Source organism: Ciconia boyciana, chromosome 30, assembly GCF_034638445.1.
Source record: "Ciconia boyciana chromosome 30, ASM3463844v1, whole genome shotgun sequence".
Taxonomy (NCBI): domain Eukaryota; kingdom Metazoa; phylum Chordata; class Aves; order Ciconiiformes; family Ciconiidae; genus Ciconia; species Ciconia boyciana.
Window position 1 is genome coordinate 1,294,858 of NC_132963.1, and position 137,165 is coordinate 1,432,022.

Consider the following 137,165-nt stretch of genomic DNA (forward strand, 5'->3'; position numbering starts at 1 on the left):
CCTGGGGGTGGGGAGGGGGTCCTCAGACACCTGGGGGTGGGGGAGGGGGTCCCCGGCCATTTGGGTCCCTTGGGGGTGGGGGAGGGGGTTCCCAGACATCTGAAGGTGGGGGAGGGGGTGCCCGGACATCTGGGGGTGGGGGAGGGGATACCCAGATATCTGCGTCCCTTGGGGGTGGGGGAGGGGGTCCCCAGGCATCTGGCGGTGGGGGTGGGGGTCCCCGGGCACCTGGGTGCCCCCCCTTAGGGTGGGGCTGGGCCCCTCCTTTCCCCCATCACCTGCCAGGAAACCTCCGAAAAGCCCCAAACTTGGCTTTTTTCCACCCAAATCAGGGTCACGTCCCGGAAAGGTCCCTGGGGGAGGGGGAGGGGCGGCCCCTTCGGGGAAGGGGGAGGGGGGCTGGGGGGATAAATGGGGCTGGAGGGTGCGGGTCCCCCCTTCAGCGTCAGGATGAAGGCGAGCGGCGTCATCGCCTACGTCATCGGCCTCATCCTCCTCTTCCTCCTGCTGGCGGGGAGAGGGAACACGGTGAGGGGCGGGGGGACGAGTTTTGGGGGACCCAGAAGTTTTGGGGGGTGTTAGGGTATTTGGGGTACCGGTATCACCTTCCCCCCTTCCCCTCCCCCAGGCTCTGCCCCCCGAGGCATCGCTGGACCCGCAGCCCCCAGCCCGGATGGGGGATGGGCAGGTGAGAGCCACCCCTCCCCCACCCTCAGGGGCCCCAAATGTTTGGGGACCCCCCAATAGAGGGGACCCAGGAGTTTGGGGGGTCCCAGGCATCTGGGGGGGGGGGGAGGGGGTGGCTCACCCCTTCTTCCTCCCCCCCCCACCCCCAGGCTTCGCTCGAGTCGCTGCTGAAGGCGGCACCCCAAAACTGGGGGGATGGGCAGGTGAGTGGGGGGGACCCCGTTATCTGGGGGACCCCGTTATCTGGGATTCGGGGGGCCAGGAGGTTGGGGGGCCCAGGAGGTTGGGGGGAGGAATTTGGGGGACCCAGGAGTTGGGGGGGACCCAGGAATTTGGGGGACCCAGGACTTTGGGGGGGGACACCCAGGATTTTGGGGGGACACCTAGAAGTTGGGGGGACCCAGGATTTGGGGGACCCAGGAGGTTGGGGGGACGTAGAAGTTTGGGGGGGACCCAGGACTTTTTGGGGGACCAAGGATTTGGGGGGGACTCTGGGATTTGGGGGGGGACCCAGGAGTTTGAGGGGGACCCAGGAGGTTGGGGGTGGGGACCCAGCACTTGGGGGGAGGGACCCAGGAGTTTGGGGGGACCCAGGGGTTGGGGGGACCCAGGAATTTGGGGGGGGGGACCAAGGAGTTTGGGGGGACCCAGGAGTTTGAGGGGGCGGGGGGACCCAGGACTTTTGGGGGGACCCAGGAGTTTGGGGGACCCAGAAGGTTTGGGGACCCAGGGGATTGGGGGGGCAGGAGTTTGTGGGGACCCAGGAGTTTGGGGGACCCCCAGGCATCCAGGACACCCCCATAGAGAGAACCCAGGCATCCGGGGTGGGGACCCCAACATCCAAGTATTGGGGGACCCCAACACCAGGGCCCCCCAGCATCTGGGATTTTGGGGGGGGACACGGACCCAGGGATTTGGGGGGGGACCCCAGGGTTTTGGGGGAGGAACCCAGGGATTTGGGGGTCCCAGGGATTTGGGGAGGAACCCAGGGATTTGGGGGGGGTCTCAGGGTTTTGGGGGGGCCCCAGGTTTTGGGGGTCCCAGGTTTTGGGGTAACCCCCTCCTCTCCCCACAGCCCCCCGCAGCCGCCGCCGCCGCCACGGCTCCCACTTTCCCCTCTGCTCCTACTGCTGCAACTGCTGCCGCAACCGGGGCTGCGGCCTCTGCTGCCGCACCTGACCCCCCAAATCTTGGGGACCCCCCCGAGACCCTCGGGGACCCCCAGACCCCCCAACCCCCAGGACCCCCCTATTTATTACTCTTTGCTCTTCTAGGCTGATTTAATGGTAATAAAATGGTGTTTTTAGAGGAGTGTGAGATTTTGGGGGGGGGGGACCCGGCGGGGGGGGACACACGGACCCCAACCCTCCATAGGGGGGACCCAGGCATTCGCGGGGGGCGGGGGGGGGGGCACACACCCAGGAGTTTGGGGGAGCACCAAGACACCCCCATAGTGGAGCCAGGTGCCTGGGGTGGGGGGACCTGAGGGTTCGGGAGACCACGGGGGTTCGGGGGGCCCCAATATCCCCCCGGGGACCCCAGGGTTCAGGGACCCCCTCCCGCTGCCTCAGGTGAGCCAGGCCGGCGGGCGCTCTGGCCCCGCCTCCTCGGGCGGGGCTTGTGGGGAGAGGGGGCGTGGTTTGGGGAGAGGGGCGTGGTTTGGGGAGAGGGAAGCGTGGTTTGGAGGGGGCGTGGTTTGGAGAGAGGGGGCGTGGTTTGGGGAGAGGGGGCGTGTTTTGGGGGCTTGTGGAGAAGAGGGGCGTGGGTTGCGAGGAGGAGGGGCGTGGCCTGCGGAGAGGAGGGGCGTGGTTTGTAGGGGGAGAGGCGTGGCTTGCGGAGAGGAGGGGCTTACGGAGAGGCGGGGCGTGGGTTGCGAGGAGGAGGGGCGTGGTTCGCGGGGAGGGCGGGGCGGGGCCGGGCGTGGCGGGGGCGTGGCGGGGGGCGTGGCGGGGGCGTGGCCAAGGGCACAGCCATGGCGGCGCTGCGGGTGCTGGTGGGGGTGAAGCGGGTCATCGACTACGCCGTCAAGGTGCGCCCGGACGCCGGGGTCCCCCCCAAATCCTGGGTGCCCCCCAACTTCCCGGGTGCCCCCCCCAACCTCCTGGGACCCCTGCAACCTCCTGGGTGCCCCCCCCCAAATCCTGGGTGCCCCCCTCGAACTCCTGTGGGGCCCGAATCCTGGGTGTCCCGTCCCCCCCCCCACTCCTGGGTTCCCCCAACTCCTGGGTCCCCCGAAATTCCTGGGGTCCCCCCAACTCCTGCGTGCCCTCCCCCAACGTGGGTGCTTCCCCCACACCTGGGTGCCCCCCACACCTGGGTGCCCTCCCCAACTCCTGGCTGCCCCCCAATCCTGGGTGCCCCCCCCAATCCTGGCTGCCCTCCCCCACACCTGGGTGCCCCCCCCCCAATCCTGGCTGTCCCCCCAATCCTGGGTGCCCTCCCCCACCTGGGTGCCCCCCCCAATCCTGGGTGCCCCCCACACACACCTGGGTGTCCTCCCCAATCCTGGGTGCCCTCCCCCCACCTGGGTGCCCTCCCCCCCACCCGGGTGCCCCCCCAATCCTGGGTGCCCCCCACACCTGCCTGCCCTCCCCCTACCTGGGTGCCCCCCACACCTGGCTGCCCTCCCCCACTCCTGCCTGCCCTCCCCCACTCCTGCCTGCCCCCCCCCAATCCTGGGTGCCCCCCCCAGGTGCCCCCCGGGTGCCCCCCCAACCTGCGGGGTGCCCCCAGGTGCGGGTGGCGGCGGGCGGCGGGGGGGTGCAGACGCAGGGGGTGAAGCACTCGCTGAACCCCTTCTGCGAGATCGCGCTGGAGGAGGCGGTGAGGCTGCGGGAGCGGGGGGCGGCCGCCGAGGTCATCGCCGCCAGCGTGGGCACGCGCGCCTGCCAGGTCAGCGGGGCCCCCCCAACCCTGGGGGGCCCCCCGAAACCCTGGGGGGACCCCCAAAATCCTGGGGGCCCCCCCAAACCCTGGGGGGACTCCCAAAACCCTGGGGGCCACCCAAAGTCCTGGGTGTTCTCCCTGATTTCATTCCCGGATGCCTGGGTGCACTATTTGGGGTCCCCCCCAAATTTGGGTGCCCCCCCCCAAACCCCTGGGGGGACCCCAAAACCCTGGGGGCCCCCCCGAAACCCTGGGTGCCCCCCCAAAATCCTGGGGGACCCCACAAACCCTGGGGGGACCCCCAAAACCCTGGGGGCCACCCAAACCCCTGGGTGCTCTCCCTGATTTCATTCCTGGATGCCTGGGTGCACTATTTGGGGTCCCCCCAAATTTGGGTGCCCCCCCCCAAACCCCTGGGGGCCCCCCCAAAACCCTGGGGGCCCCCCCAAACCCTGGGGGGACCCCCAAAACCCTGGGGACCACCCAAAGTCCTGGGTGCCCCCTCAACCCCTGGGTGCTCTCCCTGATTTCATTCCCGGATGCCTGGGTGCACTATTTGGGGTCCCCCCAAATTTGGGTGCCCCCCCAAACCCCTGGGGGCCCCCCCAAAATCCTGGGTGCCCCCCAAAATCCTGGGTGCCCCCCCAAAACCCTGGGGGCCACCCAAAACCCTGGGTGCCCCCCAAACCCCTAGGTGCTCTCCCTGATTTCATTCCCAGACGCCTGGGTGCACTATTTGGGGTCCCCCCCAAATTTGGGTGCCCCCCCCCAAACCCCTGGGTGCCCCCCCAAACCCTGGGGGCCCCCCCGAAACTCTGGGTGCCCCCCAAAACCCTGGGGCCACCCAAACCCCTGGGGGCCACCCAAAGTCCTGGGTGCCCCCCCAACCCCTGGGTGCTCTCCCTGATTTCATTCCCAGATGCCTGGGTGCACTATGTGGGGTCCCCCAAATTTGGGTGCCCCCCAAACCCCTGGGTGCCCCCCCAAACCCTGGGGGCCCCCCCGAAACTCTGGGTGCCCCCCCAAAATCCTGGGGGGACCCCCAAACCCCTGGGGGCCACCCAAAACCCTGGGGGCCCCCCCAACCCCTGGGTGCTCTCCCTGATTTCATTCCTGGATGCCTGGGTGCACTATTTGGAGTCCCCCCCAAAACTCTTGGGTGCCCCCCCAAACCCCTGGGGGCCCCCCAAATCCTGGGGGACCCCAAACCCCTGGGTGCCCCCCAAACCCCTAGGTGCTCTCCCTGATTTCATTCCCAGACGCCTGGGTGCACTATTTGGGGTCCCCCCAAATTTGGGTGCCCCCCAAACCCCTGGGGGACCCCAAAACCCTGGGGGCCCCCGAAACCCTGGGTGCCCCCAAAATCCTGGGGACCCCCCAAAACCCTGGGGGCCACCCAAAGTCCTGGGTGCCCCCCAACCCCTGGGTGCTCTCCCTGATTTCATTGCCAGATGCCTGGGTGCACTATGTGGGGTCCCCCCCAAATTTGGGTGCCCCCCCAAACCCTTGGGTGCCCCCCCAAACCCCTGGGTGCCCCCCCAAAATCCTTGGGGGCCCCCCCAAACCCTGGGGGGACCCCCAAAACCCTGGGGGCCACCCAAAGTCCTGGGTGCCCCCCCCACCCCCGGGTGCTCTCCCTGATTTCATTCCTGGATGCCTGGGTGCACTATTTGGGTGCCCCCCCCAAATTTGGGTGCCCCCCCAAAACCCTGGAGGGCCCCTCCAAGCCCTGGGGCCCCCCCAAAATCCTGGGGGGACCCCCAAACCCCTGGGGGCCCCCCAAAAACCCCTGGGTGCTCTCCCTGATTTCATTCCTGGATGCCTGGGTGCACTATTTGGGGTCCCCCCCAAATTTGGGTGCCCCCCAAACCCCTGGGTGCCCCCAAACCCTGGGGGCCCCCGAAACTCTGGGTGCCCCCAAAATCCTGGGGGACCCCCAAACCCTGGGGGCCACCCAAAACCCTGGGTGCCCCCAACCCCTGGGTGCTCTCCCTGATTTCATTCCTGGATGCCTGGGTGCACTATTTGGGGTCCCCCCCAAATTTGGGTGCCCCAAACCCCTGGGGGACCCCAAACCCTGGGGGCCCCCAAAACCCTGGGGGCCCCCAAAATCCTGGGGACCCCCAACCCCTGGGTGCTCTCCTGATTTCATTCCTGGATGCCTGGGTGCACTATTTGGGGTCCCCCCAAATTTGGGTGCCCCCCAAACCCCTGGGGGCCCCCAAAACCCTGGGGGCCCCCAAACCCTGGGGGGACCCCCAAAACCCTGGGGACCACCCAAAGTCCTGGGTGCCCCCTCAACCCCTGGGTGCTCTCCCTGATTTCATTCCCGGATGCCTGGGTGCACTATTTGGGGTCCCCCAAATTTGGGTGCCCCCCAAACCCTGGGGCCCCCCAAAACCCTGGGTGCCCCCAAAATCCTGGGTGCCCCCCAAACCCCTGGGTGCCCCCAAAGCCCTGGGTGCCCCCCAACCCCTGGGTGCTCTCCCTGATTTCATTCCCGGACGCCTGGGTGCACTATGTGGGTGCCCCCCAAATTTGGGTGCCCCCAAAACCCTGGGTGCCCCCCAAACCCTGGGCCCCCCCGAAACTCTGGGTGCCCCCCCAAAATCCTGGGGGGACCCCCAAAACCCTGGGTGCCCCCCCAACCCCTGGGTGCTCTCCCTGATTTCATTCCCGGATGCCTGGGTGCACTATTTGGGGGCCCCCCCCAAATTTGGGTGCCCCCCCCCAAACCCCTGGGGTCCCAAAACCCTGGGTGCCCCCAAAATCCTGGGGGACTTCCCAAACCCCTGGGTGCCCCCCAACCCCTGGGTGCTCGCCCTGATTTCATTCCCGGACGCCTGGGTGCACTATGTGGGTGCCCCCCCCCAATTTGGGTGCCCCCAAAACTCTTGGGTGCCCCCAGATGCCTGGGTCCCCTATAGGGTGGGGGTTGGGGTGTTCCCTATATTGGGGGTGGGGGTCCCCTGTGGGGTGGGGGTCCCCTATGGGGGGCTGGGGGTCTCCTGTGGGGTTGGGGTCCCCTATGGGGAGGGTCCCCTATGGGGGTGGGGGTCCCGTATGGGTTGGGGGTCCCCTCTGGGGTGGGGGGCCCCTGTGGGGGTTTGGGGTCCCCTATGGGGGCTGGGGTTCTCCTGTGGGGTTGGGGTCCCCTATGGGGGGTTTCCTATAGGGGTGTGGGGGTCCCCTCTGGGGGGTGGGGTCCTCTATGGTGGGGGGTCCCCTATGGGGGTGGGATCCCCTCTGGGGGGGGTCCCCTCTGGGGTGTCTCCTATAGGGGGTGGGGTCCCCTATGGGGGGTGTCTCCTATATGGGGTGGGTCCCCCGGGTGGAGGTCCCCTATGGGGGTGGGGGTTCCCCTATGGGGGGTGTCTCCTATAGGGGTGTGGGGTCCCCTCTGGGGTGGGGTCCCCTATGGGGTGGGGTTCCCCTATGGGGGTGTCTCCTATAGGGGTGTGGGGGTCCCCTATGGGGGTTGGGGTCCCCTCTGGGGTTGGGGTCCCCTATGGGGGTGGGGTCCCCTATGGGGGTGTCTCCTATAGGGGGAGGGGTCCCCTCTGGGGTGGGGTTCCCCTCTGGGGGGTTGGGGTCCCCTCTGAGGTGGAGGGGCCCCTATGGGGGGTTTGGGGGGCCCCTATGGGGTGGGGGTCCCCTATGGGGGGGTGGGGTCCCCTCTGGGGTGGGGGTCCCCTCTGGGGGTGTCCCCTATAGGGGGTGGGGTCCCCTCTGGGGTGGGGTCCCCTATGGGGGTGTCCCCTATAGGGGGTGGGGTCCCCTATGGGGAGGTGGGGTCCCCTCTGGGGTGGGGGTCCTCTCTGGGGGTGTCCTCTATAGGGGGTGGGGTCTCCTATAGGGGGTGGGGTCCCCTCTGGGGTGGGGGTCCCCTCTGGGGGGTGTCCCCTATAGGGGGTGGGGTCCCCTCTGGGGTGGGGGTCCCCTCTGGGGGTGTCCCCTATAGGGGGTGGGGTCCCCTCTGGGGGTGTCCCCTATAGGGGGTGGGGTCCCCACCGGCCGCTGTCCCCCGCAGGAGACGCTGCGCACGGCGCTGGCGGTGGGGGCCGACCGGGGGGTGCTGCTGGAGGTGGGGGAGGGGCCGGCCCCGGGGCCGCGGGAGGCGGCGGCGGCGCTGGCCGGGCTGGTGGGGCGGCTGCGCCCCGACCTGGTGCTGCTGGGCAAGCAGGTGAGCCCCTATAGCGCCCTATAGCGCCCTAGAGCGCCCCTAGAGCGCCCCCAGGGAGCCCCTATAGGGCCTCTAGGGAGCCCCATAGATTCCCCTAGGGAGCCCCTATGCAGCCCCTAGAGCGCCCCCAGGGAGCCCCTATAGGGCCTCTAGGGAGCCCCATAGATTCCCCTAGGGAGCCCCTATGCAGCCCCTATAGCGCCCCTAGGGAGCCCCATAGATTCCCCTAGGGAGCCCCTATGCAGCCCCTATAGCGCCCCTAGGGAGCCCCATAGATTCCCCTAGGGAGCCCCTATGCAGCCCCTATAGCGCCCCTAGGGAGCCCCATAGATTCCCCTAGGGGGCCCCTATGCAGCCCCTATCAGGCCCCTAGGGAGCCCCATAGATTCCCCTAGGGAGCCCCTATGCAGCCCCTATAGCGCCCTATAGTGCCCCCAGGGAGCCCCTAGAGCGCCCCTAGGGAGCCCCATAGATTCCCCCAGGGAGCCCCTATGCAGCCCCTATAGCGCCCCTAGGGAGCCCCATAGATTCCCTAGGGAGCCCCTATGCAGCCCCTATTGCGCCCCTAGGGAGCCCCATAGATTCCCCCAGGGAGCCCCTATTCAGCCTCTATAGCACCCTATAGCGCGCCCAGGGAGCCCCTATAGGGCCTCTAGGGAGCCCCATAGATTCCCCTAGGGAGCCCCTATGCAGCCCCTATAGCGCCCCTAGGGAGCCCCATAGATTGCCCTAGGGAGCGCCTATGCAGCCCCTATAGCGCCCTATAGCGCCCCCAGGGAGCCCCTATAGCGCCCCTAGGGAGCCCCATAGATTCCCCTAGGGAGCCCCTATGCAGCCCCTATAGCGCCCCCAGGGAGCTCCTATGCAGCCCCTATAGTGCCCTATAGCGCCCCTAGGGAGCCCCTAGAGCACCCTATAGCGCGCCCAGGGAGCCCCTATAGGGCCTCTAGGGAGCCCCATAGATTCCCCTAGGGAGCCCCTATGCAGCCCCTATAGTGCCCTATAGCGCCCCTAGGGAGCCCCTAGAGCACCCTATAGCGCGCCCAGGGAGCCCCTATAGGGCCTCTAGGGAGCCCCTATGCAGCCCCTATAGCGCCCCTAGGGAGCCCCTGTAGTGCCCTCATGGAGCCCCTATAGGGCCCCTAGGGAGCCCCATAGATTCCCCTAGGGAGCCCCTATGCAGCCCCTAGAGCGCCCCCAGGGAGCCCCTATAGGGCCTCTAGGGAGCCCCATAGATTCCCCTAGGCAGCCCCTATAGCGCCCCTAGGGAGCCCCATAGATTCCCCTAGGGACCCCCTATGCAGCCCCTATAGTGCCCCTAGGGAGCCCCTTATAGTGCCCCCATAGGTGCCCCTATAGAGCCCCCCTAGATGCCTTTTAACTACCCCATAGTGCTCCTGCAGGTCCCCTATAGATCCCCCTATAGAGCCCCATAAGTCTCCCGTAGCCCTTGGTCCCCTATAGCCCCCATAGGGCCCGGGGGGGGGGGGGGGGGTGGGTGCGTGTGTGTCTTGGGTCCCCTATAGATCCTGGGGGGAAGGGAGTCGGGTCCCCTATAGCCCCCATAGGGCCGCGGGGGGGTCCCGGGGCCCCCATACGCCCCTAGAGGGTCCCTGTGGGTCCCGGGTCCCCTATAGGGTGCTGGGGGTGCCCTATAGGGTCCCCTATAGCCCCTATGGGTGTCGTTCCCCCCCCCCCCCCAGGCCATCGACGATGACTGCAACCAGACGGGGCAGCTCTTGGCCGCCATGTTGGACTGGCCCCAGGTAAGCCCCGCCCCCTGCCTCGCCCCGGGGGATGATGGGATATACCCACCCCTGCCCCGGGGGGTGATGGGATATACCCACCCCCCCCCGACCCGGGGGATGATGGGATAGATCCACCCCGACCCGGGGGATGATGGGATAGATCCACCCCGACCCGGGGGATGATGGGATATACCCACCCCTGCCCCGGGGGATGATGGGATATATCCACCCCCCCCGACCCGGGGGATGATGGGATAGATCCACCCCGACCCGGGGGATGATGGGATATATCCCCGCCTCTGCCGCAGGGGATTATGGGATGGTGGGGGTGCGGAGCGGCTGGGGGGGGGGGGTAGTTCATACTGGGAGGGCCCCAGTGCTTACTGGGAGGGCTCCTTTCATACTGGGAAGGCCTCAGTGCTTACTGGGAGGGCTCCTTTCATACTGGGAGGGCTCCTTTCATACTGGGAGGGCTCCTTTCATACTGGGAAGACCTCAGTGCTTACTGGGAAGGCCACAGTTCATACTGGGAGGGCTCGTTTCATACTGGGAAGGCCCCAGTGCTTACTGGGAGGGCTCCTTTCATACTGGGAAGGCCTCAGTTCATACTGGGAGGGCTCCTTTCATACTGGGAAGGCCACAGTTCATACTGGGAGGGCTCGTTTCATACTGGGAAGGCCCCAGTTCATACTGGGAGGACCCCTTTCATACTGGGAAGACCCCAGTTCATACTGGGAGGGCCCTAGTTCATACTGGGAAGGCCCCAGTCCGTACTGGGAGGGCCCCAGTCCATACTGGGAGGGCTCCTTTCATACTGGGAGGGCCCCAGTCCGTACTGGGAGGGCTCCTTTCATACTGGGAGGGCCCCAGTCCGTACTGGGAGGGCTCCTTTCATACTGGGAGGGCCCCAGTCCGTACTGGGAAGGCCTCAGTGCTTACTGGGAGGGCCCCAGTCCGTACTGGGAGGGCTCCTTTCATACTGGGAGGGCTCCTTTCATACTGGGAAGGCCTCAGTGCTTACTGGGAGGGCCCCAATGCTTACTGGGAGGGCCCCAGTCCGTACTGGGAGGGCTCCTTTCATACTGGGAGGGCCCCAGTCCGTACTGGGAGGGCTCCTTTCATACTGGGAGGGCCCCAGTCCGTACTGGGAGGGCCGCCAGCGCCTCGCGCTCCGCAGGGGACCTTCGCCTCGCGGGTGGAGCTGGAGGCGGGGGCGGCGCGGGTGCAGCGGGAGGTGGACGGGGGCCTGGAGACGCTGCGCCTGCGCCTGCCGGCCGTGCTGACCGCCGACCTGCGCCTCAACGAGCCGCGCTACGCCACCCTGCCCAACATCATGGTACGGCCCGCGCCCCCCCGCGACGCCCCAACATCCCCCCCCGCCGAATGCGTGGGGCGACCCAAAATCCCCCCCTCAAATGCGTGGGGTGACCCAAAATCCCCCCCGAATGCGTGGCGTGACCCAAAATCCCCCCACTGAATGTGTGGAGCGACCCAAAATCCCCCCCCCCACCCTGAATGCGTGGGGTGACCCAAAATCCCCCCCCGAATGCGTGGGGTGACCCAAAATCCCCCCCTGAAATGCGTGGCGTGACCCAAAATCCCCCCCACTGAATGCGTGGAGTGACCCAAAATCCCCCCGAATGCGTGGAGTGACCCAAAATCCCCCCCCGCCCCGAATGCATGGGGTGACCCAAAATCCCCTCAAATGCGTGGGGTGACCCAAAATCCCCCACTGAATGCGTGGAGTGACCCAAAATCCCCCCAAGTGCGTGGGGTGACCCAAAATCCCCCCGCCCTGAATGCATGGGGTGACCCAAAATCCCCCTGAATGCGTGGGGCAACCCAAAATCCCCTCTCAAATGCATGGGGTGACCCAAAATCCCCCACACTGATTGCGTGGAGTGACCCAAAATTCCCCCCCAAGTGCGTGGGGTGACCCAAAATCCCCCTCAAATGCGTGGGGCGACCCAACATCCCCCCGCCGAATGCGTGGGGCGACCCAAAATCCCCCTCAAATGCGTGGGGTGACCCAAAATCCCCCCCCGAATGCGTGGGGTGACCCAAAATCCCCCACTGAATGTGTGGAGCGACCCAAAATCCCCCACCCTGAATGCGTGGGGTGACCCAAAATCCCCCCCGAATGCGTGGGGTGACCCAAAATCCCCCCTGAAATGCGTGGCGTGACCCAAAATCCCCCCCACTGAATGCGTGGGGTGACCCAAAATCCCCCCGAATGCGTGGAGTGACCCAAAATCCCCCCCCCGCCCCGAATGCATGGGGTGACCCAAAATCCCCCCTCAAATGCGTGGGGTGACCCAAAATCCCCCCACTGAATGCGTGGAGTGACCCAAAATCCCCCCAAGTGCGTGGGGTGACCCAAAATCCCCCGCCCCTGAATGCATGGGGTGACCCAAAATCCCCCTGAATGCGTGGGGCAACCCAAAATCCCCTCTCAAATGCATGGGGTGACCCAAAATCCCCCACACTGATTGCGTGGAGTGACCCAAAATTCCCCCCCCCCAAGTGCGTGGGGTGACCCAAAATCCCCCTCAAATGCGTGGGGCGACCCAAAATCCCCCCCGAATGCGTGGGCGACCCAAAATCCCCCCAATACGTAGGGTGACCCAAAATCCCCGAATGCATGGAGGACCCAAAATCCCCCCAAGTGTGTGGAGTGACCCAAAATCCCCCCGCCCTGAATGCATGGGGTGACCCAAAATCCCCCGGAATGCATGGGGTGACCCAAAATCCCCCCCGAATGTGTGGGGCGACCCAAAATACCCCCCAAGTGCGTGGGGTGACCCAAAATCCCCCGAATGCGTGGGGTGACCCAAAATCCCCCCCACTGAATGCGTGGAGCGACCCAAAATCCCCCCCCCGAATGCATGGGGTGACTCAAAATCCCCCCGCCCTGAATGCATGGAGCGACCCAAAATCCCCCCCAAGTGCGTGGAGTGACCCAAAATCCCCCCCCCGCCCTGAATGCATGGGGTGCCCCAAAATCCCCCCCGAATGCGTGGAGCGACCCAAAATCCCCCCTCAAATGCATGGGGCGCCCCAAAATGCCCCCCAATACGTGGAGTGGCCCAAAATCCCCCCGAATGCATGGGGTGACCCAAAATCCCCCCACCCCTGAATGTGTGGAGTGACCCAAAATCCCCCCCAAGTGCGTGGAGTGACCCAAAATCCCCCCCCGCCCTGAATGCATGGGGTGACCCAAAATCCCCCCGCCCCTGAATGTGTGGAGTGACCCAAAATCCCCCCAAATGCATGGAGCGACCCAAAATCCCCCCCCGAATGTGTGGAGCGACCCAAAATCCCCCCCCCCCAATTCTTGGGTCCCCCTCTCAAACCCCTGCGTGTCCCCCCAGACACCTGCGCCCCAAATCCCCCCAGACACCTGGGCCCCCTCAAACCCCCAAATCCCCCCCGAATTCCTGGGCCCCCCAAAATCCCCCCCCAATTCCTCCGTCCTGTCTGGGGGGGATAAAGGGGTTCCCCCCCAAAGGGGTGCCGGGGGTTGGGGGGTCACCCCAAAAGCCTGGCTCCTCTTTTATGCCCCCCCCCAGAAAGCCAAGAAGAAGCCCCTGGAAGTGATGTCAGCGTCGGAATTGGGGGTCCCCCCCTCCCCCCCCCGGTTACGGGTGTTGAAATTGGAGGAACCTCCGGGCCGCCAGGGGGGGCAGCGGGTGGAGAACGTGGCCGCTTTGCTAGAGCGGCTGCGGAACAGCGGCTGCATCTAAGTGATGCGGGGGTGTGGGGGGGGTGTGGGGGGGGGGACACCCCCCCAAAATCCGTGGGGGACCCCAACATCTACGGGGGGGACCCCGACATCAAGGGATCCCCCCCCGCCCCCCTAAGTTGCCTTTCAGCCTGGCCCAGTGCACCCAGGTGTCCCAGTGCCTTCCTCTCCCCCCCCCCCCCTTTGTGAGTGGACTCTTCCTCCTCCCCGCCATATTAAAGTGTGGCTGCGCGGTGATGTCATTGGCTGATTTATGGGGGTGGGGCTTAGGGGGGGTGGGGTCAGCGGCAGGGGGTGGGGCTTGGTGGGGCCCCGCCCACTTGGCGCGTTGTTTCTCGTGGGTTTTAATGGAGGGGACGCACACACACACCCCAGTATAAACCAGTTTGGCACCAGTAAGGGCCCAGTTTGGATCTGGGGGGGGCCCAGTATGACCCAGTAGGGCCCAGTTTGGCCCTGGGGGTTCCCAGTATGACCCAGTAGGGCCCAGTTTGGCCCCAGGGGGATCCCAGTATGACCCAGTTTGGTCCTGGGGGGTCCCAGTATGACCCAGCAGGACCCAGTTTGACCCCGGGGGTGTTCCAATGGGTCCCAGTTTGGCCCTGGGGGTTCCCAGTATGACCCAGTAGGGCCCAGTTTGGCCTGGGTGGGGTCCCAGTATGACCCAGTTTGGCCCTGGGGGTTCCCAGTATGACCCAGCAGGACCCAGTTTGACCCCGGGGGTGTTCCAGTGGGTCCCAGTTTGGCCCTAGGAGGCTCCCAGTATGACCCAGTAGGGCCCAGTTTGGCCCCAGGGGGATCCCAGTATGACCCAGTTTGGCCCTGGGGGTTCCCAGTATGACCCAGTAGGGCCCAGTTTGGCCCCAGGGGGATCCCAGTATGACCCAGTTTGGCCCTGGGGGTTCCCAGTATGACCCAGTCGGTCCCAGTTTGGCCCCGGTGGGGTCCCAGTATGGCCCAGTCGGTCCCAGTTTGGCCCCGGTGGGGTCCCAGTGTGTCCCAGTATAATCCAGTGGGCCCCAGTTTGGCCCCAAGGAGGTCCCAGTATGACCCAGCGGGTCCCAGTTTGTCCCAGTGGGTCCCAGTATGACCCAGCAGGACCCAGTTTGGCCCTGGGGAGGGGGTTCCAGTATGTCCCAGTTTGTCCCAGTATGGCCCAGCGGGTCCCAGTTCGGCCCCAGTATAAGGACGGCGGCGCCGCGTTGCCGAGCAACGTCTCGCCCCGCCCCTCCCCGCCCCGTCACTCAACCGCGCCGCCCAATCAGGCGGCGAGGAGGGGGCGCGGCCGAGTTGGCCGCAAGGGGGCGGGGCTGGCGGGGAGAGGCGGGGGTCCCCGAGCGTCTGGGCCAATGGGAAGAGCGGGAGGGCGGGCGTTGGGGTGGCGCCGGCCAATGAGCGTTCGGGAGACCCTGCAAGAGCGGGGCGGGCGGCCCCGTGCGGCCCCTCAGAGCCGGGGCGGCGGCGGCGGCGGACAAGATGGCGGCGGCGGACGGCGACGATTCGCTCTACCCTATCGCCGTCCTCATCGACGAGCTCCGCAACGAGGACGTGCAGGTACCGCTTACCGGCTCCGGCTCCGCTCCCTGGACCCGGCCTCGGCCTCCGGGCCCGGTCGCCATCGCCCGCCGTGGCCCCGGTCCTACCGCTAATGGCGGCCGCCGCGGCGCCGCCATGAAACAGCCGTTCTGATTGGCTGAGGGCGCCTTCCCCCCCCCCCCCCTCTCAGGCACGGGCTAATGGGGAGCGGCGTTACATGGTGGGGGGCTCCTCATCCCCCTCCCTCTCTCACACCGGTGTTTGGGATGAAAGACGCGCTCTGATTGGTTGGCAGCCCCCATTCATTCTGTGAGGAGGCGTCTGATTGGTCCGGGAGGGGTTAAGGGAAATCGCTCCCCCCGCTCCGCGGCGCCCCCTATCGGCGGGGCAGCGCGGCGCTCCCGGATTGCACCCCCCCCCCGTCTCGCGTCGACCAATAGGAGCAGGAGGGCGGGTCGTCGTCGGCCGCTATTGGCTGTCGCCCGGCGTGGGCGGAACACCTTAGCAGGTGGGGGGGGGGGGGGGAGGGTGTGCGCGGAACCAATGGGGTAGCTTCTCTCTGCCGCGGCGGCGCTGCGGATCTATGAGACGAGGCTCCTGATAGGTTGAATCGCTGGGGGGGGATTTCTCCAGGAAGGGGCTTTATTTGCCCCTGGGGGGGAGGAGGGTGTTTGCCCCCAGGGCCGCCATTTTGTCCCCAGAGGGGTGGGTTCCCCCCAGGAGGGGCTTTATTTGCCCCTGGGGGGGGTATTTGCCCCCAGGGGGGTGAGATTCCCACCCAGGAGGGGCTTTGTTTGCCCTCAGGGCGGCCATTTTGTCCCCAGGGGGGTGGGCTCCCCCCCAGGAAGGGCTTTATTTGCCCCTGGGGGGTATTTGCCCCCAGGGCCGCCATTTTGTCCCTGGGGGGGGGGGGGTGTGAGATTCCCCCCCAGGAGAGACTTTCCTTACCCCAGGGGGGGGTATTTACCCATGGGGTTGGTTATTTGCCCCAAGGGGGGGTGATTTTCCCCCATTTTGCCTGCGGGGGGGGGCAATTCCTTACCCTTTTGCCCCCTCCCCTTGTTTTTTCTCCAGCTACGCCTCAACAGCATCAAGAAGCTGTCGACCATCGCCCTGGCGCTGGGCGTGGAGCGCACCCGCAGCGAGCTCCTGCCCTTCCTCACCGGTAAGGGGGGGCCCAGGGGTTTCCCCAGATTTTTCGGGGGGTTGCAAGGCCAAGGGGGGGTCTCCCAAATCCCCCCTCCCCCCCCCGTCCCCCCCCCATCTCCTTACACCTTCTCCCTTTGCTTGCACAGGGCGGGGGGGAGATGGGTGGTGGTGGGTGGGGTTTGGGGGTGATGGGTGGGGCTTGGGGCAGTGATTGACAGCCCGGGAGGTGACAGACGCGTCCCCTTTTTTGTCACAGACACCATCTACGATGAGGACGAGGTGCTGCTGGCGTTGGCGGAGCAGCTCGGCACCTTCACCGCCCTGGTTGGGGGACCAGAGTTTGTTCACTGCCTCCTGGTACGGGACCCCCACCCTCCCCTGGCCGCGTGGGTGCCCTCCCCCGACGCGTGGGTGCCCCCCGACCCCCTCCTGGACACCTGGGTCCCACCCCAGGGGCACCTGGGGCTCCGTGGTGGGACGTTGGGTGGGCATTGGGTTCTTTCTGAGGGGACTTTGGGGACCTGAAGGGTCTTGGGGGGTGTCAGGATCTGGGGTGATCCCTGGAGACCCCACCACCCCTTGGGGGACGTTGGGGTCCTCAGGGGGCACTTTGGGGTCCTCAAGGGGACATCGAGATGACCTGGGGGATGTTGGGCTCCGTGGTGGGACGTTGGGTTGGTTGGGTGGACATTGGGGACCTGAGGGACCTTGGGGGGTGTCAGGATGTGGGGTGACCCTCTGGAGACCCCACCACCACCTGGGGGACATTGGGGTCCTCAAGGGGACATCGAGATGACCTGGGGCGATGTTGGGCTCCGTGGTGGGACGTTGGGTTGGTTGGGTGGACGTTGGGGACCTGAGGGACCTTGCAGGGGGGCATAAGGATTTGGGGTGACCCCTGGAGACCCCACCACCACCTGGGGGGACGTTGGGGTCCTCAGGGGGGCACTTTGGGGTCCTCAAGGGGACATCGAGATGATCTGGGGGGATGTTGGGTTCTTGAGGAGGACGTTGAGTTGGTTGGGTGGACGTTGGGTTGCTTGGGTGAAGGTCAGGTTTCTCATAGGGTGACGTTGGGGACCTGAAGGACCGTGGGGGGGTGTTAGGATTTGGGGGTCACCCCCTGGACCCCCCCAAGTCCTTGAGGGGATGTTGGGGTCCTCCATGGTGACCTTGAGATGATGTGAGGGGACCTTGGGGTCTTCAGGCGAACGCTGGGCTCCACGGTGGGATGTCGGGTGGACGCTGGGTTCTTTCTGAGGGGACTTTGGGGACCTGAGGGACCTTGGGGGGGTGTCAGGATGTGGGGATGACCCTCTGGAGACCCCACCACCACCTGGGGGACATTGGGGTCCTCAAGGGGACATCGAGATGACCTGGGGGGATGTTGGGCTCCGTGGTGGGACGTTGGGTTGGTTGGGTGGACGTTGGGGACCTGAGGGACCTTGCAGGGGGGCATAAGGATTTGGGGGTGACCCCCTGGAGACCCCACCACCACCTGGGGGACGTTGGGGTCCTCAGGGGGGCACTTTGGGGTCCTCAAGGGGACATCGAGATGATCTGGGGGGATGTTGGGTTCTTGAGGAGGACGTTGAGTTGGTTGGGTGGACGTTGGGTTGGTTGGGTGAACGTGGGGTTCCTCATAGGGTGACACTGGGGACCTGAGTGATCTTGGGGGGGTGCTAGGGTTGGGGGTCACCCCCTGGACCCCCCCAAGTCCCTGAGGGGATATTGGGGTTCTCCATGGTGACTTTGAGATGATGTGAGGGGACCTTGGGCTCTTCAGGAGAACGCTGGGCTCCACGGTGGGACGTTGGGTTGGTTGGGTGGACGTTGGGGACCTGAGGGACCTTGCGGGGGAGCATCAGGATTTGGGGGTGACCCTCTGGAGACCCCACCACCACCTGGGGGGACATTGGGGTCCTCAAGAGGACATTGAGATGACCTGGGGAGCATTGGGCTCTTGAGGAGGACGTTGAGCTGGTTGGGTGGACGTTGGGTGAAGGTGGCGGTGAACGTCCTTGTAGGGTGACATCGGGGACCTGAGAGACCTTAAGGGGGGTGGCCGGGATTTGGGGTGACCCCTTATCTCCCCCTCCCAGAGACCCCCATGGTGACCTCAGGAGGACATTGGGTTCTCCAAGAGAACATTGGGCTGCCTGGGGTGACGTTGGGCTCCTCGCGGTGGGATCTCGGGGACACGAGTGACCTCGGGGAGAGGGTGGGGGTGTGTCACAGTTTTGGGGTGACCCCGAGTCTCCCCCCCCCTACAGCCCCCCCTGGAGAGCTTGGCCACCGTAGAGGAGACGGTGGTGCGGGACAAGGCGGTGGAGTCTCTACGGGCGGTGTCCCACGAACACGCCCCACCTGACCTAGAAGGTCACTTTGTCCCCTTGGTGAAGCGCCTGGCGGGGGGCGACTGGTTCACCTCCCGCACCTCCGCTTGCGGCCTCTTCAGCGTCTGCTACCCCCGCGTCTCCAGCCCCGTCAAGGCTGAGCTGCGACAGTGAGTGACCTCCGCGGTGGCCCTGAGGTGGCCCTCGTTGTCCCCAAGCCACCCTTGGTGGCCCTACAGGAACTCTGGTGGCACTCGGGCTGGTTTGGGTTGGCCTTGGGGTCTTCACGTTGGGTCCTTGGGTTGTTATTTGGCTCATGGCGTGGTTGTGGTGACACCGTGGTGCGTTCCCAAGATGACTTTATTGTCCCCAAGCCGTCCTTGGTGGCCCCAAGCCGGTCCTGTTGTCCCCAAGCCACCCTTGGTGGTCCTACGTCAGCTTTGGTGGCACTTGGGCTGGTTTGGGTTGGCCTTGGGGTCTTCACGTTGGGTCCTTGGGCTGTTATTTGGCTCATGGTGTGGTTGTGGTGACACCGTGGTGCGTTCCCAAGATGACTTTATTGTCCCCAAGCCGTCCTTGGTGGCCCCAAGCTGGTTGTGTTGTCCCCAAGCCACCCTTGGTGGCCCCACAGGAACTCTGGTGGCACTCGGGCTGGTTTGGGTTGGCCTTGGTGTCTTCACGTTGGTTCCTTGGGCTGTTATTTGGCTCATGGCGTGGTTGTGGTGGCCCCGTGGTGTGTTCCCAAGGTGTCACTATTGTCCCCGAGCTGTCCTTGATGTCCCCAAGCCAGTCCTGTTGTCCCCAAGCCACCCTTGGTGGCCCCACAGGAACTTTGGTGGTACTTGGGCTGGTTTGGGCTGGTCCCAGGGTCTTCACGTTGGTTCTTCAACGTGTTCCTGGGGTCGTGGCGACTTCGTGGCATGTCCCCAAGATGCCCATGTTGTCCCCACGTGAACCTTGGTGTCCCCAAGCCATCTTTGGGTGGTCCCAAGCCATCCTTGGTATCCCTCAACCCACTCTATGTCACTTGTGGGTCTCCGTGTTGGCCCCGTGGCCCATTTTTGGCCTCATGGCCTGGTCCAGCAGATCCCGTAGCACATCCCCGAGGTGTCACCGGTGTCCTCAAGCCAACCTTGGTGTCCCCAAGCTGTTCCTGGTGTCCCCAACTCGTCTTTGGTGTCCCTCAACCCACTCCAGGTCAGCCTGGGGTCTTCATGTTGGCCCCATGGCCCATTTTTTGGTTCATGGTCTGGTCAAGGAGATCCAGTGGTGCATCCCAAACGTGTCACCCGTGTCCCCAAGCCATCCTTGGTGTCCCCAGCCCATCTTTGGGTGGCTCAAAGCCACCCTTGATGTCCCTCAACCAGCTCTAGGTCAGCTTAGGGTCTTTGTGTTGACCCCATGGCCTGTTACGGGGCTCGTGGCCTGGTCAGAGTAACTCTGTGGCACGTCCTCAAGCTGTCACCAGTGTCCCCAACCCATCCCTGGTGTCCCCAAGCCAACCTTGGTGGCCCCAACCCATCTTAGGTGTCCCTCAAGCTGCCCTAGGTCAACCCAGGGTGCCCACCTTGCCCCCCGTGACCCATTTTGGGGTTCATGGCCTGGCCCAGCACCCCCCATAGCACATACCTGAGGTGTCACCAGTGTCCCCAACCCATCTGCGGGTGTCCCCAAGCCAACCTTGGTGGCCCCAACCCATCTTAGGTGTCCCTCAAGCTGCTCTAGGTCAACCCAGGGTGCCCACCTTGCCCCCCGTGACCCATTTTGGGGTTCACGGCCTGGTCCAGCAGCCCCCATGGCACATCCCCGAGGTGTCACCAGTGTCCCCAAGCCAGCCTTGGTGGCCCCAACCCATCCTTCGTGTCCCTCAAGCTGCTCTAGGTCAACCCAGGGTGCCCACCTTGCCCCCCGTGACCCATTTTGGGGTTCATGGCCTGGCCCAGCATCCCCCATAGCACATACCTGAGGTGTCACCAGTGTCCCCAACCCATCTGCGGGTGTCCCCAAGCCAACCTTGGTGGCCCCAGCCCATCCTTCGTGTCCCTCAAGCTGCCCTAGGTCAACCCAGGGTGCCCACCTTGCCCCCCACGACCCATTTTGGGGTTCATGGCCTGGTCCAGCAGCCCCCATGGCACACCCCCGAGGTGTCACCAGTGTCCCCAACCCATCTGTGGTGTCTCCAAGTCAACCTTGGTGGCCCCAACCCATCCTTTGTGTCCCTCAAACTGCTCTAGGTCAACTCAGGGTGCCCACCTTGGCCCCCATGACCCATTTTGGGGTTCACGGCCTGGCCCAGCACCCCCCATAGCACATACCTGAGGTGTCACCAGTGTCCCCAACCCATCTGTGGTGTCTCCAAGCCAACCTTGGTGGCCCCAACCCATCCTTCGTGTCCCTCAAGCTGCCCTAGGTCAACCCAGGGTGCCCACCTTGCCCCCCACAACCCATTTTGGGGTTCATGGCCTGGTCCTGCATCCCCCATGGCACATCCCCGAGGTGTCACCAGTGTCCCCAAGCCAACCTTGGTGGCCCCAACCCATCCTTCGTGTCCCTCAAGCTGCTCTAGGTCAGCCCTGGGTGCCCACGTTGGCTCCCGTGACCCATTTTGGGGTTCACGGCCTGGTCCAGCAGCCCCCATGGCACATCCCCGAGGTGTCACCAGTGTCCCCAACCCATCCCTGGTGTCCCCAAGCCAACCTTGGTGGCCCCAACCCATCTTAGGTGTCCCTCAAGCTGCCCTAGGTCAACCCAGGGTGCCCACCTTGCCCCCCGTGACCCATTTTGGGGTTCATGGCCTGGTCCAGCAGCCCCCATAGCACACCCCCGAGGTGTCACCAGTGTCCCCAACCCATCTGTGGTGTCTCCAAGCCAGCCTTGGTGGCCCCAACCCATCTTACGTGTCCCTCAAGCTGCCCTAGGTCAACCCAGGGTGCCCACCTTGCCCCCCACGACCCATTTTGGGGTTCACGGCCTGGCCCAGCACCCCCCATAGCACATCCCCAGCTCTCCTGGGCCATCCCCAAGGATCTCCTGACGTCCCCAAGGATTGTCCTCGCGTCCCCAGATACTTCCGCAACCTCTGCTCGGACGACACCCCCATGGTCCGTCGCGCCGCCGCTTCCAAGCTGGGCGAATTCGCTAAAGTCTTAGAGTTGGAGCACGTCAAGAGCGAGATCATCCCCATGTTCTCCAACCTCGCCTCCGACGAGCAGGTAAAGGTCATCCCCGGACGTCTGGGTCCCCTGAGGGGGGTGACAAAGGGGTTGTCCCCAAATACCCGACGTCCCCTACACCGCGTGGTTGGGTGTTGTCCCCCCAAGGACTCGGTGCGGCTGTTGGCGGTGGAGGCCTGCGTGAGCATCGCCCAGTTGCTGCCGCAGGAGGAACTGGAGGGACTGGTGATGCCCACCCTGCGGCAGGCGGCCGAGGACAAGTCGTGGCGCGTCCGTTACATGGTGGCCGACAAGTTCACCGAGGTGAGGGGACGATCTCGGGGACGTTGGGTTATGGGGACGGTGGGGAAGAACGTGGGGACGAGCCTTGGGGACGTTTGGGGACGCCCTTGGGGGACACGTGGGGATGTTTGGGGGGGGTTGTGGGGACACGTGGGGATGTTTGGGGACAGCCCAGACACGTGGGGACACCCTTGGGGGACATTTGGGGACGTTTGGGGACATTTTAGGACCCCTGTGGGGACACATGGGGACATTTTGGAGGGATATTTTGATGGTGACAACGTGGGTCGCCCCTGGGGACATTTGGGGACACCCTGGGGGGCATTTGGGGACGTTTGGGGACATTTTAGGACCCCTGTGGGGACACATGGGGACGTTTGGGGACATTTTGGAGGGATATTTTGATGGTGACAACGTGGGTCGCCCCTGGGGACATTTGGGGACACCCTGGGGACATTTGGGGACATCCCTGGGGACATTTGGGGACTTTGGGGGGGGTTGTGGGGACACACGGGGACACCCCAGACATGTGGGGACACCCTTGGGGAGCATTTGGGGACGTTTGGGGACATTTTAGGACCCCTGTGGGGACACATGGGGACATTTTGGAGGGATATTTTGATGGTGACACGCTGGGGGGCATTTGGGGACTTTGGGGGGGGTTGTGGGGACACACGGGGACACCCCAGACACGTGGGGACACCCTTGGGGAGCATTTGGGGACGTTTGGGGACATTTTAGGACCCCTGTGGGGACACATGGGGACATTTTGGAGGGATATTTTGATGGTGACACCCTGGGGGGCATTTGGGGACTTTGGGGCGGGTTGTGGGGACACACAGGGACACCCCAGACACGTGGGGACACCCTTGGGGGACATTGGGGAACATTTTAGGCCCCCTGTGGGGCCACATGGGGACATTTTGGAGGGATATTTTAATGGTGACAACGTGGGTTGCCCCTGGGGACATTTGGGGACACCCTGGCGACATTTGGGGACTTTGGGGGGGGTTGTGGGGACACACGGGGACACCCCAGACACATGGGGACACCCTTGGGGGACATTTGGGGACATTTTAGGGTCCCTTAGGGGACACATGGGCACATTTTGGAGGGATATTTTGATGGTGACAACGTGGGTTGCTCCTGGGGACATTTGGGGACACCCTGGGGGGCATTTGGGGACTTTGGGGCGGGTTGTGGGGACACACGGGGACACCCCAGACACGTGGGGACACCCTTGGGGGACATTTGGGGACATTTTAGGACCCCTGTGGGGACACATGGGGACATTTTGGAGGGATATTTTGATGGTGACAACGTGGGTTGCCCCAGGGGACACATGGAGACATCCCTGGGGACATTTGGGGACACCCTGGGGGGCACTTGGGGACTTTGGGGGGGGTTGTGGGGACACAAAGGGACACCCCAGACACGTGGGGCCACCCTTGGGGGACATTTGGGGACGTTTGGGGACATTTTAGGACCCCTGTGGGGACACATGGGGACATTTTGGAGGGATATTTTGATGGTGACAACGTGGGTCGCCCCTGGGGACACATGGAGACATCCCTGGGGACATTTGGGGACACCCTGGGGGGCATTTGGGGACTTTGGGGGGGTTGTGGGGACACACGGGGACACCCCAGACACGTGGGGACACCCTTGGGGGACATTTGGGGACGTTTGGGGACATTTTAGGACCCCTGTGGGGACACATGGGGACATTTTGGAGGGATATTTTGATGGTGACAACGTGGGTCGCCCCTGGGGACATTTGGGGACACCCTGGGGGCATTTGGGGACTTTGGGGGGTTGTGGGGACACATGGGGACATTTGGGGACATTGTGGGAGCCCTGTGGGGTATTTGGGGAGCGTTTGGGGACATTTTGGGGTGACAACTTGGGTTGCTTTTGGGGACACGTGGGGACACCCTTGGGGACATTTGGGGACACCCTTGGGGACATTAGGGAGGAATATTTTTAGGGGGACATTTGGGGAGCCTTGCGGGGACGGTTGGGGACACTTTGGGGACAGTTGGGGACACTTTGGGACACCCCCTCCCCCCGGGGATGACAGAGGAGATGTGGGGACATGTGGGGACCCCCTTGGGGACATCTGGGGACATTTTGGAGGGCTCCTTTTGGGGGGAGATTTTGAGGACATTTGGGGGACACATGGGGACATTTTGGGGACACGTGGGGATATTTGGGGACAGGTGGGGACAACCTTGGGGACATTATGGAGAGATCCTTGAGGGGAAGGACATTTGGGGACACTCGTGGGGACATCTGGGGACACGTGGGGACGCCCTGGGGACATACGGGGATGTTTGAGACAATATGGAGGGAATTTTGGGGACATTTGTGTGTGTGTGTGGGGGGAATGACGATGACAGTTGGGGATGCTCTTGGGGACATTTGGGGACGCTCTTGGGGACAGTTGGGGACACCTGGGGACCCCCTGGGGACGTTCGGGGACGTTTGAGATGATTTGGGGGGAAGTTTGGGGACACGTGGGGACATTTTGGAGGGATGTTGGGGGAACAATTTGGGGACACCATTGGGGACATTTGGGGACACCATTGGGGACATTTGGGGACACTCTTGGGGACATCTGGGGACACCATTGGGGACAGTTGGGGACATTTGGGGACACGTGGGGACCCCCTGGGGACGTTCGGGGACGTTTGAGATGATTTGGGGGGAAGTTTGGGGACACGTGGGGACATTTTGGAGGGATATTGGGGGGACATTTGGGGACACCCCTGGGGACACCATTGGGGACAGTTGGGGACACTCTTGGGGACATCTGGGGACACGTGGGGACGCCCTGGGGACATACGGGGATGTTTGAGACAATTTGGAGGGAATTTTGGGGACATTTGGTGGGGGGAGGGGGAATGACGATGACAGTTGGGGACGCTCTTGGGGACAGTTGGGGACACCTGGGGACCCCCTGGGGACGTTCGGGGACGTTTGAGATGATTTGGGGGAAGTTTGGGGACACGCCGGGGACATTTTGGAGGGATGTTGGGGGGAACAATTTGGGGACACCCCTGGGGACATCTGGGGACACCATTGGGGACAGTTGGGGACACCCCTGGGGACATCTGGGGACACGTGGGGACGCCCCTGGGGCCATACTGGGACGTTTGAGAGGATTTGGGGCGATGTGTGGGGACACGTGGGGACATTTTGGAGGGATGTTGGGGGGACATTTGGGGACACCCCTGGGGACATTTGGGGACACCATTGGGGACAGTTGGGGACACCCCTGGGGACATCTGGGGACACGTGGGGACGCCCCTGGGGACATACGGGGATGTTTGAGACAATTTGGAGGGAATTTTGGGGACATTTGGGGGGGGAGGGGGAATGACGATGACAGTTGGGGACGCTCTTGGGGACATTTGGGGACGCTCTTGGGGACAGTTGGGGACACCTGGGGACCCCCTGGGGACGTTTGGGGATGTTTGAGATGATTTGGGGAAGTTTGGGGACACGTGGGGACATTTTGGAGGGATGTTGGGGGGACATTTGGGGACACTCTTGGGGACATTTGGGGACACCTGCGGACCCCCCTGGGGACATTTGGGGACATTTGAGATGATCGGGGGGGAAGTTTGGGGACACGCGGGGACATTTTGGAGGGACGTTGGGGACGACGACGTTCGGGGACACCCTTGGGGACACTTGGGGACACCCCTGGGGACATTTGCGGACCCCCCCGGCGACACTTGGGGAGACGTTTTGGGGACGTTTCATGGCGATTTGGGGCCGTTTTGGAGGGATAGCGGGGGCGGGGGGGGGGGGGGTGCGGACGCCCTTGGGGACGATTGGGGACGTCGTCGGGGAGCCGTTTGACCTTTAACCTTTGACCCCGCCAGCTCCAAAGAGCCGTAGGTCCCGAGATCACCAAGACCGACCTGGTCGGGGCCTTCCAGAGCCTGATGAAGGACTGCGAGGCCGAGGTGCGGGCGGCCGCCTCCCACAAGGTCAAAGGTCAGCTGGGGGTCACCTCCCTCCCCCACCCCCCCACCCCCCGGATGCTTGGGGACCCCCTCGGTCGGTCCCCCTGTCCCCAAGGAGGGTCCTGGTGTCCCTAGAGATGGGTCCTGGGTCCCCGTGGCCTCGGGGATGGGCTCCAAGGAGGGTTCTTAGAGAGCTTTGTGGCCATGGAGGTGGTCACCGTGTCCCCAAGGGTCGTCACTGGTGTCCCGGTGTCCCCAGAGACCGTCCCCAGGTCCCCGTGTCCCCAAGGAAGGTCCCCAGGTCCTGGTGTCCCCAAGGATGGTCTCCAGGTCCCCATGTCCCCAAGGAAGGTCCCCATGTCCCTAAGGATGGTCCTCAGGTCCCCAAGAGCCATCCCCAGGTCCTGGTGTCCCCAAGGATGGTCCCCGGAGTCTCTTGCGTCCCTAGAGATGGTCCCCATGTCCCCAGGGATGGTCCCGGGAGTCCCCGGTGTCCCCAGGGTCGGTCCCCGTGTCCCCAAGGAGGGTCCTGGTGTCCCTAGAGATGGGTCCTGGGTCACCGTGGCCTCGGGGATGGGCTCCAAGGAGGGTTCTTGGAGAGCTTTGTGGCCATGGAGGTGGTCACCGTGTCCCCAAGGGTCGTCACTGGTGTCCCGGTGTCCCCAGAGACCGTCCCCAGGTGCCCGTGTCCCCAAGGAAGGTCCCCATGTCCCCAAGAGCCATCCCCAGGTCCTGGTGTCCCCAAGGATGGTCCTGGTGTCCCCAAGGATGGTCTCCAGGTCCCCATGTCCCCAGGGGTGGTCACTGGTGTCCCTTGTGTCCCCAGAGACCGTCCCCAGGTCCCCGTGTCCCCAAGGAAGGTCCCCAGGTCCCCAAGGAAGGTCTTCAGGTCCCCAGGTCCTGGTGTCCCCAAGGATGGTCCTGGTGTCCCCAAGGATGGTCTCCAGGTCCTCATGTCCCCAGGAGTGGTCACTGGTGTCCCTTGTGTCCCCAGAGACTGTCCCCATGTCCTGGTGTCCCCAAGGATGGTCTCCAGGTCCCAATGTCCCCAAGGAAGGTCCCCATGTCCTCAAGGATTGGTCCTCAGGTCCCCAGGAACCATCCCCAGGTCCCGGTGTCCCCAAGGATGGTCCTGGTGTCCCCAAGGATGGTCTCCAGGTCTTCATGTCCCCGGGGTGGTCACTGGTGTCCCTTGTGTCCCCAGAGACTGTCCCCATGTCCCCATGTCCCCAAGGAAGGTCCCCATGTCCCTAAGGATGGTCCTCAGGTCCCCAAGAGCCATCCCCAGGTCCTGGTGTCCCCAAGGATGGTCCTGGTGTCCCCAAGGATGGTCTCCAGGTCCTCATGTGCCCAGGGGTGGTCACTGGTGTCCCTTGTGTCCCCAGAGACCGTCCCCAGGTCCCCGTGTCCCCAAGGAAGGTCCCCAGGTCCCCAAGGAAGGTCTTCAGGTCCCCAGGTCCTGGTGTCCCCAAGGATGGTCCTGGTGTCCCCAAGGATGGTCTCCAGGTCCTCATGTCCCCAGGAGTGGTCACTGGTGTCCCTTGTGTCCCCAGAGACTGTCCCCATGTCCTGGTGTCCCCAAGGATGGTCTCCAGGTCCCCATGTCCCTAAGGATGGTCCTCAGGTCCCCAAGAACCATCCCCAGGTCCCGGTGTCCCCAAGGATGGTCTCCAGGTCCCCATGTCCCCAAAGAAGGTCCCCATGTCCTCAAGGATTGGTCCTCAGGTCCCCAGGAACCATCCCCAGGTCCCGGTGTCCCCAAGGATGGTCCTCAGGTCCCCAAGGATGGTCCTGGTGTCCCCAAGGATGGTCTCCAGGTCCTCATGTCCCCAGGGGTGGTCACTGGTGTCCCTTGTGTCCCCAGAGACCGTCCCCAGGTCCCCGTGTCCCCAAGGAAGGTCCCCATGTCCTCAAGGAAGGTCTTCAGGTCCCCAGGTCCTGGTGTCCCCAAGGATGGTCCTGGTGTCCCCAAGGATGGTCTCCAGGTCCCCTGTCCCCAAGGAAGGTCCCCTGTCCCCAAGGAAGGTCCCCTGTCCCCAAGGAAGGTCCCCATGTCCCCAAGGATGGTCCTCAGGTCCCCAAGAGCCATCCCCAGGTCCTGGTGTCCCCAAGGATGGTCCCCGGAGTCTCTTGCGTCCCTAGAGATGGTCCCCATGTCCCCAGGGATGGTCCCGGGAGTCCCCGGTGTCCCCAGGGTCGGTCCCCGTGTCCCCAAGGAGGGTCCTGGTGTCCCTAGAGATGGGTCCTGGGTCACCGTGGCCTCGGGGATGGGCTCCAAGGAGGGTTCTTGGAGAGCTTTGTGGCCATGGAGGTGGTCACCGTGTCCCCAAGGGTCGTCACTGGTGTCCCGGTGTCCCCAGAGACCGTCCCCAGGTGCCCGTGTCCCCAAGGAAGGTCCCCATGTCCCCAAGAGCCATCCCCAGGTCCTGGTGTCCCCAAGGATGGTCCTGGTGTCCCCAAGGATGGTCTCCAGGTCCCCATGTCCCCAGGGGTGGTCACTGGTGTCCCTTGTGTCCCCAGAGACCGTCCCCAGGTCCCCGTGTCCCCAAGGAAGGTCCCCAGGTCCCCAAGGAAGGTCTTCAGGTCCCCAGGTCCTGGTGTCCCCAAGGATGGTCCTGGTGTCCCCAAGGATGGTCTCCAGGTCCTCATGTCCCCAGGAGTGGTCACTGGTGTCCCTTGTGTCCCCAGAGACTGTCCCCATGTCCTGGTGTCCCCAAGGATGGTCTCCAGGTCCCAATGTCCCCAAGGAAGGTCCCCATGTCCTCAAGGATTGGTCCTCAGGTCCCCAGGAACCATCCCCAGGTCCCGGTGTCCCCAAGGATGGTCCTGGTGTCCCCAAGGATGGTCTCCAGGTCTTCATGTCCCCGGGGTGGTCACTGGTGTCCCTTGTGTCCCCAGAGACTGTCCCCATGTCCCCATGTCCCCAAGGAAGGTCCCCATGTCCCTAAGGATGGTCCTCAGGTCCCCAAGAGCCATCCCCAGGTCCTGGTGTCCCCAAGGATGGTCCTGGTGTCCCCAAGGATGGTCTCCAGGTCCTCATGTGCCCAGGGGTGGTCACTGGTGTCCCTTGTGTCCCCAGAGACCGTCCCCAGGTCCCCGTGTCCCCAAGGAAGGTCCCCAGGTCCCCAAGGAAGGTCTTCAGGTCCCCAGGTCCTGGTGTCCCCAAGGATGGTCCTGGTGTCCCCAAGGATGGTCTCCAGGTCCTCATGTCCCCAGGAGTGGTCACTGGTGTCCCTTGTGTCCCCAGAGACTGTCCCCATGTCCTGGTGTCCCCAAGGATGGTCTCCAGGTCCCCATGTCCCTAAGGATGGTCCTCAGGTCCCCAAGAACCATCCCCAGGTCCCGGTGTCCCCAAGGATGGTCTCCAGGTCCCCATGTCCCCAAAGAAGGTCCCCATGTCCTCAAGGATTGGTCCTCAGGTCCCCAGGAACCATCCCCAGGTCCCGGTGTCCCCAAGGATGGTCCTCAGGTCCCCAAGGATGGTCCTGGTGTCCCCAAGGATGGTCTCCAGGTCCTCATGTCCCCAGGGGTGGTCACTGGTGTCCCTTGTGTCCCCAGAGACCGTCCCCAGGTCCCCGTGTCCCCAAGGAAGGTCCCCATGTCCTCAAGGAAGGTCTTCAGGTCCCCAGGTCCTGGTGTCCCCAAGGATGGTCCTGGTGTCCCCAAGGATGGTCTCCAGGTCCCCCTGTCCCCAAGGAAGGTCCCCCTGTCCCCAAGGAAGGTCCCCATGTCCCCAAGGATGGTCCTCAGGTCCCCAAGAGCCATCCCCAGGTCCTGGTGTCCCCAAGGATGGTCCCCGGAGTCTCTTGCGTCCCTAGAGATGGTCCCCATGTCCCCAGGGATGGTCCCGGGAGTCCCCGGTGTCCCCAGGGTCGGTCCCCCTGTCCCCAAGGAGGGTCCTGGTGTCCCTAGAGATGGGTCCTGGGTCCCCGTGGCCTCGGGGATGGGCTCCAAGGAGGGTTCTTGGAGAGCTTTGTGGCCATGGAGGTGGTCACCGTGTCCCCAAGGGTCGTCACTGGTGTCCCGGTGTCCCCAGAGACCGTCCCCAGGTCCCCGTGTCCCCAAGGAAGGTCCCCAGGTCCTGGTGTCCCCAAGGATGGTCTCCAGGTCCCCATGTCCCCAAGGAAGGTCCCCATGTCCCTAAGGATGGTCCTCAGGTCCCCAAGAGCCATCCCCAGGTCCTGGTGTCCCCAAGGATGGTCCTGGTGTCCCCAAGGATGGTCTCCAGGTCCCCATGTCCCCAAGGAAGGTCCCCATGTCCCTAAGGATGGTCCTCAGGTCCCCAAGAGCCATCCCCAGGTCCTGGTGTCCCCAAGGATGGTCCTGGTGTCCCCAAGGATGGTCTCCAGGTCCCCATGTCCCCAGGGGTGGTCACTGGTGTCCCGGTGTCCCCAGAGACCGTCCCCAAGGAAGGTCCCCGTGTCCCCAAGGAAGGTCCCCAGGTCCCCAAGGAAGGTCTTCAGGTCCCCAGGTCCTGGTGTCCCCAAGGATGGTCCTGGTGTCCCCAAGGATGGTCTCCAGGTCCTCATGTCCCCAGGAGTGGTCACTGGTGTCCCTTGTGTCCCCAGAGACTGTCCCCATGTCCTGGTGTCCCCAAGGATGGTCTCCAGGTCCCCATGTCCCTAAGGATGGTCCTCAGGTCCCCAAGAACCATCCCCAGGTCCCGGTGTCCCCAAGGATGGTCTCCAGGTCCCCATGTCCTCAAAGAAGGTCCCCATGTCCTCAAGGATTGGTCCTCAGGTCCCCAGGAACCATCCCCAGGTCCCGGTGTCCCCAAGGATGGTCCTCAGGTCCCCAAGGATGGTCCTGGTGTCCCCAAGGATGGTCTCCAGGTCCTCATGTCCCCAGGGGTGGTCACTGGTGTCCCTTGTGTCCCCAGAGACCGTCCCCAGGTCCCCGTGTCCCCAAGGAAGGTCCCCATGTCCTCAAGGAAGGTCTTCAGGTCCCCAGGTCCTGGTGTCCCCAAGGATGGTCCTGGTGTCCCCAAGGATGGTCTCCAGGTCCCCCTGTCCCCAAGGAAGGTCCCCCTGTCCCCAAGGAAGGTCCCCCTGTCCCCAAGGATGGTCCTCAGGTCCCCAAGAGCCATCCCCAGGTCCTGGTGTCCCCAAGGATGGTCCCCGGAGTCTCTTGCGTCCCTAGAGATGGTCCCCATGTCCCCAGGGATGGTCCCGGAGTCCCCGGTGTCCCCAGGGTCGGTCCCCCTGTCCCCAAGGAGGGTCCTGGTGTCCCTAGAGATGGGTCCTGGGTCCCCGTGGCCTCGGGGATGGGCTCCAAGGAGGGTTCTTGGAGAGCTTTGTGGCCATGGAGGTGGTCACCGTGTCCCCAAGGGTCGTCACTGGTGTCCCGGTGTCCCCAGAGACCGTCCCCAGGTCCCCGTGTCCCCAAGGAAGGTCCCCAGGTCCTGGTGTCCCCAAGGATGGTCTCCAGGTCCCCATGTCCCCAAGGAAGGTCCCCATGTCCCTAAGGATGGTCCTCAGGTCCCCAAGAGCCATCCCCAGGTCCTGGTGTCCCCAAGGATGGTCCTGGTGTCCCCAAGGATGGTCTCCAGGTCCCCATGTCCCCAAGGAAGGTCCCCATGTCCCTAAGGATGGTCCTCAGGTCCCCAAGAGCCATCCCCAGGTCCTGGTGTCCCCAAGGATGGTCCTGGTGTCCCCAAGGATGGTCTCCAGGTCCCCATGTCCCCAGGGGTGGTCACTGGTGTCCCGGTGTCCCCAGAGACCGTCCCCAAGGAAGGTCCCCGTGTCCCCAAGGAAGGTCCCCAGGTCCCCAAGGAAGGTCTTCAGGTCCCCAGGTCCTGGTGTCCCCAAGGATGGTCCTGGTGTCCCCAAGGATGGTCTCCAGGTCCTCATGTCCCCAGGAGTGGTCACTGGTGTCCCTTGTGTCCCCAGAGACTGTCCCCATGTCCTGGTGTCCCCAAGGATGGTCTCCAGGTCCCCATGTCCCTAAGGATGGTCCTCAGGTCCCCAAGAACCATCCCCAGGTCCCGGTGTCCCCAAGGATGGTCTCCAGGTCCCCATGTCCTCAAAGAAGGTCCCCATGTCCTCAAGGATTGGTCCTCAGGTCCCCAGGAACCATCCCCAGGTCCCGGTGTCCCCAAGGAAGGTCCCCATGTCCCTAAGGATGGTCCTCAGGTCCCCAGGTCCTGGTGTCCCCAAGGATGGTCCCCAAGGAAGGTCCCCATGTCCCTAAGGATGGTCCCCAGGTCTCCATGTCCCCAAGGAAGGTCCCCATGTCCCTAAGGATGGTCCTCAGGTCCCCAGGTCCTGGTGTCCCCAAGGATGGTCCTGGTGTCCCCAAGGATGGTCTCCAGGTCCCCATGTCCCCAGGGGTGGTCACTGGTGTCCCTTGTGTCCCCAGAGACCGTCCCCAGGTGCCCATGTCCCCAAGGAAGGTCTCCATGTCCTCAAGGAAGGTCTTCAGGTCCCCAGGTCCTGGTGTCCCCAAGGATGGTCCTGGTGTCCCCAAGGATGGTCTCCAGATCCCCCTGTCCCCAAGGAAGGTCCCCATGTCCCCAAGGATGGTCTCCAGGTCCCCATGTCCCCAAGGAAGGTCCCCATGTCCCTAAGGATGGTCCTCAGGTCCCCAAGAGCCATCCCCAGGTCCTGGTGTCCCCAAGGATGGTCCCCGGAGTCTCTTGCGTCCCTAGAGATGGTCCCCATGTCCCCAGGGATGGTCCCTGGAGTCCCCGGTGTCCCCAGGGTCGGTCCCCGTGTCCCCAAGGAGGGTCCTGGTGTCCCTAGAGATGGGTCCTGGGTCCCCGTGGCCTCGGGGATGGGCTCCAAGGAGGGTTCTTGGAGAGCTTTGTGGCCATGGAGGCGGTCACTGTGTCCCCAAGGGTCGTCACTGGTGTCCCGGTGTCCCCAGAGACCGTCCCCAGGTCCCCGTGTCCCCAAGGAAGGTCCCCAGGTCCCCAAGGAAGGTCTTCTGGTCCCCAAGAACCATCCCCAGGTCCTGGTGTCCCCAAGGATGGTCCTGGTGTCCCCAAGGATGATCTCCAGGTCCTCATGTCCCCAGGGGTGGTCACTAGAGTCCCTTGTGTCCCCAGAGACTGTCCCCATGTCCTGGTGTCCCCAAGGATGGTCTCCAGGTCCCCATGTCCCCAAGGAAGGTCCCCATGTCCCTAAGGATGGTCCTCAGGTCCCCAAGAGCCATCCCCAGGTCCTGGTGTCCCCAAGGATGGTCCTGGTGTCCCCAGGGATGGTCCCCGGAGTCTCTTGCGTCCCTAGAGATGGTCCCCATGTCCCCAGGGATGGTCCCGGGAGTCCCCCACGTCCCCAAGGCCATTCCCGTTGTCCCCACGTCCCCAGCTGATGTCACTTTGTCCCCGTCTCCAGAGTTCTGCGAGAACCTGTCCCCAGACTGCCGGGAGGCCGTCATCATGGGCCAGATCCTGCCCTGCATCAAGGTAAGGGACACTTGGGGACACCACGGGGTGGGGGGACATCATGGGGACACCACGGGGTGGGGGGACATCATGGGGACACCCTGGCGTTGGGGGGGGTACATCGTGGGGACACGGTGGTGACGGCATCATGGGCTAGGTTTTGTTTTGCGTCACCTTGGGGTGGTGGGACGTCATGGGGACATCCTGGGGCCACCTCTTGAGACCTTCTGGGGTGGTGGGACATCATGGGGACACTCTGGGAACACCCCTAGGGACCTCCTGAGGTGGTGGGACATCATGGGGACACCCTAGGGCCACCCCTAGGGCCAGTCTAGAGTGGAGGAGCATCACGGGGACACCCCAGGGGACATCTGAGGGTGGTGAGATGTCATGGGGACACCCCTGGGGACCTCCTGGGGTGGTGGGACATCATGGGGACACCCTAGGGACACCCCTAGGGCCAGTCTAGGGTGGAAAAAGATCGTGGGGACACCCCAGGGGACATCTGAGGGTGGTGAGATGTCACGGGGACACCCTGGGGCCACCTCTTGAGACCTTCTGGGGTGGTGGGACATCATGGGGACGCTCTGGGAACACCCCTAGGGACCTCCTGAGGTGGTGGGACATCATGGGGACACCCCTGGGGACCTCCTGGCGTGGTGGGACATCATGGGGACACCCTAGGGACACCCCTAGGGCCAGTCTAGGGTGGAGGAACATCATGGGGACACCCCAGGGGACATCTGAGGGTGGTGAGATGTCATGGGGACACCCCTGGGGACCTCCTGGAGTGGTGGGACATCATGGGAACACCCTAGGGACACCCCTAGGGCCAGTCTAGGGTGGAGGAGCATCACGGGGACACCCCAGGGGACACCTTGGGGTGGTGGGACATCATGGGGACACCCTGGGGCCACCTCTTGAGATCTTCTGGGGTGGTGGGACATCATGGAGACACTCTGGGAACACCCCTAGGGACCTCCTGAGGTGGTGGGACATCGTGGGGACACGCCTGGGGACCTCCTGGCGTGGTGCAACCCCATGGGGACACCCCAGGGACCCCATGGGGACACCCTGGGGACCTCCTGAGGTGGTGGGACATCATGGGGACACCCCTGGGGACCTCCTGGTGTGGTGCAACCCCATGGGGACACCCCTGGGGACCTCCTGAGGTGGTGGGACATCATGGGGACACCCCTGGGGACCTCCTGAGGTGGTGGGACCCCATGGGGACACCCTGGGGCCACCTCTTGAGACCTTCTGGGGTGGTGGGACATCATGGGGACACCCCTGGGGACCTCCTGGGATGGTGGGACCCCATGGGGACACCCCAGGGACCCCATGGGGACAGCCCTGGGGACCTCCTGAGGTGGTAGGACATCACGGGGACATCTCAGGGCCACCTCTGAGCCACCCCACAGCGCAAACCCCTACCCCGGGGGACCCATATGGATGTCCCCACCCCATACGGATGTCCCCACCCCATACGGATGTCCCCACCCCATACGGATGTCCCCACCCCACGGTGTCCCCATGGTGTCCCCAGGAGCTGGTGTCGGACGCCAACCAACACGTGAAGTCGGCGCTGGCCTCTGTCATCATGGGGTTGTCCCCCATCTTGGGGAAGGACAACACGGTGGAGCATCTCCTGCCCCTCTTCCTCGCGCAGCTCAAGGACGAGGTGGGGACATTTTGGGGACACTTTGGGGACATCTGGGATGGTCGGGGATGGCTGGGGACACTTGGGGACCCTCAGGGCCGCGGGGATGCCGACGGACTGGGGACATCATGGAGATCCCGGTGGCGCAACCAACCTGGTTGGGGGGTTGAGGGTGGTGTCACCGTCGTTGGGGACACTCTGGAGACAGTGCCACCATGGTGGGGGGACATCTGGGGATAGTTGGGGACATCTGGGGACGCGCGGGGACTCTCGGGGATATGAGGTTGTTGGTGGGTTGGGGACATCATGGCGGGGAGCGTGGTGGCACGGCCAACCCGGTTGAGGGCTTGGGGATGGCGTCACCATCATGGGGACATCTGGGGACACTTGGGGAGCCACCACCTCAGTGCCACCTCCCCCAGGTGTCCCCCTCCCAGTGCCACCCCATAAATGCCACCACCTCAAGTGCTACCTCCCGGTGCCACCACCCCAGGTGCCACCACCCCAGTGTCCCCACCTCAGCTGTCCCCCTCCCAGTAACCTGTCCTGGTGCCACCACCCCAGATGCCACCACCCCCTCCCCGTATCCCAATGCCACGCCACAGGTGTCACCCATAGATGCCACCCCTAGTGTCACCACCCCATAGATGCCACCAGTCCAGGTGCCAGTGTCCCCTCCCAGTATCCCTGTGTCACCCATAGGTGCCACCACCCCATAGGTGCCACCACCCTGTCCTGTCCCCTCCCAGTGTCCCCTCCCATAGGTGCCACCATGTCCCCTCCCAGTGTCCCCTCCCAGTATCCCCGTGTCACCCATAGGTGCCACCCCAGTGTCATCTCTGTAGGTGCCACCACCCTGTCCCCTCCCCTCCCAGTGTCCCCTCCCAGTACCCCCGTGTCACCCATAGGTGCCACCACCCCATAGGTGCCACCACCCTGTCCCGTCCCCTCCCAGTGTCCCCTCCCAGTGTCCCCTCCCAGTGTCCCCGTGTCACCCAGAGGTGCCACCACCCCACAGGTGCCACCACCCTGTCCCGTCCCCTCCCAGTGTCCCCTCCCAGTACCCCTGTGTCACCCATAGATGCCACCACCCCATAGGTGCCACCACTCTGTCCCGTCCCCTCCCAGTGTCCCCTCCCAGTGTCCCTGTGTCACCCAGAGGTGCCACCACCCCAGTGTCCCCTCCCAGTGTCCCCTCCCAGTACCCCCGTGTCACCCATAGGTGCCACCACCCCAGGTGTCCCCTCCCAGTGTCCCCTCCCAGTATCCCTGTGTCACCCATAGGTGCCACCATCCCATAGGTGCCACCACCCTGTCCCTCCTCCCAGTGTCCCTCCCAGTGTCCCCTCCCAGTGCCCTGTGTCACCCATAGGTGCCACCATCCCATAGGTGCCACCACCCTGTCCCCTCCCCTCCCAGTGTCCCCTCCCAGTGTCCCGTGTCACCCAGAGGTGCCACCACCCAGGTGTCCCCTCCCAGTATCCGCTGTCACCCCACAGATGCCACCCCAGTGTCATCTCTGTAGGTGCCACCACCCCATAGATGCCACCACCCCAGGTGCCACCACCCTGTCCCCTCCCCTCCCAGTGTCCCCTCCCAGTATCCCTGTGTCACCCATAGATGCCACCACCGCATAGGTGCCACCACCCTGTCCCCTCCCCTCCCAGTGTCCCCTCCCAGTACCCCCGTGTCACCCATAGGTGTCCCCTCCCAGTGTCCCCTCCCAGTACCCCGTGTCACCCATAGGTGCCACCACCCCAGGTGTCCCCTCCCAGTGTCCCCTCCCAGTACCCCCGTGTCACCCCACGTGCCGCCCCCCCGCCCCCGGTGCCACCGCAGGTGCCACCGCGCCGTCCCCTGTCCCCGCAGTGCCCCGAGGTTCGCCTCAACATCATCTCCAACCTGGACTGCGTCAACGAGGTCATCGGCATCCGCCAGCTCTCCCAGTCCCTGCTGCCCGCCATCGTCGAGCTGGCCGAGGACGCCAAGTGGCGCGTCCGCCTGGCCATCATCGAGTACATGCCCCTGCTGGCCGGCCAGCTGGTGGGCACTGGGAGGGACTGGGAGGCACTGGGAGAGCAGTGGGGGCTTCTGTGGGGGGACTGGGAGGGACTGGGAGGGACTGGGAGAGCAGTGGGGGCTTCTGTGGGGGCACTGGGAGGGACTGGGAGGGACTGGGAGAGCAGTGGGGGCTTCTGTGGGGGGACTGGGGGGGCACTGGGAGGGACTGGGAGAGCACTGGGAGGGACGGGGAGAGCACTGGGGGCTTCTGTGGAGGCACTGGGAGGGACTGGGAGAGCACTGGGAGGGACTGGGAGAGCAGTGGGGGCTTCTGTGGGGGCACTGGGAGGGACTGGGAGAGCACTGGGAGAGACTAGGAGAGCAGTGGGGGCACTGGGAGGGACTGGGAGAGCACTGGGAGGGACTGGGAGAGCAGTGGGGGCTTCTGTGGAGGCACTGGGAGGGACTGGGAGAGCACTGGGGGCACTGGGAGGGACTGGGAGAGCAGTGGGGGCTTCTGTGGGGGACTGGGAGGGACTGGGAGAGCACTGGGAGGGACTGGGAGAGCAGTGGGGGCTTCTGTGGGGGGACTGGGAGGGACTGGGAGAGCAGTGGGGGCTTCTGTGGGGGCACTGGGAGGGACTGGGAGAGCAGTGGGGGCTTCTGTGGGGGCACTGGGAGGGACTGGGAGACCAGTGGGGGCTTCTGTGGGGGACTGGGAGAGCACTGGGAGGGACTGGGAGAGCACTGGGGGCTTCTGTGGAGGCACTGGGAGGGACTGGGAGAGCAGTGGGGGCACTGGGAGGGACTGGGAGAGCAGTGGGGGCTTCTGTGGGGGACTGGGAGGGACTGGGAGAGCACTGGGAGGGACTGGGAGAGCAGTGGGGGCTTCTGTGGGGGGACTGGGAGGGACTGGGAGAGCAGTGGGGGCTTCTGTGGGGGCACTGGGAGGGACTGGGAGACCAGTGGGGGCTTCTGTGGGGGACTGGGAGAACAGTGGGGGCTTCTGTGGGGGCACTGGGAGGGACTGGGAGAGCAGTGGGGGCTTCTGTGGGGGGACTGGGAGAGCACTGGGAGGGACTGGGAGAGCACTGGGGGCTTCTGTGGTGGCACTGGGAGGGACTGGGAGAGCAGTGGGGGCACTGGGAGGGACTGGGAGAGCACTGGGAGGCACTGGCAGAGCACTGGGGGCACTGGGAGGGACTGGGAGAGCAGTGGGGGCTTCTGTGGGGGGACTGGGAGAGCACTGGGAGGGACTGGGAGAGCGCTGGGGGCTTCTGTGGGGGCACTGGGAGGGACTGGGATGCACTGGGAGGGACTGGGAAAGCAGTGTAGGGTGTTCCGTAGGGTACTGGGAGGAACTGGGGGGAAACTGGGAGGGACTGGGAGAGCAGTATAGCCTTCTACGGGGGGACTGGGAGGGCAGTGGTCCATACTGGGAGGGTCCTGGTTCACACTGGTGAGACAGCGATTCACATGGGGAAGGTACTGGGTTTTATTGGTTCATACTGGTTTATACTGGTCTTTCTCCCCCCCCCCCAGGGCGTGGAGTTCTTTGACGAGAAGCTGAACTCGCTCTGCATGGCCTGGCTGGTCGACCACGGTGAGCGGTTACTGGGAGCACTGGGAGGGTTACTGGGAGACCTGGGGGCGTTACTGGGAGACCTGAGTGGGGTTACTGGAAGGGACAGGGGTTACTGGGAGCACTAGGGGGGGTTACTGGGAGCCCTGGAGGGTTACTGGGAGTTACTGGGAGCCCTGAGTGGGGTTACTGGAAGGGACAGGGGTTACTGGGAGCACTAGGGGGGGTTACTGGGAGCCCTGGAGAGTTACTGGGAGTTACTGGGAGCCCTGAGTGGGGTTACTGGAAGGGACAGGGGTTACTGGGAGCCCTGGCAGGGTTACTGGGAGTTACTGGGAGTCCTGAGTGGGGTTACTGGAAGGGACAGGGGTTACTGGGAGTGCTAGGGGGGGTTACTGGGAGCCCCGGAGGGTTACTGGGAGTTACTGGGAGCCCCGAGTGGGGTTACTGGAAGGGACAGGGGTTACTGGGAGTTACTGGGAGCCCTGAGTGGGGTTACTGGGAGCACTAGGGGGGGTTACTGGGAGTCCTGGCAGGGTTACTGGGAGTTACTGGGAGCCCCGAGTGGGGTTACTGGAAGGGACAGGGGTTACTGGGAGCCCTTAGTGGGGTTACTGGGAGCCCTGGGAGGGTTACTGGGAGTTACTGGGAGCCCCGAGTGGGGTTACTGGAAGGGACAGGAGTTACTGGGAGCCCTTAGTGGGGTTACTGGGAGCCCTGGGAGGGTTACTGGGAGTTACTGGGAGCACTGAGTGGGGTTACTGGAAGGGACAAGGGTTACTGGGGAGCACTAGGGGGGGTTACTGGGAGCCCTGAGTGGGGTTACTGGGAGCCCTGAGTGGGGTTACTGGAAGGGACAGGGGTTACTGGGAGCTCTGGCAGGGTTACTGGGAGTTACTGGGAGCCCTGAGTGGGGTTACTGGAAGGGACAGGGGTTACTGGGAGCGCTAGGGGAGGTTACTGGGAGTTACTGGGAGCCCTGAGTGGGGTTACTGGAAGGGACAGGGGTTACTGGGAGCTCTGGCAGGGCTACTGGGAGTTACTGGGAGCCCCGAGTGGGTTTACTGGAAGAGACAGGGGTTACTGGGAGCCCTGGAAGGGTTACTGGGAGTTACTGGTTACCTGGTGGGAGGTTACTGGGAGCTGGAGAGCTTACTGGGAGTTACTGGTTACTTGGTGGGGGGTTACTGGGAGCCCTTGCAGGGGTTACTGGGAGCTGGAGGGCTTACTGGGAGCTACTGGTTACCTGCTGGGGCGTTACTGGGAGCTCCTAGAGGGTTTACTGGGAGCTGGAGGGCTTACTGGGAGTTACTGGTTACCTGGTGGGGCGTTACTGGGAACCTTTGCAAGGGTTACTGGGAGCCCTTGGAGGGCTTACTGGGAGTTACTGGTTACCTGCTGGGGGGTTACTGGGAGCCCTTGGGGGGCTTACTGGATGCTACTGGTTACCTGGTGGGGGGTTACTGGGATCTCTGGGGGGGTTACTGGGAGCCCTTGTATTGCAGGGGTTACTGGGAGCTGGAGGGCTTACTGGGAGTTACTGGTTACGTGGTGGGAGGCTAATGGGATCTCTGGGAGGGTTACTGGGAGCCCTTGCATTGCAGGGGTTACTGGGAGCTGGAGAGCTTACTGGGATTTACTGGTTACCTGGGGGGGGGGTTACTGGGATCTCTGGGGAGGTTACTGGAAGCCTTTGCAGGGGTTACTGGGAGCCCTTGGGGGGTTACTGGGAGCTACTGGTTGCTGTGGACGGTTACGCTGACTTACTGGCTGCCCTGGGAGGTGTTACCGCTTACCCAGTTAAACTGGTACCCGGTCACCCGCTTAAACTGGTCTTTACTGGTACGAATGCTTTCCTCCTCCCAGTTTACGCCATCCGGGAGGCGGCCACCAGTAACCTGCGGAAACTGGTGGAGCGCTTCGGGCAGGATTGGGCCCAGGGCACCATCGTCCCCAAGGTCTTGGCCATGGCCGCCGACCCCAACTACCTCCACCGCATGACCACCCTCTTCTGCATCAACGTGAGCCGCCCCGCCCCCATGGGTGTCGCCCCGCCCCCATGGGTGTCGCCCCGCCACCCATGGGTGTCGCCGTCCCCGCCGACGCCCCGCGTCCCCTTTTGCCCCAGGTGCTGTCGGAGGTGTGCGGGCAGGAGATCACGACGAAGCAGATGCTGCCCACGGTGCTGCGGATGGCGGCCGACGCCGTCGCCAACGTCCGCTTCAACGTCGCCAAGTCCCTGCAGCGCATCGGGCCCATCCTCGACAGCGGGTACGGCGCGCCCGGTACACCCAGCGCACGCGGTAAACCTTAGCGCGCGCAGGACGCCCGGGAGGCGCGGTGCAGCCGGTGCGTGCCCTACGCCCAGGGCGCGTGGCGGTACGCCCAGCGCACCCAGCGTTTGCCTTACGCCCGGCGTACGCAGGACGTGGGGCGCGCCCGGGACGTGCGGCGCAGCCACTGCACACAGCGCAGCCAGTATGTGCAGCGCATGCGGCGCAGCCGGTACAAGCAGTGCACCCAGCGCATGCAGGGCATGCAGTGCACCCAGCGCTTGCATTACACCCAGTAGATGCAGCGCGTGCAGTACAGGCAGTGCATGCAGTGCACCCAGTACCGGCAGGGCAGACGTTGCACCCAGTGCATGCAGCATGTGCAGTGCAGGCACTGCACTCAGTGCTTGCATTCCACCCAGTGCATGCAGCCTGTGCAGCGCATCCGGTACGGCCAGTGCATGCGGTACACGCATTAATTCCAGTGCACTCAGTACCCCCGCTGCACCCAGTGCACACAGGGCACGTGGTATGTGCAGTGCACCCGGTATGTGCGGTGCACCCAGTGCAGACATTGCAGGCAGTGGATGCAGTGCACCCATTACTCCCAGTGCACTCAGTACTCCTATGGCACCTACTGCACCCAGTGCATGCAGGGCACGCAGTACGTGCAGTGCACCCATTACACCCGGTACATGTAGTGCACCCAGCACTCTCAGTACATACAGCACACCAAGTACATGCAGTGCTTGCATCGTACACAGCGCATGCAGTGCACCCAGTAGATGCAATGCACCCATTACTCCCAGTGCACTCAGTACGTGCAGTGCACCCATTACACCCAGCGCTTGCATTACACCCAGTACATGCGGCATGTGTGGTGCAGGCACTGCACCCACCGCATGCAGTGCACGCAGCACATGCAGTGCAGCCAGTACCCCCAGTGCTTGCATTACACCCAGTACACGCAATACACCCGTTACTCCCAGTGCACTCATTACACCTGGTACATGCAGCACGTGCAGTACAGGCACTGCATGCAGTACACACAGGGCATGCAGTGCACCCAGTACAAACAATGTGCCCAGTGCATGCAGTGCATCCACTACACCCAGCACTTGCGTTACACCCAGTCCATCCAGCCCGTGCACTGCACCCACCGCATGCAGTGCACCCAGTACATGCAGTGCTTGCATTACACCCGCTATATATAGTGCACCCAGTACCTCCAGTACACACAGTGCTTGCATTACACCCGCTGCATATAGTGCACCCAGCTCTTCCAGTACACCCAGTGCCCCCAATACATGCAGTGCTTGCATTGTACCCACTGTATGTAGTGCACCCAGCGCACCCAGTACATGCAGTGCTTGCATGACGCCTGCTGTATATAGTGCACCCAGCACTTCCAGTAGACCCAGCGCACCCAGTACACGCAGTGCTTGCATGACACCCGCTGTATATAGTGCACCCAGCCCTTCCAGTGCCCCCAGCACACCCAGTACATGCAGTGCTTGCATGACGCCCGCTGTATATAGTGCACCCAGTGCCCCTAGCGCACCCAGTACACGCAGTGCTTGCATGACACCCACTGTATATAGTGCACCCAGCACTTCCAGTAGACCCAGCGCACCCAGTACATGCAGTGCTTGCATGACGCCCGCTGTATATAGTGCACCCAGTGCCCCCAGCGCACCCAGTACACGCAGTGCTTGCATGACACCCGCTGTATATAGTGCACCCAGCACTTCCAGTAGACCCAGCGCACCCAGTACACGCAGTGCTTGCATGACACCCGCTGTATATAGTGCACCCAGCCCTTCCAGTGCCCCCAGCACACCCAGTACATGCAGTGCTTGCATGACGCCCGCTGTATATAGTGCACCTAGTGCCCCCAGCACACCCAGTACACGCAGTGCTTACGTTACAGCCACTACATATAGCGCACCCAGCACCCCCAGTACACACAGTGCTTGCATTACAGCCACTGTATGTAGTGCCCCCAGCACTCCCAGTACACCCAGTGCCCCCAGCGCACCCAGTACACGCAGTGCTTGCATGACACCCGCTGTATATAGTACAATCAGGGTGCCCAGTGCGCCCATGACACCCCCGTTCGTTTCCCCATTACCCTCCCCCCTCCCCACCCCCTCCCCACCCCCACGTCCCGCGCGTGTCCCTCGTGTCCCACACGTGTCCCCGCGTGTCCCCCGCCCCAGGACGCTGCAGAACGAGGTGAAGCCGGTGCTGGAGAAGCTGACGCAGGACCAAGACGTCGACGTCAAGTACTTTGCGCAGGAGGCGCTGACCGGTGAGGGGACAGTGGGGGACACTGGGGGGACACTGAGGGACACTGGGGGGATGGGGGGACATTGGGGGGACACTGGGGGATGGGGGGACGTGGGGACATTGGGGGGACACTGAGGGACATTGGGGGACATGGAGGAGGGGGGACACGGGGACATTGGGGGATGGGGGGACATTGGGGGGACACTGGGGGATGGGGGGACGTGGGGACATTGGGGGACACTGGGGGACATTGGGGGGACATGGAGGAGGGGGTGGGGACACGGGGACACGGGGGACGTGGGGACATTGGGGGACACTGGGGATGGGGGATGTGGGGACATTGGGGGACATGGAGGAGGGGTGGGGACACGGGGGATGGGGGACGTGGGGACATTGGGGGACACGGGGACATTGGGGGATGTGGGGACATTGGGGGACACGGGGGATGGGGGATGTGGGGACATTGGGGGACACTGAGGGACATTGGGGGACATGGAGGAGGGGTGGGGACATGGGGGGATGGGGGGACGTGGGGACATTGGGGGACACTGGGGGATGGGGGATGTGGGGACATTGGGGGGACACTGAGGGACATTGGGGGGACATGGAGGAGGGGGTGGGGACACGGGGGATGGGGGACGTGGGGACATTGGGGGACACGGGGACATTGGGGGATGTGGGGACATTGGGGGACACTGGGGATGGGGGATGTGGGGACATTGGGGGGACACTGAGGGACATTGGGGGACATGGAGGAGGGGGTGGGGACACGGGGACACGGGGGACGTGGGGACATTGGGGGACACGGGGACATTGGGGCGATGTGGGGACATTGGGGCGATGTGGGGACATTGGGGGGACACGGGGGATGGGGGGACGTGGGGACACTGGGGGACACTGGGGACACTGGGGGATGTGGGGACATTGGGGGACCATTGGGGATGAGGGGGACGCATGGGGACAAGGGGGGACACACCAGGCAGAGGCGGGTGGCTGGGGGGAGGACAGCAGGGACATGGCGGGGGACACGTGGGGACATCGGGGGTCACTCCACGACGGTGACACCGATGTCCCCCCGTCCCCGCAGTGCTGGCGCTGGCCTGACCCCGCGTCCCTCGTCCCCGCATGCCAACGGCGCCGTCTCCCCTCCCCCCCACGGTGTCACCCCCACCCCGGGGGTGTCAGCCTCCCCTGTCCCCAACGTGTCCCCTCCCCTCCGTTATTAATTAATTATAACGAGTTTCGCCGTTAATAAACCACTCCAACGGCTTCGGCTCCGTTTCGGGGGGGGCCCAGTGACTCCCAGTCCCCTCCCAGTCCCCCAGCCCAGTTTGGGGACTGTCCCCAAGTGCCACCGAGGGTTGGGGGGTGACAAGGGGGGTGGGGCCCCTGGGGGTTTCCAGTCCCTTATTGGGGGGAGGGGGTGACGAGAGGTGACAGGGTGACATGGGGGTGACGGTGACATGGGGTGACATGGGGACAGGGTGACATGGGGGGTGACAAGGTGACAGGGTGACATGGGGACAAGGTGACATGGGGGGTGACGGTGACATGGGAGTGACATGGGGACAAGGTGAGATGGGGACAGGGTGACATGGGGGGTGATAGAGTGACATGGGGACAAGGTGACATGGGGGTGATGGTGACATGGGGACAAGGTGACATGGGGGTGACAAAGTGACATGGGGTGACATGGGGACAAGGTGACATGTAGGGTGACATGGGGGTGACAGGATGACATGGGGACAAGGTGACATGGGGGTGGCAGGGTGACATGGGGGTGATGGTGACATGGGGCTGATGGTGACATGGGGACAAGGTGACATGGGGGTGACGGTGACACAGGGCTGACAGTGACATGGGGACAAGGTGACATGGGGTTGACGGTGACACGGGGGTGACAGGATGACATGGGGACAAGGTGACATGGGGGACAAGGTGACATGGGGGTGATAGAGTGACATGGGGACAAGGTGACATGGGGTGATGGTGACATGGGGACAAGGTGACATGGGGTGACAAAGTGACATGGGGGTGACATGGGGACAAGGTGACGTGGGGTGACAGGGTGACATGGGGGTGACGGTGATATGGGGGGTGATGGTGACATGGGGCTGACGGTGACATGGGGGTGACAGGGTGACATGGGGGTGATGGTGACATGGGGGTGACAGGATGACATGGGGACAAGGTGACATGGGGGTGACATGGGAGGTGACGGTGACATGGGGACAAGGTGACATGGGGGTGACAAAGTGACATGGGGGTCACATGGGGACAAGGTGACATGGGGGTGACGGTGACACAGGGCTGACGGTGACATGGGGACAAGGTGACATGGGGGGTGACATGGGGGTGACGGTGACATGGGGTTGATGGTGACATGGGGGTGACGGTGACATGGGGACAAGGTGACATGGGGGTGACAGGGTGACATGGGGGTGATGGTGACATGGGGGTGACAGGACGACATGGGGGACAAGGTGACATGGGGGTGACATGGGAGGTGACGGTGACATGGGGTGACATGGGGGTGACATGGAGGTGACATGGGGGTGACAAGGTGACACGGGGGCTGACAGGGTGACACGGGGGGTGGTGACAGGGGTGACATCAGGGAGGTGCCATGAGCGAGGTGGGTCCTGGGGGGGGTGACAAAGGGGGTGGGTGACAAATTGGGGGAGGGACAGGAGCCGGGGGTGACAGGGGGACGGGGGGGTGAGAGGAGGTGACATGGGGGGATTTGGGGGACCCCGGGGGAGGGCACTGTCGGGGTGTCCCCGTCTTGGGGACAGTGGCCGGGATGGGGGTGCTGGGGGGGCTATAGGGGTCCGGGGGGCTATAGGGGTCTGGGGGGGGCTATGGGGCGTTATGGGGGATAGGGGGGTCTGGGGGGATATGGGGGCTATAGGGGTGTATGGGGTCTGGGGTGGGTATATGGGGGGCTATAGGGGATATGGGGGGCTATAGGGGTGTATGGGGGTGTCTGGGGGGATATGGGGAGCTATAGGGGGCCTGGGGTGGCTGTGGGGGTCTGGGGTGGGTATACGGGGGCTATAGGGGCATATGGGGGGCTATAGGGGTGTATGGAGGTCTGGAGTAGATATATGGGGGGCCATAGTGGGATATGGGGGGCTATAGGGTTGTATGGGGGTCTGGGGTGGGTATATGGGGGCTATACAGGGATATGGGGGGCTATAGGGTGTATGGGGGTCTGGGAGGGATATGGGGGACTATAGGGGTGTATGGAGGTCTGGAGTGGATATATGGGGGCTATAGGGGGATATGGGGGGCTATAGGGGTGTATGGGGTCTGGGGTGGGTATATGGGGGCTATAGGGGGATATGGGGGGCTATAGGGGTGTATGGGGGTGTCTGGGGGGATATGGGGAGCTATAGGGGGTCTGGGGGGCTATGGGAGTCTATAGGGGTCTTAGGAAGGGTCTGGGGGCTCTATAGGGGTCCGGGGGTCTGGGGGACCTATAAGGGGGTCTATAGGGGACCTGGGAGGGGTCTAGGGGGTTATGGGGTGTCAGTGACACGTTGGTGACACCTCTGTCATCCCCCGTCCCCGCTGTCCCCACGTGACCCAGGCTCCCCCAGCCCCTCCCCCTCCGAGTGGGCGCCTGTCCCTTTAAGTCCCCCTCCCCCGGCCCATTTCCTCCTGCGCATGCGCAGTGAGGGGCTTGCGCTCCCACCCCGCCCCTACCCGCCTCACGGCGCCTGCCCGTTGGCTCCGCCCCCCCCGCGCATGCGCGCCGGCCGCCGCGCGGGGCAGCACCGCCGCGCGCCAGGGGCCGCCGAGAGGCGGGAAAGCGCCGGGAGCCGCCGCCGTTACCGGGGCAACCGCCGCCCCCCCGCAGGTATCCCTCCGCCCGGCGCATGCGCAGAGGGCCCCTCCGCTTCCCGAATCCCTCCGCCGGACCTATAGCCCCCCTATAAACCCCCTCTACGGGCCCTATAGGCCCTCCCCCATGCCTTATAGCCCCTCCCCCCGTTCCCTTGCAGCCCCTCCCCCGCCTCCTATAGCTCCTCCCCCTTCCTCTATAGCCCCTCCCGTGTCGCTCCGCCGGGACTCATTTTACCTCAGGAAAGCCCTGGCGGTCCCGCCTGCCGCTCCCCACAGAGCCCTATAGGCTCCTATAGGTCTCCTATAGGTTCCCCGTGTCACCTGGCAGGCGTTAGCGATGTCGGACTCGGGGCAGAGCCCGGCCCCGGGCGGGCGGCGGCGCTGCTGGACGAGGGAGAAGGAGCCTGACGGGGGCGGAGACCGACGGGTGGGCGGGGCTTCGCCAGGGGGGCGGGGCCGGGGTGGGCGGAGCTAAAGGGGCGGTGGGCGGGGCGGGGGCGAGCGACCAGGCAGGGGCAATGCAGAGGGAGGGGCGGGGCTGGGTGGGGGTGGGCGGGGCTTGAGTGGTCCGGGGGCGGGGCTTGGGGGTGAGTGACGGGGGCAGGTGCGCAGCACTGGCAAGGGGAGGGGGTGTGGCTAGAGGCGTGGGCGTGGCTTGGCGAAGGGGCGGGGCTGGGGTGACAGGGGAGGTGCACGCCCCAGGTGCCATGAAGGGGGCAGGGCTAGGGGCAGGTGGGCGGAGCTGGGGGGTGAGTGACAGCAGCACATGTGCCACGCTAGGTGCGGGGAGGGGGCGGGGCTTCGCGTTGTGGGCGGGGTCAGCGGGGGCGGGGCTAGAGGGGTGGGCGTGGTTTAAACAGGGCGGGGTTTATTTGAACGGGGTGGGCCTAGTTTAAACAAGGTGGGCGTCGTTTAAGCAGGCTGGGCGTGGCTTGAATGGGGTGGGCGTGGTTTAAAGAGAGTGGGCGTGGCTTCAGGGTCACTACCCCGAGGCAGAGGCGAGGCTCGCCGGCTGGGTGAGAGGCGGGGCTACGGGGGGGGCGGGGGCGGGGCCATGCGCCTGGGCGGGGCCAGAGGGGTGGGCGTGGCCCCGCCTGACCCCGCCCCCCGGCAGGAGGGAGGGGAGGAGCCAGCCGGCCTGATGCAGAAGACGCCCATCATCCTGGCCAAGCCCCCGGGGGAGCGGGTGAGCGGGGGAGGGGCACCCCTGGGGTGGGGGAGGGCACCCTGGGGTGGGGAGGGGCACCCGTGGGGGAGGGGCACCCTGGGGGCGGGGGAGGGCACCCTGGGGTGGGGGAGGGGCACCCGTGGGGAGGGGCACCCTGGGGGCGGGGGAGGGGCACCCTGGGGTGGGGGAGGGGCAGCCCTGGGGTGGGGGAGGGGCTGCCCGGCGCCTGCCCCACCCCCCTGACGTCACTCTTCTTTCCTGGGGGGGGGTGGGCACGCCGACGACCCAGCAGCAGGCGAAGGCGGGGTCAGGCCCGGCCCCGCCCACCCCCGCCCCGGCCCCGCCCATCGTGCTGATGAAAGCGCGGGGGGAGGAAGGGCGGGGCGGGGGCGGGGCCTCCGCGGGGGAGGGGCCGGCGCTGGCCCCGCCCCGCGAGAGGGAGGGGCCCCGCCCCACCCAGCCCGTCTATCAACTGCACGGGAGGGGGCTGCCCCCCCCCGGCGCCCTCGACCGTGAGTGGGCGGGGCCAAGGGGGAGGGGCAGGGCTAAGGGGGAGGGGTGGGGTTAATGCTCGGGGTGGGTGCCGAAGGGGAGGGTGGGGCCGGGCCGGGGGTGGGGCTTTGGGGCGGGGCTTAATGAGTGTGGGCGGGGTCAAGGCTTTGGGTGGGGCTAAAGGCGGTGGGCTGAGGCTTCAGGGGAGGGGCTAAGGTTTTAGGGCGTGGCCCAGGCTTTGGGGGCGGGGCTTAGGCATGGGAGCGTGGCTGCTGAGAAGGGGCGGGGCTACTGCTCGGTGGGCGGGGCGAACGCCTGGGGTGAGCCTAAAGGGGCGGGGCCAGGGGGTGGAGATTGCTGGGTGGGGTGCCAACGCTACGTGGGCGGGGCTTGCGGCCGGGGGGGCGGGGCTAACAGCAAGGCAGGGGGTAAGAAGGCGGGTGGGGCCTTGTGGGGAAGGGGGCGTGGCCGGGGAAGGGGGGGCGTGGCCCTAAGCTTGCCCCTCCCCAGCGGTCGCCGGCCAAGCCCGGCTGGCGGCCCCGGAGAAGATGAAGACCAGTATCAAACTGGTGGACGAGCAGATGAACTGGTGCGACAGCGCCCTGGAGGTGGGCGCGGGCGGGCGCCTCGGGGCGGGGGAGGGGAGGGGGTGCCCTCCCCCCCCTGCCCCTCCCCCACACGCGGGTTCCCGCCCGTCCCCAGTTCCTGCTGGAGCAGACGGACGTGCTGGTGGTGGGGGCCCTGGGGCTGCAGGGCACCGGGAAATCCACCCTGCTCTCCCTGCTGGCCGCCAACCAGCCCGAGGAGGACCCCCGGTACTGGGAGCACTGGGAGGGACTGGGAGGGGGCGGGGGGCGCTGGGAGGGGCTGGGAGGGAGGGAGGGGGATTGGGATAGAGGGGAGGGCTCGAAGGGGGACTGGGAGGGAGGGGAGGGACTGGGAGGGGACTGGGAGGGAGGGGAGTTACTGGGAGGGGACTGGGAGGGAGGGGAGGGACTGGGAGGGGACTGGGAGGGATGGGGAGTTACTGGGAGGGGACTGGGAGGGAGGGGAGGGACTGGGAGGGAGGGGGAGTTACTGGGAGGGGACTGGGAGGGAGGGGAGGGGATTGGGATAGAGGGGAGGGCTCGAAGGGGGACTGGGAGGGAGGGGAGGGACTGGGAGGGGCTGGGAGGGAGGGGGAGTTACTGGGAGGGGACTGGGAGGGACTGGGAGGGGACTGGGAGGGAGGGGGAGTTACTGGGAGGGGACTGGGAGGGGACGGGGAGGGAGGGGGAGTTACTGGGAGGGGACTGGGAGGGGACTGGGAGGGAGGGGAGTTACTGGGAGGGGACTGGGAGGGAGGGGAGGGACTGGGAGGGACGGGGAGTTACTGGGAGGGGACTGGGAGGGAGGGGGAGTTACTGGGAGGGCACTGGGAGGGAGGAGGAGTTACTGGGAGGGGACTGGGAGGGAGGGGGAGGGACTGCGAGGGGACTGGGAGGGCACTGGGAGAGAGGGGGAGTTACTGGGAGGGCACTGGGAGGGAGGGGGAGGGGACTGGGAGGGAGGGGGAGTTACTGGGAGGGGTTTGGTGGGGACTGGGAGGGAACCAGGGAGCTCTGGGAGGGCTCCCTGTGGGTCCCGGGTCCCTCTGTGGGTCCCGCCGTGGGTCCCAGCTCCCACCATGGGTCCCTCCATGGGTCCCTCCGTGGGTCACGCCGTGGGTCCCGCCGTGGGTCCCAGCTCCCTCCATGGGTCCCGCCGTGGGTCCCAGCTGCCGCCATGGGTCCCTCCGTGGGTCCTGCCATGGGTCCCAGCTCCCACCATGGGTCCCGCCGTGGGTCCCTCCGTGGGTCCCTCCGTGGGTCGCACCGTGGGTCCCAGCTCCCACCATGGGTCCCTCTGTGGGTCGCGCCGTGGGTCCCATCTCCCGCCATGGGTCCCACCATGGGTCCCTCCGTGGGTCCCGCCATGGGTCCCGCCATGGGTCCCTCCGTGGGTCCTGCCATGGGTCCCGCCATGGGTCCCTCCGTGGGTCCTGCCATGGGTCCCACCATGGGTCCCTCCGTGGGTCCCACCATGGGTCCCACCATGGGTCCCTCCGTGGGTCGCGCCGTGGGTCCCAGCTCCCGCCATGGGTCCCTCCGTGGGTCCCTCCGTGGGTCCCGCCATGGGTCCCTCCATGGGTCCCTCCGTGGGTCCCACCATGGGTCCCTCTGTGGGTCCCTCCGTGGGTCCCGCCATGGGTCCCGCCATGGGTCCCTCCGTGGGTCCCACCATGGGTCCCGGGTCCCTCCGTGGGTCGCGCCATGGGTCCCAGCTCCCGCCATGGGTCCCTCCGTGGGTCCCGCCGTGGGTCCCTCCATGGGTCGTGCCGTGGGTCCCAGCTCCCGCCATGGGTCGCGCCATGGGTCCCTCCGTGGGTCCCTCTGTGGGTCCCACCATGGGTCCCGGGTCCCTCCGTGGGTCGCGCCATGGGTCCCAGCTCCCGCCATGGGTCCCTCCGTGGGTCGCGCCGTGGGTCCCAGCCCCACACCTTCCCCCCCCAGGTCCTTCGTCTTCCGCCCGCAGGGCCCGGAGCTGCGGGAGCGGGGGGGGAGCCAGACCGGGGGCATCGACTTCTTCATCACCCAGGAGCGCGTCGTCTTCCTCGACACCCAGGTGGGGCTCCGCCCCGCTAATTAATTAACCCTCATTAACCCTCATTAACCCCCATTAACCCTCATTAACCCCCATTAACCCCCATTAACCCTCATTAACCCCATTAACCCCATTAATTACCCCTCCCCCCGAGAGCGCCCCGTTACCCCTACCGCCCCCTGCCCCCCTCCTGCCCCCCGTCCAGCTCCTCGTTAGCCCTTAATTACTCCTAATTAGCCTAATTACTCGCGTTTGCCACGGAATTGCGGGTTAATTAGTCCTAATTACCCCTTAATTAGCTCGAGTACCCCTAATGAATCACCCCTTCCCCCCCGGGGCTGTCCCACCCTTATATCCCCCTAATTACCCCTTAATTACTCTTAATTAGTCCCTAATTACCCCTCAAATCCTGCTAATTACCCCATAAATCCTGCTATTACCCTTAATTACTCTTAATTAGCTCGAGTACCCCTAATTAATTACCCCTTCCCCTCCTATTGCCCCCCCCCCCGGGGCTGTCCCACCCTTATATCCCCCTAATTACCCCTTAATTACTCTTAATTACTCCCTAATTACCCCTCAAATCCTGCTAATTACCCCTTAATTATTCTTAATTACTCTTAATTAGCTCGATTACCCCTAATTAATCACCCCTTCCCTAATTCACCCCTAATTACCCTTAACCACCCCAATTTCTTCTAATTACCCCTTAATTATCCCTAATCATCCCTAATTATCCCCTAATTAGTCCTTAATGACCCCTAATCGCACCTGATTACCCCTATTTGCCTCTAATTACTCCTTAATTATCCCCTAATCCCCCTTAATTACCCCAAATGAGCCCTTAATTAACCTTAATTACCCTAATTACCCTTAATTAACCCTAATTACCCCAATTACCCCTTAATTGCCCCTAGACGCCCTAATTACCCCTATTTACCCCTTAATTACCCCCAATCACCACTAATAACCCCTTAATTAACGCTAATCACCCCTAATTACCGCTTAATTAATCCTAATCACTCCTAATTACGCCAAATACCCCTTAATTGCCCCATAAGCGCCAGTAATTACCAGTATTTACCCCTTAATTACCCCTAATCACCCCTAATTACCCCTTAATTAACACTAATTACCCCTTAACTAACCCTATTCACCCCTAATTGCCCCTTAATTAACCCTAATCACCCCTAATTATGCCAATTACCCTTTAATTGCCCCATAAACGCCCCTAATTACCCGTATTTACCCCTTAATTACCCCTAATCGCCCCTAATTACCCCTTAATTAACACTAATTACCCTTAATTAACCGTATTCACCCCTAATTGCCCCTTAATTAACCCTAATCACCCCTAATTATGCCAAATACCCCTTAATTGCCCCATAAACGCCCCTAATTACCCCTATTTACCCTTAATTACCCCAATCACCACTAATAACCGCTTAATTAACGCTAATCACCCCTAATTACCGCTTAATTAACCCTAATCACCCCTAATTACGCCAATTACAGCTTAATTGCCCCATAAACGCCCCTAATTACCCCTATTAACCCCTTAATTACCCCTAATCAACCCTAACTACCCTTAATTAACACTAATTAACCCTAACTACCCTTAATTAACCCTAATTACCCCTTACTTAACCCTAATTACCCCTGAATTGCCCCCTAAACGCCCCTAATTACCCCTTAATCACCCCTAATTATCCCTAATGACCCCCGGTGACGCCGGGCCCCGCCCCCATGACGGCTGCTGACGACGGCCCCCGGGCCCCGCCCCAGCCGCTCCTCAGCCCCGCCCTCCTCGATCACCTGATCAACAACGACCGGAAGCTGCCGCCCGAGTACGGGCTGCCCCACACCTACGTCGAGATGCAGGTGGGCTGACGTCAGCGGGGGGCGGGGCCGGGGCGGGGCCGAGAGGGGCCGGGGCGGGGCTGGGGCGAGGGCGGGGCCGGGCAGTGAGGGGGCGGGGCGGGGGCGGGGCCGTGAGGGGCCGGGGCGGGGCCGGGCAGCGAGGGGCGGGGCCGGGGCGCTGAGGAGAAGGGTGGAAGAGCCCCGGGGGGGGGGGGGGGATTAATTAAGGGTAATTAGGGGTAATTAGGGGTGATTCGGGGTAATTAGGGTAATTAGGAGTAATTAGGGGTAATGAGGTGGTGAAGGGGGTAATTAGGGTAATTAGGCGGTAATTAGATGGTAATAAGGGTTGAAGAGCCCCGTGGGAGGGGAATGGGGGAAGGGGCATTAATTAGGGTTAATTAGGGGTAATTAGGAGATAATTAGGGGTATTAACTGGTAATTAGGTGGTGGTTGGGGGTAATTAGGCGTAATTAGGCACTAATTAGATGGTAGGAAGGGTGGAAGAGCCCCAATGGGGAGGGGGAATGGGGATTAATTAGGGGTAATTAGCGTTAATTAGGGGTAATTAGGGGTAATTAGGATTAATTAGGGGTAGTGAGGTGGTGATGGCGGTAATTAGGAGTAATTAGGGGTAATTAGGAGTAATTAGGCAGTAATTAGATGGTAGGAAGGGTGGGAGAGCCCCAAGGGGGGGGAGAAGGGGGGATTAATTAGGGCTAATTAGGGGTAATTAGGGTTAATTAGAGGTAATTAGGGTTAATTAGGGTTAATGAGGAGATCTAGGGGTGGCTGAGGTTAATTAGGGGTCACTGGGGGGTGACGGGGGGGATAAGAGCGGGAATTAATTAGGAATAATTAATTAGAAGTAATTAATTAGGGGTGATTATTTAGAAATAATTAATTTGGGTGATTGATTGGGGGTGATTAATTCCAAATAATTCCTTGGAAGTGATTAGGGGTGATTAATTAGGGGTGATTAATTAGGGGTGGTTAATTAGGGGTGGTTAATTAGGGGTGATTAATTAGGGCTGCCCAACTGGGGTGATGAATTAGGGGTGATTAATTAGGAATAATTAATTAGAAGTCGTTGATTGGGGTGATTAATTAGGAATAATACTTTGAGGTGATTAATTAGGGGTGATTAATTAGGAATAATACATTGATGTAATTAATTAGGGGTGATTAATTAGGAATAATACATTGATGTAATTAATTGGGGGATTCATTAGGAATAATATATTGAAGTTATTAATTAGGAATAATTTCTTGAGGTAATTAATTGGGGGTGATTAATTACGAGTAATACCTTGAAGTAATTAATTAGGAGGGATTAATTAGGAATAATGACTTGGGGTGATTAATTAGAGGGGATTAATTAAGAATAATTGCTTAAAAGTGATTAATTAGGGTGACTAAATAGGAATAATTAATTGGGGTGATTAATTAGGAATAATTAATTGGAAATAATGGGTGGTTAATTAGGGGTGGTTAATTAGGAGTGATTCATTAGCAATAATATCTTGAAGTAATTAATTAGGGTGATTAAGTAGGAATAATTAATTGGGGGGATCAATTGGGGTGATTAATTAGGAATGATTAATTGGAAATAATTGGGGGTTAATTAGGAGTGATTAATTAGGGAGGGTTAATTAGGGGTGTAATTAGGGGTGATTAATTAGGGGCAATTGGGTAATTAGGGGTTAATTAGAGGTGATTAATTAGGGAGGGTTAATATGGGGGGTTAATTAGGGGTGATTAATTAGGGAGAGTTAATTAGGGGAGTAATTAGGGGTGATTAATTAGGGAGGGTTAATTAGGAGTGATTAATTAGGGAGGATTAATTAGGGAGGGTTAATTAGGAGTGATTAATTAGGGGTGATTAATTAGGGAGAGTTAATTAGGGGCGATTAATTAGGGGGAGTTAATTAGGAGTGATTAATTAGGGAGGGTTAATTTGGGGGTTAATTAGGGGTGATTAATTAGGGAGAGTTAATTAGGGTCGATTAATTAGGGGGGTTAATTAGGAGTGATTAATTAGGGAGGGTAAATTAGGGGTGATTAATTAGGGAGAGTTAATTAGGGGTGATTAATTAGGGGCGATTAATTAGGGGGTTAATTAGGGGTGATTAATTAGGGGTGATTAATTAGGGGTGATTAATTAGGAGTGATTAATTAGGGAGGGTTAATTTGGGGGTTAATTAGGGATGATTAATTAGGGAGAGTTAATTAGGGAGAGTTAATTAGGGGAGTAATTAGGGGTGATTAATTAGGGAGGGTTAATTAGGAGTGATTAATTAGGGAGGATTAATCAGGGAGGGTTAATTAGGGGGGTTAATTAGGGGTGATTAATTAGGGAGAGTTAATTAGGGGTGATTAATTAGGGGGGTTAATTAGGAGTGATTAATTAGGGAGGGTTAATTAGGGGGGTTAATTAGGGATGATTAATTAGGGAGAGTTAATTAGGGGAGTAATTAGGGGTGATTAATTAGGGAGGGTTAATTAGGGGAGTATTTAGGGGTGATTAATTAGGGAGGGTTAATTAGGAGTGATTAATTAGGGAGGATTAATTAGGGAGGATTAATTAGGGGGTTTAATTGGGGTGATTAATTAGGGATAGATAATCAGGGGTGATTAATTAGGGGCACTTAATTAGGGGGTAATTAGGGGTTAATTAGAGGTGGTTAATTAGGGTGGGTTAATTAGGGGGTAATTAGGGGTGATTAATAATTAACTGGAGAGAATGGGGGGGGTCACTGGGGCTGATTAACGAGGGGGTAACGAGGGGCTGGCGGCCCTGTGGGGCCCTGCCCCACACGTGTGGGTCGCAGTCGCTGCAGATCGCCGCCTTCCTCTTCACCGTCTGCCACGTGGTGCTGCTGGTGCAGGACTGGTTCACCGACCTCGGCCTCTACCGGTGCGCCCTGCCCCACGGCTGCCCCACGGCCGCCCCACGGCCGCCCCACGGCCGCCCTCACGGCCGCCCCACGGCCGCCCCACGGCCGCCTCGTGGCTCCGGGTCCTGCCCTGCGGCCGCCCTGTGGTGCTCCCCCCCCTCCCGGCCTCGGGTCCTGCCCCATAACTTTGGGGTCTGCCCCATAGCGAGGGGGAGGGGGGGAGGATCTGCCCCACGGCTGCCCCAGAGCCACCCCGCGGGGTTTAAGGAGTGCTTGGTTCTTGCCCCACGGCTGCCCCGTGGGCCCGGTTCCTGCCCCATAGCCATGTCACGGTGGTGCCCCAGCCCCGACGCCTGCCCCACAGCTGCCCCACAGCTCCGGTTCGTGCCCCGTGGTCGCCCCACAGCTCCAGGCCCTGCCCCACAACTATCCCCTAGCCCCAGGTTCTGCCCCATGGCAGCCCCCAACCACCCTTCCCAGAGCCCCAGTCCCAGCCCCACGGCAGCCCCCCAGCCCCTGCCCCATAGCTGCCCCGCAGCCCCAGTTCTTTCCCCATCAATGCCCCCAACCACCCCCCGGCCCCCAACTGACCCCCCCATCCCCAACCCCTGCCCCACAGCCGCCCCAACCCCTGCCCTATGGCTGCCCCGCAACCCCTGCCCCACAACTGCCCCCCAGCCCAAGTTCCTCTCCCGTAACTCCACCCAGGCGACCCCCAAACCCCAGCTCCTGCCCCACAGCTGACCCCCAATCCCTGCCCCACGGCTGCCCCCCAACCCCTGCCCCACGGCTGCCCCCTAACCTCCCTCTGCCCCCAGGTTCCTGCAGACGGCCGAGATGGTGAAGCCCTCCACCCCTCCCCAGCCATGAGCCCAGCGGCGCCGCCGGCCCCGAGGAGCCCTCGGAGTACTACCCCCACCTGAGTGAGCCCCACAGATCCCTGCCCCATAACCACCCTCCTGCCCCATAACCACCTCCCCCCCGACCCATAACCACCCTCCTGCCCCCTAACCACCTCCCCCAGACCCATAACCACCCCCAGACCCCCACCTGAGTGAGCCCCATAGATCCCTGCCCCATAACCACCCCCTGCCCCATAACCACCTCCCCCAGACCCATAACCACCCTCCTGCCCCATAACCACCTCCCCCAGACCCATAACCACCCCCCAGACCCCCACCTGAGTGAGCCCCACAGATCCCTGCCCCATAACCACCCTCCTGCCCCATAACCACCTCCCCCCAGACCCATAACCACCCTCCTGCCCCATAACCACCTCCCCCAGACCCATAACCACCCCCCAGACCCCCACCTGAGTGAGCCCCATAGATCCCTGCCCCATAACCACCCCTGCCCCATAACCACCTCCCCCAGACCCATAACCACCCTCCTGCCCCATAACCACCTCCCCCAGACCCATAACCACCCCCAGACCCCCACCTGAGTGAGCCCCATAGATCCCTGCCCCATAACCACCCCCTGCCCCATAACCACCTCCCCCAGACCCATAACCACCCTCCTGCCCCATAACCACCTCCCCCAGACCCATAACCACCCCCCAGACCTCCACCTGAGCGAGCCCCATAGATCCCTGCCCCATAACCACCCCCTGCCCCATAACCACCTCCCCCAGTCCCCCACCTGAGTGAGCCCCACACATCCCTGCCCCATAACCACCTCCCCCAGACCCATAACCAGCCCCCAGACCACTCCCCCCACCTGAGTGAGCCCCATAGATCCCTGCCCCATAACCACCCCCTGCCCCATAACCACCTCCCCCAGTCCCCCACCTGAGTGAGCCCCACACATCCCTGCCCCATAACCACCCCCCAGCCCCATAACCAGCCCCCAAACCACTCCTCCCAACCCCGCCCACCTCCCCCAGCCCCTAACTACTCCCCCTCGGCCCCCAACCCCTCCAGCCCCATAACCACCCCTCCAGCCCCCCAACCCCCAACCCAGCCCCCTCCCCAGCCCCCAAACACCCCTCCCAACCCCCCACCTCCCCCAGCCCCATAACCGCTCCCCTCGGCCCCCAAGCCCCCCTCAGCCCCATAACTGACCCCCTCCACCCCCCAGCCCCATAACCGCCCCAACCCCCTCCCCAGCCCCATAACTGACCCCTCCACCCCCCAGCCCCATAACCGCCCCCCAACCCCCTCCCCCAGCCCCCAAACCACCCCTCCCAACCCCCCACCTCCCCAGCCCCATAACCGCCCCTTGGCCCCCCAACCCCCCCCAGCCCCATAACTGACCCCTCGGCCCCCCTAGCCCCATAACCACCCCCGAAACCCCCCTCAGCCCCATAACTGACCCCCTCCAACCCCCCCAGCCCCATAACCGCCCCCAACCCCTCCCCAGCCCCCAAACCACCCCTCCCAACCCCCCCACCTCCCCCAGCCCCATAACCGCCCCCCCCTCGGCCCCCAAACCCCCCTCAGCCCCATAACTGACCCCTCCACCCCCTAGCCCCATAACCACCCCCCAAACCCCCTCAGCCCCATAACTGACCCCCTCCACCCCCCAGCCCCATAACCACCCCCCAAACCCCCTCAGCCCCATAACTGACCCCTCCACCCCCCAGCCCCATAACCACCCCCCAAACCCCCTCAGCCCCATAACTGACCCCCTCCACCCCCCAGCCCCACAACCACCCCCCAACCCCCTCAGCCCCATAACTGACCCCCCCACCCCCCAGCCCCATAACCGCCCCCCAACCCCCTCCCCAGCCCCCAAACCACCCTCCCAACCCTCCCCACCTCCCCAGCCCCATAACCACCCCCTCGGCCCCCCAAACCCCCTCAGCCCCATAACTGACCCCTCCACCCCCCAGCCCCATAACCACCCCCACCCCCTCAGCCCCATAACTGACCCCCTGCACCCCCCAGCCCCATAACCGCCCCCAACCCCCTCCCCAGCCCCGAAACCACCCCTCCCAACCCCCCCACCTCCCCCAGCCCCATAACCACCCCCAAACCCCCTCAGCCCCATAACTGACCCCTCCACCCCCCAGCCCCATAACCACCCCCAAACCCCTCCCCAGCCCCCAAACCACCCTCCCAACCCCCCCCCACCCTCCCCAGCCCCATAACCGCTCCCCCTCGGCCCCCAAGCCCCCCTCAGCCCCATAACCTCCTCCCCCCTGCCCCCAGTTTTCGTGCAGACCCGCGCCCGCCCCGAAGCTTTTTGCCCCCGGCGCCTGCGGCAGATGCAGCGGGTGCTGGAGCGGCTGATGGCGCATTCGCACCTCAAGTACAAGGGTGCGGCTGGGGGGGGCCCTGTGGGGGAGGGGTGCCCTAGGGGTGGGGGAGAGGTTCCCTATGGGGGAGGGGTGGGGGTCCCAGACTCCTGGGTGCCCTTATGGGGGGGGGGGAGAGTTCCCGGATGCTTGGGTGCCCTATAGCGGGGAGGGGAGGGTCCTTGGATGCCTGGGTGCTCTATGGGTGGGGGAGAGGTTCCCTATGGGGAGGGGTGGGGTCCTGCGTTCCTGGGTGCCTTATGGGGAGGGGGAGGGGTCCCAGACACCTGGGTGCCCTTATGGGGGGAGGAGAGTTCCCGGATGCCTGGGTGCCCTCTGGGTGGGGGAGGGGTCCCCATGGGGGAGGGGAGGGGTCCCGGCCACCCGGGCGCCCTCTGGGTGGGGGAGGGAGGAGTCCTGGATGGTTGGACGCCCGTCTGGGCGGGGGAGGGAACTCCCGGACCCTCGGGTGCCCCTCTGGGTTGGGGGATGGGGGGGGGAGGGTCTGGGGGAGGAGGGCCCTGCGGGGTGGGGAGGGGCGGTGCGGACGGCTGCTGTCGGCAGGGTCGCTGTCCATGGGGGAGCTGCTGCCGGGGCTGCCCCAGGGCTGCCCGGAGGCCGAAGTCAACCTCTTCCTCCTGCCCCCTGGAGGAGGAGGGCGAGGACCCCCCCGCCCCGGTGAGAGCCCGCGCCCCTCCCCCGCACCCCTCCCCTCCCCCCGATCCTCCCCCCCCCCATGAGGGGACCCCACGGTTCGGGAACACCCCCACGCCCCTCCCCCACCCCCAAGGGGACACCACCCCCCCTTCGGGAACACCCCCACGCCCCTCCCCCACCCCAGCAAGGATATCCCCCCACACACACACACACACGCCCCTCCCCACCCCTAAGGGGACCCCACCCTTCGGGACCCCCTCCCCCTACACACACACAGCTTCCTCCCCCAACCCCACCCCAGGTGAGCACCGCGGCTGATGGGACCCACACCCCTCCCCACACCCCTCCCCCCACAACCCCACCCTTCAGGACCCTCCCCTCCCCCACCCCACAACTTCCCTCCCCCACCCCCTCCCCCAAGGAGACCCCACCCTTCAGGACCCCTCCCCCACCCCACAACTTCCCTCCCCCACCCCCTCCCCAAGGAGACCCCAGCTCCGGGACCCTCCCCCACCCCACAACTTCCTCTCCCCCACCCCCTCCCCAGGGAGACCCCAGCGCTCGGGACCCCTCCCCCCGCCCACAACTTCCCCTCCCCCACCCCCTCCCCCACCCCCTCCCCAGGGAGACCCCGGCGCTCGGGACCCCTCCCCCACCCCTCCCCCCGTCTGAGCCCCCTGCCCGCAGGTGGGGGAGGGCGCCCTCTTCCCGCTCCTCCCCCTACCGCGGCCACGGCGCCTTCGGGGCCCTCCTGGCCCGGCTGCGGGGAGGGTCCTGGGGTTGCGCGGGCCCAGCTCTCCCACAGCCTCCTGACCGAGAGGAACTGGTGAGACTGGGGGGCACTGGGAGGGACTGGGGGGACTGGGGGCTGGGAGGGACTGGGAGGACTGGGGGCACTGGGGGGACTGGGAGGGACTGGGGGCACTGGGGGGGGCTGGGAGGGGACTGGGGGCACTGGGGGGCACTGGGAGGGGAGTGGGAGGGGACTGGGGGCACTGGGAGGGGACTGGGAGTAACTGGGAGGGACTGGGGGGCACTGGGGGGGCTGGGAGGGGACTGGGAGGGGACTGGGGGGAACTGGGATGGACTGGGAGGGACTGGGGGGGACTGGGAGGGACTGGGAGGGACTGGGTTATACTGGGAGGGACTGGGAGGGGACTGGGGGGAACTGAGAGGGAACTGGGATATACTGGGAGGGGACTGGGAGTAACTGGGAGGGACTGGGAGGGGACTGGGGGGCACTGGCAGGGACTGGGGGGGACTGTGAGGGAACTGGGAGAGGACTAGGGGGGACTGGGAGAGACTGGGAGGGACTGGGAGGGACTGGGTTATACTGGGAGGGACTGGGAGAGACTGCGATGGGTCTGGGGGGCACTGGGAGGGACTGGGATACACTGGGAGGGAACTGGGGGGTGATTGGGAACAACTGGGAGGCACTGGGAAGGGACTGGGAGGGACTGGTGAGGTCTTGATGGGCCCTGGGAGGCGTCACACTGGGTTATACTGGTTCGTACTGGGTTATACTGGTTTGTACTGGGTTATACTGGTTTGTACTGGTTTGTACTGGTTTGTACTGGTTCCTACTGGTTCATACTGGTCCGTACTGGTCGGGCAGGTTCCACTACGCCGCTCGGATCTGGGACGGGGTGAAGAAATCCTCCGCCCTGGCCGAGTACAGCCGCCTGCTGGGATGAGGGGCCCCGCCCCCGCCCCGCCCACGGCCCCGCCCACGGCCCCGCCCCCACCCCGCTCCGCCCCTCCCCCCTGCACCCGCCCCTGCCCCGCCCTGCCCCCTTGGATGCGCCCCTCCCCTTCGACCAGCCCCTCCCCGCCCCTCCCCTCCCCACCCCACCCCTCCCCCACCCCCGCACCGCCCCTCCCCCACCCTCGCCCCTCCCCCCTCATTAAATGCTCCCCCACCCCCGCTGCCGCCTTTTGGGAGCCTTCGTTAGCGCCGCCGAGGGTTAATGACCCCCTGCCCTTAATTAACGCCCCGGGGCTTAATTACCCCCCGGGTCTTAATTAATTGCCCCCCCAGGGTCTTAATTACCCCCCCGGGTCCTAATTACCCCCCAGGGTCTTAATTACCTGCACAGGCTCTTAATTACCCCCCGGCTCTTAATTAACCTCCTCAGGGTCTTAATTACCCACCAGGGTCTTAATTATCCTTCCACGGTCTTAATTACCCCCCCGTCTTAATTAACCCACCAGAGTCTTAATTACCCCCCCAGGGCCTTAATTGCCCCTCCACGATCTTAATTAACACCCCCAGGGTCTTAATTACCCCCCCCAGGGTCTTAATTAGTCCCACAGGGTCTTAATTAATTGCCCCACCCAGGGTCTTAATGACCCCCCCAGGGTGTTAATGACCCCCCCAGGGTCTTAATTAACCCCTCAGGGCCTTAATTAGTCCCCCGAGGTCTTAATTACCCCCCCAGGGTCTTAATTACCCCCCAGGGTCTTAATTAACCCTCTCAGGTCTTAATTAACCCCCCCAGGGTCTTAATTAATCCCATGAGGGTCTTAATTAACACTCTCAGGTCTTAATTAACTCCATGATGGTCTTAATTATCCTTCCAGGGTCTTAATTAACCCCCCCATGGTCTTAATTACCCCCCCCGGGGTGTTAATTGCCCCCCCTCGGGCACTGCGCATGCGCGGCGTGAAGGCGGGAAAGCCGAGCAGCTGCGCGCATGCGCGCCGCGGCGGGGAGGCCCCCGCCGCACCACAGAGCTGGGCGGTCTGGCGGCACAGAGCGGCTAAGCGGCGACAGAGCGGCGCGTCTCAGTGGCTGCCGCCCATCCGCGCGCATGCGTAGTACCGCCGGGAGGACCGCCGTACCATAGATCCGGAGGACCATAAGCGCAGAGCGGCTGCTCGGGAGAGGAGGGAGAACTTCCGGTCGGTGTGAGGGGAGCTTCCGGTCGGTGGCGGCGGCGGGAGCGCGGCGGCGATGCCGGAGATCCCGTTAAGCCGCGTCGTGTCCGTCACCAGCGCCGACCCGGTGAGGGGCCGGGGAGCACCGGGGGGGACCCGGGGAGGTCTCTGGGAAGGCCCCAGCCCCCGTTACCGGAGCCCGGCGGTAGCGGCCCGGCCCCGTTACCGGTCTCTCTCCGTCTCCCCCTCAGCGGTACCCGGCCGAGAACCTCCTGCAGCCGGATGGCGGCGGGCGATGGCGGGCGGCGGCGGCCGGGGAGAAGCAAATCAGCGTCGTGCTGGAGGTGGGGAGGGGGAGGGGACGGGGGAGGGGGCCCCGGTGTCTGGGGGCCCTGTGGTGGGGGAGGGGTCCCGGGCGCCTGGGTGGGGGAGGGAGGGTCCCGGGATACCTGGGTGCTCTGTGGTGGGGGAGGGAGGGGTCCCGGGCGCCTGGGTGGGGGAGGGGAGGGGTCCTGGACCCCGGGGTCCCCTGTGGAGGGGGAGGGGCTCCTGGATACCTGGGTCCCCCATGAAGGGGAGGGGCAGGCTCCCCAGACACTTGGGTGCCCTGGGGTGGGGAGGGGAGGGTCCCCAGATGCCTGGGTTCCCTCGGGGGGGAGGGAGGCTCCTGGACACCGGGGTCTCCTGTGGTGGGGAGGGGCGAGTCCCAGGACACCTGGGTCCCCTCTGGGTGGGGGAGGGGAGGCCCTCTGGACACTGGGGTGCCCCGTGGTGGGGGAGGGGCGGCTCCCTGGACAGCGGGGTTCCCCGTGGTGGGGAGGGAGGCTCCCAGGACACCTGGGTGCACTCTGGGTGGGGGATGGGAGGGTTCCCTGATGCCTGGGTGCTCTCTGGTGGGGAGGGGTCCCGGGTACCTGGGTGGGGGAGGGAGGGTCCTGGGATACCTGGGTCTTTAATGGGTGGGGATGGGAAGGTTCCCTGATGCCTGGCTCCCCTCTGGGTGGGGAGGGGCGGCTCCCTGGACAGCGGGGTCCCCCATAGTGGGGGAGGGAGGCTCCTCAGACACCTGGGTCCCCTCTGGGTGGGGAGGGGCGGCTCCCAGGACACCTGGGTCTTTAATTGGCGGGGGAGGGAGGCTCCCGGACACTGGGATCCCTCGTAGTGGGGGAGGGGCGGCTCCCAGGACTGCGGGGTGCCCCGTGGTGGGGAGGGGAGGCTCCCAGGACACCTGGGTGCACTCTGGGTGGGGGAGGGAGGCTCCCGGACACTGGGATCCCCCATAGCGGGGGAGGGGCGGCTCCCAGGACTGCGGGGTGCCCCGTGGTGGGGGGGGGGAGGGTTCCCCGATGCCTGGGTCCCCTCTGGGTGGGGGAGGGGCAGCTCCCAGGACACCTGGGTCTTTAATGGGGGGGGGGGGATGGGAGGCTCCCGGACACCGGGATCCCCCGTAGCGGGGGAGGGGCGGCTCCCCAGCCACCGGGATCCCCCGTGGTGGGGGAGGGGCGCCTCGCAGCCACCCCCCTCCCCCCTCCCCTCCCCCAGCTGCCGGGGGAGCGGCGCATCCACAGCCTCCACATCGGCAACGACGGCGCCGCCTTCGTGGAGGCGCTGGTGGGGGCGGCGGCCGGCGGCGACTTCCAGGTGCCCTTCGCCCCCTCCCCCACCCCCCTCCCCTCCCCCCTCGCCCTTCTTGACCTTTGACCCTTGACCTTTCGCCCGCAGGTCTTGCTGCCCACCGCCGCCTTCATGTCGCCCAGCGAGAGCCGGGCGGGGGCAGGGCAGCGGCGGGTGCGGCTCTTCGGGCCCGAGGCCTTGGTGAAGGGCGTGGCCGGGCGGGGCTGGGACCGCCTGCGCCTGGTGTGCAGCCAGCCCTACTGCCAGGTGGGGGAGGGGCGGGGGGAGGGGCCCAGATTCTGGGGTCCCGCATGGGGGGGAGGGGAGGGGGCCTGGGGGCCTGGGGGCTGTGGGTGGGGGAGGGGCCCAGATTCTGGGGTGCCATGGGGGGGGAGGGAGGGGTCCTGGGTGCTCTGGGTGCTGTGGGTGGGGAGGGGCCCAGATTCTGGGGTCCCATGGGGGGAGGGAGGGGTCCTGGGTGCTCTGGGTGGGGAGGGGCCCAGATTCTGGGGTCCCATGGGGGGGGAGGGGAAGAGTCCTGGATGTATAGGTGGGGGAGGGGCTCAGTTTTTGGGGTCCTGCATGGGGGAGGGGTCCTGGGCGCTGTGGGTGGGGGAGGGGCCCAGATTCTGGGGTCTCATGGGGGGGGAGGGAGGGGTCCGGGGTTCCATATGGGGGGAGGAGGGGTCCGGGGTGCCCTGTGGGGGGAGGGGTTCTGGACACGTGGGTCCCGTGTGGGTGGGGGAGGGAGGGGTCCTGGACAGCAGGGTCACATCTGGGTGGGGAGGGGCTCAGATTCTGGGGTCCCACATGGGGGAGGGGACGGGGCTTGGGTGCCCGATGGGGGGGAGGAGGGGTCCTGGACACCTGGGTCTCCCCTCCCCCCAGACCCGCCCCTTCGGCCTCTCCTTCGTCCGGGTCTTCTCCCCCCAGAGGACGACGCCCCCCGAGGCCCCGGTGAGCGCCCACGGCTGCCCCACGGCTGCCCCACGGCCGCCCCACGGCCGCCCCACAACTGCCTGGGCCTTCCGCCCAGCCCCAGGCCTGCCCCCAAAGTGATCCCCCAGCCCCATAAGTGCTCGCCCTGCCCCATAAGTGCTTGTCTGGTCCCTCAGTTGTTTTCTCAGCCCCAAGCCTGCCCCATAAGTGCCCCAGCCCCACAGCTGCCCCCCAACTGCTCCCTGCTCCCCAAATTTACTGTCCTGGCCCCACAAGTGCCCCCGCCCCCAGGCCCATATCTGCCCCCACAGCTGCCCCCCAACTGCGTCTCTAGCCCCATATCTGCCTCTCCAGCCCCACAGCTACCCCACAAGTGCCTCCCAGCCCCCTATCTACCTCCCCCAGCCCCATAACTCCCCCACTCCCGCCCCACAACTGCCACCCAGCTGCCTCTGGGCTGCGTTCTGTCCCCCATAACTGCCCCCCAGCCCCACAGCTGCCCCATAACTGCCCCCCAGCCCCCTAACTACCCCCTGGCCACTAAAATGCTCTCCCCCAGCCCCACACATGCCCCGCAACTGCCGACCCCATGGATTTGTCCGAGCCCCATAACAGCGCTCCTCAGCCCCATATCTGCCCCCAGCCCCACACGTCCCCCCAACTGCCCCCAGCCCCATAACTACCGCCCTGGCCACTAAAATGCTCCCCCAGCCCCATATCTGCCCCCACAGCTGCCCCATAACTACCCCCGCAGCCCCATATGTGCCCCCAGCCCCATATTTGCGCCCTGCAGCTGCCCCCCAAGTGTTCCCTCTTCCCCATAACTACCCCCCCAGCCCCATAACTACCTCTCCCAGCCCCATATCTCCCCAGCCCCATACCTGCCCCCCCCAGCCCCCCAACTACCCCCACCCTCCCTCACCACCGCCCCTCCCCCCGTTTTCCCCTCCCCCCAGGTGCGGCGCTTGGGCCCCTTCACGGTGCGGGAGGAGGGGGCAGCCCCGGCGCCCCCCGGGGCCCTCTTCTACCAGCGGCCCCCTCCCCCAGGTAACCCCTCCCCCACCCTCCCCCAGGTAACCCCTCCCCCAGGTAACCCCTCCCCCACCCTCCGGATGCCTGGCTCCCCTTTGGGGGGGAGGGGAAGGGGGATGGGTCCACGAGGGGGTGGGGGAGGGTTTTCTAAGGGATTGAGTGTGCTGTGGGGGTGGGGAGGAGCTCCTTAATGTTTGGGTTCTGGGGGGATGGGTGCTCTGGTGGGGGGTGCTTGGGGGATGGGCTCTCGAGGGGGGATGGGATGGGTTCCCTGGGAGGGGTAGGTGCTGGGGGGGATGGGTGCTCTGGAGGGGGTGGGTTCTCGGTGGGGGATGGGTTCCCGGGGAGGATGGGGGATGGGGTGGGGGGATGGGTGCCGGGGGGGGGGAATGGGCTCTCGGTGGGGGATGGGTGCTCTGGGAGGGGACGGGTTCCCGGGGGGGATGGGGGATGGGGGGGAATGGGCTCTCGGTGGGGGGATGGGTGCCCTGGTGGTGGGGGGATGGGTGCCCTGGGGGCTCCCGGACGCCTGGGTCCACTTGGAGGGTGGGGGAGGGGGGTCCCGGGTGCCTGGGACGCCTCTTACTGCCCTTCCCTCCCCCCAGCCCCCCCCAGGACCCCCGGGCCCCAGTTACGCCGTCGCCACCCTCCAGGCCAGCGCAGGCTCCGCCCCCAAGGTAAGGGGGCACCCGGGGGGCCCAGCCCCACAGCGTGGGGGGCCCGGGCCCCTTTGGAGGGCACCCAGGCAGCCGGGCCCCTCCCCACTTTTATCTCTCTTCTCTGCCTGTTTTGTCTCCCCTCCCCCACATTTTGTCTCTTTCCTCCCCCATTTTCCCCCTTCCCTCCCCCATTTTCCCTCTCCCCTCCCCCATTTTCCCTCTCCCCTCCCCCACATTTTCCCTCTCCCCTCCCCCATTTTCCCTCTCCCCTCCCCCATTTTCCCTCTCCCCTCCCCCATTTTCTTTCTCCCCTTCCCCATTTTCCCTCCCCTCCCCCTGTTTTTCCCTCCCCTCCCCCATTTTCTCTCTCCTCTCCCCCATTTTTGCCCCCTCCCCCATTTCCTTTCTCCCCTCCCCCATTTCCTTTCTCCCTCCCCCATTTCCTTTCTCCCCTCCCCCTTTTCTCTCTCCCCTCCCCACTTTCCCTTCCCCCATTTCCCTTCTCCCTCCCCCACTTTCTCTCCCTCCCCCTTCCCTTCCTCCCTCCCCCAGCTCCCCAAACGCCGCCCCCGCCCAAACCCAACGGCACCCCCCGGAAGCAGCCCCTCCCCCCGCCCGCCCGCCTCCCCCCCGGGCCCGATCCTGGCGGGGGTGGTGCTGGCCCTGAGCGGCTTCGAGAACCCCCTGCGGAGCCACCTGCGAGCGGCCGCCCTGGCCCTGGGGGCTTCCTATCGCCCCGACTGGGCCCCCGACTGCACCCACCTCGTGTAGGTACCCCCCGCCCCTCCCCGCCCCGCCAGGGGACCCGCCTGACCCTCCCCCTCCCCCCAGCTGCGCCTTCCCCCGCACCCCCAAAGCCGCCCGGGCCCGAGCCCTCGGGGGGCTCCTGGTGGGACCCGCCTGGATCTGGGACTGCCGCCGCCTCCAGCGCCGCCTCCCCTGCGGGCCGTAAGCCACGCCCACCCCGCTTAGGCCACGCCCACCCCGCTTAGGCCACGCCCCTGCCCCGCTTAGCCACGCCCTCCCGCGGGGGGGACCCCCAGAAAGGGCCGGGGGAGAGGGGAAGGGGGAGGCCACGCTCACTTGGGGGGGGAAGAGGCCACGCCCACCGTGGGAGGGGTTAAAGGGAGACCACGCCCACTTTGGGGACGGTTAAAGGGAGGCCACGCCCACTTTGAGGACGGTTAAAGGAAGGCCACGCCTGCTTGGGGAGGGGTTAAAGGGAGGCCACGCCCACGCAGGAGGGGTTAAAGGGAGGGCACACCCATTTTGGGAGGAGTAAAGTGGAGGCCCCGCCCACTCAGGAGGGGTTAAAGGGGGGCCACGCCCCGTAACAACTTAGCCACGCCCCCAGGTGGGAGGAGCGAAGGGAAGGCACACCCCCCGGGGAGTCACTGGGAGGGGTGGGGAAGCCACGCCCACTTGGGGAGGCCACGCCCTTGTGGGAGGGCATGCCCCGGCAGGTGGGAGGAGCTAGTGAGCGCCACACCCGGAGGGAGGGGCTACGGGAGGCTCCACCCACTGCACGGGGTGGGATGGGGGAGCAGGACTTAGGGAAGGCCCGCCCACTCGGGAAAAGGCCACGCCCACCGGGAGAGGCGGGGTCGGGAGATAGCCACGCCCACCACGGGAAGGGGTTGAATTGTAACGGAGACGGGGAGGGGCTTGGGGAGGCCACGCCCACCTTGGGGGGCGTGGCTTAACCGACCACACCCTTTGCTCCTCCCCCCCCTTCCCGAGGTACCTCCTGGATGGCTCCGCCTCCTCTGGCAGCGAGGGGGAGGGGTCTGAGGAGGCCCCTCCCACACCCCGCCCACGCCCCGCCCACAAGGTAGGAAAGGGGGCGGGGCCCCGGGTTTCCTCCCCCCCCCCCCCGGCGCCTGGCTCACCCCTCCCCCCGTTCTCTTTCAGACCCCTCCCCCACCTGACCCCGCCCCTTCCGGGGATCCCGTGACCCCCTGACCTCTGACCCCGCAGGTAAGGACACACCCTCCCCCACCCCCAAACAGGGGGCCGCGCCCTCCGCGCCCCACCCATTCCTCCCCCTCCCCCTTTCCAGGTTCCGATTCGGGAGACGCCGAGGACCAATGGGAGCGGTGAGCTGCGGGGCGGGGCCCGGGCGGGGTCCCGCCCCTCCCCCCCTGCCGGGACACCCTGGGTGCCCTCTCACCCCTCCCCCACCCCAGGGACGACCCCTACGGAGGCTCCACCGAGGAGAACAGCGAGGAGGAGGAGGGGGAGCCCATCCCCCCCCTGCCCGGTGCGGCCCCGAGCCCGGGGGAGGGGAGGAGGGGGGAGGGGCGGGGCCCTGCCCCCGGGTGGGGGAGGGGGAGGGTCCTGCACACCTGGGTGCTGTACGGGGGGGGGAGGGGCGGGGTTCTGGACGCCGGGATCCCCTGTGGGTGGGGGAGGGGAGGGTCCCGGCCACGTGGGTGCCCTCAGGGTGGGGGAGGGGAGGGGTCCTTTCGTGACCCTCCCCCCCCCTCTCGCCCCTCCCCCCCCCAGATTTCTTTGGGGACAAAACCTTCTTTTTCCACGGGGAGTTCCCGGCGGGGGAGGGGCGGCGGCTGCTGCGCTACGTCACGGCCTTCGGCGGGTGAGGGGGGACTGGGAGGGACTGGGAGGGGATTGGGAGGGACTGGGAGGGACTGGGAGGGGCTGGGAGAGACCGGGAGGGGACTGGGGGGACTGGGAGGGGCTGGGGGGACTGGGAGGGGACTGGGAGGGGCTGGGGGACTGGGAGGGGACTGGGAGGGGCTGGGGGGACTGGGAGGGGCTGGGGGCACTGGGAGGGACTGGGAGGGACTGGGGGGGAATGGGGGGGGACTGGGGGGCACTGGGAGGGGACTGGGAGGGACTGGGAGGGGACTGGGAGAGAGGGCGAGGGGACTGGGAGGGACTGGGGGAGAGTGGGAGGGACTGGGATGGACTGGGAGGGGACTGGGAGGGACTGGGATGGACTGGGGGGACTGGGGGATACTGGGATGGACTGGGAGGGGACTGGGAGGGGCTGGGGGGGACTGGGAGCGACTGGGGGGGACTGGGGGATACTGGGATGGACTGGGAGGGGACTGGGGGGGACTGGGAGCGACTGGGCGGTCGTACTGGACATATTGGGCTGTACTGGGAGCTTATACTGGGGTGTACTGACAGGTTGTACTGGGGCATACTGGGCTGGACTGGGAGGGTGGACTGGGGTGGACTGGGAGGTTTTACTGGGATGTACTGGGCTGTAGTGGAGGTTATACTGGGAGGTTCTACTGGCTTATACTGGGCTGTACTGGGAGGTTGTACTGGGACATACTGGGCTGTACTCGAGGTTATACTGGGGTGTACTGGGAGCTTATACTGGGGTGGACTGGGAGGGTATACTGGGAGATACTGGGCTGTACTGGGAGGGTGTACTGGGCTGTACTGGGAGGTTGTACTGGGACATACTGGGCTGTACTCGAGGTTATACTGGGGTGTACTGGGAGCTTATACTGGGGTGGACTGGGAGGGTATACTGGGAGATACTGGGCTGTACTGGGAGGGTGTACTGGGCTGTACTGGGAGTTTATACTGGGCTGTACTGGGAGGGTGTACTGGGGTGTACTGGGCTATACTGGGAGACGGTGCTGGGAGGAAGGGGTGGGTTCTACTGGGTTCTACTGGGAGATTGTACTGGGAGATACTGGGCTGTATTGGGAGCTTATACTGGGGTGTACTGGGAGGTGCTGGGAGGTTGAACTGGGAGATACTGGGATGTACTGGGAGGGTGTACTGGGATGTGCTGTACTGGTTTGTACTTGCTTGTATGGGTTTATACTGGTTTGTACTGGTTTCTGTGGGTTGGTGCGGCTTTATACTGGCCCGTACTGGTTTGTGCTGGGTTATACTGGTTTATACTGGGTTATATTGGGTTCATACTGGGTTATACTGGGCCTATACTGGTTTATACGGGGTTATACTGGGTTTATATGGGCTTATACTGGATTTACACTGGTCAGTGTGGGTTCATACTGGATTATACTGGGTTCATACTGGGCTTATACTGGGTTTATACTGGTTTATATGGGGTTATACTGGGTTATACTGGGTTTATACTGGTTTATATGGGACCATACTGGGTTATACTGGGTTTATACTGGTTTATACGGGGTTATACTGGGTTATACTGGGTTTATAGTGGTTTATATGGGATCATACTGGGTTATACTGGGTTTATACTGGTTTATACGGGGTTATACTGGGTTATACTGGGTTTATAGTGGTTTATATGGGATCATACTGGGTTATACTGGGTTTATACTGGTTTATACGGGGTTATACTGGGTTATACTGGGTTTATAGTGGTTTATCTGAGCTCATACTGGGTTATACTGGGTTTATACTGGTTTATATGGGATCATACTGGGTGATACTGGGTTTATAGTGGTTCAGATGGGTTTCTACTGGGCTATACTGGTTTATATGGGTTTATACTGGGTTTATCTTGATTTATATGGGTTTATACTGGTGTATACTGGTGCATACTGGTTTATGTGGGTTTCTACTGGGTTATACTGGTTTATATGGGTTTATACTGGGTTTATCTTGATTTATATGGGTTTATACTGGTTTATATGGTTTTATACTGGTGTATACTGGTTTATTCTGGTTTGTATGGGTTTATACTGGTTTATATGAGTTTATACTGGTTTATACTGGGTTTATACTGGTTCATATGTGATCATACTGGGTTCTACTGGGTTTATACTGGTTTATCTGGGTTCATACTGGGTTGTACTGGGTTTATAGTGGTTCAGATGGGTTTCTACTGGGTTATACTGGTTTATATGGGTTTATACTGGGTTTATCTTGATTTATAGGGGTTTATACTGGTGTATACTGGCTTATACTGGTGTATACTGGTTTATACTGGCTTATCCTGGTTTATATCCGTTTACATGGGTTTATACTGGTTTATATGGGTTTATACTGGGTTATAGTGGTTTATACTGGTGTATACTGGTGTATACTGGTTTATATGGGTTTATACTGGTTTATATGGGCTCATACTGGTTCATACTGGTGCATACTGGCTTATATGGGTTTATCCTGGTTTATACTGGTTTATATGGGCTTATACTGGTGTATACTGGTGCATACTGGTTTATGTGGGTTTATATGGGTGTATACTGGTGTGTACTGGTGTGTACTGGTTTGTACTGGGTTATGCGGGTTTATATGGGTGTATACTGGTTTGTACTGGGTTATGCGGGTTTATATGGGTTTATACTGGTGTATACTGGTGTATACTGGCTTATATGGGTTTATACTGGTTAATATGGGTTTATACTGGTTTATACTGGGTTATCCTGGTTTATATCCATTTACATGGGTTTATACTGGTTTATATGGGTTTATACTGGGTTATAGTGGTTTATCCTGGTTTGTACGGGTTTATACTGGTTTATACTGGTGTGTACTGGTTTATGTGGGTTTATATGGGTGTATACTGGTGTGTACTGGCTTGTACTGGGTTATGCAGGTTTATGTGGGTTTATACTGGTTTGTACTGGGTTATGCGGGTTTATATGGGTTTATACTGGTTTATATGGGTTTATACTGGTTTATACTGGTTTATCCTGGTTTATATCCATTTACATGGGTTTATACTGGTTTATATGGGTTTATACTGGGTTATAGTGGTTTATCCTGGTTTGTATGGGTTTATACTGGTTTATACTGGTTTATAGGGGTTTATACTGGTGTATACTGGTGTGTACTGGTTTATATGGGTGTATACTGGTGTGTACTGGTTTGTACTGGGTTATGCGGGTTTATATGGGTGTATACTGGTGGGTACTGGTGTATACTGGTTTATATGGGTTTATACTGGTTTATATGGGTTTATACTGGTTTATACTGGCTTATCCTGGTTTATATCCATTTACATGGGTTTATACTGGTTTATATGGGTTTATACTGGGTTATAGTGGTTTATCCTGGTTTGTATGGGTTTATACTGGTTTATACTGGTTTATATGGGTTTATACTGGTGTATACTGGTTTATACCGGGTTATCTTGGTTTATATCCATTTACATGGGTTTATACTGGTTTATACTGGTTCATATGGGTTTATACTGGTGTATACTGGTCTGTACTGGTTTATGTGGGTTTATATGGGTGTGTACTGGTGTGTACTGGTGTGTACTGGTGTGTACTGGTTTGTACTGGTTTGTACTGGTCCGCAGGACCCTGGCTCCCTACATGGACGACTCGGTGACCCACGTGGTGACGGCGCAGGATTGGGACCCGGCCTTCCAGGAGGTGGGGAGGGGAGGGAGGTGGGGAGGGGTCCCGGCCCCTCGGGGCGGGGCGGGACCTGACGCCGCGACGCCCCGCCCCCAGGCCCTGGAGCTCCGCCCCTCGCTGACCTTCGTCCGCCCCCGCTGGCTGCTGCTCTGCGGAGAGCGACAGCGCCCCCTGCCGGCCCAGCCCTTCGCCGTCGTCCCCCCCCCCATGACGTCACCGCCGTGACCTCATCACCCCACCCCCACCCCCCTCCCCCTTCCTGCCAGCTCCACTTTTGGGGCGGTTTCAGCTGAATTAAAGCGGTTTTGGGTAATGAAATGGCTGCGGGGGAGGGGCGGGGGGGAGGGGCGGGGGAGGAGCCCGGCGCCCTCCCCCCCCATGACCCCGCCCCCTCGTAACGACCTGACTTTGACGCCTGGCTCCGCCCTCTACGGCGACGTCATTAAAAGGGGCGTGGCTTGTGGGGAGGACACCCCCCTTTTAAACCCAGCGAGGAGTGGGGCCCACCCTGACAGGGCTCTGCCGCTTTAAGAGGTGGCCGCTTTAAGAGGCGTGGTCTCCCCGCGGGCGTCGCCGCTTTAAGGGCGTCCCCACCTCTCCGCCGTGCGTTGCCCTTTTAAGAGAGCCTCGCCCCCTTTAAGGCGAGCCCCCGCCCTCCCCGCCCGCCGGCTCTTAAAGGGGCCGCGTCCCCGCTGTGGGCCCCACCGCCGCCATGTTGCTCCGCCGGGTCCCCGCCGCCATCGCCGCCGCCCGGGGCTACGGGACGAGGGGGCGGCGGCTGCTGCTGCGGCAGGTGGGGGAGGGAGGGGGCGGGGGGGAGGGGCCCCGAACCGCTGGGGTCACTGTGAGGGAGGGGGAGGGGTAACCCGGAAGTGGTGTGTGGGGGGCGGGCGCCTCAGTCTCTTAAAGGGGGAGGGGGCACGGGGGGGGGGGGAAGGAGGAGGGGTCCGGGAGGGGTGGGGTTGACCCGGAAGTGGAAGTTTCCTATAGGTTGGGGGGCACAGAGGGGTCACGCGGATGCCTCGGTGCGCCATAGGGGAGGGATAACCCGGAAGTGTATGTTTGCTCGGGGGGGGGGGGAGGGGTCACCCGGAAGTGGGGGGCCGTTATGGGGGAGGGGCGGCGCGTGGGTGGCTGGGGGTAGCATGGGGGAGGGGTAACCCGGAAGCGTGTTCCCCACGGGGTCGAGGGGCAGGGGTGGGGAGGGTAACCCGGAAGTGAGTTTCCCTACGGGGCCGAGGGGCAGGGGTGGGGAGGGGTAACCCGGAAGCGCGTTCCCCACGGGGTCGAGGGGCAGGGGTGGGGAGGGGTAACCCGGAAGTGAGTTCCCTACGGGGCCGAGGGGCAGGGGTGGGGAGGGGTAACCCGGAAGCGCGTTCCCCCGGGGCCGAGGGGCAGGGGTGGGGAGGGGAGGGTAACCCGGCCTCCTGGGTCCCCGGGCAGGGGGTCAGGGGCGGGGTGGGGGAGGGGCGGCGGGGGTGCCCAGCCCCGCGGGGGGGGCTCAGCTCTTCGAGGCCTCCTCCTGCTCCTACACCTACGTCCTGGCCGACGCGGGGACGGGCGACGCCGTCATCATCGACCCCGTGCTGGAAACGGCCCCGCGGGACCAGCGGCTGCTGCGGGAGCTGGGCCTGCGCCTGCGCTACGCCGGTGCGGCCGCCCCTCCCCCACCCCCGCCATCAGCCACCGCCCCTCCCCACCCCCCGCCATCAGCCACCCGCCCCTCCCCCCCGGCCTTCAGCCACCCGCCCCTCCCCAGCCGCAGACCCCAGGCACCCGCCCCTCCCCTCCCGAAGAATTCAGGCCCCCTCCCCTACTTGAGACACCCCCCTTCCCTCCCCTCACCCCCAGATTTCAGACCCCTCCCCCACCGACTTCAGACCCTTCCCCTCCCTCCCCCACACGCTGAGACCCACCCCTCCCCTCCAACCTCAGACGCCCCTGCCCCTCCCCCAGACCTCAGAACCCCTCCCCCAGACCTCAGATACCCGCCCCTCCCCCGACTTCAGGCACCCACCCCTCCCCCTCCCACACTTCAGCCCCTCCCCCACCCCCAGACCCCTTCCCTCCCCCCGCCCCCAAACACCTGCCCCTTCCCCCGACTTCAGACCCCACCCCTCCCCATCCATGATTTCAGACCCCCTTCCCCTCCCCCACCCCCAGATTTCAGACCCCTCCCCCCCACCCCGACTCCAGCTCCCCCTTCCCCTCCCCTGGGTGCCCTATGGGTGGGGGAGGGAGGGTCCCAGACACCTGGGTCCCCTATGGGGGGAGGGGAGGGGTCCTGGGTGCCCTATGGGTGGGGGAGGGGATTCTTGGGTCCCCTCTGGGGGGGTCCCTGGATGCCCCATGCGTGGGGAGGGAGGGTTCCCAGACACCTGGGTCCCCTCTGGGGGGAGGAGGGTCCCGAGCTCCCAGCTCCCCTGAGGGGGAGGGGAGGGTGCCGGACGCCTGTGCTGCCCTCCCCCAGTGAACACCCACTGCCACGCCGACCACGTGACGGGCTCGGGGGTGCTGCGGGGGCCCTGGGGTGCCGCAGCGTCATCTCCCGCGCCAGCGGGGCCCGGGCCGACCTCCTGGTGGGGAGGGGACGAGCTGCGCTTCGGGGCCTTCGTGAGTGGGGAGGGGCAGCCGGGGAGGGGGAGGGGCAGCCGGGAGTCTCCTGGAGTCGGGGGAGGGAGGGAATGCCTGGCTCCTCGGGGGGAGGGGAGTCTTGGGGGGGAGGGGTACCTGGGGGAGGGGCAGCCTTGGGTCTCGGGGGGAGGGTAATGGGGGAGGGGTCCTGGGGCATTTTAACCCCGTGTCGTTCCCTGTGGGTGGGGAGGGGAGGGGTCCTGGACGCCTGGGTGCCATATGGGTGGGGGAGGGGTGGGGTCCCGGACACTTGGGTGCCACATGGGTGGGGGAGGGGAGGGATCCTGGACACTTGGGTGCCACATGGGTGGGGGAGGGGAGGGATCCTGGATGCTCTGAGGGTGGGGGAGGGGTCGTGGACACTTGGGTGCCACATGGGTGGGGGAGGGAGCTCCTTGGATACCTGGGTCCCCTCTGGGTGGGGGAGGGGAGGGTCCTGGACGCCTGGGTCCCATACGGGTGGGGGAGGGGAGGGTCCCCGACATGTGGGTGCTGTGAGGGTGGGGGAGGGGAGGGACCCTGGACACTTGGGTGCCACATGGGTGGGGGAGGGGAGGGGAGGGATCCTCGATGCTCTCAGGGTGGGGGAGGGGTCCCGGACACTTGGGTGCCCTGAGGGTGGGGGAGGGGCGGGTGCCGGACGTCTGGGCCCCTCCCCCAGGCGCTGCAGGCCCGCGCCAGCCCGGGCCACACCCCCGGGTGTTTGACCTTTGTCCTGGATGACGCCTCCATGGCCTTCACCGGCGACGCCCTCCTCATCCGGGGCTGCGGGCGGACCGACTTCCAGCAGGGCAGGCACTGGGAGCACTGGGAGGCACTGGGGTGGACTGGGAATGCCACGAGGGGCTCAAGGGGGACTGGGAGAGCACTGGGAGGGTTGAGGGGGGCACTGGGAGGGCGTTGGGATGGACTGGGAGAGCACTGGGAGGGCACTGGGATGGACTGGGAATGCCACAAGGGGCTCAAGGGGGACTGGGAGAGCACTGGGAGGGTTGAGGGGGGCACTGGGAGGGCGTTGGGATGGACTGGGAGAGCACTGGGAGGCACTGGGAGGGCGCTGGGGTGGACTGGGAATGCCACGAGGGGCTCAAGGGGGACTGGGAGAGCACTGGGAGGGTTGAGGGGGCACTGGGAGGGCGCTGGGATGGACTGGGAGAGCACTGGGAGGCACTGGGAGGGCACTGGGGTGGACTGGGAATGCCACGAGGGGCTCAAGGGGGACTGGGAGAGCACTGGGAGGGTTGAGGGGGCACTGGGAGGGCGTTGGGATGGACTGGGAGAGCACTGGGAGGCACTGGGAGGGCGCTGGGGTGGACTGGGAATGCCACGAGGGGCTCAAGGGGGACTGGGAGAGCACTGGGAGGGTTGAGGGGGGCACTGGGAGGGCGCTGGGATGGACTGGGAGAGCACTGGGAGGCACTGGGAGGGCACTGGGGTGGACTGGGAATGCCACGAGGGGCTCAAGGGGGAATGGGAGAGCACTGGGAGGCACTGGGAGGGCACTGGGATGGACTGGGAATGCCACAAGGGGCTCAAGGGGGACTGGGAGAGCACTGGGAGGGTTGAGGGGGGCACTGGGAGGGCGTTGGGATGGACTGGGAGAGCACTGGGAGGCACTGGGAGGGCACTGGGATGGACTGGGAATGCCACGAGGGGCTCAAGGGGGACTGGGATGTACTGGGAGGGTACTGGGCTGTAGTGGGAGGAGAGTGGGAGGACACTGGAAGGGTGGTGGGAGGCACTGGGAGGGCACTGGGATGGACTGGGAATCCCACAAGGGGCTCAAGGGGGACTGGGAGGCACTGGGAGAGCACTGGGAGGCACTGGGAGGGCACTGGGGAAGATTGGAAGACACTGGGAGGTCACTGGGAGGGACTGGGAAAGCACTGGGAGGGACTGGAAGGGCACTGGGACAGACTGGGAGGGATTGGGAGAGCACTGGGAGGTGCTGGGAGGGACTGGGAGCACTGGGAGAGGACCACGCGCCTGGTTGCTATGGAAACCAGTCACCAGGGGTGGTGGTTGCCATGGGGAGCTGGTTGCTATGGTAACTGGTCGCCAAGGATGCTGGTTGCCACAGTATGCGGTTGCTACGGCCCCTGGTTGCCATGGTAACCGGTCACCGGGGAGGCCGCTTGCCACGGTTCCCGCTTGCCATGGTAACCGGTTGCCATGGTAACCGGTCACTGGAGAGGCTGGTCCCTGGGGTACCCGGTTGCTATGGGAACCAGTCACCAGGGAGGCTGGTTGCCACGGTACCCGGTTTCTACGGCCCCTGGTTGCCATGGTAACCGGTCACCAGGGATGCTGGTTGCCACGGTACCCGGTTCCCACCGTTGCCGGTTGCTATGGTAACCAGGCGCTATGGCAACCGGTCCCCCCCCTCCCCTCCCATTCTCCCCCCCCTCCCCCCCCATCACCTCAGTTCCCGGTTGCTATGGTTCCCGGTTGCTGGGGTCCCCGGTTGCTATGGTAACCGGCCCCCCCCAAGGGATGCCGGTTGCTATGGTAACCCCCTCCCTCCCCCAGGCTGCCCCCGCACCCTGTACCGCTCGGTGCACGAGAAGATCTTCACCCTCCCCGACAGCTGCCTGGTCTACCCCGCCCACGACTACAACGGTGGGGGAGGGCGGGGGAGGGGCGGGGGAGGGGCAAGGGGAGGGGCCGGGGCTGTCACCTGTGGGGGGAGGGGCAGTTGGGGGCCGCTGGGGGGTGTTTGGGGGCTTGGGGAGGGGGGGAGGGCAGGGGGAGGGGCATTTGGGGGCTGGGGGAGGAGCGGAGGGGGAGGGGAGGGGCGGCGGGCGGGGCAAGGGGAGGGGCCGGGGGTGTCACTTGTGCGGGGGAGGGGCAGGTGGGGGGGCTGGGGGTGTTTGGGGGCTTGGGGAGGGGGGAGGGGGCACTTGGGGGCTGGGGGAGGGGTTGGGGGTCGGGGGGCCAGGGGCGGGTCCTGACCCCTCCCCCCTCCCCCTCCCCTCCTCCCCTCCCCTCCCCCAGGCCAGACGGTCTCCACGGTGGGGAGGAGCGGCGCCTGAACCCCGCCTCACCCTGAGCCCCGAGGAGTTCGTGACGGTGATGGAGGGGCTCAACCTGCCCCGCCCCCGCCTCATGGGTGTGTCCGGGCAGGGGGAGGGGCCCGGGATGGGGGAGGGGCCCGGGATGGGGGAGGGGAGGGTCCCGCCCCCTGGGTGCCCCCTAACTCTCCCCTCCCCCCCCCCAGACGTCGCCGTCCCGGCCAATCTGCGCTGCGGAATCCAAGATGACATCGCTTAGCCCCGCCCCCACCGTGCTGGACACGCCCCTCGGGCCGCCCCACGCCACTCCCCTCCGGAGGGGCCACGCCCCTCCACGTGCATGGGGCCACGCCCCCCGTGGTGTCGCTCCCTTGTGGCCGAGCTGGCCACGCCCCCCCGGAGCTGGCCACGCCCCCCGGGGAAAAGGACCACGCCCATTCCGGAGCTGGCCACGCCCCTCGTGGCGTTGGCCACGCCCCCCGCACTCCTCCCCTCCCCCCACCAATAAAAGAAGCGATGGAGAGCGGCGAGTCCGGGGGGGGGGGGGGCGGGGGGAGGGGCGTTACCCTGCGGAAGGGGGCGTGGCCGGTTCCCACGGGAAAGCCCCGCCCACCCCACGCCTCCCCCCCCCCCCCCGCGTGTTTTGGGGGGGCAGGGGTCAAGCTGTGACCTGCCCGTGACCTCTGACCTGCACCCTCTCCCGCCTTCCCATGATGCATCGCGACACAGGGGGGGGGCAGGGTGAGACTGGGAGGGACTGGGAGGTTACTGGGATATACTGGGAAGGACTGGGATGGGAGTGGGTTATACTGGAAGGGAACTGGGATATACTGGGAGGGAACTGGGAGGGAACTGGGTTATACTGGGAGGGGACTGGGATATACTGGGAGGGAACTGGGATATACTGGGAGGGAACTGGGAGGGAACTGGGTTATACTGGGAGGGGACTGGGATATACTGGGAGGGACTGGGTTATACTGGGAGGGGACTGGGATATACTGGGAGGGGAGTGGGATATACTGGGAGGGACTGGGTTATACTGGGAGGGACTGGGATATACTGGGAGGGAACTGAGAGGGACTGGGTTATACTGGGAGGGGACTGGGATATACTGGGAGGGACTGGGTTATACTGGGAGGGGACTGGGAGGGACTGGGTTATACTGGGAGGGACTGGGTTATACTGGGAGGGGACTGGGATATACTGGGAGGGACTGGGAGGGACTGGGTTATACTGGGAGGGGACTGGGTTATACTGGGAGGGAACTGGGTTATACTGGGAGGGACTGGGATATACTGGGAGGGACTGGGTTATACTGGGAAGGACTGGGTTATACTGGGAGGGGACTGGGTTATACTGGGAGGGAACTGGGAGGGAACTGGGTTATACTGGGAGGGACTGGGTTATACTGGGAGGGACTGGGATATACTGGGAGGGAACTGGGAGGGAACTGGGATATACTGGGAGGGGACTGGGATATACTGGGAGGGACTGGGAGGGAACTGGGTTATACTGGGAGGGGACTGGGATATACTGGGAGGGAACTGGGTTAAACTGGGAGGGGATTGGTATATACTGGAAGGGACTGGGTTATACTGGGAGGGGACTGGGATATACTGGGAGGGACTGGGATATACTGGGAGGGGACTGGGTTATACTGGGAGGGACTGGGATATACTGGGAGGGACTGGGTTATACTGGGAGGGACTGGGATATACTGGGAGGGGACTGGGAGGGACTGGGAGGGACTGGGTTTATACTGGGAGGGACTGGGTTATACTGGGAAGGACTGGGTTATACTGGGAGGGGACTGGGTTATACTGGGAGGGACGGATATACTGGGAGGGAACTGGGAGGGAACTGGTTTATACTGGGAGGGACTGGGTTATACTGGGAGGGAACTGGAAGGGAACTGGGTTATACTGGCAGGGACCTGGGTTATACTGGGAGGGACTGGGATATACTGGGAGGGGACTGTGATATACTGGGAGGGACTGGGATATACTGGGAGGGACTGGGATATACTGGGAGGGAACTGGGTTATACTGGGAGGGACTGGGATATACTGGGAGGGACTGGGAGGGACTGGGTTATACTGGGAGGGGACTGGGTTATACTGGGAGGGACTGGGTTATACTGGGAGGGAACTGGGATATACTGGGAGGGACTGGGTTATACTGGGAGGGGACTGGGATATACTGGGAGGGACTGGGTTATACTGGGAGGGAACTGGGAGGGACTGGGTTATACTGGGAGGGAACTGGAAGGAACTGGGTTATACTGGGAGGGACTGGGATATATTGGGAGGGAACTGGGAGGGAACTGGGTTATACTGGGAGGGCACTGGGATATACTGGGAGGGAACTGGGAGGGAACTGGGTTATACTGGGAGGGGACTGGGATATACTGGGAGGAGGGACTGGGAGGGACTGGGTTATACTGGGAGGGGACTGGGATATACTGGGAGGGACTGGGTTATACTGGGAGGGGACTGGGTTATACTGGGAGGGACTGGGTTATACTGGGAGGGGACTGGGTTATACTGGGAGGGAACTGGGATATACTGGGAGGGACTGGGTTATACTGGGAGGGAACTGGGTTATACTGGGAGGGGACTGGGATATACTGGGAGGGACTGGGTTATACTGGGAGGGGACTGGGATATACTGGGAGGGACTGGGATATATTGGGAGGGAGTGGGGGGGTCGGGAGGGCACTGGGATGTACTGGGGGGAACTGGGATGTACTGGGGGGAACTGGGATGTACTCATTTATACTGGGGAGGGGCACTGGGGTGGACTGGGCTATACTGGGACAGACTGGTCTATACTGGGAGGGCACTGGGGGGTCCTGAGATATACTGGGACAGACTGGGATATACTGGGAGGGGTTGGCGGGGGCACGGGGCTATACTGGGAGAGCACTGGGACAGACTGGGCTATACTGGGAGCCCCAAAACCCAACTGGGAGCCCCCAAACCTGAACTGGGAGCCCCCAAAATTTTACTGGGAGCCCCCAAACCCTTACTGGGAGCACCAGGACCCAACTGGGAACCCCCAAAATTAAACTGGGAACCCCCAAAGCCCAAACTGGGAGCCCCCAAACCTGAACTGGGAGCCCCCAGATCCTTACTGGGAGCCGCAGGGCCCCACCCCCACCCCCCCACCCCCCCCATTTCCGGTCACTGGGGGGGGTGGGGGGAGGGGCGGTGCCCGGCCGGCCCCTCCCCCCCACCCCTCCCCCACCCCCAGGGTGCCCCCACCCCCCGAGCCCCAGCCCTCCCCCAGGGCGCCCCTCCCCCCAGGGCGCCCCTCCCCCACCTCCACCCTCCCCCACCCCCAAAGGAGCCAAGAGCCGGGGCGCCCCTCCCCACCCCCACCCCCAAAAAAGGCCCATCCCCCCCCTCTGTTCCACCACAGCCGTTTATTGGCCCTGCTGCCCCCAAGTTGGGGGGCGCCCCATAGCGGGGGGAGGGGCACTTATGGGGTGCCCCATAGCGGGCGAGGGGGAGGGGTTTCCCCTCCCCCCTCCCCCCCCCCATGGCCCTGCCCGGAGGGGGGTGGGGTGGGGTGGGGGAGGGGCAGTTATTGTACACGTGGGTATGGGGGGAGGGGCGGTGGTCCCGCCCCTTAGAGGAGGGGCAACAGCAGGAAGGGGAGGAGCCAGCCCGGCCCCGCTATGGGGTGGCCCCGCCCCACCGGGCCCTTGATGCCGTCTTTGCGCTCTAGGGGGCGCCCTTCTCCCGAGGCCGCGCGGCCGGCGGCCATTTTGTCACCGGTGGGGTCAAGGGCGGCCATGTTGGGGTCAACGGCGGCCACGTCGGGGTCAAGGGCGGCCATGTTGGGGTCAACGGCGGCCATGTTGGGGTCAAGGGCGGCCACGTCGCGGTCAACGGCGGCCATGTTGGGGTCAACGGCGGCCATGTTGGGGTCAACGGCGGCCATGTTGGCGTTGGCCGAGTTGACGTCGGCCAAGCTGACAGCGGCGGTGACGCCGGTGCTGCCGGCGGCCATGTTGGCCCGGGTGGCGGCCATCTTAGCCCTGGTGGCGGCCATCTTAGCCCTGGTGGCGGCCATCTTAGCCGCGGCGTCGCCCTCCTTGAGGTCGCCCTTGGTTTGGGCGGTGCCGGCGGCCATCTTGGTGGTGTTGGGCGTGGCCGTAGGGGCGTGGCCCTGGGGGAGGAGCTCGAGGCGGGGCAAATCGGGGGCGAAGAAGCTCCTATTGGCCAGCTGGCGGTTGCAGAGGTCGCCGGCGCAGCAGGAGCCCCGCAGCCCCACGGCGGCGTCGCCCCGCGCCTCCCGCGTGCAGCTCTGGTCCCTCACGCAGCCCCGCACCTCGCGCCATAGGGTCACGCCGCCTATAGGGGACGGGCGGGGGGGGCGGCGGCGCGGTGACCGCTGCGGCCTCCACCGGGGAGGCCTATAGGGTTGCCATGACGACCAGACCCGCCCCCACCCCCCCCCCATAAGGGCCCTATAGTGGCAGCGTGGTGAGCTCTAGGCCCTATAGGGTCGCCATGGTGACGGCTAAACCCCGCGCCCCCCCCCGAAGGCCCTATGGGTCGCCATGGTGACGGCTAAACCCCACCTCCCCCCAGAAGGCCCTATAGGGTTGCCATGGTGATGGCTAAACCCCACCCCCAGAAGGCTCTATAGGGTCGCCATGGCAACAGCTACACCCCCCCATAAGGTTACCATGGCAACCACTGGGCCCTATGGGGTCGCCATGGTGACGGCTAAACCCCGCCCCCCCCCAGAAGGCCCTATAGGGTTGCCATGGTGACGGCTAAACCCGCCCCCCCGAAGGCCCTATGGGTCGCCATGGTGACGGCTAAACCCCGCCCCCCAGAAGGCCCTATAGGGTTGCCATGGTGATGGCTAAACCCCGCCCCCCCCGAAGGCCCTATGGGTCGCCATGGTGACGGCTAAACCCCGCCCCCCCCGAAGGCCCTATGGGTCGCCATGGTGACGGCCTAAACCCCGCCCCCCAGAAGGCCCTATAGGGTTGCCATGGTGACGGCTAAACCCCACCCCCCAGAAGGCCCTATAGGGTCGCCATGGCAACAGCTACACCCCCATAAGGCTACCATGGCAACCACTGGAGCCCTATAGGGTCGCCATGGTGACGGCTACTCGCCCCCGAAGGCCCTATGGGGTTGCCATGGCAACAGCTATGCCCCCTAGAAGGTCGCCATGGCGACCGCTGGGCCCCATAGGATCACCATGGCAACCACTGGGCCCTATAGGGTCACCATGGCAACAGCTACACCCCTAAGTCGCCATGGCAACCACTGGGCCCTATAGAGTCTCCATGGCAACCGCTAAGCCCCCCCCCCCCGCGCCCCCGGGGTTACCATGGAGAGCGCTAAACCCCGCCCCCCGTTGCCATAGCAACCCCCCCCCCCGCCCCCGCGCCCCCATTGGCTCACCCAGCGTCAGGGTGACGTTGCCATGGAAACAGCCCCGCAGGTCGTCGTAGCATTGGACGACGGTGGTGGGGGGGCAGGGCCCGTCGTCGGGGCAACCGTAACACAGCACCCCATTGGGCACCCGGGCGCTCTCATTGGCTGGCAACGGGGGGCGGGGTCAGGGAGGCTCCACCCCCCCCACTGCCCCCCAGCCCCCACCTAAACCCCCCCAGTCCCTCCCAGTTCCCTCCCAGTTCCCTCCAGTCCCTCCCAGTATAACCCAGTCTCCCCCCAGTCCCTCCCAGTTCCCTCCAGTCTCTCCCAGTATAACCCAGCCTCCCCAATCCCCTCCCAGTCGCCTCCCAGTATATCCCAGTCCCCTCCCAGTCCCTCCCAGTCCCTCCCAGTATAACCCAGTCCCCTCCCAGTATATCCCAGTGCCTCCCACTCTATCCCAGTCCCCCCCAGTCCCTTCCCAGTCCCTCCCAGTCCCCCCAGTCCCTCCCAGTATAACCCAGCCCCCCAATCCCCTCCCAGTCCCCCCAGTCCCCTCCCAGTCCCCTCCCAGTCCCTTCCAGTCCCCTCACAGTCCCCCCCAGTCCCCTCCCAGTATAACCCAGTCCCCTCCCAGTATATCCCATTGCCTCCCACTCTGTCCCAGTCCCTCCCAGTCCCCTCCCAGTCCCTCCCAGTCCCCTCCCAGTATAACCCAGTCCCCTCCCAGTATATCCCAGTGCCTCCCACTCTATCCCAGTCCCTCCCAGTCCCCTCCCAGTCCCCCAGTCCCTCCCAGTCCCCTCCCAGTATAACCCAGTCCCTCCCAGTCCCCTCCCAGTATATCCCAGTCCCTCCCAGTCCCCTCCCAGTATAACCCAGCCCCCCAATCCCCTCCCAGTCCCCTCCCAGTCCCTCCCAGTATAACCCAGTGCCCCCAGTGCCCCCGTTACCGGGCAGGGGCAGGGCCCCCTCCAGCCCCAGCGGAAGGTTCCGGTTGCAGCCCCCTCCCCCCCGGCACTGCCGCCGCCGGGCGAAGAGGACGAGGCCGAAGAGCTCCAGGGCCCGGGCGTTGGCCCCCGCCGCGCCCCGCCCGCAGCCGCGCCCGCCCAGCGAGAACCGCCCGTGGCCTGGGGGGCGGCGCCGTGGGGCTGGCATCCGGGCCCCACCGCGCCCCATAGAAACGAGCGAGGGGGCCCGGCCCCACGGCGCCCCATGGAATGGGTACGGGCATCTAGGCCCCACCGCGCCCCATAGAAAGGAGAAAGGGGGCCCAGCCCCATGGCGCCCCATGGAATGGGTACGGGCATCTAGGCCCCACCGCGCCCCATAGAAAGGAGAAAGGGGGCCCAGCCCCATGGCGCCCCATGGAATGGGTACGGGCATCTAGGCCCCACCGCGCCCCATAGAAACAAGCGAGGGGTCCCGGCCCCACGGCGCCCCATGGAATGGATACAGGCATCTAGGCCCAACATTGCCCTATAGAAACAACCTAGAGTGCCCCATAGAAAGGAATCAGGGGTCCCAGCCCCACGGCGCCCCAGAGAAAGGAGACAGGGGGCCCAGCCCCACAGCGCCCCATAGAATGGATACAGGCATCTAGGCCCCACCGCGCCCCATAGAAAGGAGACAGGGGTCCCAGCCCCACAGTGCCCCATAGAAAGGACCCAGGCGTCCCAGCCCCACATCTCCCCATAGAAAGGACCCAGGCGTCCCAGCCCCACATCTCCCCATAGAAAGACCCAGGCGTCCCAGCCCCACATCTCCCCTTAGAAAGGACCCAGGCGTCCCAGCCCCACATCTCCCCATAGAAAGGACTGAGGGGTCCCAGCCCCACATCTCCCCATAGAAAGGACCCAGGCGTCCCAGCCCCACATCTCCCCATAGAAAGGAACCAGGGGTCCCAGCCCCACATCTCCCCATAGAAAGACCCAGGTGTCCCAGCCCCACATCTCCCCATAGAAAGGACCCAGGCGTCCCAGCGCCACATCTACCCATAGAAAGGACCGAGGGGTCCCAGCCCCACATCTCCCCATAGAAAGGACCAAGGGGTCCCAGCCCCACATCTCCCCATAGAAAGACCCAGGCGTCCCAGCCCCACATCTCCCCTTAGAAAGGACCGAGGGGTCCCAGCCCCACATCTCCCCATAGAAAGACCCAGGCGTCCCAGCCCCACATCTCCCCATAGAAAGGACCCAGGCATCCCAGCCCCACATCTCCCCATAGAAAGACCCAGGCATCCCAGCCCCACATCTCCCCATAGAAAGGACCCAGGCATCCCAGCCCCACATCTCCCCTTAGAAAGGACCCAGGCGTCCCAGCCCCACATCTCGCCTTAGAAAGGACCCAGGCGTCCCAGCCCCACATCTCCCCATAGAAAGACCCAGGGGTCCCAGCCCCACATCCCCACTCACTCCACGTGACGGCAGCCAAGGCCTCGGCGCAGACGTCGCTCTCGGGGGGGCAGGTGACGTTTGTGGCCTCACGGCAGGTCCCGTCCTCCGTCCCACAGCTCAGGCACTCCAGCCCCACGGCTCCTGCCCCACACATCACCCACCCCACACCGTGTATGTGTGTGTGGGGGGGTGTTGATGGGGGCCCCACCCTGCCCGCGGGGACGCGTCCCCGGGGACGCTCGACCTGTCTCGGCCTGTCCCGGCCCGACCCACGGCACGCCCTGACACCCCCTGCCCCACAGCTCCTGCCCCACGGCTCCCCTGACACCCCTCTGTCCCTGCCTCATAGCGGCCCTGCCCCATAGTCCTGCCCCCTGACAACCCCCTGCCCCATAACTCCTGCCCCACAGCTCGCCTGACACCCCTCCAGCCTCTGCCCCATAGCAGCCCAGCCCCACAGCCTCAGCCCCACAGCTCCTGCCCCACGGCTTCCCTGACACCCCTCTGCCCTGCCCCATAGCAGCCCAGCCCCATAGTCCTGACCCCTGACACCCCCTGCCCCACAGCTCCCCTGACACCCCTCTGTCCCTGCCCCATAGCAGCCTGGCCCCACATCTCCTGCCCCATAGTTCCAGCCGCTGACACCCCTCTACCCCAGAGCTCCTGCCCCACGGCTCCCCTGACACCCCTCTGCCCTGCCCCATAGCAGCCCACTCCCATAGTCCCAACCCTTGACACCCCCTGCCCCACACCCCCTGCCCCACAGCTCCCCTGACACCCCTCTGTCCCTGCCCCATAGCGGCCCACCCTCATAGTCTCGACCCCTGACACCCCCCTGTGCCACGGATCCCCTGATACCCCTCTGTCTCTGCCCCATAGCGGCCCAGCCCCACAGCTCCTGCCCCATGGCCCCATGACACTCCCCTGCCCCAGGCCCACAGCTGCCCCACAGCCCTGCCCCACACCTCCACGACACCCCCAACCCCCAGCCCCATAGCAGCCCCCCAACATGCCCCCCAGCCCCCAGCAGCCCCCACCCCACGGCTCCTGCCCCACAAGCTCTGACACCCCCTGCCCCACAAGTCCCCCCCTGCTCTGCCCCCTAAGTGCTCTCCCCCCATACCTGGCAGCAGCAGCAGTAGCGGCAGCAGCTGGGGGGCCCCCCCCATAGCCCGTCCCCACATCTCGGCCTTGCCCGTGCTATGGGGTGCGGCCGCCCCGATTTATGGAAGCGGGGAAAGGGTGGGGCAAGGGTGGGGGGCCCCCGGGGCTCCCCGCCCTATAGCACGGCCCACGGCACCCCACGGCCTCCCTGCCCCATTGCGCAGCCCCACGGCAGCCCGTGGGAATCTCTGCCCCATCGAGCTGCCCCATAGCGCATCCCCATAGCCCTGCCCTGTAGCGTAGCACCCATAGCCCTGCCCCATAGGACGGCACTCATAGCTCTGCCCCATAATCCTGCCCCATAGCTCAGCCCGGAAACAATTGAGTCACCCCCCAAGTGAGTCACACCCCATGGCGAGTGGGGGCAGCTGTGCCCCACCCTGCCCCACATAGGAGGGGCCCCAATGGCTGGGTGCCCCCGGGGGGGGAGGGGCAGGGCGGGCTCCTGGGTCCCCCCAGTTTGGGGGTGGGGGTGGGGTGAGGGGGGACCCCAGGCATCCGGGCTCCCCTCCCCCACAGAGGCAGCAGCGCAACCAATTAATAACCTTTAATTAATTCATTATAAATAAAGGGGGGGGAGGGGCGGACACCCCCACGAGGGGACCCAGACATCCGAGCCCCACAGAAGGGACCCGAACTAAATGTGTGGGGCAGCGAGGAGGAGGAGGAGGAGGAGGCCGAGGCCGACGGAGGGGCCGGGGGAGGCGGCAGAGGGGGGGTCCCCCGGCAGGCGGTTGCAGAGCGACCCACGGCAGCAGTGGGGCAGGGCCCCCCCCCGCAGCCCCCCCACCCCCAGGGGGGTTTCGCACCAGGCCTGGGTGGCGCAGCCCCGAACCAGCCAGGGCTCCCCCGAGGGGCCTGGGGGGGGAGAGGGGGGTCAGTGACCCATAGGGACCCCCAGACCCATAGGGAACCTCCCCTGCCCCACAGAACCCCATAGAGACCCCCAGACCCATGGAGACCCCTCAGCCCCATAGAATGCCCCAAGGCTCCCCCAGCCCCATAGACATCTCCCAGCCCCATAGGACCCCATAAAGACCCCTCAGCCCCATAGAACCCCCCGCAAGGTTCCCCAGCCCCATAGAGACCTCCCAGCCCCATAGGACCTCATAGAGACCCCCAGCCCCATAGGACCCCCCAAGGCTCCCCCAGCCCCATAGAGATCTCCTAGACCCATAGGATCCCATAGAGACCCCTCAGCCCCATAGAACCCCCAGCCCCATAGGACCCCACAGAGACCCCTTCATGCCTGTAGAGACCCCCCTGCCCCATAGAGACCCCATAGGGGCCCTCCCCCAGCCCCATAGAGAGCTCCCAAGGCTCTCCCAGCCCTATGGACCTCCTAGAGACCCCTCAGCCCCATAGAATCCCCCCAGCCCCATAGAGACCCTCCACAGAGACCCCTCAAGACTTCCCCAGCCCCATAGAGCCCCAAGGCTTCCCCAGCCCCATAGAACCCCATAGGAAACCCCCAGCCCCATAGAACCCCAAGGCTTCCCCAGCCCCTTAGAGCCCCATAGCCCCCCAGCCCCATAGAGCCCCCCAGCTCCACAGCCTCCCCAGTCCCATAGTCTTCAGCCCCACAGAGCCCCCCAGCCCCATAACCCACCCAGCGCCATAGAGCCCCCCCCAGCCCCATAAAGTCTTCAGCCCCACAGAGCCACCCCAGCCCCATAGATCCCCCCGCCCCATAACCCCCCAGCCCCATAGAGCCCCCCAGCCCCAGAGATTCCCCAGCCCCATAGAGTCCCCTGAGCTCTGCAGAGCCTCCCAGCCCCATAGAGTCTTCAGCCCCACAGAACGCCCAGCCCCATAGATTCCCCACCCAGCCCCATAACCCACCCAGCCCCATAGAGCCCCCAGCCCCACAGAGCCCCCCGAGCCCCACAGAGCCCCCAGCCCCACAGAGCCCCCCAGCCCCACAGAGCCCCCCCAGCCCCATAGATTCCTCCTCACCGTAGGTCCGGGCCAGGGCGCAGTGGGTCAGGCCCCCCCGGCAGGGCAGCACTTGGGGGGCGCAGCCGTGGGGCTCGGGGCCGTCACAGCCCCAGCAGCGCAGGCCCGAGGGGGGCGGCTCCGCCTCTGCACCAGTGCCCCCAGTATCCACCAGTGCCCCTTACTGGGGGGCCCAGCCCCCTGTCAGCACCTCCCAGTACAGCCCAGCACAAACCAGTGCCCTCCCAGTACATCCCAGTTTACTCCCAGTGCCCCCCAGCCCCCTCCCAGTGTCTCCCAGTCTATCCCAGTCCCTCCCAGTATATCCCAGTCCCCTCCCAGTCCCCTCCCAGTCCCTCCCAATCCCCTCCCAGTCCCTCCCAGTCCCCTCCCAGTCCCCTCCCAGTATGTCCCAGTCCCCTCCCAGTCCCTCCCAATCCCCTCCCAGTCCCCTCCCAGTCCCTGCCAGTCCCCTCCCAGTATATCCCAGTCCCTCCCAGTCCCCTCCCAGTATATCCCAGTCCCCTCCCAGTCCCTCCCAATCCCCTCCCAGTCCCTCCCAGTCCCCTCCCAGTATATCCCAGTCTCTCCCAGTCCCTCCCAGTCCCCTCCCAGTCCCTCCCAATCCCCTCCCAGTCCCTCCCAGTCCCTCCCAGTATATCCCAATCCCCTCCCAGTCCCTCCCAGTATATCCCAGTCCCCTCCCAGTCCCTCCCAGTCCCTCCCAATCCCTCCCAGTCCCTGCCAGTCCCCTCCCAGTATATCCCAGTCCCCTCCCAGTCCCCTCCCAGTCCCTCCCAGTCCCTCACCCGGCTCGCACTGGTCCCGCTGGCAGCAGCGCAGCGCCACCTGGCGGCCGTGGCCGGTATCGAGCCCCAGCAGCCCCCGGCAGGGCCCCGCGCTGCCGCAGCCCCGCAGCCGCCCCACCCCCACTGCGGGGCGGAGGGGGAGAACCCAGGGGTCCGGGTCAGAGACGGGCACCCCCTCCCCCCACCCCTCCCCTCACCCCTCCCCTCCCCCACAGGGCACCCCTCCCCCCCCAGGGGACCCAGGCGTCCGGGGACTCCCCCTCCCCCACCCCCGAGGGACCCCTCCCCCCCCATAGGGGACCCAGGGGATTCCCCTCCCCCCCGACCTACACCCCTCCCCCCAGGCAGCCCCTCCCCCCAGAGGACCCAGGCGTCCGGGACACCCCTCCCCCCCCCCCGGGGTGCCCCCCCATAAGGGACCCAGGGGTCCGGGGTTCCCTGCCTCCTCCCCGACTTTCCCCGGGCAGGCGGGTGATGACGTCAAGGCAGTAGTCGCTGCCGCGGGGGCAGGGCAGCGCCGCCAGGGGGCGCTCGCAGGAGCCGTCCGCGGCGTCGCACGTGAGGCAGCGCAGGGGGGCTCGCGGGGGCTGGGGGAGGGCGGGTCAGCGGGGGCACCCCCACCCCTCCCCACAGAGGACACCCCCAGGTGTCCGGGGACCCTCCCCCCCAGGGGTCCCAGCGTGTGGGTCTCACCCCTCCCCCACCCCCATAAGGGACCCTCCCCACCCACAGGGAACCCCCTCCCCCACCCATAGGAGACCCCCTCCCCCACCCATAAGGGAACCCCCTCCCCACCCCATAGGGAACCCCCTCCCCACCCCTTAGGAACCCTGCCCCACCAATAGGGCCCCACCCCTCCCCCCATGAGGGACCCTCCCCACCCACCCATAAGGGACCCCCTCCCCCACCCATAAGGGAACCCCCCTCCCCCACCCCATAGGGAACCCCCTCCCCCACCCCTTAGGGAACCCTGCCCCACCAATAGGGCCCCACCCCTCCCCCCATGAGGGACCCTCCCCACCCACCCATAAAGGACCCCCTCCCCACCCATAAGGGAACCCCCTCCCCCACCCCATAGGGAACCCCCTCCCCCACCCCTTAGGGAACCCTGCCCCACCAATAGGGCCCCACCCCTCCCCCCCATGAGGGACCCTCCCCCACCCACCCATAAGGGACCCCCCTCCCCCACCCATAAAGGAACCCCCCTCCCCCACCCCATAGGGAACCCTCCCCTCCCCACCCCTTAGGGAACCCTGCCCCACCAATAGGGCCCCACCCTCCCCCCCCCATGAGGGACCCTCCCCCACCCACCCATAAGGGACCCCCCCTCCCCACCCATAAAGAACCCCCCTCCCCCACCCCATAGGGAACCCTCCCCCTCCCCCAATAGAGGACCCGGGCATCTGGGGGGGGGGGGGGGGTGTTGGGGGGTGGGGCTGCACTCACGTGAGCGTGGGGAGGCGGTGGGGGAGGGGCACCCCTCCCCCGGCACCTCTCCTCCCGCAACGTCACCACCTGCCCGTGGGAGCGGAAGGTGACGGTGACGTCGGGGGGGCCGGCGACGTCGCAACCCCCCTCCTCCCGCACCAGCACCCGGCCCCCTGCGGGAGGGGGCAAAGGTCAAAGGGGGAGGGGAATGTGTGCCAAAGGTTATAAGGGGGGTGGTTGACCTTTCACCTTTGACCCCTCCCAGCTGACCTGTCAGGGTGGTCAAGGTCGTCCGGCGACAGGCGTCCTGGGGTGGGGGCAGGGCACCTCCTGGCACCCCCGGCCTGGCAGCGGGGCAGCGCAGGGAGGGGCTGGGCCAGAGGGGGAGGGCGACCCCACAATTTGGGGGACACCCCTCCCCTCCCCCCGGTTTCCATGCCCCTCCCCATAGCACAGATCCAGGTGTCCGGCCGCCCCTCCCCCCCCCCCTGCCAGGATCCAGGCGCCCGGAGGTGACTCACGGGAAGGAAGCGACCCCCCTCCCCCACCCCCAGCCGTGATTCAGCCCCTCCCCCCTCCCCCTCTCCGGCCGCATCCTGTCCTGACTCAGCCCCCTCCCCCCACCCCCCGATGGGGAAGCAGGCGGCCGAGAGGCCCTTCTTCACCCTCCCCCACCCAGAGGGCACCCAGGGGGCTGGGACCCTCCCCCCCTCCCCCATAGGGGACCCCGGCGTCCAGGCCCCCCCTCCCCCATAGGGGACCCAGGTGTCCGGGACCCTCCCCTCCCCCTCCATAGGGCACCCTGGAGTTCGGGACTCCCACCCCTCCCCCCATTATGGGACCCAGGTGTCCGGGACCCTCCCCTCCCCACCCAGAAGGGACCCAGGAGTTGGGGGGGGGGGGCGACACCCAGGCACCCGAGCCTCCCTCCTCTGACCCCTCCTCCCCCACCCATGGGGGACCCCGGCATCCAGGACCCCTCCCCCTCCCCTCCCCCCATAGGGCACCCAGGAGTTGGGGGGGACCCTCCCTCCCCACAGGGAACGCAGGAGTTCGGGACCCCACCCCCACCCCCCCCCACCCTCCCCACCCGTAGGGCACCCAGGCATCCAGGACCCCTCCCCTTCCCCCCCATAGGGCACCCAGGAGTTCGGGACCCATCCCCTCCCCACCCATAGAGGTCCCAGGAGTTGGGGGGGGGAGGTGGGGGAAGGGGGAGGGGGGAAGAGGGGAGGGTGGGGGAGGGGTACCTGGCACCAGCAGCGCCGCCAGCAGCACCCACCCCCACCCCAGGCTCATGGTCGGGCTCGAACCGGCGACGCCGCCGGGAGCCGCCTTATAACGGGGGGGGGAGGGGCGTCCGGCCATGCCCCTCCCCACCCCCTCCCCAGCCATGACGTCTGGGTCCTCTATGGGGCTGGGGGGGGGGGGGCAGGGTCCGGATGCTTGGGACCCCTATGGGGGGGAGGAGGGGGGGGGTGTCCCTGATGTCTGGGTCGCCTATTGGGGGTGGGGGAGGGGTGGGGGAGGGTGGGGAGGGTGGGGGGATGGGGGATGGGGACCCCCCGACGTCTGGGTCCCCACTTCCCCTTTTGGGGAGGGAAGTTATGAAACATGGGGGAGGGGCGTGCCTGGATTTCTGGATTCTTCCCTCCCCCCCCCCCCCCTCCTTTGGGGTTTGGGGGTGGGGGCATCCGGGAACACCCCTCCCCCACCCCTCAAGGCCCACAGGGAGGCAGCCAATCACGGTCGGTTTTATTAGGGCCCCCACCGGGGCGGTGACGCCGCGCCACGGACACGCCACGGACACGCCAAGGACACGCGTGGGGGCCTGGAGGGCAGCGGGGGGGAGGGGCGGGGTGGGGAGGGGTCCGGGGAGGGGGAAGCGCCTGGGGTGTCCCCTCCCTCCCCACCCGGCCACCTGGGTCCTCAGTGGAGGAGGAGGGGAGGGGCAGGAGGAGGAGGAGGAGGGGAGGGGCGTGGGGAGGGGAGGCCCCCGAAAGACCATGGGGTCCCCCCGGGGCGGGGGCCAAGGTGACGGGGAAGGTGGCGGGCGGGGGAGGGGGGTGGCAGCGGGGGGGAGGGGGGCGGGTGGCCACCAGGAGCCTGTCCCCTCCCTGGGACGTGGGGATGGGTCCCACCACGGTGGTGGCATCTCTGGAGGCTTCAGTGACGTGGCCCAAAGTGTCCCCAGGGTCTTGGGTGACACCGGGTCGGGCCGTCCCCTCCATGATGACGTCCCCATGGGTGGCCACCATGAGGTTGTCACCTCCCTGGGACGTGGCGATGGGTCCCACCACGGTGGTGGCCTCTCGGTAGACCATGGTGACGTGGCCCAAAGTGTCCCCAGGGCTTTGGGTGACACCGGGTTCCTCCGTCCCCTCCATGGTCACGTCCCCATGGGTGGCCACCAGGACCCTGTCCCCTCCCTGGGACGTGGCGATGGGTCCCACCATGGTGGTGGCATCTCTGGAGACCTCAGCGACGTGGCCCAAAGTGTCCCCAGAGCAGTTGGTGACACCGGGACGCTCGGTCCCCTCCATCAGGACGTCCCCATGGGTGGCCACCATGAGGTTGTCCCCTCCCTGGGACGTGGCGCTGGGTCCCACCACAGCGGTGGCATCTCTGTAGCCTTCAGTGACGTGGCCCAAAGTGTCCCCAGGGTCTCTGGTGACATCCAGTTCCTCCGTCCCCTCCATGGTCACGTCCCCATGGGTGGCCACCATGAGCTTGTCACCCCCATGGGACGTGGCGATGGGTCCCACCACGGTGGTGACATCCCTGGAGACCTCAGTGACGTGGCCCACAGCGTCCCCAGGGTCTTGGGTGACACCGGGTTGGGCCGTCCCCTCCACAAGGACGTCCCCATGGGTGGCCACCATGAGGTTGTCACCTTGGGACGTGGCGATGGGTCCCACCACCGTGGTGGCATCTCTGGAGACTTCAGTGACGTGGCCCAAAGTGTCCCCAGGGTCTTGGGTGACACCGGGTTCCTCCGTCCCCTCCATGGTCACGTCCCCATGGGTGGCCACCATGAGGTTGTCCCCTCCCTGGGATGTGGTGACAGGTCCCTCCGTGGTCGTGTCCCCGTTGAGGACCTCAGCGACGTGGCCCAAAGTGTCCCCAGGCTGGTTGGTGACATCCGGTTCCTCCGTCCCCTCCATGGTCACGTCCCCATGGGTGGCCACCATGAGCTTGTCACCTTCGGACGTGGCGATGGGTCCCACCATGGTGGTGGCATCTCTGGAGACTTCAGTGACGTGGCTCAAAGTGTCCCCAGGGTCTCGGGTGACACCGGGTTCCTCCGTCCCCTCCATGGTCACGTCCCCATGGGTGGCCACCATGAGGTTGTCCCCTCCCTGGGATGTGGTGACAGGTCCCTCCATGGTCGTGTCCCCGCTGAGGACCTCAGTGACGTGGCCCAAAGCGTCCCCAGGCTGGTTGGTGACATCCGGTTCCTCCGTCCCCTCCATGATGACGTCCCCATGGGTGGCCACCATGAGGTTGTCACCCCCATGGGACGTGGCGATGGGTCCCACCACGGTGGTGACATCCCTGGAGACCTCAGTGACGTGGCCCACAGCGTCCCCAGGGTCTTGGGTGACACTGGGTTGGGCCGTCCCCTCCATGATGACGTCCCCATGGGTGGCCACCACGACCTTGTCCCCTCCCTGGGACATGGCGATGGGTCCCACCACCGTGGTGGCCTCTCGGTAGACCATGGTGACGTGGCCCAAAGTGTCCCCAGGCTGGTTGGTGACATCCGGTTCCTCCGTCCCCTCCATCAGGACGTCCCCATGGGTGGCCACCACGACCTTGTCCCCTCCCTGGGACGTGGCGATGGCTCCCACCACGGTGGTGACATCCCTGGAGACCTCAGTGACGTGGCCAACAGCGTCCCCAGGGTCTTGGGTGACACCGGGTTCCTCTGTCCCCTCCATGGTCACGTCCCCATGGGTGGCCACCATGAGTTTGTCCCCTCCCTGGGACGTGGCGATGGGTCCCACCACGGTGGTGGCCTCTCTGTAGACCATGGTGACGTGGCCAACAGCGTCCCCAGGGCTTTGGGTGACACCGGGTTCCTCCGTCCCCTCCATCAGGACGTCCCCATGGGTGGCCACCACGACCTTGTCCCCTCCCTGGGACATGGTGATGGGTCCCACCACGGCGGTGGCATCTCTGGAGACTTCAGTGACGTGGCCCAAAGTGTCCCCAGGGTCTTGGGTGACACCGGGTCGGGCCGTCCCCTCCATGATGACGTCCCCATGGGTGGCCACCATGAGGTTGTCACCTCCCTGGGACGTGGCGATGGGTCCCACCACCGTGGTGGCCTCTCTATAGACCTCAGTGACGTGGCCCACAGCGTCCCCAGGGTCTTGGGTGACACTGGGTTCCTCTGTCCCCTCCATGGTCACGTCCCCATGGGTGGCCACCATGAGGTTGTCACCTCCTTGGGACGTGGCGATGGGTCCCACCACGGTGGTGGCATCTCTGGAGACCTCAGCGACGTGGCTCAAAGTGTCCCCAGAGCAGTTGGTGACACCGGGACGCTCGGTCCCCTCCATCAGGACGTCCCCATGGGTGGCCACCATGAGGTTGTCACCTCCCTGGGATGTGGTGACAGGTCCCTCCGTGGTCGTGTCCCCGTTGAGGACCTCAGCGACGTGGCCCAAAGCGTCCCCAGGCTGGTTGGTGACATCCGGTTCCTCCGTCCCCTCCATGGTCACGTCCCCATGGGTGGCCACCAGGACCCTGTCCCCTCCCTGGGACGTGGCAATGGGTCCCACCACCGTGGTGGCATCTCTGGAGACCTCAGCGACGTGGCCCAAAGTGTCCCCAGGGTCTTGGGTGACACCGGGTTGGGCCGTCCCCTCCACAAGGACGTCCCCATGGGTGGCCACCATGAGGTAGTCACCCTGGGACGTGGCGATGGGTCCCACCACCGTGGTGGCATCTCTGGAGACTTCAGTGACGTGGCCCAAAGTGTCCCCAGGGTCTTGGGTGACACCGGGTTCCTCCGTCCCCTCCATCAGGACGTCCCCATCCTGGGCCACCGCAGCCTCGTCCCCTCCCTGGGACGCGGTGACGGGTCCCGCCGCGGTCACGTCCCCTGCGTAGCCCACGGTGACGTGGTCCAAAGTGTCCCCAGGCTGGTCGGTGACATCTGGTCGGGCTGTCCCCTCCATGAGGACACCACCCTCACGGGCCACCACATCCTGGTCACCTCCCTGGGATGTGGTGGCACGTCCAGCCGTGGTCGTGTCACCTCTGTAACCCACGGTGACGTGGCCCACAGCGTCCCCGGGGCCACCGGTGACGCATGGGTCTTTTGTCCCCTCCAGGATGACGTCCCCATGGGTGGCCACCATGAGGTTGTCCCCTCCCTGGGATGTGGTGACAGGTCCCTCCGTGGTCGTGTCCCCGTTGAGGACCTCAGCGACGTGGCCCAAAGCGTCCCCAGGCTGGTTGGTGACATCCGGTTCCTCCGTCCCCTCCATGGTCACGTCCCCATGGGTGGCCACCAGGACCCTGTCCCCTCCCTGGGACGTGGCAATGGGTCCCACCACCGTGGTGGCATCTCTGGAGACCTCAGCGACGTGGCCCAAAGTGTCCCCAGGGTCTTGGGTGACACCGGGTTGGGCCGTCCCCTCCACAAGGACGTCCCCATGGGTGGCCACCATGAGGTTGTCACCTCCTTGGGACGTGGCGATGGGTCCCACCATGGTGGTGGCATCTCTGGAGACCTCAGCGACGTGGCTCAAAGTGTCCCCAGGGTCTCGGGTGACACCGGGTTCCTCCGTCCCCTCCATGGTCACGTCCCCATGGGTGGCCACCATGAGCTTGTCACCACCCTGGGACGCGGTGACAGGTCCCTCCGTGGTTGTGTCCCCGCTGAGGACCTCAGCGACGTGGCCCAAAGTGTCCCCAGAGCAGTTGGTGACACCGGGACGCTCGGTCCCCTCCATCAGGACGTCCCCATGGGTGGCCACCATGAGGTTGTCCCCTCCCTGGGACGTGGCGATGGGTCCCACCACGGTGGTGGCCTCTCGGTAGACCATGGTGACGTGGCCCAAAGTGTCCCCAGGCTGGTTGGTGACATCCGGTTCCTCCGTCCCCTCCATGGTCACGTCCCCATGGGTGGCCACCATGAGGTTGTCACCTTGGGACGTGGCGATGGGTCCCACCACCGTGGTGGCATCTCTGGTGACTTCAGTGACGTGGCCCACAGCGTCCCCAGGGTCTTGGGTGACACCGGGTTCCTCCGTCCCCTCCATGATGACGTCCCCATGGGTGGCCACCACGACCTTGTCCCCTCCCTGGGATGTGGCGATGGGTCCCACCACGGCGGTGGCATCTCTGGTGACTTCGGGGACGCGGCGCGAGGTGGCCCCGGTGGCCCCGGGCCGGTTTGTCCCCTGGGCGGTGACGTCGTCCCCGGGGCTGTGGGTGTCGCCCGCGCCCGGGACGCAGTCGGGCAGCAGCGGGGGAGGGGTGGGCGGCGGGGGAGGGGCGGCCTGGGGACAGCGGGGGGCGATGCCGGGGGTGGGTGCCCCCCCGCAGGGACCTGCTGTGGAGACGGGGTCAGTGGGGTCAACACCCCCCATAGCGCCCCATAGCACCCATGGGACCCCATAGCACCCATGGGACCCCCTTATCTCCCCATAGCACCCATGGAACCCCATAGCACCCCATAGCACCCATGGAACCCCATAGCACCCATGGGACCTCCTTATCTCCCCATAGCACCCATGGAACCCCATAGCACCCCATAGCACCCATAGGACCCTATAGCACCCATGGAACCCCATAGCACCCCATAGCACCCATGGGACCCTATAGCACCCATGGGACCCCCATATCTCCCCATAGCACCCATGGAACCTAATAGCACCCCATAGCACCCATGGGACCCCATAGCACCCATGGGACCCCACAGCACCCCATAGCACCCATGGGACCCCCATATCTCCCCATAGCACCCATGGGACCTTATAGCACCCATGAGACCCCAGAGCACCCCAGAGCACCCATGGGACCCCCATATCTCCCCATAGCACCCATGGAACCCCATATCTCCCCATAGCACCCATGGAACCCCATAGCACCCCATAGCACCCATGGGACCCTATAGCACCCATGGGACCCCCATATCTCCCCATAGCACCCATGGGACCCCATAGCACCCATGGGACCCTATAGCACCCAGGGGATCCCTCACCAGCCCAAGAGACCCTATGGCACCCTATAGCACCCATGGGACCCCATAGCACCGTATAACACCCATGGGACCCTATAGCACCCATGGGACCCCATAGCACCCCATAGCACCCATGGGACCGCATATCCCCTCGTAGCACCCATCGGACCCCATAGCACGCTATAGGACCCATGGGACCCTATAGAAGCCCATAGCACCCATGGGACCCCCACAGCGCCCCATAGCACCCACGGCACCCCATAGCCCCCAAACACCCCCCATAGCACCCATGGGACCCTATAGCATCCATGGGCCCCCCACAGCACCCACAGGACCCCACAGCACCCATGGGATCCCTATAGCACCCACAGCATCTTATAGCACCCATAGGCCCCTGTAGCCCCATAGCAACCCCTATAGCACCCCCGGGACCCCATAGCACCCTATAGAACCCCATAGCACCCATGGGAGCCCATAGCTCCCCCTGGACCCTATAGCACCCATAGCAGCCACAGGGCCCCATAACAACCCCTATAGCACCCCAGAGCACCCATGGGACCCATAGCACCCCCCAGATCCGACAGCACCCCAAGAGACCCTATAGAACCCCATAGCACCCATGGGACCCTTCAGCACCCCCCGCACCCCATAGCACCCCCAGCACCCTATAGCACCTCCCTTACCCCATAGCACCCCAAGAGACCCTATAGCACCCTCCCCACCCCATAGCACCCTATAGCACCCACCCCATGGCACCCATGGGACCCCTCAGGACCCCCTCCCGCACACCCCATAGCACCCACCTCACCCCATAGCACCCTACAGCACCCCATAGCACCCACCTCACCCCATAGCACCCCAAGAGACCCCATGAGACCCCATAGCACCCTACAGCACCCCCCTGAGACCCCATAGCACCCATAAAAGCCCATAGCACATCCCCCAGACCCATAACACCCCATAGCACCCTATAGCACCCCATAGCACCCACAGGACCCATAGCACCCCATAGTACCCCATAGCACCCACAGCACCCCATAGCACCCTATAGCACCCCCAGCACCCATAGCACCGCACAGAACCCCACAGCACCCACAGCACCCCATAGCACCCTATAGCACCCTATAGCACCCACAGCACCCACAGCACCCTATAGCACCGACAGCACCCCATAACACCCGGTAGCACCCACAGCACCCCAAAGCACCCTATAGCACCCATAGCACCCTATGGCACCCCACAGCACCCCCAGCACCCCATAGCACCCTATAGCACCCTATAGCACCCCAGCACCCCATAGCACCCATAACACCCCACAGCACACATAGCACCCCACAGCACCCCAAAGCACCCTATATATAGCACCCATAGCACCCTATAGCACCCCCAGCACCCCCAGCACCCCATAGCACCCTATAGCACCCATAGCACCCCATAGCACCCCCAGCACCCTATAGCACCCATAGCACCCTATAGCACCCATAGCACCCCATAGCACCCCATAGCACCCCCAGCACCCTATAGCACCCATAGCACCCCCAGCACCCCCCAGCACCCCATAGCACCCATAGCACCCATAGCACCCCATAGCACCCCCAGCACCCCATAGCACCCATAGCACCCCCAGCACCCCCAGCACCCTATAGCACCCATAGCACCCCATAGCACCCCATAGCAGCCCCCAGCACCCTATAGCACCCATAGCACCCTATAGCACCGCATAACACCCCCCAGCACCCTATAGCACGCATAGCACCCATAGCACCGCATAGCACCCCACAGCACCCATAGCACCCCATAGCACCCCATAGCACCCTATAGCATCCTATAGCACCCCATAGCACCCATAGCACCCATAGCACCCCACAGCACCCTATAGCACCCATAGCACCCCCCAGCACCCCACAGCACCCATACCACCCCATAACACCCTATAGCACCCATAGCACCCCCCAGCACCCTATAGCACCCCCAGCACCCCATAACACCCTATAGCACCCATAGCACCCCCAGCACCCCATAGCACCCCAGCACCCCACAGCACCCCATAGCACCCATAGCACCCCCAGCACCCCCAGGCCCCCCGCGCACCCATCAGGAGGGCGCCGAGCGCCAGCAGCCGCAGCCCCCCCTCCATCGCCCGGGTGGGTGGGGGTGGGGTGGGGTCCCCCTTTATCCCCGCCCCGCCCCCACCCTCCCCGCCCCCACCCAATTACAGGGGTGGGGGGGGAGGGGCAGCGGCGCACCCCAGGAATGTGGGGCCCCGCCCCTGCCCCCGCTCGCAGGGCTCCGGGCCCCGCCCCCACCCCCACCCTGACCAGTCCCCACGGACCCGGCCCGGGCAGGCGGGCGGCCGGGCCCAGGGCACCCACAGCGCCCCATAGCACCCTACAGTGCCCCATAGTGCCCCATAGCAACCCATAGTGTCCTATAGCACCCCACAGCGCCCCATAGCGCCCCATAGCACCCTAGAGCACCCAATAGCACCCTATAGTGTCCTATAGCACCCCACAGCACCCCATAGCGCCCTATAGCACACTACAGCACCCCATAGAACCCCTACAGTGCCCTATAGCACCCTACAGTGCCCCATAGCACCCTATAGCACCCCATAGAACCCCTACAGTGCCCCACAGCGCCCTATAGCACCCTACAGCGCCCCATAGCACCCTATAGCGCCCCACAGCACCCCCTAGCGCCCCATAGTGTCCTATAGCACCCCACAGCGCCCTATAGTGCCCCATAGCACCCCATAGCGTCCTATAGCACCCACAGCGCCCCACAGCGCCCCATAGCGCCCCATAGCACCCCATAGCACCCTATAGCACCCCATAGTGTCCTATAGCACCCCACAGCACCCCACAGCACCCCACAGCGCCCTATAGCGCCCCATAGTGCCCCATAGCACCCTATAGTGTCCTATAGCACCCCACAGCGCCCCACAGCGCCCTATAGCACCCCACAGCACCCCATAGTGTCCTATAGCACCCCACAGCACCCCACAGCGCCCCACAGCGCCCTATAGCACCCTATAGCACCCAATAGCGCCCCATAGCGCCCTATAGCGCCCCACAGCACCCCATAGCGCCCCATAGCACCCTACAGTGCCCCACAGCACCCTATAGCACCCCATAGAACCCCTACAGTGCCCCACAGCGCCCCATAGCACCCTACAGCGCCCCACAGCATCCATAGCGCCCTACAGCGCCCCATAGCACCCTATAGTGTCCTATAGCACCCCACAGCTCCCCATAGCGCCCCATAGCACCCTATAGCACCCTATAGCACCCCATAGCGTCCCATAGTGTCCTATAGCACCCTATAGCACCCATAGCACCTCACAGCACCCTATAGCACCCAGTAGAACCCCTACAGTGCCCCACAGCACCCCATAGCAACCTACAGCGCCCCATAGCACCCTATAGTGTCCTATAGCACCCCACAGCGCCCCATAGCACCCGACAGCACCCAATAGCACCCCATAGCACCTGATAGCACCCACAGCACCCCATAGCACCCTATAGTGCCCTACAGCACCCTATAGTGCCCTATAGCGCTCTATAGTGCCCCATAGCGCCCTATAGCACCCCATAGCACCCTATAGCATCCTATAGCACCCCATAGCGTCCCATAGTGTCCTATAGCACCCTATAGCACCCATAGCACCTCACAGCATCCACAACACACTACAGCACCCCATAGCACCCTATAGCGCCCTATTGCACCCCATAGAGCCCCATAGCACCCTATAGCACCCTACAGCGCCCCATAGCACCCTATAGCACCCAATAGCACCCTATAGTGTCCTATAGCACCCCACAGCACCCCATAGCGCCCTATAGCACCCAATAGCACCCTATAGTGTCCTATAGCACCCCACAGCGCCCTATAGCGCCCCATAGCGCCCTATAGCACCCCATAGCGCCCCATAGCACCCTACAGTGCCCCACAGCACCCTATAGCACCCCATAGCACCCTATAGTGTCCTATAGCACCCCACAGCGCCCCATAGCACCCCATAGCACCCTACAGCGTCCCATAGCGCCCCATAGCACCCCATAGCACCCTATAGTGTCCTACAGCACCCCACAGCACCCGATAGCGCCCCATAGCACCCTATAGCACCCCATAGAACCCCTACAGTGCCCCATAGTGCCCTATAGCACCCTACAGTGCCCCATAGCACCCTATAGCGCCCTACAGCGCCCCATAGAACCCTACAGCGCCCCATAGCACCCTACAGCGCCCCATAGCACCCCATAGCAACCTATAGCACCCTACAGCGCCCTATAGCACCCCATAGCACCCTATAGCGCCCCATAGCACCCAATAGCACCCTATAGCACCCATAGAACCCTATAGTGTCCCATAGCACCCTATAGTGCCCTACAGCACCCTATAGCACCCCATAAAACCCTACAGCGCCCCATAGCACCCTATAGCACCGCATAGCAACCTACAGCGCCCCATAGCACCCTATAGTGTCCTATAGCACCCCACAGTGCCCCATAGCGCCCCATAGCACCCGACAGCACCCAATAGCACCCCATAGCACCTGATAGCACCCACAGCACCCCATAGTGCCCCATAGCACCCTATAGTGTCCTACAGCACCCTATAGTGCCCTATAGCGCTCTATAGTGCCCCATAGCGCCCTATAGCACCCCATAGCACCCTACAGCGCCCCATAGTGCCCCATAGCACCCTATAGCACCCTACAGCGCCCCATAGCACCCTACAGTGCCCCATAGCACCCTATAGCGCCCTACAGCACCCCATAGCGCCCTATAGCACCTCATAGCACCCTACAGTGCCCTATAGCACCCCATAGCACCCTATAGTGTCCTATAGCACCCCACAGTGCCCTATAGCGCCCCATAGCACCCGATAGCACCCTATATCACCCATAGCACCCTATAGTGTCCTATAGCACCCCACAGTGCCCCATAGCACCCTATAGCACCCTACAGCGCCCCATAGCACCCTACAGCGTCCCATAGCGCCCCATAGCACCCAATAGTACCCTATAGTGTCCCATAGCATCCTATAGCACCCATAGCACCCTATAGCGCCCCATAGCACCCTACAGCGCCCCATAGCACCCCATAGCACCCCATAGCGCCCTATAGCACCCCATAGTGTCCTATAGCACCCCACAGCACCCCAAAGTGCCCCATAGCACCCTATAGCACCCCATAGAACCCTACATCGCCCCATAGCACCCTATAGCACCCCATAGCACCCTACAGTGCCCCATAGCACCCTATAGTGTCCTATAGCACCCCACAGTGCCCCATAGCACCCGATAGCACCCAATAGCGCCCCACAGCACCTGATAGCACCCACAGCACCCCATAGCGCCCCATAGCACCCATAGCACCTTACAGCATCCACAACACCCTACAGCACCCCATAGCACCATACAGTGCCCCATAGCACCCCATAGCACCCTACAGTGCCCTATAGCACCCCATAGCACCCTATAGTGCCCTACAGCACCCTATAGCGCTCTATAGTGCCCTATAGCACCCCATAGCACCCCCTTACCCCATCGCACCCCCCAGCACCCACGGGACCCCCCTACATTCGGGGACCCAGGTGCCCGGGCCCCACGGCCGCCCCATAGCCAGGGAGCCAGGGGTCTGTGCCCCACACATTCGGGGACCCCCACATCCGCGTGACCCATAGAAGGGGACCCCGGCGCCCGGGCCCCACGGCGAGTGGCCCCAGCTCTCCCAGCCCCACAGATCCGGGGTCCCGGGGGTCTCTGCCCCACACATCCCCCCCCCCCCATCCGGGTGACCCCTCCCAGCCCCACATCTCCCCACATCCCCCCCGTGGGCGCCTGTTGCTCCGGCCGTGGGGCAGGGACACGTGCAGGGCCCCCACGTGGCCGGGGGACCCCTCCCCTCCCCCACCCTCCCTCCCCCACCCCCTCCCGCGCCACGTGACCCCCACCCGCTAATTAGGCCTCACCGCGTCGTTCCCCCCTCCCCCACAGCGTCCCACGCGTGACCCGGAAGCTGGGGTCACCTGGATTCAGGGCGCCCCGCCCCACCTCCGGTGGGGCGGGGCGCCCCGGAATCCAGGTGACCCCTCCCCCCCCGCCTTTCCCCGCTCCCACGCATGCGCACTCCCTCGCCCCGCTCAACGCGCCTGCGCCGAAGTGGGGAGGGGGGGCGTGTCCTCGCCGGCGCCGTTGTCGCGAGAGGGGCGGGGAGAGAGGCGGGCCCCGCCCACCCGGCCCCGCCCACCCGCGCCTGCGCAGAGCGGCGGCGGCGGCAGCGGCCGGACGGGAGCGGCACCGCGGCGGTGAGCGGGGGCCGGGGAGCGCGGGGCATTGTGGGACGGGGGCGGACCACACCCACACCCCCCCCTCCCCGCGGGGCATTGTGGGACGGGGAGGACCACACAAACACCCCCACCCCTGCACCCCCGCGGCGCGGGGCATTTGTGGGAAGAGGCGGCTTCCCCCCCCCCGCCATGGGCCCCGGGGCATTGTGGGACGGAGCGCGGGGCATTGTGGGAGGGGCCGGGGGGACACACGGGACACGGGGGGTGGTGGGAGGGGCTTGGTGTGGTGGGAGGGGCCTGGGGTGTGGTTAGGGCATTGTGGGAGGGGCCTGGGACCTGGTGGGAGGGGCCTGGGTATGGTGGGGGGGCCCTGGAGCATGGTGGGAGGGGCCTGGGGTGTGGTGGGAGTGGTTAGGGCATTGTGGGAGGGGCTTGGTGTGTGGTGGGAGGGGCCTGGGGGATTGTGGGAGGGGTCTGTGCATGGTGGGAGGGGCCCCAGCACATGGTGGGAGGGGGCTCGGGTATAGTGGGAGGGGTCAGGGCACTGTGGGAGGGGCCTGGTGCCTGGTGGGAGTGGTTAGGGCATTGTGGGAGGGGTCCCAGCACATGGTGGGAGGGGCCTGGGGCATTGTGGGAGGGGCCTGGGGCCTGGTGGGAGTGGTTAGGGCATTGTGGGAGGGGCCTGGTGTGCGGTGGGAGGGGCCTGGCGCCTGGTGGGAGGGGCCTGGTGTCTCATGGGAGGGGCCTGGTGCCTGGTGGGCTCCGCCCCCCGGCACGTTGTGGGCTCGGTGGCCCCGGGGCGCGGTGGGCGTGTCCTGGGGCGCGGTGGGCGTGGCCCCGGGGCGCGGTGGGCGTGTCCCCGGGTGCATGCGGGCGGTGGCGGCGCAGGGCGGCCATGATGGCGGACGGGCGCCGGCCGGGGGAGTCGGGCGGGAGCGAGGACGGCGCCTTCGAGGAGGAGGAGGAGGAAGAGGAGGAGGAGGAGGAGGAGGAGGAGGAGGGGCGTCCACCGGTGAGTGGGCGGGGCTGGGGGCAGGGCCGGGGGTGGGGCGGGGCCTGCCGCAGGCTTGCGGGGTGCTACGGGGTGGGGGTGGGGCTCTATGGGGTGCGGGGGGTGCGGGGGAGGGGAGGGGTCTTATGGGGCTGGGGGGTGCTATAGGGAGCCATAGGGTGCCATAGGGTGATATAGGGTGCCATAGGGTGCCACCATAGGGAGCTATAGGGCGCTATAGGGAGCCATAGGGTGCCATAGGTGCTATAGGGTGCCATAGGGTGCCACCATAGGGAGTTATAGGGTGCTATAGGGAGCTATAGGGTGCTATAGGTGCTATAGGGAGCCATAGGGTGCTATAGGGTGCCATAGGGTGCCACCATAGGGAGCTGTAGGGTGCCATAGGGCACTATAGAGCTGTAGGGTGCTATAGGGAGCTATAGGTTGCTATAGAGCATTATAGAGTTCCATAAAGCATTGTAGAGTGCTATAGGGTGCCATAGGGTGCCACTATGGGGAGCTATAGGGTGCTGTAGGGTGCCATAGGGCATTATAGGGTGCCACTATAGGGTGCCGTAGGGTGCTATAGGGTGCCATCGTGTGCCACCATGGGGAGCTACGAGGTGCTATAGGGAGCTATAGAGCACTATAGGGTGCCATAGGGTGCCATAGGGTGCTATGGGGTGTCATAGGGTGCCACCATAGGGTGCCATAGGGTGCTATAGGGCGCTATAGGGTGCCATAGAGCACTACAGGGTGCTATGGGGTGTCATAGGGTGCCACTATAGGGTGCTATAGGGAGCGATAGGGTGCCATAGGGCGCTATAGGGCGCCATAGGGTGCCATAGAGCACTATAGGGTGCTATGGGGTGTCATAGGGTGCCACCATAGGGTGCCATAGAGCGCTATAGGGTGCCATAGGGTGCCATAGAGCACTATAGGGTGCTATGGGGTGTCATAGGTTGCCACCATAGGGTGCCATAGGGTGCTATAGGGCGCTATAGGGTGCCATAGGGCGCTATGGGGTGTCATAGGGTGCCACCATAGGGTGCCATAGGGCGCTATAGGGTGCCATAGGGTGCTATGGGGTGTCATACAGTGTCATAGGGTGCCACTATAGGGTGCCATAGGGCGCTATAGGGTGCCATAGAGCACTATAGGGTGCTATGGGGTGTCATAGGGTGCCACCATAGGGTGCTATAGGGCACTATAGGGTGCCATAGGGCGCCATAGAACACTATAGGGTGCTATGGGGTGTCATAGGTTGCCACCATAGGGTGCCATAGGGTGCTATAGGGCGCTATAGGGTGCCATAGGGCGCTATGGGGTGTCATAGGGTGCCACCATAGGGTGCCATAGAGCGCTATAGGGTGCCATAGGGCGCTATAGGGCGCTATAGGGCGCTATAGGGGTGTCCCCCCCCCAGGCGTCTCGGCGCTGCCGGAGGAGGAGGACGAGTCCGAGGCCACATCGGTGTCGTCGGGGGAGAGTGGCCCCCCCACCCCCCCCGCCAACGGCTGCGCAGGTACGGCCCCTCCCCCCGCCCCTCCCCCCGCTGCCGTGGCTGCCCCGCCCTCACGCCCCTCCCCCCCTCCCCGCTCCGCAGGTTCCCGGACCCGCGACCGCCCGTCGGGGGAGGAGCCTCGGCCGTTACCGTCGCCGCTACCGGACGGAGGGGGGAGGGGGAAGGGGGAGGGGAAGCCCCGGGGGGAGGGCGGCGGGGCGGGGGAGGGGCGGCCGAGTGGCACGAGTGCCCCGAGTGCGGGCGGGGCTTCGGCACCTCGCGGGCGCTGAAGGTTCACCGCAGCTACCACGTGGGGCGGAAGCGGCCCCAGGGCCCCCCGGGGGGGAGGGGAGGGGCAGGAGGAGGGGGTGGGGGAGGGGAGCGCCCGCCCTCCCCCGCCCTCCCCCTCCCCTTCCATTACATCTGCGCCGAGTGCGGGCTGGGCTTCGGGGCGCCGGCGGCGCTGGGCGCTCACCGCTGCGAGCACGGGCGGCGCCGGCGGCAGCGCAGCCCCCGCCCCCTCCCCGCCGGGGCCGCCCCTCCCCGCCCCCCCAGCGCCGGGCCCCGCCCCCTCCCCCGCCCCCCTACCGCTGCACCGAGTGCGCCGGAGCCTTCGGCCTCGTGGCCGACCTGCACGAGCACTACATGCTGCACGCCCGCGGCGAGCTGTGAGGCGGGCGGGGGAGGGGCGACGCACCCCTCCCCCCACCCCCGCCCCTCCCCCCCGCGGGGGGGCGGGGCCCGGCCCGGGCGCGGCGGAGGGGAATAAACCCGTGTTGGGCGGCGCCGGGGGTCGGCTCTGCTTGGGGCGGGGGAGGGGAGGGGGCGGCGGCGGCGATGTCACCACCAAGGGCGACGACGTCAGTCGGGGTCGCGTCATCGGCGGGGGTGATGTCATCGAGCGGGGCGATGACAGCAACGGGGTGACGGGCATCGATGGGAGTGATGTCATCGATGGGGGGGGCTGTGACATCAGCAGCCGGGGTGACATCATGGTTGCAAAGTGGCGCCAGTCCTTTTAAGTCGGGGATGGGGGAGGGGTGCAAGGCACCATGGGCTGGGGGTGATGTCATCGACGAGGGTGATGTCACAGGTAGGGAGCGACATCATCGATTGGGTTGTCGTCGCGGCTGGGGGGGTGACGTCGTGGGTGGGGGCAGGGATGTCGACATCACCGGGAGTGACGTCATAGGCCGGGGCTGATCTAATCGGCTGGGTCGTTTCATAGGGTGGGCGGCTGATGTCACAATGGGGGGGGGTGATGTCACAGCGAGGGCGGCGTGGCGGGGGCGGGGACGCGATGTCACGTGACAGAAGGACGATGTCGTGTGTGGGGGGGAAATCCCTGCAGGTGTGACGTCACCATGACCTCACTCTCCACAATCCCAGATGCCCGGGGGGGGGCGTCACCGTGACATCACCCTTCCCCGCCGCAGCGTCTCCCCCCGTGATGACGTCACGCCCCACCCTCCCGCAAAGAACCAATCGGCTGCCGCCCCGCTTTTTATTGGCCGCCTCGGCACCGAGGTGCTGCCGCGAGCCGCCGCCAGGCCCCGCCCCCTCCCTGCCGAAGCCCCGCCCCTCCACCAAGCCACACCCCCCTCCCCCTCCAAGCCCCGCCCCCTCCCCCCAATCCCCTTAACTCTGCCCTTTCCCTCGGTGGCGAGGGCAGGGCCTGGCCCTGCCCCCCGGGGCCACACCCCCGGCCCCGCCCCCCGGCCCGGGCCCGCCCCTCAGGGCTCCCCGCGGGCGTGGCGGATGTAGTGGCGGTGCAGGGCTCCCTCGCGGGCGAAGGCGCGGCCGCACTCGGTGCAGGCGTAGGCGGGCGCGGCGGCGGGCGGCGGCGGCGGCGGCGGGCGGCCGTCGGCGGCGGCGGGCGCGGCGGCGGGGGCGGGTCCTCGCTGGTGGCGGGGGAGGGCGGGGGAGGAGGCGAAGGGGCGGGCGCAGACGAAGCAGACGAAGAGGGCCCCGCGCAGGGCGGCGGCGGCGAAGTCGCGGGGGTGCTGGCGCTTGGCGTGGCGGGCGGCGAAGGCGGCGTCGGGGAAGGTGATGAGGCAGCGGCGGCACTGGGTGGAGCCCAGGCGGTCTGCGCCGCCCCGTCAGCCCCCCGCCGGGACCCACGGCCGCCCCACAGGGACCCACGGCCGCCCCACGGCGCCCCGCTGGCACCCGACGGACAGCCGCAGCACCCCACGGACACCCGCGGTGCCCCACTGACACCCCACAGGGACCCACGGCCACCCCACAGTGCCCCGCTGGCACCCGCGGTGCCCCACTGACACCCCACAGGGACCCCCAGTGCCCCACAGCCACCCCCAGTGCCCCACGGCCACCCCGCGGGGAGCCCCAGCCATCCCCCAGTGCCCCACAGCCACCCCACAGCCACCCCCAGTGCCCCATGGGGACCCCATGCACACCCCCAGTGCCCCACAGAGACACCACAGGGACCCCACAGGGGCCCACAGACCCCCCAGTGCCCCACTGACACCCCACCGGGACCCACGGACACCCAACAGACACCCCCAGCCATCCCACAGACACCCACAGCGCCCCACTGACACCCCACAACACCCCATGGGGAGCCCATGGACACCCACAGCGCCCCACTGACACCCCACAGGGACCCACAGCACCCCATGGGGAGCCCATGGACACCCACAGCGCCCCACTGACACCCCACAGGGACCCACAGCACCCCATGGGGAACCCATGGACACCCACAGCGCCCCATGGGGACCCCACAGCCACCCCCAGTGCCCCACAGATACATCACAGCCACCCCACAGGGACCCCCAGTGCCCCACAGCCACCCCCAGTGCCCACGGGGACCCCACGGGGACCCCAGCCATCCCCCAGTGCCCCACAGCCACCCCATGGACACCCAACGGACCCCCAGTGCCCCACAGCCACCCCGCAGGGACCCACGGTGCCCCACGGGCACCCCACAGCCACTGCATGGGGACCCACAGCCACCCCCAGTGCCCCACGGGGCCCCCAGACACTCGGGGGTCCCAGGGCACCTCCCAAGGACCCACAGCCGCCCCTCCCCCCAGGTCCCCCAACCCCTCCCCACGGGGACCCCTCCCCCGAGGCTCCCACGAGCCGCCCCTCCCCCGCTCCCCGCCCCCACTCACACACGGCGCCCTTGGGGCGGGGCTCGGGGGCCCTCCCCCGGTCCTTCCTCCTCCTCCTCCTCCTCCTCCCACCGCCGGGGGCCCGGGGCAGGGGGCGGCGCCGGGGGGCAGGGGCGGCTCCGGGGCGGCGGCTGCGACATCCCGGGGGCTGGGGGAGGGGTGACCCACGGACACGGGGACCCCGATACCCCCAACCCCCATAAGCCCCCCTAATCCTCCCCGCCCCCCGAACCCCCCAAACCTCACAGGGACCCCGCCCCTCCCCCATAAGCCCCCAAACCCTCCGGGCCCCCAACCCCCCTCGGGTGCCCCCTGACCCCCCAAACCTCACAGCGACCCCCGCCCCTCCCCCATAAGCCCCCAAACCCTCCCCGCCCCCCACCCCTCACGTGCCCCTAAGCCCCCCCCAGGCCCCCAACCCCCCTTCAGCCCCTCCCCGGGGTCCCGCAGCCCCCTCAGCCATCGCCCCGCCCCCTCCATCGCCCCGCCCCCTCCGCCCTCAGCCCCGCCCCCTCCGCCGCCGCCGCCACCGCCCTCACTCGCTCTCACGGCCGCTCTCCGCGCCCCCCCCCCGGCGTCTACTTCCGGCTTCCGGCAGGACCCCGAGCGCTTCCGGTTCCGGTCGGGGCTGACCCGCGCGCGCCGGCACCGCCCCCTGCCCCGGACAGGCGCGCGACGGGCAGACCCGGGGGGGGGGGGGGCTTTCGAGACGCGCATGCGCTCGGCAGAGCGGGGCGCATGCGCACTCGGCGCGCCCGCAGGGTGGGGGGGACGCGCATGCGCAGTCTGTGTTCCCCGCAAGGGGCGTGGCCGCGCATGGTGACGTTGTCTCTCGGCCAATGGCGGGAGGGGAGCGGCTGGCGGGGGCGGGGCCGCGGGGGCGGCAGTGAGGGCGGGGCCTGGCGGCGCCCCCTGGCGGCGCTGGGTGGGGGCGGGGCCAGCGTCGGTGCCGCGGGGCCCCGGTGACCCCCAGTAACCCCCAGTACAGCCCAGTAACCGCCAGTACAGCCCAGTGACCCCCCCCCGTACAGCCCAGTGACCCCCAGTGATCTCCCAGTAACCCCCAGTACAGCCCAGTGACCCGCAGTACAGCCCAGTGACCCCCCCAGTACAGTCCAGTGACCCCCAGTGATCTCCCAGTAACCCCCAGTACAGCCCAGTGACCCCCCCAGTACAGCCCAGTGACCCCCAGTACAGCCCAGTGACCCCCCCCCGTACAGCCCAGTGACCCCCAGTACAGTCCAGTGACCCCCAGTGATCTCCCAGTACATCCCAGTGACCCCCAGTACAGCCCCGTGCAGCCCTCCAGATCCCCCCAGTACAGCCCAGTAACCCCCAGTACATCCCAGTGGCCCCCAGTACAGCCCAGTACAGCCCAGTAACCCCCACGGTACATCCCAGTCACCTCCCCAGTACATCCCAGTTCGCTCCCAGTCCTGCCCATTATATCCCAGTCCCCTCCCAGTTTAACCCAGCTCCTCCCAGTGTATCCCAGGCCCCTCCCAGTACATCCCAGCACTGCCCAGTACATCCCAGTCCCCTCCCAGTACATCCCAGTCCCCTCCTAGTTTATCCCAGTCCCCTCCCAGTTTAACGTGGCCCCTCCCAGTGTATCCCAGTCCAATCCCAGTACATCCCAGCACTGCCCAGTACATCCCAGTCCCCTCCCAGTACATCCCAGTCCCCTCCCAGTGTATCCCAGTCCAATCCCAGTACATCCCAGTCCTGCCCAGTACATCCCAGTCCCCTCCCAGTTTATCCCAGTCCGAGTACATCCCAGTCCCCTCCCAGTGTATCCCAGTCTAATCCCAGTACATCTCAGCACTGCCCAGTACATCCCAGTCCCCTCCCAGTACATCCCAGTCCCCTCCTAGTTTATCCCAGTCCCCTCCCAGTTTAACCTGGCCCCTCCCAGTACATCCCAGTCCTGCCCAGTACATCCCAGTCCCCTCCCAGTACATCCCAGTCTCCTCCCAGTTTATCCCAGTCCCCTCCCAGTTTATCCCAGTCCAATCCGAGTACATCCCAGTCCCCTCCCAGTACATCCCAGTCCCCTCCTAGTTTATCCCAGTCCCCTCCCAGTTTAACCTGGCCCCTCCCAGTCCATCCCAGTCCCCTCCCAGTGTACCCCAGTCCCCTCCCAGGCCCTCCCAGTCCGTCCCAGTCCCCCCAGTGCCCCCAGTCGCGGGTACGAATCGGGGCTTTATTGCGTATCAAAGGTGGTTTAAAAGGCGACGTATTTACAGACACACCCGCGGGGGGGCGGGGCGGGGCCGCCCCGGGCCACGCCCCCCACATACATTATTCATGCCCTTCCCCTCCCCCCCCCTTTGTGCGTGGGGACGGACGCGAGGACACGGACAGACGGACACGCCCCTCCCCCCCCCCCATGGCTTTCAGCTGTCGGGGGCGTGCGGGCCCCCCTCCCCACCCCAGCCCCTGCCCCACCCCAGCCCCTCCCCACTCTGGGGGACCCCGGAACCCAGGGCTGCCCCTCCCCTTCCCCCCTCCAATCCTTCGAGGGGAGGGGCTTGTGGCGAGGGGAGGGGCTTATCACCAGCCCCGCCCCCCCATCCCCACTGCTCCCCGTCTGTGTCCCCCTCCCCCATTCCTGCTCCCTCCCCTCCCCCCAGTGCCACCCTGCCCCCACCCTCCCCATCCCCCTCTGTCCCCGCTCCTGTGACGGCCCCCATCCCCCCATGTCCCCCTTGTCCCCCCCCGTGTCCCCCATCCCCCCGTGTCCCCCATCCCCCCATGTCCCCCATCCCCCGTCCCCCGTGTCCCCCGTCCCCCCGTGTCCCCCATCCCCCCGTGTCCCCCATCCCCCCGTGTCCCCCATCCCCCCGTGTCCCCCGTCCCCCGTGTCCCCCATCCCCCCGTGTCCCCCGTCCCCCGTGTCCCCCATCCCCCCGTGTCCCCCATCCCCCCGTGTCCCCCCTCCCCCGTCCCCCTCAGATGAAGAACTCCTCCTTCCTCTTCCCGGCCTCCCCCCCCAGGAAGGCCTCCCGCGCCTCCCCGTGCTCCTCCAGCCCGCTGGCCTCGTGCGTCAGGTACGACCCTGCGCCTGTCCGTCAGCCACGGACACGCCCACGGACACGCCCACTCGACCACGCCCCTCCAGGCCCCGCCCCGCCCAGGCGCCCCCCCCCCCCATCCCCATCCCCTGCCCCAGCCTAGTGCTGCTGGAGGCTCCCGGCCACGCCCCTGTCTCTAGCCCCGCCCACCGTTGCCCGGCCCCGCCCACCACACACACCCCTCCCCACCACGCCCCTGCAGCGCGTCTGGCTCCTCCCCTCAGCCGAGCCCCGCCCCCTAACAAGCCCTGCCCCTCTTAAGCTCCACCCTCTGCCCCATCCACCCAGCCCCGCCCCTCATAACAAGCCCCGCCCTCCGCCCTTCCATCAAGCCCCGCCCCTCTTAAGCTCCACCCTCCACCCAGCCCCACCCCTCATAACAAGCCCCGTCCCCACCCCTCCCACCTAGCCCCGCCCCATAACAAGCCCCGCCCTCCTCCCCTTCAGCCAGCCCCGCCCCTCGTAACAAGCCCCACCCCCGCAGCCCCGCCCCGCGGCTTACAAGCCCGCCCCCGCGTAGCCCCGCCCCCTACCCCAAACCCCACCCCTCGCAGCCTTCCCTCCCCATGTGCCCTCCCTCAAGGCCGCCCCCCAGCGCGACCCCGCCCCTCCCAGGCCCCGCCCCTCCGTGGCCCCGCCCCTCCGAGGCCCCGCCCACCTTTCTGGCGGATGGAGCACCAGACCATGGTGGCCAGGAGGCAGATGAGGAGGAAGACGAGCAGGGCCAGGATCCCCCCCACGATGGCGTAGGGCACCGCCCGCTGCGCCGCCACCACCGCCCCCGGGTCTGCGCGGGCGGCGCCGTCAGGCGGCCGTGGGGCGGCCGTGGGGCGGCCGTGGGGCGGGGGAGCCGGGGGAGCCGGGGGGCGGCGCCCCGAGTGTCGGTGGTGACGGTGGTGGGAGGGAGGGGTGTGGGGCTGGGGGATGTGGGGCAGGGGTGCTGTGGGGCGGCCGTGGGGTGGCAGTGGGGCAGAGGGAGCCGTGGGGCAGCACCCCGAGTGTTGGTGACGGTGGTGGGAGGGAGGGGTGTGGGGCTGGGGGTATGTGGGGCAGGGGGTGCTGTGGGGCAGCTATGGGGCGGCACCCCGAGTGTTGGTGACGGTGGTGGGAGGGAGGGGTGTGGGGCTGGGGGGATGTGGGGCAGGGGGTGCTGTGGGGCGGCCGTGGGGTGGCAGTGGGGCAGAGGGAGCCGTGGGGCAGCACCCCGAGTGTTGGTGATGGTGGTGGGAGGGAGGGGTGTGGGGCTGGGGGGGATGTGGGGCAGGGGTGCTGTGGGGTGGCTATGGGGCGGCACCCCGAGTGTTGGTGACGGTGGTGGGAGGGAGGGGTGTGGGGCTGGGGGGGGATGTGGGGCAGGGGGTGCTGTGGGGCAGCTATGGGGCGGCACCCTGAGTGTTGGTGACGGTGGTGGGAGGGAGGGGTGTGGGGCTGGAGGGGGATGTGGGGCAGCCGTGGGGCAGCCAAGGCACGGGCCAGAGCCCACCCCTCGCCACAGAGGATGGAGGAGCAGAGGCGGGTGGGTGGGGCCGGGAGGTGCCGCGGCTCGCCGTGGGGCAGCCGCGGGTCGCTATGGGGCAGCCGTGGGGCAGAGGGGCAGCCGGCAAACCGGGCAGAGCCCGCCCTTCGCCGCAGAGGACGGAGGGGCAGAGGCGAGCGGCGGCGACGCGGGGCCGCGGGTCGCCCGCGGGTCGCCGTGGGTCGCCGTGGGGCAGGCGTGGGGCGCTCACCGTAGACGACGAGGACGTAGTGGTCGGCGGCGCGGCCGTGGGGGTTGCCGGCCTGGCAGCTGTAGGTGCCGTTGTCCTGGGGGCCCAGCGCCGGCAGCGTCAGCACCTCGCCCTCCGCCCGCGCCCGCGCCGGCAGCGACTCGTTCCCCCGGCTCCAGGCGATCTCGGTGGGGCTGGGGGGGACGGGGACGGGGACGGGGAGGGCGGAGGGGGACGGGGCCACACACGACGGCACCGGTGTCCCCCCCCGTCGCCCCCCCGCGTCCCCGCCCCCGTCCCCGGGGCGCCGCTCACCGGGGGTTGCCGCTGACGGCGCAGGTCAGCACCAGGGTGTCCCCCTCCCGCAGGACGCTCTGCGAGGGGTGGATTCGCGCCGTGGGGGCGTCTGGGGGGGACGCGCGTCACCCGGGGGGACGCGCGCGTCACGCGCGCACACCCCCACCCCCCCCCGCACCCCGAGCGATGCGGCAGCCGCCCCAGGGGTCCCTCCCCCGTCCTGGTGTCCAGCGTCCCCACGCGTCCCCTGTGTCCCCCCACCTCCGGTCATCCCCGTGTCCCCCCACGTCCCCTGTGTCCCCCAGTGTCCCATGTCCCCCACCTCCTGTCATCCCATGTCCCCCCATGTCCCTGTGTCCCCCCCATGTCCCTGTGTCCCCCCCGTGTCCCCATGTCCCCCCGTGTCCCCATGTCCCCCGCATCCTGTCACACCCCCCAGTGTGCTCCCCAATGTCCCCTGTCCCCTCCATGTCCCCCCCGTGTCCCGGTGTCCCCCCAATGTCCCATCTCCCCCATGTCCCTGTGTCCCCCCTCCAATGTCCCCTGTCCCCCTCCATGTCCCCTGTCCCCTGTCACCTCCTGCTGTCCCCCCCAGTCCCCCCAGTCCCTCCCAGTCCCCCCAGTCCCCCCAGTCCCCGCTCACACTGGACGTCCAGCATGGACTGGGTCTGGTGGCACCGTCCCCTCCTGTCCCCGTGTCCCCTCTCCACGACCCCTGCCACCTCCTGCTGTCCCCCCCAGTCCCCCCAGTCCCCCCCAGTCCCCCCAGTCCCCCAGTCCCCGCTCACACTGGACGTCCAGCATGGACTGGGTCTGGTGGCACCGTCCCCTCCTGTCCCCGTGTCCCCTCCTGTCCCTGTGTCCCCTTCTCCATGACCCCTGCCACCTCCTGCTGTCCCCCCAGTCCCTCCCAGTCCCCCAGTCCCCCAGTCCCTCCGAGTCCCCCCAGTCCCCCCAGTCCCCGCTCACACTGGACGTCCAGCATGGACTGGGTCTGGTGGCACCGTCCCCTCCTGTCCCCGTGTCCCCTCCTGTCCCCGTGTCCCCTCCTGTCCCTGTGTCCCCTCTCCACGACCCCTGTCACCTCCTGCTGTCCCCCCCAGTCCCTCCCAGTCCCCCCAGTCCCCCCAGTCCCCGCTCACACTGGACGTCCAGCATGGACTGGGTCTGGTGGCACCGTCCCCTCCTGTCCCCGTGTCCCCTCCTGTCCCAGTGTCCCCTCTCCACGACCCCTGCCACCTCCTGCTGTCCCCCCCAGTCCCCCCAGTCCCTCCCAGTCCCCCCAGTCCCCGCTCACACTGGACGTCCAGCATGTACTGGGTCTGCCGGCGCTGGCCCCGCTCCAGGGCGGGGTGGGTGGCCTCGCAGGTGACGATGGCCCCGTGGTCCCTGCGCTCCACGCGCAGGCGCAGGACGCTGCGCTGCCGGAACACCTTCCCCCGCTGCTCCCGGCTGCTCGACCCTGGGACACCGGGGACACCGGGGACACCGGGGACACCGGGCTGGCACCGGGGACGCGGTGGCACGGGGACACGGTGGTGGCAGGGACGCGGGGACACGGTGGCGGCGGGGACGCGGTGGCGCGGGGAAGCCCGGCAGGGTCGCTGTGTCACCGTCCCAGGCCACGTGTCCCCAAGCCCACCGGGGTCCCCACGTCGCCACCAGGGTCCCCCTGTCCCCATCCTTGTCCCCACCAGTGTCCCCAACGCCACCAGGGTCCCCACGTCCCCATCAGGGTCCCCACGTCCCCATCCTTGTCCCCCCACGTCCCCAACCCCATCGAGGTCCCCGTGTCGCCATCAGGGTCCCCCATTGTGTCCCCCACCATGTCCCCACGTCCCCATCAGGGTCCCCACGTCCCCATCAGGGTCCCCATGTCCCCATCCTTGTCCCCCCGTGTCCCCAACCCCACCAGGGTCCCCACGTCCCCATCCTTGTCCTCCCGTGTCCCCCACGTCCCCATCAGGGTCCCCACCGTGTCCCCAACCCCCAGGGTCCCCCGTCCCCAACGCCAGCGGGTCCCCCATCCCCACGGCCCCCAGGGCCCCGTCCCCAACCCGGCCCCCGCGTCCGTCCCCCCCGGGTCCCCGCCGCACCCCCGGCGTCCCCCGGCGTCACCTTTGAGCCCGCGGCGGTCGCGGTACCAGCGCAGGGTGGCGGGGGGCCGGGCGCGGGGCACCAGGCAGCTCAGCTCCACCTCCCCCTCCACCGCCGCCTCCACCGCCTCCACCACCGGGTTCTCGGGGGCACTGCCGGGGGACGGGGGACAGGGGACAGGGGACATGGACAGGGGGACAAGGACAGGGGACAGGGACATGGCAGGGACAGGGGGACAAGAGACAGGGGGACAGGGGACATGGACAGGGACAGGGGACAAGGGACATGGCAGGGGACAGGGGACATGGGGGACAAGGGATGAGGGACAGGGGACATGGCAGGGGACAGGGGACATGGGGGACAAGGGACAGGGGGACAGGGGACATGGACAGGGGACAGGGACATGGACAGGGACAAGGGACATGGCAGGGGACAGGGACATGGGGGACAAGGGACAGGGGGACAGGGGACATGGACAGGGGGACAGGGGACATGGACAGGGGACAAGGGACATGGCAGGGGACAGGGACATGGGGACAAGGGACAGGGGACAGGGACATGGCAGGGGACAGGGGGACAAGAGACAGGGGACAGGGACATGGACAGGGACAGGGACAAGGACATGGCAGGGACAGGGACATGGGGACAAGGATGAGGGACAGGGGACATGGCAGGACAGGGACATGGGGACAAGGACAGGGGACAGGGACATGGACAGGGGACAGGGACATGGACAGGGACAAGGACATGGCAGGGGACAGGGACATGGGGACAAGGACAGGGGACAGGGACATGGACAGGGGGACAGGGACATGGACAGGGACAAGGACATGGCAGGGACAGGGACATGGGGACAAGGACAGGGGGACAGGGGACATGGCAGGGGACAGGGGGGACAAGAGACAGGGGGACAGGGGACATGGACAGGGGACAGGGGACAAGGGACATGGCAGGGGACAGGGGACATGGGGGACAAGGACAGGGGGACAGGGACATGGACAGGGGGACAGGGGGACAAGAGACAGGGGGACAGGGACATGGCAGGGGACAGGGACATGGGGGACAAGGGATGAGGGACAGGGACATGGCAGGGACAGGGACATGGGGGACAAGGGACAGGGGGACGAGACAGGGGGACAGGAGTCAGGGGACATGGGGACAGGGGACATGGGAGACAAGGGACAGGGGACAGGAGGACAGGGGATGGGGACAGGGACAGGGGACAGAGGACATGGGGACGGGGGGACAGGGGACGGAGGACATGGAGGACAGGGGACATGGGGGACAGGGGACAAGGGGGACAAGGGACAGGGGATGGGGGGACAAGGGACAGGAGAGAGGGAATGGGGGACATGGGGACAAGGGTCGTGGGGACAGGGGATGGGGGACAGGAGACAGGAGGACAAGGGACAGGGGACATGAGGACAAGGGGACGGGGGGACAAGGGACATGGGGACAGGGGATAGGGACAGGGGGACACGGGGGAACAAGGGACAGAGGGGACGAGGACATGGGGAGGGACGGGGGAGGGACACGGGATGAGGGGACACGGGGACAGGGGACAAGGATGGGGACAAGGGATGGGGGACAAGGGACAAGGGTGAAGGATGGGGGGACGAGGACACGGGGACGAGGGACGTGGGGGGAGGGGCGCGAGGGGACGAGGGGGACATGTCTCCATGTCCCCAACGCGTCCCCTCATGTCCCCACGTGTCCCCGAGGAGGACAGAGACCCAGTTTCGGGCGTCCTGGGGGTGGTGGGGGCAGGAACCGCTGCCGTGTCCCCCCCAACCCCGCGTCCCCTCCCATCCCTAACGTGTCCCCACCTGTCCCCAGATGTCCCCACGTGTCCCCTCCCATCCCTAACGTGTCCCCACGTGTCCCCAGATGTCCCCAAGGAGGACAGAGACCCAGTTTCGGGCGTCTTGGGGGCAGGAACCGCTGCCGTGTCCCCCACAACCCCGCGTCCCCAAGTGTCCCCTCCCATCCCTAACGTGTCCCCACGTGTCCCCAGATGTCCCCACGTGTCCCCTCCCATCCCTAACGTGTCCCCACGTGTCCCCAGATGTCCCCACGTGTCCCCTCCCATCCCTAACGTGTCCCCAGATGTCCCCACGTGTCCCCACGAACGACGACGATCCCGTTTGGGGCGTCTCGAGGGCGGTGGAGGCAGGAACCGCCACCGCGTCCCCCCGCCACGTCCCCGTCCCTCTCCGCGTCCCCGCGGGTGTCCCCAGACGTCCCCGCGGGCGTCCCCGGGTGTCCCTACCGAGGACGGTGAGGGTGGCGATCTGGTGGTGGGTGTCATCGGCGTAGAGCTGGCAGAAGTAGCCGCCCTCGTCCTCCAGCCGGGCGCGGGCCAGGCGCAGGCGCAGGCGTCGCCGGCTGAACTCCGCCAGCTGGAACCGCTCGTCCTTCAGCGCTGGGGTGGGGACACGGGGACGCCGGTGTCACCCGCGGGGGCGCACGGGGTCCCGCGGCCACCCGCGGCACCCCGCGGCCACCCGCGGCCACCCTACGGCCACCCGCGGGGAACCCGTAGCGAGGCTACGGCCACCCACCGCTCGTCCTTCAGCGCCGGGGTGGGGACGCGGGGACGGCTGGTGTCACCCGCGGGGGCACCCGGCCACCCGCAGACACCCCACGGCCACCCGTGGGGACCCGTGGCCACCCCACGGGCACCTACTGTGACCCACGGGGACTCACAGCCGCCATGGGGTCCCATGGCCAACACGAGGCCACCCTATGGCCACCGTAGGGCCACCACAGGACCACTGCGGCCACCTTACAGCCACCCCGGAGCCCCATGGCCACCCCAAGGTCCCTATGGCCACCACAGGACCCCATGGCCACCCTGAGGCCCCCACGGCCACCACAGGACCCCATGGCCACCACAGGGCCACCCTGGAGCCACCCCAAGACCCTCGTGGCACCCTATGGCCACCTCAAGGTCCCTACAGCCACCCCAAGGTCCCCATGGCCACCCTGAGGCCACTACAGGGTGACCCTGCAGCTCCATGGCCACCGCAAGGTCCCCATGGCCACCACAGGGCCACCCTAGAGCCCCACGGCCACCCTGAGGTCTCCACGGTCATCCTGAGGCCACCACAGGGCCACCCTGCAGCTCCATGGCCACCCTGAGGTCTCCATGGCCACCCCAAGAACCCCATGGCCACCACAGGGCTACCCTAGATCCCCACGGCCACCCTACCGCCACCCTGGAGCCCCACGGCCACCCCGAGGTCCCCACGGCAACCCTGAGGCCACCACAGGGCCACCCTGCAGCTCCACGGCCACCCAGAGGCCACCCTGGAGCCCCACGGCCACCCCGAGGTCCTCACGGCCACCCTGCAGCTCCACGGCCACCCAGAGGCCACCCTGGAGCCCCACGGCCACCCCGAGGTCCCCATGGCCACTCTGAGGCCACCACAGGGCCACCCTGCAGCTCCACGGCCACCCAGAGGCCACCCTGGAGCCCCACGGCCACCCCGAGGTCCTCACGGCCACCCTGAGGCCACCACAGGGCCACCCTGCAGCTCCACGGCCACCCAGAGGCCACCCTGGAGCCCCACGGCCACCCCAAGGTCCTCACGGCCACCCTGAGGCCACCACAGGGCCACCCTGCAGCTCCACGGCCACCCAGAGGCCACCCTGCAGCCCCACGGCCACCCCGAGGTCCCCATGGCCACTCTGAGGCCACCACAGGGCCACCCTGCAGCTCCACGGCCACCCAGAGGCCACCCTGGAGCCCCACGGCCACCCCGAGGTCCTCACAGCCACCCTGAGGCCACCACAGGGCCACCCTGCAGCTCCACGGCCACCCAGAGGCCACCCTGCAGCCCCACGGCCACCCCGAGGTCCCCATGGCCACTCTGAGGCCACCACAGGGCCACCCTGCAGCTCCACGGCCACCCAGAGGCCACCCTGGAGCCCCACGGCCACCCCGAGGTCCCCATGGCCACTCTGAGGCCACCACAGGGCCACCCTGCAGCTCCACGGCCACCCAGAGGCCACCCTGGAGCCCCACGGCCACCCCGAGGTCCTCACGGCCACCCTGAGGCCACCACAGGGCCACCCTGCAGCTCCACGGCCACCCAGAGGCCACCCTGCAGCCCCACGGCCACCCCGAGGTCCTCACGGCCACCCTGAGGCCACCACAGGGCCACCCTGCAGCTCCACGGCCACCCAGAGGCCACCCTGCAGCCCCACGGCCACCCCGAGGTCCTCACGGCCACCCTGAGGCCACCACAGGGCCACCCTGCAGCTCCACGGCCACCCAGAGGCCACCCTGGAGCCCCACGGCCACCCCGAGGTCCTCACGGCCACCCTGAGGCCACCACAGGGCCACCCTGCAGCTCCACGGCCACCCAGAGGCCACCCTGCAGCCCCACGGCCACCCCGAGGTCCCCATGGCCACTCTGAGGCCACCACAGGGCCACCCTGCAGCTCCACGGCCACCCAGAGGCCACCCTGGAGCCCCACAGCCACCCCGAGGTCCCCATGGCCACCCTGAGGCCACCACAGGCCACCCTGGAGCCCCACGGCCACCACAGGGCCACCACAGGGCCCCTACGGCCACCCCAAAACCTCCTCAGAGCCACCATCCGTGTCCCCTCCCTGTGTCCTCACCGCGGGTGCCATTAAAGCAGAGGGTCTGCCGGGCGGGGGTCTGGATGCGTCCCCCGTCCCTGCGTCCCCCAGTGTCCCCTCCCTGTCCCCGTGTCCGTCCCCGTGTCCCCGTGTCCTCACCGCGGGTGCCGTTGAAGAAGAGGGTCTGCCGGGCGGGGTTCTGGATGACAACGATGGAGCCGTCGTACTGGTGCAGGTGACAAGTGATCTCGGCCGTGCCACCCTCCAGCACCGTCACGTTCTCCGCCTGCACCTCCTGCGCCCGCCCTGGGGACAACGGGGACAGCGTCACCGGGGCGGGGACACCCACACCGGGGTGCTGGGGACATCGGGGACACTGTCACTGGGGACACCCGCACCCAACACGGTCACGTTCTCCGCCTGCACCTCCTGTGCCCGCCCTGGGGACAGCGTCACCAAGAGGGGGACAGCCTGGGGACACTGTTATCGGGGACACCATCACTGGGGACACCATCACAGGGGACACTAACACTGGGGACACTGGCACCAGGGACACCCACACCGGGGTGCTGGGGACATCGGGGACACCGACACTGGGGACATCATCACTGGGGACACCAACACTGGGGACCCTAACACTGGGGACACTGCCACCAGGGTGCTGGGGACACTGGGGACACTGACACTGGGGACATCATCACTGGGGACACCAACACTGGGATGCTGGGGACATTGGGGACACCATCACAGGGGACACCGACACTGGGGACATCATCACTGGGGACACCAACAGTGGGGACACTGCCACCAGGGTGCTGTGGACATTGGGGACACCAACACTGGGGACACTGACACCAGGAACACCCACACCGGGGTGCTGGGGACATCGGGGACACCGACACTGGGGACATCATCACTGGGACACCCACACTGGGATGCTGGGGACACTGGGGACACCATCACAGGGGACACTAACACTGGGGACATCATCACTGGGGACACCAACACTGGGGACACTAACACTGGGGACACTGGCACCAGGGACACCCACACCGGGGTGCTGGGGACATCGGGGACAGAGACACTGGGGACATCATCACTGGGGACACCAACACTGGGGACCCTAACACTGGGGACACTGACACCAGGGTGCTGGGGACATTGGGGACACCGACACTGGGGACACTGACACCAGGAACACCCACACCGGGGTGCTGGGGACACTGGGGACACCGACACCGGGGACATCATCACTGGGGACACCAACACTGGGGTGCCAGGGACATTGGGGACACCATTAGTGGGGACACTGACACTGGGGACACCCACACTGGGGACACTGACACCAGGGACACCCACACCAGGGTCCTGGGGACACCACGGACACCGACACCGGGGACTTTATCACTGGGGACGCCAACACTGGGGTGCCAGGGACATTGGGGACACCATCACTGGGGACACCATCATAGGGGACACTAACACTGGGGACACTGGCACCAGGGACACCCACACCGGGGTGCTGGGGACATCGGGGACACCGACACTGGGACATCATCACTGGGGACACCAACACGGGGGTACCAGGGACATTGGGGACACCATCACAGGGGACACTAACACTGGGGACATCATCACAGGGGACACCAACACTGGGGACACTAAAACTGGGGACACTGGCACCAGGGACACCCACACCGGGGTGCTGGGGACATTGGGGACACTGACACTGGGGACCCCAACACTGGGGACCCTACCCCGGGGGACACTGCCACCAGGGTGCTGGGGACACTGGGGACACCGACACTGGGGACATCATCACTGGGGACACCAACACTGGGATGCTGTGGACATTGGGGACACCATCACAGGGGACACCGACACTGGGGACACTGGCACCAGGGACACCCACACCGGGGTGCTGGGGACACTGGGGACACCGACACCGGGGACATCATCACTGGGGACACCAACACGGGGGTACCAGGGACATTGGGGACACCATCACAGGGGACACTGCCACCAGGGACACCCACACCAGGGTGCTGGGGACATTGGGGACACTGACACTGGGGACATCATCACTGGGGACCCTAACACGGGGGACACTGCCACCAGGGTGCTAGGGACATTGGGGACACCGACACTGGGGACACTGACACCAGGAACACCCACACCGGGGTGCTGGGGACACTGGGGACACCGACACCGGGGACATCATCACTGGGGACATCAACACTGGGGTGCCAGGGACATTGGGGACACCATCACAGGGGACACTGACACTGGGGACACCCACACTGGGGACACTGACACCAGGGACACCCACACCAGGGTCCTGGGGACACTGGGGACACCGACACCGGGGACTTTATCACTGGGGACGCCAACACTGGGGTGCCAGGGACATTGGGGACACCATCACTGGGGACACCATCATAGGGGACACTAACACTGGGGACACTGGCACCAGGGACACCCACACCGGGGTGCTGGGGACACTGGGGACACCGACACTGGGGACACTGTCACTGGGGTGCTGGGGACACTGTCACTGGGGTCACCCACCCTCCAGCACCGTCACGTTCTCCACCTGCACCTCCTGCGCCCACCCTGGGGACAGTGGGGACAGCGTCACCGAGGGGGGGACAGACTGGGGACACCGACACCAGGGTGCTGGGGACATCAGGGACACCCACACTGGGGACACCATCACTGGGGACACCCACACTGGGGACACTGGCACCAGGGACGCCCACACCGGGGTGCTGGGGACACGGAGGACACCCCCAGTGGGGACATTGGCACCAGGGACACCCACACCGGGGCGCTGGGGACATCAGGGACACCGACACTGGGGACACCGAGGACACCGGGGACACCAACACCGGTCACACCATCACGGGAGACCCCGACACCGGTGACACACATGGGACACTGGCGGTGGCAGCTCGGGGACACCTGCCCTGGTGACAGCGGGATCACCGGGGACACCGTCCCTGGGGACAGTGACGGTGTCACGGCCCCCGGCTGCCTGGGTCCCCCCGCCTCGTCACTGTCCCCTCGTTAGGGTCCTCGGCGTCACCTCCGGTTGCCGTGACGCTGCCGGGCTGTCACGGGGGGGCGAGGGGGGCGGGGGTGTGACACCACGACGACACGGGGAGGGGGGTGACATCGTATTTTCGCTGTGTCAGCACAATCCCCCCCTCAGGGTCGCCACGGCGACCGCGGCGTCACCACCAAGGTCGTCACCGCGCCAAGGTCACCCCCGACCCCAGGGGGTTCCAGGGGGACCCAGGCACCGGGGGAGGGGACCCAGGCGTCCGGGTGCTGCCCACGGAGGTGACACGGGGACAAGGGACACTTTGTTCCCGTTGTCACCCCCCCCCCCCGTGTCCCCTCCCGGATGCCTGGGTCCCCCAGTGGGTGCTGGGTGGGGAGGGGAGGCGCCCGGCCGCCTGGGTCCCCCCCAGGCCGGAGGAGGGGGGGTGACAATGGCCCTTTTCTGTGCCACCCGCGCGGGGACAGGCCGGCGCCGCCTGGCACCTCGGCGAGGACCCAAGCGTCCGGGAGGGGACAAGGGACGGAGCGATGGCACCCCCTCGGCGAGGGTGGGGACCGGGGCGTCCCCAGGGTGAGGGGACGCAGGGACACGGAGGTAGGGGGACACCGGGAGACGCGAGGACGTTGGGCTGAGGGGACAATGACACGAGGGTGACAGGGACCCGTCCACGAGGGTGCGGGTGTCACCAGCGCATGAGGACGTGGGGACACCCGGCCACGGGAGCGTGGGGACACTGGCACGAGGGTGAGGGACACCCGTCCACGAGTGTCACCAGCGCACGAAGGTGTGGGGACACTGGCACGAGGTGTCACCGGTGCACGAGGGTGAGGGACACCCGGCCATGACGGTACAAGTGTCACCGGCCCATGAGGACATGGGGACACCCGGCCACAGGGGTGAGGGACGCTGACACGAGGGTGAGGGGACACTGACACGAGGGTACGGGTGTCACCGGCGCACGAGGGTGAGGGACAACCGGCCACGAGGGTGCAGGTGTCACCGGTCTTCAAGGGTGGGGGACACCCGGCCAGGAGGGTGAGGGGACACTGGCAGGAGGGTGAGGGGACAGTGACACGAGGGTCCGGGTGTCACCGACCCATGAGGGTGACGGACGCCCATCTACGAGTGTCACCAGCGCACGAGGACGTGGGGACACCCAGCCACGAGGGTGAGGGGACACTGTCACACGAGGGTAGGGGGGGTCACCCGGCCACAGGGGTACGGGGACGGTGGCACGAGGGAGAGGGGACACCCGGCCACGAGGCTACGAGTGTCACTGGCCCACGAGGGTGACAGCCAGCCGGCCATGAGAGGGGGGGGGACACTGACGTGAGGGTGAGGGGACACGCGGCCAGGAGGGTGAGGGGACATTGGGGATGTGGGGACAGCGACAGCCGAGGGCGCAGCGTCACCCCCCCCACATGGGGACACCGGGATGCTCGGGGGGCGGGGGGGGGGGTGACAGGGCCACCCGAGGGCGCAGGGTCACCCCCCCACTGCGTGGGGACACGGGGATGGACAGGGACACCCGTGGGGTCACGGGGTGGGAAGGAGCCCCCCTCTCGGTGTCCCCAACATGTCCCCAGGCCGCGGTGGCGGGGACACAGGACAAAGCCACCCCCAGGGGACCGATGGGGACGGGAAGGGGGGGGGAACGACGACACACAGCGAAACGCCACCCCCAACCCATCCGCAGCCCCCCCGGGGGTTACAACCTTGGGGACAGGGAGGGGACGGTGGCGGGGGACACGGGGAGGGGACGGACACAGGTCCCCGTGTCCTCGGGGAGCGCGGGGCAGGGGGGCTGCGGCAGAGGCTGGCGGCGGTTTGGGGGGGGGGGATGCGGCCCTAAAACGGCGGGGGTGGGGGTTGGGGTCACCCGGGTGTGGGGACAAGGGGGATGGGGACAACTTGGGGGGGGACACGACACAGACAAGAATGTAGGGGGCCGGGGGGCGATGTGGGGGCTGGGGGGTAATTTCGGGGGTGTCTTACCCTGTCCGGCGGCCCAGAGCAGGATGAGGCCCGGCAGCAGCGCGGGGCGCAGGGGGGCGCGGGGGGCTGCATGGCGGCTGCCGCGTCCCGCTGCCGCTCCCCACCTGCCGGGCCCGAGGATAATGTATGCTAATGAGATGCGAGAGGCTGGGCCAATGGGGGAGGAGGAGGAGGAGGAGCCGTGGGATGAAGGCGAGGGGAGGCGGGGGGGGGGTTGGTGTTTACAGGCCCCATGCGGGTGGGAAGGGGGGGCACCCCGGGATGATGTCGGGCACCCCAGGGTGGGGTTGGGGACCCCAGGGTGGGATGGGGCACCCCAGGGTGGGGTGAGGGCACCCTAAGATGGGATAGGGGCACCCCAAAATGGGATTGGGGACCCCAGGGTGAGATTGGGGACCCCAGGGTGGGATGAGGACACCCCACGATGGGATGGGGGTACCCCAGGGTGGGATTGGGGACCCCAGGGTGGGATGAGGACACCCCACGATGGGATGGGGGTACCCCAGGGTGGGATGGGGGGACCCTAAGATTGGATGGGGGCACCCCAGGGTGGGGTTGGGGCACCCCAAGATGGGATGGGGGCACCCTACAACGAGATCGGGCACCCCAAGGGGGAATGGGGTACCCCAGGGTGGGGCTGGGGCACCCCAAGGCAGGATCACGGACCCCAAGCCAGACTGGGGCACCCCGAGGGGGAAGGCTGCACCCCAACATAGGATGGGAACACCCCAAGCCAGGACTGGGGTATCCCAGGGTGGGATCGGGGCACCCCAAAGTGAGATTGGAGTACCCCAGGATGACATTAGGCACCCCAAGCCAGAACTGGGGCACCCAAGGGTGAGATTGGGGCACCCCAAGCCAGAATTGGGGCACCCCAGAATGTGATCAGGGCCCCCCAAGCCAGGCTCAGGGCACCCCAAATTGAGACTGGACACCCCAAACCAACATTGGGGCACCCCAAGGTGGGGTTCAGGTACCCCAGGGTGACATTGGGGTACCCCTAGCCAGAATTAGGGTACCACAGGGTGGGACTGGGGCACCCTAGCGGGAATGGGGTACCCTAAGACAGGCTCAGAGCACCCCAAGCCAAAACTGGGGTACCCCAGGGTGGGATCGGGGCACCCTAAGGTGACATTGGGGCACCCCAAGATGGAATCGGGCACCCCAGGGTGGGATCAGGCACCTCAAGGGAGAATAGGGCACCCCAGGGTGACACTGGGGCACCCCAAGCCAGAACTGGAGCACCCTAGGATATGATTTGGGCACCTCAAGCCAGAACTGGGGCACCCCAAGGGCAAATGGGGCACCCTAGGGTGTGATTTGGGCACCCCAAGGGGGAATAGGGCACCCCAGGGTGACATTGGGGTCCCCCAGGGTGGGACTGGGGCACCCCAAGGGGGAATGGGGCACCCCAGGGTGACATTGGGGCACCCCAAGCCAGAATTGGGGTCCCCCAGGGTGGGACTGAGGCACCCCAAGGGCAAAAGGGGCACCCTAGGGTGTGATTTGGGCACCCCAAGGGGGACTGGGGCACCCCAGGGTGACATTGGGGCACCCCAAGCCAGGCTCAGAGCACCCCAAGCCGAGCCGGCGTCACCCCAAGCCGTCTCCCAGCCCAACGGCGGTGGCGTTGCCGGCGCCGGCGGGGAGGGGGCAGTTTCTATGGCAGCCCTCGCCCCCCCCGGCAGCGCCGAACAAAGCCGCGACTCAGCGCCGGCCCTGCTGAACAGGGCGGCCATTCTGCGCCGCCGGGCGCCGGGGGGTCTGGGGGGGGCCCCCGACATCGGCCTTTTGGGGCCCTTTGTCCCCGTTTCGGCCTCCCGCGGCCGGACCCCCGCGAAGCCGCTCGGGATGCGGGGCACGTTTTAGGCCGAGCGGCTCCAAAACCCACCTTTTTTGGCTCAAAAAGTGGGCCGTTGGTGTGGCAGCGCCCCAAAACGAGCTGAAACGCGGCCAAAGTGGGTGAAACGTGGCCAAAATGGGGCTAAACGGGGCCCAAACGGGTGAAATGGGGCCAAAATGGGGCTAAAAGGGTCCCAAATGGGTGAAACGGGTTCAAAATGGGGCTAAATGGGACCGAAATGGGTGAAACAGGGCCAAAATAGGGCTAAACAGGGCCTAAATGGGGCTAAACGGGACCCAAACGGGGCGTACGGGTGACAATGGGGAATGGGGGGGCACTTACGGGAGGAACCGGCGTTGGGAACGAAGCCGCAGCACCATCCTCAGCTGGGCGTGGGGACAAGACATGGGGGCAGTGCAAAACCACCCCCAATTCCTGCATCTTTAACCCTAAATTCCCTCGGGGGGATGAGTTCTGGCGGCCACAAAGGCCTTGAGCAAGGGAACCCCGTGGTGTGCAGGAGCGGGGTAATATAGGAGGAGGGCTGGACCCTCACACCCGCCCCTCTGAAGGGATACACCGAGGACCCGGGGCTGGCTTCTCCCAGTGGGCAGGGAGTGGGAGAACCGGTCCTGCCATAGCCCGGAGCCTGGGCGGTGGTGACGCCTTTTGGGGATGCAAGTGAAGGCATGGCAGGAGGGTACGGAGGGGAAACGGAGTGCGTGGGAGGGAAGTGAAAAGCAGGGGCTGCTCTGGGGGGGGTCACCCACTCGCTCCGGAGCGGGGAAGGCCGCCATCACCCACCGCAGCCATAGGGGAGACCGCCCGGGGAGGAGCTCAAACACCTGAAGGGCGAGGCCGACGGCGGAATGGCGAACCCCCGCCCGCTCGTGAGGGGTTGGAAGGCGGCAGGGCCCGGGAACTCACCGCTCACGACCGCGGTGGGGGGGGAACCGCCGCTGCCGGAGGGACGCGGGAAAATGGCGGCGGCCGCGGAAACACCCGCCGCGCCTTTCCCGCCCTTCTTGCGGCCACGCCCCCCTCCCGACGGCTCGACCAATCAGCGGCCGCATCCTCGCTCCCCCCCCGCCTCCCGCGCATGCGCGGTGCAGGCGGCACGTGCCGCCGCTCCCCTTCCTCCGCCAGACCTGAGGTAAACCTCGGCTCCCGGAGGCGAAACGAGGCTTTCCTGAGGTAAAAAACTTCATTTCCTGAGGTAAAATCATGAGGGGAAAAGGGTTTTCCAGCCATTTTCCTAACGCGGACGTCGATGGCAGCGGCAACCGCCTCTGGAGGGACGAGGGCCGGGACGGAGCGAAGGGTAAGCCGTGGAGACGCAGTTTTTGGCGGGAATCGCCAGTTTTCGCTGTTGTAGACCTCCAAAAATCCACCTTTTCCCCCCTCTTCTCACACGCCCAAGCACGAATCTCCACGCAGGAGGAAACCCCCACAGAGAACTGGCCCCAAAATACCCACTTTCCCCCTTCCCAAGAGGCAAAAAAGGCTTTTTTCCACCCCAAAAGCAGCGCAGCCGACTGTACACCTGCTTGGCTCTTCCACCCCCCTTTGTACCCTTATTTAATTGCACAATTTGTTAGGTTTTGCTAAATCCCCTCGTTTCGCTGTGACTCCAGCACCCAAACTGCCCCGTTTTGCCCAGGGTTCAGCCCCCGCTCCCTCCAAACCGCCCGATTCCCCCCAAAACCCTCCACTTGCAGCTAAAAATGTACATTTTCAGCCAAAAGTGTGTTTCCCCCCGACCTCATCCTCTTGAAAGTTGCAGATTTTGGAGATCAGCGACATCTCACAGAAGCGGACACCCAAAACTGGGGCGTTTTAGCTTTCTCCCCACATTTTGTCCCCGACTGGGGCTGCGGGCTCCCCAATAATGTGCCATTTTGGGCAAAAACCTCTCATTTTTGACTAAAAATCCCTATTTTTTCACAGCAACCAGAGAAGCCGCTCCCCGCCCCCAACGCCCTGAAAACCACCCAAGCCCCCCCCCCCCCAAGTTCTTGCAGCTCCCCTCAATTTTGGGGGCATTTCCCAAAATTTTGGCACCCTCCCTCAATATTTTGGGGCAGTTTCCCACCATTTTTGGACCCCCCCACACCTATTATGGGGGCTTTTCCCACCATTTTGGGATCTCTCTAATATTTGGGGGGGCTTTTCGCACTACTGTGGGATCCCCTCCCCATTTTGGGGCAGTTTCCCCCTATTTATGGATCCCTCTAATATTTTGGGGTGGTTGCCCACCAGTTTGGGGGGGTTGCCCACCATTTTGGGAGCCCTCCCTTAATATTTTGGGAGCCTTTCCCACTGTTCTGGGGCACTTCCCCACCTCTTTGGGACCTCCGTACTATTTTGGGGATATTTCACATCATTTTGAAGTTCCCCCCTAATATTTGGGGGGGGGGGGCATTGACCCATTTTGCTCCCTCCCCCACTATTTTGGGGCATTTTCCCACCATTTTGGGACACCCCCCCCCCCCCATTGTGGGGTGGTTTCCCACTATTTTGGGGCACTTCCCCCCATTTTGGGATTCTCCCTCACATTTTGGGGTGGTTTCCCACCATTTTGAGATTCCTCCCTAATATTTTGGGGCACTTTCCCACTATTTTGGGATTCTCCCTCTGTATTTTCGGGTGTTTTGCCACCATTTTGTGCCCCCCCCCCAATCTTTGGGGGCTGTTCCCCACTGCTTTGGGGCACTTTCCCACTGTTTTGGGGTTCTCCCCACCACTTTTAGGGCAGCTCGCCCCATTTTGAGGTGGTTTCTCACTACTTTGGGGCACTTCCCTCCCATTTTGGGGTGGTTTCTCACTGTTTCGGGGCACTTCCCCCCATTTTGGACCAGTTTCCCACTACTTTAGGATGCTTCCCCCCCATTTTGGGGCGATTCCCCACTGTTTCAGGCCACTTCCCCCCATTTCAGGGTTCTCCCCCCCACATTTCCAGGCACTTTCCCACCGTTTTACGATTGTGCCTTGATCTTTGGGGGCTTTTCCCCACTACTTTGGGGCGCTTTCCCCCATTTTGGGGCAGTTTCCCAGTGTTTTGGGGTAAACTCCCCCATTTTGGGGTTCTCCCCCCCACTTTTGGGGCAGTTCCCCCCATTTCGAGGTGTTTTCTCACTACTTTGGGGCAGTTTCCCACTACTTTAGGCTGCTTTCCCCTCATTTTGGGTTTTTTCCCACTACTTTGGGGTGCTTTTCCCCTATTTTGGGGTGGTTCCCCACTGTTTTGGGACACTTTCCCCCCACTTTGGGGTTCTCCCTCCCCCATTTTGGGGCGCTTTCCTCCTCTTCTGGGGTGGTTCCCCACTGTTTCACAGCATTTCCCCCCCATTTGGGGGCACTTCCCCCCATTTGGGGGTTCTCCCCCCACTTTGAGACAGTTTCCCCTCATTTCAGGGTTCTCCCCTCCCCCCTTTTGGGGCACATTCCCATCATTTGGGGGTTCTCCCCCCACTTTTTGGGGCGCTTTCCCCCGTTTTGGGGCAGAGACCAGGCCAGGGGTTCCAGCGACTCCTTTATTGGGGTTCCTCAGTGCTTCCTGCCGGCGGCCGCCACCTGGGGGGAGGGGAGGCGTCAGGTGGCGGCCGCCCCAAAAAAAGGGGGGGGGAGGGGGGACAGAACCCCCCCGGCAGTGGGGAACCCCCAAACCCACCTGCCCGGCGATGCGGTCCAGGTCCCGCTGCCCCTGCGGGGTCAGCTTGCGCCCGCTGTGGGGGGAAACGGGGTTAAAATGGGGGAAACGGGGTTAAAATGGGGGGTCAAACAGGCGGAAACAGAGGAAAATGGGAGAAACAATGGGGGAAATGGCATTAAAAGGGGGGGAAATGGGGAGGAAATGGGGGAAAAAATAGCACTAAAAGGGAGAAACACGGGAAAAGGTGGTAAAAATGGGGAACTGTTAAAATAAGGGGAAATGGGGGTGATAAGGGGGAAACTGGGGGTGAAAACAGGTGCAGAGAATGGGAAATGGGGGTAAAAAAGGGGGAAGTGGTGTTGGAAGAGGAGGAATGGGTGGAAAGAGAAAAAATGGGCCCCAAAGGAGGGGGGGGCACTGTCAGGAAATAGAGAACGTGGGTAAAAACGGGGGAAACGGCATTGAAAGAGCAGGAAACAGCGTTTCAAAGGGGTAAATGGAGCTTAAAAGAGGAGAAACAGCGTCAAAAAGGGATAAAAATAAAGAAAACGGGGCTTAAACACAAAATGGGGTAAAAGGGAAACGGGGCTACAAAGGGAAACGGGGCTACAAAGGGGGAAACGGGGCTACAAAGGGAAACGGGGCTACAAGGGGAAACGGGGCTACAAAGGGGGAAACGGGGCTACAAAGGGAAACGGGGCTACAAAGGGGGAAACGGGGCTACAAAGGGGGAAACGGGGCTACAAAGGGGGAAACGGGGCTACAAAGGGAAACAGTGAGAGAGAAAACGGGAAACGGGTGGGAAGGGGAAAATGGGCTCCAAGGTGGAAACACTGCCAGAAAATGAAACTGGGGGCAAAAGCAGGGGAAAGTGTTAAAAGGCGGGAAACGGGGGTGAAAAGGGGTGGAGAGAACGGGAAATGGGGGAAAAAAGGGGGAAGTGGTGTTGGAAGAGAGGAAACGGGGGTGGAAAGGGGAAAAACAGGCTCAAAGGCAGGGGAAATGATGTCCGAGGTGCGGGAAACACTGCTACGGGTCCAAACGGGGGTAGAATCGGGGAACGGTGCTAAAAGCTGGGGAAATAAGGGTAGAAAATGAGAAAATTGGGGTAAAAAAAGCAAAAACAAGCTAGGAAATGGGCTTAAAACTGCGGGAAATGGCCCTAAAACCAGGAAACTGTTAAAACGCAGGGAAATGGGTAAAAAGGCAAGAAAAGCGTGGGACATGGGCTTAAAAACGGGGGAAATGGGGGGAAGCACAGAAATGGGGCCCAAGGTGGGAGAAACACGGGCAGAAAGTGAAACTGGGGGTAAAAACGGGAAACGGGTAAAACCGGGGGTAAACCCGCAACAACACGACGGGAAATGGGGTTAAAAATGGGGGAAGTGTTACAAATAAGGAAATTGGGGAAAAACCAAAAAAAAAAGTTCTCGGAATGCAGAAATGAAGGAAAAAGGGAATCAAAAATGTAAAAAAGTGCTGGGAAATGAGATGAAAAAAAAGAGGAAACGGTGTGGAAAGGGGGAGGAAAAGCCCCAAAAGGGGGGAAGAGAAAGAAAGGGGGAAGCAGAAGGGAAAGGGGAGGGGCGGAGCGGGGGACTCCCCGTGCCCCCGGGGCTCCCCCCGGTGTCCCCTCGTTGTCCCCTCCCGGTCCCCCCTGGTTCCCCCCCGTGTCCCCTCCCGGTGTCGCCCCCCGGTGTCCCCTCATTGTCCCCTCCCTGTGTCCCCTGTTCCCTTCCCCGGTGTCCCCCGGTTCCCCCGTGTCCCCACGTTCCCCTCCCGGTGTCCCCCGGTTCCCCCCGTGTCCCCACGTTCCCTCGGGTGTCCCTCGTTGTCCCCTCCCCGTGTCCCCCGTTCCCCCCCGGTGTCCCCTGGTTCCCCCGTGTCCCCTCCCGGTGTCGCTCCCCCCCGGTGTCCCCCGTTCCCTTCCCCCGGTGTCCCCCGGTTCCCCCGTGTCCCCTCACTCCCCCCGGTGTCCCCGGTTCCCCCGTGTCCCCACGTTCCCCTCGGGTGTCCCTCGTTGTCCCCTCCCCGTGTCCCCCGTTCCCCCCCGGTGTCCCTCATTGTCCCCTCCCCGTGTCCCCCGTTCCCTTCCCCGGTCCCCTCCCGGTGTCCCCGGTCCCCCGTACCCGTCCTGGTCCTTCTCCACCATCTTGAGCCCCTCCAGCGCCTGCAGGACGCGCCGGGCCACGCTACCGGAGCCGCGGCTGAAGTGGCTGGGCCGGACCCCCCGCCGCTGCCGCCCCCCGTACACCTTGGCCATGGAGCCCACGCCCGCGCCGCCCCGCAGGTAGAGGTGCCGGGCGGTGGAGGCTGCGGAGAACCGGTACCGGGTGAGCGCCGGGACCCTTCCCCACCCCCCCAACCCCGAACCGGGACCCCCCCCCCCCGCCCCGCTCACCCGCCCGCGTGTAGAACCAGTTCTCGTCGTAGGGCGCCAGCTCCTTGTGCTTCGCCAGCTTCACCGTGTCCGCCCACTCCGGTACCTTCAGCTTCCCCGACCTGCGCCGCGCCCGGGAAGCCCCGCCGGTGTCCCCGGTAAGCCCCGCCGGTGTCCCCGGTCACTACCCCCGGGACCCCCACCCCACCCCCCCCGCGACCCCGGGGACCCCCTTGGCCTCGCCGGACCCGCCCGGGACCCCCCCCACCCGGTAACCCCCTTCGCCTCCCCGGACCCGCCCGGGAACCCCCGGTAACCCGGGACTCTGCTCCGGTAACCGGGGACCCTCCCGGTAACCCAGGGACCCCCCCGGTAACCCAGGGACCCCCGGAGGACCCTCCCGCCACCCCCTTCAGTGTCCCGGGGACCTTCCTGGACCCCGGGGACTCCCCCCCTCCCGGAGCCCGCGGACGCTCCCGGTGCCCCTCCCGGTTCCCCGACCCGGCCTCACTTCTTGAGGAAGGCGGCCAACGCCCGCACGAACTCCTGCTGGTTCACGTCCTTCACCGTCACCCCGGGCATCTACCGGGACACAGCGGCCGCTCAGCCCCACTGCCCCCGGTATCCGGTACCCCCCCGCCCGCCCCGGGCCCAGCCCCGGAGCGGCGGCACCGACCTCGCTGCTGCCTCCTCGCGCGGCGGGACCGGAAGAGGCGGAGCCCGGGGCCGCCCGGGGGAAGGCGCAGGGCCGGCGCTCTCGCGAGAAACCTTCGGCCAATCCGCGGCTGCGAGGCTACGTGCCGGCCAATGGGCTGGCGCGAGGGGAGGTGGGCGGAGTGTTCCCTGGTACCACCCCTTAACCCCGAGGCACGCTGGGAGTTTGCGCCGTGTCGTGTGTCTTCCCACCCACCCCCCCCCCCCCATTGGAACGGTCCGGCCCGCTTGGCCCCGCCCACCGCGCTCGCCACTGATTGGCTGCTGCAGCGCGGGACGGAAAGGGCGGGAAGCGCCTGCCCGCTCCCCATTGGGTCCCCTCCCTCACGCCTTGCATGTAAGCCCGCCGCTGATTGGCTCCCTGCCACGCCGGCGGTTGAAAGACGCGCCCAGATTGGCCGGAGCGCGGCGCGGCCATCGCGCAGCCGGCCTCCCCCGCAGCCGCCGCCCCGGGCGGGTTCGGGGTCACCGCGACGCCTTTTGAGGCTAATTCGGCGCTTTTTGGGTTCCGGGAACCATCCCGGGGGCCGTGGAACCTTCCAGAAGCCGCCGGGGCCGTGCGCAAAGCGCTGCCTTTTATGGGGCCCGTGTGCAAACCCGCGGCCGGAGAGGGGAGGGTCCTGCGCACCCCCCCCCCCCCCCCACTGGGATTGGCCGAGCCGGCAAGGCGCCGTGCTCCCATTGGTTGAGCCGTCCCTGAGCCCGCCCCGGCGGGGTCCCCGTCCCCACCCGGCCGCCATTACCGGCCTGGCCACCACAGGGTGGTTTTGGGGACACACCCCCC

At 65.4% G+C, this 137,165-nt stretch overlaps 10 protein-coding genes across 12 annotated transcripts; 5 read left to right on the forward strand and 5 right to left on the reverse strand.

Annotated features, from left to right (window-relative positions):
* The first annotated feature begins 2,641 nt into the window (after window positions 1-2,641).
* Window positions 2,642-13,468, forward strand: ETFB (electron transfer flavoprotein subunit beta). The gene is made up of 6 exons (XM_072848214.1): window positions 2,642-2,716; window positions 3,421-3,579; window positions 7,604-7,756; window positions 9,460-9,522; window positions 10,682-10,840; window positions 13,074-13,468. Exons 1-6 carry the CDS (start codon window positions 2,660-2,662, stop codon window positions 13,245-13,247), a joined length of 765 nt encoding a protein of 254 aa, XP_072704315.1. The 5' UTR covers window positions 2,642-2,659; the 3' UTR covers window positions 13,248-13,468.
* A 1,174-nt stretch (window positions 13,469-14,642) lies between these two features.
* Window positions 14,643-44,103, forward strand: PPP2R1A (protein phosphatase 2 scaffold subunit Aalpha). Of its 2 annotated transcripts, none has more exons than XM_072848276.1 (15): window positions 14,643-14,800; window positions 15,857-15,947; window positions 16,188-16,288; window positions 18,205-18,437; window positions 21,332-21,479; window positions 21,588-21,743; window positions 25,613-25,727; window positions 33,031-33,101; window positions 34,627-34,761; window positions 36,580-36,783; window positions 38,284-38,344; window positions 40,190-40,344; window positions 40,452-40,594; window positions 42,816-42,907; window positions 43,973-44,103. In XM_072848276.1, exons 1-15 carry the CDS (start codon window positions 14,723-14,725, stop codon window positions 43,987-43,989), a joined length of 1,800 nt encoding a protein of 599 aa, XP_072704377.1. In that variant the 5' UTR covers window positions 14,643-14,722; the 3' UTR covers window positions 43,990-44,103. The 2 variants fall into 2 exon arrangements, with proteins under 2 accessions (XP_072704377.1, XP_072704378.1); XM_072848277.1 differs by having other exon boundaries at window positions 36,610-36,783.
* Window positions 44,104-46,626: 2,523 nt separating this feature from the next.
* Window positions 46,627-61,449, forward strand: SMG9 (SMG9 nonsense mediated mRNA decay factor). Its single transcript, XM_072848178.1, is given in 17 exon segments — window positions 46,627-46,747; window positions 47,063-47,161; window positions 47,849-47,920; window positions 48,192-48,414; window positions 48,905-49,002; window positions 49,097-49,209; window positions 50,926-51,037; window positions 52,802-52,897; window positions 55,708-55,793; window positions 56,592-56,630; window positions 56,632-56,696; window positions 58,926-59,033; window positions 59,576-59,689; window positions 59,903-59,969; window positions 60,356-60,433; window positions 60,435-60,494; window positions 61,284-61,449. Coding segments are annotated over 16 exon segments (1,500 nt in total). The 5' UTR covers window positions 46,627-46,747; window positions 47,063-47,071; the 3' UTR covers window positions 61,363-61,449.
* A 690-nt stretch (window positions 61,450-62,139) lies between these two features.
* Window positions 62,140-73,402, forward strand: XRCC1 (X-ray repair cross complementing 1). The gene is given in 17 exon segments (XM_072848179.1): window positions 62,140-62,672; window positions 62,797-62,889; window positions 64,088-64,186; window positions 64,268-64,426; window positions 65,048-65,116; window positions 66,055-66,171; window positions 66,736-66,807; window positions 67,342-67,556; window positions 67,621-67,737; window positions 68,530-68,620; window positions 68,701-68,745; window positions 68,748-68,766; window positions 68,849-68,885; window positions 68,976-69,049; window positions 69,295-69,385; window positions 73,010-73,085; window positions 73,167-73,402. Coding segments are annotated over 17 exon segments (1,554 nt in total). The 5' UTR covers window positions 62,140-62,621; the 3' UTR covers window positions 73,296-73,402.
* A 217-nt stretch (window positions 73,403-73,619) lies between these two features.
* Window positions 73,620-79,345, forward strand: ETHE1 (ETHE1 persulfide dioxygenase). Its single transcript, XM_072848285.1, is given in 10 exon segments — window positions 73,620-73,863; window positions 74,576-74,720; window positions 75,541-75,588; window positions 75,591-75,651; window positions 75,653-75,683; window positions 76,366-76,495; window positions 78,234-78,323; window positions 78,699-78,732; window positions 78,734-78,813; window positions 78,922-79,345. Coding segments are annotated over 10 exon segments (753 nt in total). The 5' UTR covers window positions 73,620-73,782; the 3' UTR covers window positions 78,975-79,345.
* A 2,935-nt stretch (window positions 79,346-82,280) lies between these two features.
* LOC140645007 (uncharacterized) lies at window positions 82,281-84,271 on the reverse strand. 2 transcript variants are annotated; one of them, XM_072848210.1, is made up of 2 exons: window positions 84,144-84,271; window positions 82,281-82,899 (listed from the first exon to the last, which is right to left on the reverse strand). In XM_072848210.1, the coding sequence occupies exon 2, from the start codon at window positions 82,849-82,851 to the stop codon at window positions 82,345-82,347; it is 507 nt and encodes a 168-aa protein (XP_072704311.1). In that variant the 5' UTR covers window positions 82,852-82,899; window positions 84,144-84,271; the 3' UTR covers window positions 82,281-82,344. The 2 variants fall into 2 exon arrangements, with proteins under 2 accessions (XP_072704311.1, XP_072704310.1); XM_072848209.1 differs by having other exon boundaries at window positions 82,281-82,933; window positions 84,144-84,253.
* Window positions 84,272-88,208: 3,937 nt separating this feature from the next.
* PLAUR (plasminogen activator, urokinase receptor) lies at window positions 88,209-91,130 on the reverse strand. Its single transcript, XM_072848181.1, has 5 exons — window positions 91,125-91,130; window positions 90,875-91,007; window positions 90,421-90,543; window positions 89,633-89,758; window positions 88,209-88,534 (listed from the first exon to the last, which is right to left on the reverse strand). Exons 1-5 carry the CDS (start codon window positions 91,128-91,130, stop codon window positions 88,314-88,316), a joined length of 609 nt encoding a protein of 202 aa, XP_072704282.1. The 3' UTR covers window positions 88,209-88,313.
* Window positions 91,131-93,303: 2,173 nt separating this feature from the next.
* On the reverse strand, window positions 93,304-101,205 carry LOC140644991 (uncharacterized). Its single transcript, XM_072848182.1, has 3 exons — window positions 101,138-101,205; window positions 93,762-98,416; window positions 93,304-93,348 (listed from the first exon to the last, which is right to left on the reverse strand). The coding sequence occupies exons 1-3, from the start codon at window positions 101,181-101,183 to the stop codon at window positions 93,304-93,306; spliced, it is 4,746 nt and encodes a 1,581-aa protein (XP_072704283.1). The 5' UTR covers window positions 101,184-101,205.
* A 12,715-nt stretch (window positions 101,206-113,920) lies between these two features.
* CADM4 (cell adhesion molecule 4) lies at window positions 113,921-130,042 on the reverse strand. Its single transcript, XM_072848183.1, is given in 11 exon segments — window positions 113,921-114,027; window positions 114,702-114,830; window positions 115,771-115,943; window positions 116,065-116,155; window positions 117,344-117,508; window positions 118,165-118,287; window positions 118,290-118,295; window positions 120,413-120,565; window positions 122,893-123,039; window positions 127,793-127,896; window positions 129,978-130,042. Coding segments are annotated over 11 exon segments (1,263 nt in total).
* Window positions 130,043-133,154: 3,112 nt separating this feature from the next.
* RPS19 (ribosomal protein S19) lies at window positions 133,155-136,428 on the reverse strand. The gene is made up of 6 exons (XM_072848212.1): window positions 136,344-136,428; window positions 136,179-136,249; window positions 135,689-135,789; window positions 135,417-135,600; window positions 133,306-133,360; window positions 133,155-133,208 (listed from the first exon to the last, which is right to left on the reverse strand). The coding sequence occupies exons 2-6, from the start codon at window positions 136,247-136,249 to the stop codon at window positions 133,182-133,184; spliced, it is 438 nt and encodes a 145-aa protein (XP_072704313.1). The 5' UTR covers window positions 136,344-136,428; the 3' UTR covers window positions 133,155-133,181.
* Between the last annotated feature and the right edge of the window lie 737 nt (window positions 136,429-137,165).

Bases quoted from the DNA above. Each gene is read 5' to 3' on its own strand.
- ETFB (XM_072848214.1), top strand. From the start codon at position 2,660: ATGGCGGCGCTGCGGGTGCTGGTGGGGGTGAAGCGGGTCATCGACTAC. The intron at 3,580-7,603 runs GTCAGCGGGGCC...TGTCCCCCGCAG, and splicing joins TGGGCACGCGCGCCTGCCAG to GAGACGCTGCGCACGGCGCT. The intron at 9,523-10,681 runs GTAAGCCCCGCC...CGCGCTCCGCAG, and splicing joins CCATGTTGGACTGGCCCCAG to GGGACCTTCGCCTCGCGGGT.
- PPP2R1A (XM_072848276.1), top strand. From the start codon at position 14,723: ATGGCGGCGGCGGACGGCGACGATTCGCTCTACCCTATCGCCGTCCTC. The intron at 18,438-21,331 runs GTGAGTGACCTC...TCGCGTCCCCAG, and splicing joins GTCAAGGCTGAGCTGCGACA to ATACTTCCGCAACCTCTGCT. The intron at 25,728-33,030 runs GTCAGCTGGGGG...CCCCGTCTCCAG, and splicing joins CGCCTCCCACAAGGTCAAAG to AGTTCTGCGAGAACCTGTCC.
- LOC140645007 (XM_072848209.1), bottom strand. From the start codon at position 84,196: ATGCTACGACGACCTGCGGGGCTGTTTCCATGGCAACGTCACCCTGAC. The intron at 82,934-84,143 runs GTGAGCCAATGG...GCTGGCCAATAG, and splicing joins CAACGTCACCCTGACGCTGG to GAGCTTCTTCGCCCCCGATT.
- PLAUR (XM_072848181.1), bottom strand. The intron at 89,759-90,420 runs GTGAGGGACTGG...GCACTGGTGCAG, and splicing joins GCGGGACCAGTGCGAGCCGG to AGGCGGAGCCGCCCCCCTCG. The intron at 88,535-89,632 runs GTGAGGAGGAAT...CTCCCCCCCCAG, and splicing joins CGCCCTGGCCCGGACCTACG to GCCCCTCGGGGGAGCCCTGG.
- LOC140644991 (XM_072848182.1), bottom strand. From the start codon at position 101,183: ATGGAGGGGGGGCTGCGGCTGCTGGCGCTCGGCGCCCTCCTGATGG. The intron at 98,417-101,137 runs GTGCGCGGGGGG...CCGTCTCCACAG, and splicing joins GCTCGGCGCCCTCCTGATGG to CAGGTCCCTGCGGGGGGGCA. The intron at 93,349-93,761 runs GTGGGGAGGGAG...CACCCCCAATAG, and splicing joins CTGAGGACCCAGGTGGCCGG to GCGACCCAGACATCAGGGAC.
- RPS19 (XM_072848212.1), bottom strand. From the start codon at position 136,249: ATGCCCGGGGTGACGGTGAAGGACGTGAACCAGCAGGAGTTCGTGCGG. The intron at 135,790-136,178 runs GTGAGGCCGGGT...GGCGCGGCGCAG, and splicing joins TTGGCCGCCTTCCTCAAGAA to GTCGGGGAAGCTGAAGGTAC. The intron at 133,361-135,416 runs GTACGGGGGACC...TTCCCCCCACAG, and splicing joins GTGGAGAAGGACCAGGACGG to CGGGCGCAAGCTGACCCCGC.